At 36.4% G+C, this 137,717-nt stretch overlaps 10 protein-coding genes and 2 long non-coding RNA genes across 17 annotated transcripts; 8 read left to right on the plus strand and 4 right to left on the minus strand.

Moving 5' to 3' along the window:
* Window positions 1-4,755: 4,755 nt before the first annotated feature.
* LOC131931080 (uncharacterized) lies at window positions 4,756-10,814 on the plus strand. Of its 2 annotated transcripts, none has more exons than XM_059287776.1 (5): window positions 4,756-4,931; window positions 7,639-7,856; window positions 8,654-8,858; window positions 9,942-10,031; window positions 10,406-10,814. In XM_059287776.1, the coding sequence occupies exons 1-5, from the start codon at window positions 4,877-4,879 to the stop codon at window positions 10,453-10,455; spliced, it is 618 nt and encodes a 205-aa protein (XP_059143759.1). In that variant the 5' UTR covers window positions 4,756-4,876; the 3' UTR covers window positions 10,456-10,814. The 2 variants fall into 2 exon arrangements, with proteins under 2 accessions (XP_059143759.1, XP_059143760.1); XM_059287777.1 differs by lacking the exon at window positions 4,756-4,931 and adding an exon at window positions 6,586-6,648.
* Window positions 10,815-29,691: 18,877 nt separating this feature from the next.
* On the minus strand, window positions 29,692-30,630 carry LOC131931088 (hepatitis A virus cellular receptor 1-like). The gene has a single exon (XM_059287792.1). The coding sequence runs from the start codon at window positions 30,628-30,630 to the stop codon at window positions 29,692-29,694; it is 939 nt and encodes a 312-aa protein (XP_059143775.1).
* Window positions 30,631-36,375: 5,745 nt separating this feature from the next.
* LOC131931081 (uncharacterized) lies at window positions 36,376-40,751 on the plus strand. Its single transcript, XM_059287778.1, has 5 exons — window positions 36,376-36,535; window positions 37,365-37,582; window positions 39,037-39,241; window positions 39,487-39,576; window positions 39,941-40,751. Exons 1-5 carry the CDS (start codon window positions 36,481-36,483, stop codon window positions 39,988-39,990), a joined length of 618 nt encoding a protein of 205 aa, XP_059143761.1. The 5' UTR covers window positions 36,376-36,480; the 3' UTR covers window positions 39,991-40,751.
* A 1,842-nt stretch (window positions 40,752-42,593) lies between these two features.
* LOC131931075 (uncharacterized) lies at window positions 42,594-52,859 on the plus strand. The gene is made up of 7 exons (XM_059287767.1): window positions 42,594-42,732; window positions 45,591-45,922; window positions 46,233-46,263; window positions 46,527-46,713; window positions 47,019-47,162; window positions 47,392-50,268; window positions 50,665-52,859. The coding sequence occupies exons 2-7, from the start codon at window positions 45,641-45,643 to the stop codon at window positions 51,860-51,862; spliced, it is 4,719 nt and encodes a 1,572-aa protein (XP_059143750.1). The 5' UTR covers window positions 42,594-42,732; window positions 45,591-45,640; the 3' UTR covers window positions 51,863-52,859.
* Window positions 52,860-54,392: 1,533 nt separating this feature from the next.
* On the plus strand, window positions 54,393-70,655 carry LOC131931073 (golgin subfamily A member 3). 2 transcript variants are annotated; one of them, XM_059287765.1, is made up of 25 exons: window positions 54,393-54,487; window positions 55,975-56,193; window positions 56,723-56,943; window positions 57,062-57,293; window positions 57,759-57,895; window positions 58,007-59,047; window positions 59,375-59,620; window positions 59,821-59,893; window positions 60,150-60,328; window positions 60,821-61,039; window positions 61,556-61,783; window positions 62,139-62,306; window positions 62,463-62,552; window positions 63,068-63,220; window positions 63,646-63,711; window positions 64,046-64,321; window positions 64,666-64,770; window positions 65,197-65,428; window positions 65,937-66,151; window positions 66,600-66,878; window positions 67,527-67,643; window positions 68,160-68,285; window positions 68,399-68,547; window positions 69,216-69,329; window positions 69,659-70,655. In XM_059287765.1, exons 2-25 carry the CDS (start codon window positions 56,019-56,021, stop codon window positions 69,795-69,797), a joined length of 4,980 nt encoding a protein of 1,659 aa, XP_059143748.1. In that variant the 5' UTR covers window positions 54,393-54,487; window positions 55,975-56,018; the 3' UTR covers window positions 69,798-70,655. The 2 variants fall into 2 exon arrangements, with proteins under 2 accessions (XP_059143748.1, XP_059143749.1); XM_059287766.1 differs by lacking the exon at window positions 54,393-54,487 and having other exon boundaries at window positions 56,086-56,165; window positions 69,659-70,654.
* Window positions 70,656-73,436: 2,781 nt separating this feature from the next.
* On the minus strand, window positions 73,437-86,876 carry LOC131931076 (uncharacterized). Of its 2 annotated transcripts, none has more exons than XM_059287768.1 (13): window positions 86,792-86,876; window positions 85,972-86,304; window positions 85,643-85,699; window positions 85,195-85,277; window positions 84,209-84,360; window positions 83,188-83,310; window positions 82,912-83,083; window positions 82,170-82,766; window positions 81,873-81,979; window positions 77,129-77,247; window positions 76,737-76,810; window positions 76,361-76,522; window positions 73,437-76,107 (listed from the first exon to the last, which is right to left on the minus strand). In XM_059287768.1, exons 2-13 carry the CDS (start codon window positions 86,236-86,238, stop codon window positions 75,924-75,926), a joined length of 2,097 nt encoding a protein of 698 aa, XP_059143751.1. In that variant the 5' UTR covers window positions 86,239-86,304; window positions 86,792-86,876; the 3' UTR covers window positions 73,437-75,923. The 2 variants fall into 2 exon arrangements, with proteins under 2 accessions (XP_059143751.1, XP_059143752.1); XM_059287769.1 differs by lacking the exon at window positions 86,792-86,876 and adding an exon at window positions 86,688-86,749.
* LOC131931083 (uncharacterized) lies at window positions 77,594-79,312 on the plus strand. Its single transcript, XR_009384229.1, has 3 exons — window positions 77,594-77,839; window positions 78,173-78,308; window positions 79,164-79,312. It is a non-coding gene; the product is annotated as an uncharacterized LOC131931083 (long non-coding RNA).
* Window positions 86,835-97,120, plus strand: LOC131931078 (carbohydrate deacetylase). Of its 3 annotated transcripts, none has more exons than XM_059287774.1 (6): window positions 86,835-86,974; window positions 90,262-90,456; window positions 92,504-92,640; window positions 94,897-94,996; window positions 95,943-96,120; window positions 96,496-97,120. In XM_059287774.1, the coding sequence occupies exons 2-6, from the start codon at window positions 90,285-90,287 to the stop codon at window positions 96,821-96,823; spliced, it is 915 nt and encodes a 304-aa protein (XP_059143757.1). In that variant the 5' UTR covers window positions 86,835-86,974; window positions 90,262-90,284; the 3' UTR covers window positions 96,824-97,120. The 3 variants fall into 3 exon arrangements, with proteins under 3 accessions (XP_059143757.1, XP_059143755.1, XP_059143756.1); XM_059287772.1 differs by lacking the exon at window positions 92,504-92,640 and adding an exon at window positions 94,146-94,282 and having other exon boundaries at window positions 96,496-97,117; XM_059287773.1 differs by lacking the exons at window positions 86,835-86,974; window positions 92,504-92,640 and adding exons at window positions 89,029-89,052; window positions 94,146-94,282 and having other exon boundaries at window positions 96,496-97,117.
* A 90-nt stretch (window positions 97,121-97,210) lies between these two features.
* On the minus strand, window positions 97,211-107,273 carry LOC131931077 (tRNA (uracil-5-)-methyltransferase homolog A). Its single transcript, XM_059287771.1, has 20 exons — window positions 107,254-107,273; window positions 105,824-106,068; window positions 105,547-105,638; window positions 105,236-105,311; window positions 105,082-105,133; window positions 104,754-104,835; window positions 104,599-104,653; window positions 104,396-104,472; window positions 104,115-104,163; window positions 103,925-103,988; window positions 103,671-103,777; window positions 103,017-103,163; window positions 102,714-102,817; window positions 101,980-102,025; window positions 101,738-101,798; window positions 101,098-101,219; window positions 100,767-100,842; window positions 98,607-98,738; window positions 98,061-98,157; window positions 97,211-97,632 (listed from the first exon to the last, which is right to left on the minus strand). The coding sequence occupies exons 2-20, from the start codon at window positions 106,055-106,057 to the stop codon at window positions 97,248-97,250; spliced, it is 2,058 nt and encodes a 685-aa protein (XP_059143754.1). The 5' UTR covers window positions 106,058-106,068; window positions 107,254-107,273; the 3' UTR covers window positions 97,211-97,247.
* A 4,081-nt stretch (window positions 107,274-111,354) lies between these two features.
* LOC131931090 (uncharacterized) lies at window positions 111,355-117,274 on the minus strand. The gene is made up of 5 exons (XM_059287793.1): window positions 117,183-117,274; window positions 115,982-116,078; window positions 114,432-114,594; window positions 112,797-112,946; window positions 111,355-111,914 (listed from the first exon to the last, which is right to left on the minus strand). The coding sequence occupies exons 2-5, from the start codon at window positions 116,045-116,047 to the stop codon at window positions 111,637-111,639; spliced, it is 657 nt and encodes a 218-aa protein (XP_059143776.1). The 5' UTR covers window positions 116,048-116,078; window positions 117,183-117,274; the 3' UTR covers window positions 111,355-111,636.
* Window positions 117,275-123,484: 6,210 nt separating this feature from the next.
* On the plus strand, window positions 123,485-127,132 carry LOC131931072 (sulfotransferase 1A1). The gene is made up of 6 exons (XM_059287764.1): window positions 123,485-123,606; window positions 124,140-124,305; window positions 124,823-125,143; window positions 125,326-125,429; window positions 126,036-126,201; window positions 126,951-127,132. Exons 2-6 carry the CDS (start codon window positions 124,140-124,142, stop codon window positions 127,124-127,126), a joined length of 933 nt encoding a protein of 310 aa, XP_059143747.1. The 5' UTR covers window positions 123,485-123,606; the 3' UTR covers window positions 127,127-127,132.
* Window positions 127,133-135,031: 7,899 nt separating this feature from the next.
* Window positions 135,032-137,426, plus strand: LOC131931089 (uncharacterized). The gene is made up of 2 exons (XR_009384230.1): window positions 135,032-135,244; window positions 136,558-137,426. It is a non-coding gene; the product is annotated as an uncharacterized LOC131931089 (long non-coding RNA).
* Window positions 137,427-137,717: the final 291 nt, after the last annotated feature.

The following is a 137,717-nucleotide window of genomic DNA, read 5'->3' on the forward strand; positions in this document are numbered from 1 at the left end:
TTGGTGGTGGTTGGCAAAATGAGGTTGTTGTTGGTTGGAACGGAGAGTTGGTAGTGGTTAGCAGTGTGAGGCCGCTGGTGGTTGGAAAAGTGAGGTTGGTTGTGGTTGGCTGTGTGAGGTTGCTGGTGGTAGGCAAAGTGAGGTTGGTGATGAATGGCAGGGTGAGGTTGGTTGTGTTTGGTCGGGTGGTTGGTGGTTGGTTGCTGGGTGGGTTTGGTAATTGGCAGGGTGTGGTTGGTGGTGTTTGGCAGGGGGCAATGGTTGGTGGTTTGCAGGTAGCAGTTGGTGGTGGTTGGCAGGGTGAGGTTGGTGGTGGTTGGCAGGGTGAGGTTGGTAGTGGTTTGCAGGGCGTGGATGCTGGTGGTTGACAGGGTGAGGTTGGATGCCGTTAGACGAAAGTAATGTCATTAAGTGCACATAATTATCCAACCAGCTTAATTAGAAAACATTAAGACTAAAAACAAAGAAATAAGACAGGTAAACCCTTTTCAATTGTTAAAGTAAAAAAAAATTTGGCAGAATTACAATCTGGTAACTTTGTCAAATAATTTAATCTAGTTGTAATTTTAATTTCATTCAGAATTATTTTTCTTTCCATAAAATAATATGTAGTAATTACTCAAGTCAAATATTTTTTTTAAATAGCTAGCAGTTCAGATCTGGGTATATTAAAATATAATTATCGTATTTGATGGCTTTACAAATGTTGTTAAAAAACTAAACAATTTAACTTCCCCAAAAAAAATACAACTTTCTCTTTCTAATTTCTAGCGATGTTAGCAAACATTCGGAGCATTTGTTACTCACCAGTTAAGCCTTGTCGCTTGCGTAGGTTTAACTCTCAGGCCGTCACCCACCGCAACAGGTTGTCTGAAAGGCACAGAGTACAGGTGTAGGGGAGATAACTTCTGGCTCCGTCAGTCACGTGATACAGGTGGAGGGGAGTTACCTGAGTCTTCGCTGTCAAGGAGGGGGGGGGAGGGGCGAGACTTGGTTTATAATCCTTTACTCGCCCTTTCCCCGACGAGGTGTCCTTTCCCCTGAAAACAATGAGCTCTCCTGGGTTGGTTAATAAATTGTTGAAACGGAAATCACCTCGTCAAAGGTGTCTGGTGAATCAGCTTTGTTCGCTCGGGCAGGGGTGTGCTCGTGTGACAATTTATACTTAGTTTTATTGCGTGTGGTGTGGAGGGGGTTGAGCGAAATTGCCTTTTATCGAGGTAGCTTAGTGTACCGGAATTGCAAAGAACGCGACACAGGGTGGGTTAGAGCAGTGGGTGGGGGAAAGGGGGGGGAGAATTTCACAGGTCGTGATATACTAGGTCAGCGGTTCCTAAATGTGTCAATGCGTTAGGGAGAGCGATGGGTGGTGGGGTGTTTTACATAGGGTCTGGTAGTTAAAACATGATCGGGACGAGCGGCTCCAAGATGTATCAAGGTGTGGGTGGATCGCTTGTAAGCAAAATGGAGATGGTGTGTGGGAGTAGACGTAAAGTAAAGTTTCCCTTTCAAACCTGACGGTCTATGGGGCAAGTGAAGTAGAGTTCATTTGTTTCTAGACTTGGTTGGGCGTAAAGAAAAATAATACGAAATCACTACAAAAGTGATAAATATTTATGTATGTTGTACTTATTTTATCTTAAGCATTTTACGTGATATAATCAAATACGTATTTAAAATAATATATAATGATACTCGCGTATTTGTATTTTCTTATATAACAGTAAGGCAGTGCAATCGGGCTATAGAAATATAGAAGTTTGTGACAATTCCGCTTGTTGTTTTGAATAGAGCTATAGTAAGAGAATTATATAAAACTATCAAATTCTGAAGGTCTTTAAGAAATAGGAATTAGAGCGTAATACCTCACTATAAAGCACTTACCTTTTGATATATTGGTATTATGCACATACGGATTGTAGAATAATATTGCGTAGAAAAAAGAATAGCGCACCTAAACTATTAAAAAAAATTAACAATACGATGTCTGTTTAAAGTACTAGTGTAAAGTACTACTTCTAGAAATCAAGAAAAATGTAACAGAACCAAGCGATTACGAACTTATAATATATGGTAAATTTAGTCCATTTAACTTATGCGTATTCATTTCATCGGTATTTTAGAACCCATAAACAGAGCAGACTATTTCTTCCAGTGCTTGTAGGTCACTCAGAAATTGAACGTAATCCAAGTATAAGAATCTTATACTTAATATAAAATTCCATCTACCTAACTGAAATAGTACTCAAGTACTCGTGTTCACACAGAAAAAAATAGTACATGAAAGTAGATCTAGTAACAAATATATTAAATTCTTTTTGCTGCTGAATTAATCTTTTTAAAAAAAAAAAATAATAATTCTAACTCAGCGGTCTGATACTAAATTAAAAGTCTGACAGTAAAATAATCCAAGGGAAACAAATGCGAGAGATTCATAATCTGTTTTCTTGAATTGGTTATCTTTCTTTTCATAACAAAAATACTATTTAATATTATCAATCATGTGTATACTCCGTACAAAATAGTATAACTGCAAAATGCGTGAAATTCGCACGAAAGGGCTATCATTGTTTCGGGAGTGTGGAGGGGGTGACACCATTAGTTGCCGAAACGGGTGTAACCCGACCTTGCTACGCCCCTGCTATGAAGCACTAATTTCCCGATCTATTAGTATTATACTATTATACACATACAGATTGTAGAATACTATCGCGTAGAAAGTAGAAAAGCGCACCAAAAGTGACAAAAATTAACAATATTTTTGGCTGTTTGAAGTACAAGAGTAAAGTACTACTCCCAGAAATCACGACAAATGTGACAAAACCAAGAAAAGTAAGATCTTATAAATATGTGGTAAATTTAGTCCACTCAACTTAAGCGGTACTCAATTAAACGGTATTTTAGAACCCAGAAAATGAGTAAAGTATTTCTTCCAACGATTGCAGGTCACTCAGAAATTGAAGGTAATCCAAATATAAGTTCTTATACTTAATATAAAATTTCATCTACCTAACTGAAATAGTACTCAAGTAATCGTGTTCATATGGAAATAAAGTACATAAAAGTATATATAGTAACAAATATATTAAATTATTTTTGCTGCTGAATTATCCTTTTAATCAAAAACAATTCAAACTCGGCGGTAAGAGAAACATTTACAATCTGACAGTAAAATAATTCAAGGGAAACAAATGCGAGTGATTAATAATCTGTAGTCTTGACTTGGTTATCTTTCTTTTCATTACAAAAATACTGTTTAATTTTAATTTTATCAATCCGGAGGATATTGCGTACACAAAGGTTTAATTGCACAATTCGCGTAGTTCGTATTGAAAGGCTTTAATTTTTTTTTCTGCACGTAGATTGTCACAACATCCACTTTAGTCTTACCTGCAAATTTATTTGCAGCTTTTGACGTGCCAATATGAACCAAAGGGCAAAATTCCGAGAAAAAAAAACCAACAAATTCAAATAGGATTAATCAACTTAAGAGCATAAAATGTTATATTTCTTCAATGAGCTTATCTGCTAGACTGTCGTGGTTTAACTGCTACACAGAAGACAGATATAAGATCACAACAAGTTTGAGTCTCCGGGCTGTCGTGGTTACATTGTTACAAAAAGAAACTAATAGTAGGGTCAAATTTAGTTTTTACATATTTAAAAGTTAGAGAATCTAGAGAGAATTTTGCTTTTTACAAGCTTTTATTTAACTTGCTTCCTCTGTCTGTCGACAGTATGTCTAGATCGAAACGCCCGAGCAAAATTTCGGGTTCTTCTAACTAACAGATTAGGTTCAAAGTTGGCACGTGAATCATGACATGAAGACAATGCAATCTGGCATTAAACTTGACATCATTGGATGCCTAATAAATTTTTTTGAATGAATTAAATTTTTGTCCAAATTAGTAGGCTGTCTTATCCAACTATTCCGCACTATTATACGCGCGTCATCATGTTTATTATGTGCGCAAGAGTTTTTAGTCATGCAGCTCCATTGTAAATATAATAAATCGGGAGTGATTTCCCCTAAACTTTCTCGAATATCCTTATATAACACTACAGGAGATGGCAACTCGGGATAAAGACATGATTTGTAATTAATTTTTGATTACTTAAACTTTTTAAATAGAATAGAATCACGTAGAAAAAAAAGAATTGTGCACCAAGTTAATAGCAAGAAATATGTGTATAAAAGTGCGGACTATTATTAGTACTTTTTAAACTCACATGCGTTTTGAAATAGCAAAAATTACTACTTCCAGTTAACGGAAATTACTCAAATTTGAAAGAAGGCTGAGAATTAGATCTTATACTGATATGTGAAATTTCATTTATCTATCTGAAAAATAATCATGTTATAGGCTCTTGGAAAATTGAAAGTAGAATAAGTCCCCCTTCCGGTTATCGGAAATCGCTGAAAAGAAGACAAAGAACTACAAGTATTAAACTTATATATGAAATTTCATCAACCTAGCTGTAACGGTACTCAAGTTATCGTGTTCACAGAAACACATACACACATATACACACACACACACACACACACAGACGGACCAAATTGTAAAACTATGTTTTTTCCGACTAAGGGAGGTGTAAAACGATTTTTTTAGCATGATTAAAATGTTTCCTCCATACTTCGTATACGAGAAAGTAAAAATGCAAATACAATAGTTAACTTAGGAGGTGCGCATTTTAAGTTTTGGTATTTCCGGCCCAATTTAAACATTAACTAAACGTACATTTTGTTGACGATACTTCTTGAAAAAATAAGTTAGACATACACCAATGCTAGGCTATTTCTAGTTTCTATTTGCCTCTGTTTGTAGCCAATGGGTTTTTTTATGTTCCTTTCGGAAATCTAATTAAGGCACAAATGGATAAAGTTCTGGTTCTTTCAACACTTCTCATTTGTATGGTTTACTTACCAGGTAGATCTAGTCAAACGATTCTAAATGTTTTAGTATGTTGATGTAAAACACAAAATCATTTAAGCAAACAGACTTTGTTATAACAAATTTTGCGTATTCAGGTTTTTGTTGCAGGAGAAACAGAAATAGGAAAAGAAGGCAACAACTTTATACACATACAAAATATACACCGATAAATATTCGTGCGTGTCTTACAACTTTAAAAAAATTGTAGTTTCTAGATCTTGATCTAGATCAAAATGTTTGTGCTCCATCTCAACCACTAGCATTATGCTTGTGACATCCTGACTTACTCACCACCTCTATCCCATATCAAATAGCATATAAAGTAAAAATATTTCAGCCATGATATAGACAGGCGGCTTCACTTACTTAACAATTTAGCAAACAAACCGTTTAGTAAAAAACATTAGATAACCAAAGATGAGATACAAACGGCGACAACAAGAGTGACACATGCGACAATCAACTGCTTATTTCAGACGCCGACCACAAGATGGGCGCATCCATTTCAGCTTTATTCTCTTAGTTATTCATCTCTTGATTTTTTTTTCTTGTTTCAATAAATTTCTTTTAAAAATTTCCGAAAAAGGCACCACTATAAAAAAAATGCATACATGGGAGCGGCATTGTTCTCACTACCCTCCCCCAAGTTACGAACTGACTGTACCATACACAAAGCAATATATATGTTACGGCCAAAGACCGAAGTCGGCCAATGCGCGGATTGGCCGGCGAATGCGCACATTGGCCAATATCGCCTCCCATTGACTGGTCAAAGTCCAAAACTTTGCTTGATTTTTGTTTTTGGCCGGCCAATCCGCGGACTGGCCATGGTGGACCGGCCAAAGTCTAAATTAAAAGATCATCTGGCTAGGGACGACCGGCCAAAGTCCGAATTAGAGTATCATGAGCAGATTTTGGTGTGTTTTTTTATACCGTAAGGACCATGTAATTAAGTCTTTATTGATTATTCATCAGAGTAAATGACAGAAACATTCATATATTTTATTGTACTATAGTCTCAATCAATCAATATTATAATTTGCTACAACTAGTTGAACTTTTAAGGCATTTAGAATTACATAGTAGCTTGTTATTTTTACACTTGCAGCGATTTTTGTGCACTTAGTTGTGCAATTGCAGCGAGTGTAGCCTTGGCCGCCAGTCAATGATTGTGAAGATGCGATGGTTCGTAGTAATTTTTCCTCAGTGCCAACTGACGACAATAAGAGCATTTTTTCGTGAAGAATTGAAAACTCACTTCTAGCATACAGTTGTTTTAGAACACCATGTTCCGTTCCTAACTTGTAGAAAGCCCCTCGACGCTCATGACAACTGCAATGACGCTCCGGGGATCACCGTGACCTCTGTCAACATCTGGTATACGGATGCGTACATTGTCATCCACTTCAGCTTCTTTAAATTTTGTATTTGATGTTTTAAGCATCTTAGAACCTTGAGTTTGCAAGCTAGTATGAGCTTCTGACCTGTTGTCCATGATGTCTTGTTTATTGTGACACAATCTGCTGGTAATATTTCATCCGTACCCTTCGTCTGCTTCATTGGGTATTCCGCAAATAGCATGGACATCGTTGTCGCAGGTTCCACAAGAAAGGGCTGCACTACAATGTTTTTCACAAACTATACATAATCTGTTGGCCACATTTTTGCCACGGCAGCAGATGTGTTAGCTGAGGATGTCGTTGCGTTTATGGTAATCTCCATTTCTTGTTCAATGTTCTCAATATCTTCCTCAGTAACTAAATTATCGAGATTCATTTATTTTGGCTTTGGCTATGCCTTGGTTTTCCGTGAAATAGTTTAAGTTCAGGACACATGTTCTTTAGTTCAGAAATAACTAAATTAACAAATTCTCTTACATTATCTGATTAAGCACACTCTGGGCAGCAATAGTCGTGAAGATATCCAGCAGCTGGTAAGCAACTTCTTCTGCTCTTTTGGTTTCCAAAGCTCGCAATAATATGAACTTGGTTAAATGATCCTGGTAACTTTGCATATCAATAAGACGCCGACTGTCTTTGAATTTGTTCTTTGATAATTGTTTCACCTCGTCATCATGGAGGAGGCTGTCACATACAGTTGTAGCCCATATATAGAAACTAGCATGGATTTACCTTTTTTCTTTTGACAGCCATCTGCTAAGCCTGTCTCGTGGTCCATATCGCCTTGTATATATAATGCTATACAAACAAGAGCTAAACAATACGTTACTCATAATGAAACCGCACCCAGAATAATGAAAACGCGATCACAACGTAGTATAGATAGAACATTGACCAGGACATACCGGCCAGTGCGCGCATTGGCCGGCCAATGTACAAAGTACGCTGTCAAGTTTAAGCGCTTCCGACTTTGGCCAGTACGTCCCGGCCAGTGCGCGCATTGGCCGGCCAATGTACAAAGTACACTCTCAGTGCTAAGTTCTTCGGGCCTTGGCCAAGAGAGCCGGCCAAAGTGCGCATTGGCCGGCCAATGCGGGCTTTGACCGTAACATATACATTTTTAACGGAGATGCCAAGAAATGTGATATTTTATAAAGTATCAGTTTTTAAAAAAAAATGCAGATTACGATTTAAAATATCTCAATTTTAAAAGTTTAACTTCCAGCTAATATTAAGAAAACAGATCTAGTTATTTTAATTATTGCTAAGTCATTAATTCATGAAAAATATTTTTTCTACAGATATACTAAACTGCATACCAAGATTTCCTATGGAAATCGAAGGATTTGAGAAAGATTGTGTCAATTATAGTTGCCGCTACACCGGAAGAATTTTAGGGCACGTTGACATCTATCAAGAAAATTTGACTTTCCCCGTGGTGGAATACACATCGACGATAAGTATTTTTTATTGTCTAGGAATGTTCGACTGCTCTGATGGCTCGCGTGATTGGACTCCGGTTAGTTTCTTTAACTTCTTTTTTTATTTTTTTTATTTTAAGCTCGTTACATGGATAAAATGAAATTATAATTTTGGAGAATTTAAAAAAAATTAAAACCAGGGCGTTTCACTCGGATAAAACAGAAAAAAAAACTAATAAAATACGTTAGGCAATGAACCGTTATACAATAAAATAAAGACCGCAAAACTTTAAAACTAAGCGGGAGTGATCTCCACGACACAGAACTACAATGTCTTTCTCTCTCTGTATGTGGTGTGTGTGTGTGTTTTTCAACACATATGAGGCAGATGAAATAGAGTTTATTTCAATGACCTAGGCACTCTGTGGTAGGGGGATAGTGTGTTCAGCACTCAACCGATTCGCCTTTATTTCCCTAACGTCAGAGGTACCCATCAGAGTTGGTTTACTTTTGGACGTCCTTGATACTCCAGCTCGGTATATTACCTCATTGAAGAAAGAAAACATTACAAACCACTCCCACTATCTCTTCGTGTTATATGATATTTGCACAATACATTAGCTTGTTAATCACTGAAGTTTACCCGCAAATCTCTTAATCTAATCCAGGGCTCGAGTGCCTGGGTCGTCCATGAGTCCACTTAGCTTGAATGGTTAGGCCTACCCGGCTCACGTTAAGGAAAGTAAAGGCTGCTGGGCTGAGAACTGACCACACAATTCGTTTTCCGAGATAATAAAAACTCTACTTTACCTACCGTATTGTCCGTCATTATTTCTTTTTAAAAAGTCAGAATGCATTAACTACTAATGACGTTTTAATATCCCTTTTATTACAGATTTGTGATATATTCTGGTTTGTCAACCCACTAAATTGTGTAAACAATGACTACTACCCCTGTTTCTGCTCAGGAACGTTTCCCATGAAATTCAAATTTTACCCAATAATTGGAAATGCTTACTATCGGCTTGGACTGTTTATTGGCAATAAGCGCCCAAAACCAGCTGATTACGGCAAAGTGTTTGATCCAAGAAATATAACAAGTAGCCATACTTTTAACAGTTCTTTTTAAATTTTTGATAGGAATATTACTAGCTGTCGTTAAGTAATTATTTATATTTGCATTCCAAAATGTAATTTGAATTAAAACGAAACAAATAAGAACAGAATTGTAAAATATGAGACCAGTATACTACCTCCATGTCAATAACCCGCCCCCCCCACACACACATAATTTACTTGTCAATTACCACGTCACAATTTGAAACGACGTACTTCCAAATCTGTGAATTTCACTGCAGCTTTTATTAATAGTAGCAGCTTCAATAGCAAGTTGCGAGCGGTCGTTCAGCATATTAAAACTTATTTTGTCGCAATTACGTGCGTCAATGGGTCAAGATCATCGCAGTGACCTTGCTCTTCTTAGCGTTGAAAGAAAAACATTGGAAAAAATATATTTTGATTGCGTAATTGACCAGTTTGCGACTATGAAATCAAGAAAAATAAATCTTTTGTTAACTATGTCAACCAGTATACGACATTGACTGAGTGGGTCATTCACTATAATTTCTATGAATTTGCTTCTTTAAATACAATGTTTTATTAAAATTGTGTTTTCTTATTTAATGTAATAGAAAAATTTGATTACACAGGGAGGGGGCTGGGGCGCCATAGTTCGTCCCTTGGCGCAAAATATCATAGCTACACTTCTGCGTTCCAATTTAGTCGGCGAAAAAGCGCGCTCCCCCACCCCCACCCGCACATCTATGAAAAGCTGGAAAGCGATTTTTCCGGTTACTGTTTCTTAAGAGTATTTGCTTTTTATTTACACCGTTAAGGTAGAAAACAGTTAAACCTGTATGTAAATTATGTTAAATTTCTTGACTGCAACTAAAATGAGCTTTTAATTATTTTTTTCCAACCCATTTCGGTGGGGAAATATGTCCCCCCCCCCCCTTCTCTCTCAGCTTCTAGTTTTAACAATTTATAATAGCACCATAAACTGAAAGTCTGTCTCTGAGGGCGTCTGTCTGTTTGGCAGAGATAAAATGTGAATAGGATACAAATGAATAATTAGCATGGCTTTAGACTTTGGAGCTACATCCTGTTTAAAACCCCGTCCACAGGTGTGTGGGATCCGATTGAAAAGTTCGATGTATATTGGGAGGGTAAAGAATATGAATTTTCAGTCAACGAAGGCCGCCTATTACATTCAGGTACATGCTTTGTGTATTTTATTTTATTTTATTTTTCTAATCTTGTATTTATATGCTCTACAAGGTAATGATTTTAAAAAAAAACTTTTAATTCGAAAAAAAAAATTCATATTAGCATGGCATCTGCAAGATTGCAATTTAATACTACACATTAATTTGACACAACAATACTTAGTTGATAACAGTTATTGAGAAATTATTTTTAGTTTCCCCCTCTCGTCACTTTTTCTAGTAAATTATTTGAATAAAATTTGACCCCTGGAGTGCCACTTACAAAATCAATACTTTAAAACAGTCCAGAGATAATATCTTAAACCACTGATCGGAATATCGCGTTGTCATTTTAAACAACAAATGTTTACGTTCTTCTACAGAGTCTGTTTTCTTGGGAATCGGAGCTCTGTGCGCTTTTCTACTAGCCTAGAAACAGCTTGCTTAGAAACAATGACACCCTAATTAAACGAGAATGGGTGTTCATGTTTTCATCGTCGGATCTCTGATAGGGCAATCGCTAGTATTTTAACTTGTTATCTTCTCTTTTATTATTACATTTAGTAATCATTTAATTGAATCTTTCAACAAAATTTCAATGACTAATCTAAATACTAATTCGATTAAATATTAGATATTATTGCATTGTCTTCGGAGGAGAATGTATCTGTAAGAAATGGCTGCATTAGAAGTTTGTAAAAAGTAAGCTACAGGAAGATTTGCCCAAAAAAAAGCCACAATAAAAAAATATAATTTATAAAAATTGCGCATTTGGGAAACGAGATGTCTGGGTGAGTGGGGGATTAAAATAGGTTAAAAACATGACGTTATAATATGGAACCACATAAGGCTAAATAGCATCAGAGCGTTGAATATGTTTTTCAAAGAATTCCAATAATACTTATACATCTACTTAGACGTAACAATATATGTTTATTTTAAATTAATAATTTTATAAATGTTTGAATTTTTTTTTTTGTTATGTATGAAAATTTCGTATCAAAGAGAAAATACCAAGAGCTTACAAGAAAAGAGTTGCACTAAAAAGAGAAAACTATTACTTACTATAATGTTGCACTAAAAAGAGAAAACTATTACTTACTATAATGTACTGTAAGAACAACCGGCGATATATGGTAGTTGGGGGCTACTAGATCTATGACGTTATGCATCGAGGTCGCTTTATTAAACAAGACAATATAATATTTTCCTTCTTGATTCATCTTTCTCCTGTAACAGCTTCTACCAAAGTACATCTGTTGAGACACTCTGCTTGATTTAGTTTTTGAAAGTTGGATTTCCCCGTTGGTACCTTATCACAAACAAATCGTTTAAATGTAATAAATGTAGGTTTGGGTGACAGTTTTAAAATAACAGTGTTGCATTTTGCTAATAATATTTTATTCAAAATTTCAACTGATAAAATTAGGAATGTTTTTAAACAATTGTGTTTTCTCATTATTTTAATATTTTAATGAATAATTGTAAATGGCGGTTTAAGATGCAGGTTATTGTGCGAAAAATGCATCAAATTTATTTCTAAGGACTGAGTAATGATAACTAACTCACGTAACCGCAAATACAGAGATGAAGTGGGGTGGGGATTTGATTAACAAGAGAAACTTATGATTTAAAATCTTGCAGTTGGTAATCTAATCTAGAATTGTATTTATCTGTTGAACAAAATAAAATGAACAGGATATAAATAAATACTTGTATTTAATCCAACAGATGCGGTGTCTTACAATACATGTAGTTGTTAGTTATTAGCTTATACTTTAAACAAAGAAAATATATAAGTCATGGGGTATATTTATATTTTAAAAAAACAATGAATTAGAAATCATTTAAACATTTATAACATTTTTCAATCAATGTAGGACTACTGGGTTATTAGTAAAACCAGGATATTAATTTAAGTAATAAATAAAATACACTTTGCTAGACACCTTTTCTATTTATTTAAGTTAATGTAGATTAAACTATTAGGCAACGCTCTTAACTTATAAGCTCTTTACAATATATATTTTTAAGTAATACAAATAAACTATGAGAAAAAATCACTTACGTCTTCTGTTTCTTGATGATTGAAAGCTGTTGTGAATAAAAATAACGGGAACATCTTATACAACTTGTTACAAATGTTCAAGTATTTTAAAGTACTAGATAAATTTCAAGGGAAAATAACAGAAACATTTGACATAAGGTAACGGAATCCAGCGCGGTTACTAAAGTGGTATTTAATACACCGCAAACTTTCTTAAACGATGAACGTACACACATAGCAATAGTAAACACCAAGTGCAGCATGCATCCAGTGTTTCTTTCAGGGAGAGGGAGGGAGAGAGTTGATGAACACATTTTTTGCAGGGGGGGGGGCTGGTAAAATTATATTTTATTTTTCTATATAAATTATATTTGTTCGAGTTGCGGGGTGGGACAGACAAGCTTCGGCAACGACGTTATTGTTTAGGAACTTAAAAAACAAATTATAAATGTACATAAAAATGAAAAGTAAAGTAAAAAATCCTCTTTAGACAAAGTGATTTATTTTGCAGATGTATTAGAGTTCTTGACCTCGGTATATGAAGTGAAGGTGTGGTCAGCACTTAAATCAACTTTCCCTAACATGAGTTAGGTACTCTTTAGAGCTGGGTGGACTCAGGTACGCTTTACTGACTTGTACCCGTTTCGGACTAGAGACTTTCGGGTTAGCAGCCTAGCGCTCTACCGCTTATGCCACGCCGTCCCATTATCATATACATACCTATGTTTAAAGTCAGGATGATCACAGTTAAAATTATCAGAGTTAGCCTCCTTAGATTTGGTGACAGGGGCGCCATAATGCCGCTCTGGGTGCGACTCACCACTGTGAGAAGAAAAAGTTTCATTAAACACATTCATCTGTATAATCCCAGATTTCAATAATCACAGTCTAACTTGTATAATCACGGATTTTAATCGTCAAAGCCTAATTTGTATTGTGTTACATATTAGCGGCGGGTCTATATTTACACAATCCAAAAAATAAACTCTTTTACAACCGAATGCTTACTTTTATAGTTGCAGACTAGCTGTGGGCCTATATTCACACAAACCAAAAAATGAACTCTTTTACAACCGAAAATGCTTACTTTTATAGTTACAGACTAGCATATACTCACAAATCAATTGTATAAATATACGAACTATCTGGTATATTTACAAACGAAATTGTATAATAAAAGACTAATTTACAGACAAAACCTAAATTTATCGTCACAGACTAGACCAGGGGTCTCCAAACTTTTCAGCCCGAGGGCCGCATTAACTATCAAATTTCAGTTCGGGGGCCAGTTTCTTCCAGGCATGTCTTTGATTTCTCTGGGCTAAGTTCCTCAGCCATCACCAACAAACGCTTTTTCCGTGGACAAAAAGATCTCCGCGGGCCGGATGAGAGGACCTCGCGGACCGCATTTGGCCCGCGGGCCGTAGTTGGGAGACCCCTGGACTAGACTGTGTCTACAACCACTAACTGAAGTGTAGGGAGAAATGGTGGGCTGAGTTTCGTTTTCTATTTTTAGTGGGGGGGGGGGGGGTTGTAGGAGGGAGAGGTTGGGTGTTGCGTGGGACTGATGGAAGGATTCTTGTTTACTCGTTGATGTCCGTTTAAATTTCTTACTGTGTGCTGATTAAAATGATCAACGACCCCAGATGTGTTTGTAGGCTTGATTCCTGTATTATCTATTGCTAAATGATGCCGTGTTAGAAAATCAGTTGTTGTTTTAAAGACTGATTTTGGCGTTGTCGGAGTGGTAAAGCTTAAGTTAAGTCTGCTACACCGAAAACCCCAGAACAGATGAGGCTCGTTAGCTGGGGGATAGCAACCCATCTAAGTGGAGAACCCAAGAACAGATGAGGCTCGTTAGCTGGGGGACAGCAACCCATCTAAATGGAGAACCCCAGAACAGACGAGGCTCGTTAAAGCAACCCATCTAAGTGGAGAACCCAAGAACAGATGAGGCTCGTTAGCTGGGGGACAGCAACCCATCTAAGTAGAAAACCCTAGAACAGATGAGGCTCGTTAGCTAGGGGACAGCAACTCATCTAAGTAGAAAACCCCAGAACAGATGAGGCTCGTTAGCTAGGGGACAGCAACTCATCTAAGTAGAAAACCCCAGAACAGATGAGGCTCGTTAGCTAGGGGACAGCAACTCATCTAAGTAGAAAACCCCAGAACAGATGAGGCTCGTTAGCTGGAGGATAGCAACCCATCTAATTGGAGAACCCACGAACAGATGAGGCTCGTTAGCTGGAGGATAGCAACCTATCAAAGTGGAGAAACCCAGAACAGATGAGGCTCATTAGCTGGGGGACAGCAACCCATCTAAGTGGAGAACCCAAGAACAGATGAGGCTCGTTAGCTGGGGGACAGCAACCCATCTAATTGGAGAACCCACGAACAGATGAGGCTCGTTAGCTGGGGGACAGCAACCCATCTAATTGGAGAACCCTCGAACAGATGAGGCTCGTTAGCTGGAGGATAGTAACCTATCAAAGTGGAGAAACCCAGAACAGATGAGGCTCATTAGCTGGGGGACAGCAACCCATCTAATTGGAGAACCCTCGAACAGATGAGGCTCGTTAGCTGGAGGATAGCAACCTATCAAAGTGGAGAAACCCAGAACAGATGAGGCTCATTAGCTGGGGGACAGCAACCCATCTAAGTGGAGAACCCAAGAACAGATGAGGCTCGTTAGCTGGGGGACAGCAACCCATCTAATTGGAGAACCCACGAACAGATGAGGCTCGTTAGCTGGGGGACAGCAACCCATCTAAGTGAGAAAATTCCAAAATCAAACTAGCACTTGTTTGTTTCTAGGTAGACAGAGGCTTCGGAAGCAAATCCAGAAAGAAAAGCAGACTGAAGTTAGAATCAACAGGCCTTAGTTACATACCATGTTTGTACGTCATACTTAATTGCAATGGAGGGAATCGCGGTGCAGTTAAGAACGAAGAAGAAATTTTCTTCATTAGGCTTACTGGGATTTTATTTATTAGGCAATCTGGAACATTAGGCCCACTGGGATTTGCTCCAGTCCAACCCTGATTGTAATATTGTCATAAAATATTGTCATGCGAGTAAGTCTACAAAATCTGCATCTAATATTTTATACACTACCAATAGATACTGTTTCGGGTAATCGAGTTACTGAAGAAAAAGGAAAGAAGAAATGAGAAACTGATAAAGAAAACGTGAATAATTATATAACTAATAAAACGGAGAATTTGGAAATAATAGTTACATTTTAAATTAGTAAAGCATGTAATTAATGGGGGGGGGGTCTTTCGTGAGAAGAAAAGAAAATTATTGCCTGAGGAATATTATAAGGAATTACACAGTGAGAGATTAGCGGCAGTTGATAGGTAGCTAGCGAAGTGTAGAGAAGGTGTTAGGTTGTAGAATGGAGCAGACGTAGTTATGTAGAGAACAGTTAGATAGTGTTAGGAGTGGTCATGGGAGTGTGTAGTTAGTAGTATAGTGAACAGTTAGTAGTAGAAGTAAACAGTAGAGAGTATAGAATAGGCTAGTTAGGTAGAAACATGAATATATATCTTTGTTAATAAAGAACATTTCATAATTGAACTTGGACTTGTGTTGTTGGATTCGTTACGCCTCTTAAAAATCCCCACCCTCACAACTGGTGCAACTAGAAGAACCCCGAACAAAGATCCTTTCGTACCCTCACACACAGATTTCATAATCGATGAGAGAGGTATATAAACAGTTTTAAAAAGTGTGTTTTTCAAAAGTGAAAAACATATATTAGAAAGACATGTCTATTCGAAATTCATGCCTGGGGGGTGGGGGGGTTAAAAAGTTGACGAGGTGTTTATGGCTCTTCTGTAACCTTGGCTGTTGTTTATTATTGCTGATCAACAGCCTGACGCCATTGTCCCAAAGGCTCTGTCAGAAACAATGACATCTTTATGTTGAAATCATGGTGACACAGCTCTGTCACTAATGGTGAAACACCATTCTTAGCAAAATAGACCCTTGTGACAGTCCAAGTAATAGGCACACATCTAGCAAATTGTAATGATAGCAATGACTCCAATTAACAGACATACAGCTACCAAACTGTAATGATAGCAATGACTCCAATTAACAGACATACAGCTACCAAATGCTAATGATAGCAATGACTCCAATTAACAGACATACAGCTACCAAATGCTAATGATAGCAATGACTCCAATTAACAGACATACAGCTACAAATTGGCATTACTTCCTGAAGACAAATGACATACTACATTGGAAATCGAGTAGGTGGATAGGGAAAGTTTTCGATGAGGCAAAGAAAATTTAAATTTAAATCTCAAGTTTCGAGCTAGCATATACTTAAGAACAAATCCACCTACCTTTTGGTTTGATACAGACATTGGTTAATTGAGTGTGTGGCTAAAATACTCTGCCATGTATAAATAGGAATACAGACTATATATATATATATATATATATATATATATATATATATATATATATATATATATATATATATATATATATATATATATGTCTACAGGTGCTATGTATAACTAGATCTACAGGTGCTATGTATAAATAGATCCACAAGTGCTATGTATAACTAGATCTACAGGTGCTATGTATAAATAGATCTAGGGTGCTATGTATAACTAGATCTACAGGTCCTATGTATAAATAGATCTAAAGTCTCAAATATAAATAGGCCCAGAGGAACCATACTGCTCTATACAATAATTTGTGTTTTATAATAGCCCTCGCCCAAGTGTGTTTTCGATTAGTCCCATAATGGCAACATCTATCACCAATGCATTTTTATTTGTGTAGATATCTATTTCCAATTGTTGTGTTCGTCAACTCTTCTGCTTTTCACTGACGCATTCCCGGGCAACTTTAAAAAATTGTGACCACGTATTCTAGTTTTATGCAATCTCACATTAAATTGCTTTTGTGTTGTTGTTATTTTTTATGTTTGTTTGTTTTTTTTGGAGACGTCAATCGTCTACTTTTAACATTCAATTTCTAAACCTCTAAGCGCGATGTCACATTCTTCCTTTGTCTTTACCATGACGTCATGCTATTATTTTTTTTTCCTGACGTTAACATAACAATATAAAAAAAAAATTATTCTGGTGTGGTCTTCAAGAGAACCTTAATCGTAAAGGTGAACCAGAGAGGAGTGGCATGCTAAAATTATAGCAGGTTTATAGTTCCATTTTTATCTGTGCTGTCTACAACTATGTGTCAATGCATTTCATTTACCCGGGTCATACTGACCTAAAAGAACACCAAAATGTCTCCTGTGTTACATTAACAGAAAAAAAATGGAGGCAGTTTTTTTTTTAATGCAGACATAAACTTTGAGCTGTTTGGAAAAAGGTAGGTATGGAGGCCTAAAAAGGCACAGACGCTTGAAGAGGAAAATAAAGAGGCTCCTAAATGGAGTCGTGTAAAAAGGGAAAGAAAAGTCTCATTATGGTCAGTAACATGTCTATAACATAAACAGGGGTATGGGGATAAAAGACAAGAAGTCTTTTAACAGATATAGCTGGGGAGGGAAGTGTGAGTAAATAAAATATGGGAGGAGTTAGTGAATGTTGTATGGGAGGAGTTAGTGAATGTTGTATGGGAGGAGCTAGTGAATAGTGTTGTATGGGAGGGGCTAGTGGAGAGAGTTTATTGGAGGAGCTAGTGAATAGTGTGGTATGGGAGGAGCTAGTGAATAGTGTTGTATGGGAGGAGCTAGTGAATAGTGTTGTATGTGTGAGCGGGTGAATGGATTTTTTTGTATTATTTTATTTGTTGCGAATCTGGGAGTGCATGGTGGTCCAATGGGGAACAGCACGGGGTCCCCCTTCCGCTCGAAGCGGTCAGTATAAATTGACCGCTCGGAGTGATTTCTTCCTTTTTTTTTGACCCGCGGCGAGATGTAGGTCGGGTCAGGTTTCTGCGTGGCGCACCTCACGCGTGGAGTGAGGTTGCTTGTGCGACTTGGCTGGGTGTTTTGTTATATATGAATTGTTTTGTTATATATGAATTGTTTTGTTTGGTGTAAAAAGTTTGTTGTGTACGTATTGTTTCTACGTTATGTATTGTACGTAACGTATTGTACGTAGTGGTTTTACGTAGTGTTTAGTTTATGTTTAGTGTAGGAATTGCTTGTTGTTTAAACACCCAGTCAGGTTGGCGGAGAGACGTGCCTCGACGAGCCTTCAGTGTGCGTGGCTGGACAAGGCACGGTGTGTGGCACTGGACCTGGCGTGTGATGAAGATGGCGGCCTCGTGTGGTCTAGACTGGACAACACACACGGGCGTGGCGCGGATCTGGTGTGTACGGCAGACCGGTGAACAACGAGAGGCCTGTGACGTCAATTCCTTGACCCACAAAGAGGGCTACTGGACACCCGCCCCACAGGTGTGTCGAAGCGGAGACACGATCGTTGGGGGCGGGTAACAGTCGGAGAGCCAGTGGGGCAAGGCGGTTGCGTCACCACCTGGCCCAACCAAGCGGACGCTTCCTACCAACGGAAGGCCTATGACGTAAATTCCTTGACCCGCAAAGAGGGCTACTGGACACCCGCCCCACAGGTGTGTCGAAGCGGAGACACGATCGTTGGGGGCGGGTAACAGTCGGAGAGCCAGTGGGGCAAGGCGGTTGCGTCACCACCTGGCCCAACCAAGCGGACGCTTCCTACCAACGGAAGGCCTATGACGTAAATTCCTTGACCCACAAAGAGGGCTACTGGACACCCGCCCCACAGGTGTGTCGAAGCGGAGGCACGATCGTTGGGGGCGGGTAACAGTCGGAGAGCCAGTGGTGAAAGGCGGTTGCGTCATCTCCGGACCAACCAAGCGGACGCTTCCTACCAACGGAAGGCCTATGACGTAAATTCCTTGACCCACAAAGAGGGCTACTGGACACCCGCCCCACAGGTGTGTCGAAGCGGAGACACGATCGTTGGGGGCGGGTAACAGTCGGAGAGCCAGTGGGGCAAGGCGGTTGCGTCACCACCTGGCCCAACCAAGCGGACGCTTCCTACCAACGGAAGGCCTATGACGTAAATTCCTTGACCCACAAAGAGGGCTACTGGACACCCGCCCCACAGGTGTGTCGAAGCGGAGGCACGATCGTTGGGGGCGGGTAACAGTCGGAGAGCCAGTGGTGAAAGGCGGTTGCGTCATCTCCGGACCAACCAAGCGGACGCTCCACCGGTGTGCCTACGGTGACGCAAGACCAGAACACGGTGTGTTGTGTAGTGGACGGGATGGACAGGCAATGTGTGCCATTAGTAGCGGGCGGGTCTAGCCTGACCCTCCCCCCTTGTCCTTCCGGATGAACGACCGACAGGACTATAAAAAAGATAGTAGCGCGGATCAGCCCTCAGTAAAGGGAACACTATCTTGGTGCCTTGAGTTTTTTAGGGAGCACAGGAGCAAGATTAATGTTAATGGAAATTGTATTTTTCTTGCATTCAAGCTTGTAGGCTTGATGTAAGAGAGGTAAACGGAAAAAAAGTCACAGGAAAAAAAAACACAGAAAAAAAGTCACAGTTTTTGCTAGGAAAAAAAGTCACAGAAAAAAAGTCACAGTGGAAAAATTTTATCGGAAAAAAAGTCACAGAAATAAAGTCACAGAAAAAAAGTCACAAAAATCTTTTTAGAAATATTTTTATTAATTTGTTAAGAATTGTAAAATTTTGTATGTTTATTGTTGTGGGTTGTATTTTTTTTATAGCATACATTATTTATAGACGTTAAAAGCATTATGATTTATAACAATTGTAAGTAAAAATACTCTAAGATAATTTACACAACAATCTCAACTTGTTACGTATTTAGTTAAATACGCGGTAGAAAAGTTAATTATAAAAGAAATTTAGGCAAATTTTGCCGTAGGCTATTCTCTGCTCGGCCTCTCCTCAGTAGGCATTGTCCGAACATTTTTGTGTTGTTGACGTTACGCGTCAATGACTGCCTTTGAACCTTGTCGGCTTTCTGTTTTGATCCTAAGTTTTGTTATGTAATGAGCGTGATAAATGTGGGCAGTAAAGGTGGTTGAACTAAACATAACTATTGTTGCCATGAGTTGAGGGCAGCAAGTCAGATGAACTTACCATTTCACGGTAATTTAATATTGGTATTTAAAAAAAAAACACGATGAACACCGTGGACTTTGGAGCATTCTATTAAATACTACTAATCTTAAGTTTAACATAATTACAATCTACATGTAAGCCCTGCTAGGGGGGGGGGGATACCTTAAAATCTACCCTACCCTTCCCTAGGCTTATCTACTACTACTGTCCGGTCAGTGCAAGCCCGGCTAAACCCAGACTGGTTAATAACCTTAACCTTAGTCTAAATAATAAGCTACTAAAATAAAACAAAAACCTTTACAGTTAATAAAATTTATTGCATGGAACCAAAAGTTATAAAAAAGAATAGATAAAACTGACACAAAACAGAACCAAACGAAACAAACTTTTTACATCAAACAAAACATTACGTTTGACCATTTGCTGGTGTTGCGCCGACTTATGATGTCTAGGATGGTCCAGGCCCTGACACACAGAAACCTCCCTTCATCCATTCTCGACATCCAAAAGTCCACACCAAACAAAACACTTCGTAAAACCACTACGTACAATACATTACGTAGAACACAATACGTACACAACAAACTTTTTACACCAAACAAAACAATTCATATATAGCAAAACACCCAGCCAAGTTGCCCAAGCAACCTCACTGGAAGGGGGGGGGGAGAGAAAAAGAAAAGGAAAACATAAGAAAAATGCATGGTAATGGCAGATATATACATAAATATATACACAAGTTCAAAATGCTACCTACTACTACTATCTAGCTAAAGCCTCGAGTAAAACTAATCCTTACTATACAATTCTAAAAGCAATTCTCAAAAACAACTAACCACTGTCTAAAGAAGAACTAGCAACTTAAAAATAACGTGTAAACAAATTCATTGTAGAACCAATCTTTCCTACACAAGGAGCAGCCCGAAGCCATTGGTCTACATAAACAATATCCATATTGATAACATTAAAGTTAACACACTCCGCTAAGGCCCCAATGAAGGCAGACACAAAGCAAGCGATAGTCAACATGACGTTGCACGAAACAGCACACACATTAATTTTAAACAACCTATTAACTCGAGGCAACTAAAATATCCTAATCTCATTACTGTCTAAAACAAATGACTATTGACTAAGCCAATTCTAGTCAATAACAACACATCATAAAACAATCAAGTAAATGCACACACGCATTCACACTAGTTTAGGAAACACTCCTAAACACACTGGCCTAAACCACGTGGTCCGAAACACACGCCACGGGTTTAGAAAACATTAAAAATACATTTTAATTCAAAATAACACACCACGTGCATACCAGACATGCCGATGCTCACTATCTCGTTTTAGACGAAAATGAAAGAAAACGAGAAACATCGACAGTCGCATTCATACAAATCACATAAAGATAAAAGTATAAAAAAACAAATACCTCCACGCGTGCGGTGCGCCACGCAGAAACCTGACCCGACCTACATCTCGCCGCGGGTCAAAAAAAAGGGAGAAAATCACTCCTAGCGGTCAGTTTATACTGACCGCTCGGCCGGAAGGGGACTCCGTGGCCGCTCCCCATTGGACCACCAGGCACTCACAGATTCGCAACAAATAAAATAATACAAAATAATCCATTCACCCGCTCACATTCACCCCTTTTAAAAATCTTACAGTCCCTGTAAGACAAAAAAATGCATAAAACAATCTTAAAATAAAACATGCACCCATCTCATTGAAGGCAAGAAAAAAACAATTTCCATTAACATTAATCTTGCGTCTGTGCTCCCTAAAAAAACTCAAGGCACCAAGATAGTGTTCCCTTCACTGAGGGCTGATTCGCGCTACTAGTCCTGTCGGTCGTTCATCCGGAAGGGCGAGGGGGGAGGGTCAGGCTAGACCCGCCCGCTACTAATGGCACACATTGCCTGTCCATCCCGTCCACCTGGGTCCACTACACAACACACCGTGTTCTGGTTCTGGCCTCAGCGTAAGAACACCGGTAAAACGTCCGCTTGTTTGGTCCAGAGATGATGCAACCGCCTTGACCCACTGGCTCTCCGACTGTTACCCGCCCCCAACGATCGTGCCTCCGCTTCGACACACCTGTGGGGCGGGTGTCCAGTAGCCCTCTTTGTGGGTCAAGGAATTCACGTCATTGGCCTCTCGTTGGTGGCGAGCGTCCGCTTGGTTGGGCCAGGTGGTGACGCAACCGCCTTGCCCCACTGGCTCTCCGACTGTTACCCGCCCCCAATGATCGTGCCTCCGCTTCGACACACCTGTGGGGCGGGTGTCCAGTAGCCCTCTTTGTGGGTCAAGGGATTGACGTCATAGGCCTCTCGTTGTTCACCGGTCTGCCGTACACACCAGATCCGCGCCACGCCCGTGTGTGTTGTCCAGTCTAGACCACACGAGGCCGCCATCTTCATCACACGCCAGGTCCAGTGCCACACACCGTGCCTTGTCCAGCCACGCACACTGAAGGCTCGTCGAGGCACGTCTCTCCGTCAACCTGACTGGGTGTTTAAACAACAAACAATTCCTACACTAAACAAAAACTAAACACATATGGTTCCATAAAGGGCCTATCAAAAACAAAAAAATTTATCTAAGCTACACTAGCCCTAGAAAAACAAAAATTTAACTAGACTAAAGCACTGACCCCACTCGTGCTACCAATTTGTAAGCCCTGCTAGGGGGGGGGGGGATACCTTAAAATCTACCCTACCCTTCCCTAGGCTTATCTACTACTACTGTCCGGTCAGTGCAAGCCCGGCTAAACCCAGACTGGTTAATAACCTTAACCTTAGTCTAAATAATAAGCTACTAAAATAAAACAAAAACCTTTACAGTTAATAAAATTTATTGCATGGAACCAAAAGTTATAAAAAAGAATAGATAAAACTGACACAAAACAGAACCAAACGAAACAAACTTTTTACATCAAACAAAACATTACGTTTGACCATTTGCTGGTGTTGCGCCGACTTATGATGTCTAGGATGGTCCAGGCCCTGACACACAGAAACCTCCCTTCATCCATTCTCGACATCCAAAAGTCCACACCAAACAAAACACTTCGTAAAACCACTACGTACAATACATTACGTAGAACACAATACGTACACAACAAACTTTTTACACCAAACAAAACAATTCATATATAGCAAAACACCCAGCCAAGTTGCCCAAGCAACCTCACTGGAAGGGGGGGGGGGGGGGGGGGAAGAGAAAAAGAAAAGGAAAACATAAGAAAAATGCATGGTAATGGCAGATATATACATAAATATATACACAAGTTCAAAATGCTACCTACTACTACTATCTAGCTAAAGCCTCGAGTAAAACTAATCCTTACTATACAATTCTAAAAGCAATTCTCAAAAACAACTAACCACTGTCTAAAGAAGAACTAGCAACTTAAAAATAACGTGTAAACAAATTCATTGTAGAACCAATCTTTCCTACACAAGGAGCAGCCCGAAGCCATTGGTCTACATAAACAATATCCATATTGATAACATTAAAGTTAACACACTCCGCTAAGGCCCCAATGAAGGCAGACACAAAGCAAGCGATAGTCAACATGACGTTGCACGAAACAGCACACACATTAATTTTAAACAACCTATTAACTCGAGGCAACTAAAATATCCTAATCTCATTACTGTCTAAAACAAATGACTATTGACTAAGCCAATTCTAGTCAATAACAACACATCATAAAACAATCAAGTAAATGCACACACGCATTCACACTAGTTTAGGAAACACTCCTAAACACACTGGCCTAAACCACGTGGTCCGAAACACACGCCACGGGTTTAGAAAACATTAAAAATACATTTTAATTCAAAATAACACACCACGTGCATACCAGACATGCCGATGCTCACTATCTCGTTTTAGACGAAAATGAAAGAAAACGAGAAACATCGACAGTCGCATTCATACAAATCACATAAAGATAAAAGTATAAAAAAACAAATACCTCCACGCGTGCGGTGCGCCACGCAGAAACCTGACCCGACCTACATCTCGCCGCGGGTCAAAAAAAAGGGAGAAAATCACTCCTAGCGGTCAGTTTATACTGACCGCTCGGCCGGAAGGGGACTCCGTGGCCGCTCCCCATTGGACCACCAGGCACTCACAGATTCGCAACAAATAAAATAATACAAAATAATCCATTCACCCGCTCACATTCACCCCTTTTAAAAATCTTACAGTCCCTGTAAGACAAAAAAATGCATAAAACAATCTTAAAATAAAACATGCACCCATCTCATTGAAGGCAAGAAAAAAACAATTTCCATTAACATTAATCTTGCGTCTGTGCTCCCTAAAAAAACTCAAGGCACCAAGATAGTGTTCCCTTCACTGAGGGCTGATTCGCGCTACTAGTCCTGTCGGTCGTTCATCCGGAAGGGCGAGGGGGGAGGGTCAGGCTAGACCCGCCCGCTACTAATGGCACACATTGCCTGTCCATCCCGTCCACCTGGGTCCACTACACAACACACCGTGTTCTGGTTCTGGCCTCAGCGTAAGAACACCGGTAAAACGTCCGCTTGTTTGGTCCAGAGATGATGCAACCGCCTTGACCCACTGGCTCTCCGACTGTTACCCGCCCCCAACGATCGTGCCTCCGCTTCGACACACCTGTGGGGCGGGTGTCCAGTAGCCCTCTTTGTGGGTCAAGGAATTCACGTCATTGGCCTCTCGTTGGTGGCGAGCGTCCGCTTGGTTGGGCCAGGTGGTGACGCAACCGCCTTGCCCCACTGGCTCTCCGACTGTTACCCGCCCCCAATGATCGTGCCTCCGCTTCGACACACCTGTGGGGCGGGTGTCCAGTAGCCCTCTTTGTGGGTCAAGGGATTGACGTCATAGGCCTCTCGTTGTTCACCGGTCTGCCGTACACACCAGATCCGCGCCACGCCCGTGTGTGTTGTCCAGTCTAGACCACACGAGGCCGCCATCTTCATCACACGCCAGGTCCAGTGCCACACACCGTGCCTTGTCCAGCCACGCACACTGAAGGCTCGTCGAGGCACGTCTCTCCGTCAACCTGACTGGGTGTTTAAACAACAAACAATTCCTACACTAAACAAAAACTAAACACATATGGTTCCATAAAGGGCCTATCAAAAACAAAAAAATTTATCTAAGCTACACTAGCCCTAGAAAAACAAAAATTTAACTAGACTAAAGCACTGACCCCACTCGTGCTACCAATTTGTAAGCCCTGCTAGGGGGGGGGGGATACCTTAAAATCTACCCTACCCTTCCCTAGGCTTATCTACTACTACTGTCCGGTCAGTGCAAGCCCGGCTAAACCCAGACTGGTTAATAACCTTAACCTTAGTCTAAATAATAAGCTACTAAAATAAAACAAAAACCTTTACAGTTAATAAAATTTATTGCATGGAACCAAAAGTTATAAAAAAGAATAGATAAAACTGACACAAAACAGAACCAAACGAAACAAACTTTTTACATCAAACAAAACATTACGTTTGACCATTTGCTGGTGTTGCGCCGACTTATGATGTCTAGGATGGTCCAGGCCCTGACACACAGAAACCTCCCTTCATCCATTCTCGACATCCAAAAGTCCACACCAAACAAAACACTTCGTAAAACCACTACGTACAATACATTACGTAGAACACAATACGTACACAACAAACTTTTTACACCAAACAAAACAATTCATATATAGCAAAACACCCAGCCAAGTTGCCCAAGCAACCTCACTGGAAGGGGGGGGGGGGGGAAGAGAAAAAGAAAAGGAAAACATAAGAAAAATGCATGGTAATGGCAGATATATACATAAATATATACACAAGTTCAAAATGCTACCTACTACTACTATCTAGCTAAAGCCTCGAGTAAAACTAATCCTTACTATACAATTCTAAAAGCAATTCTCAAAAACAACTAACCACTGTCTAAAGAAGAACTAGCAACTTAAAAATAACGTGTAAACAAATTCATTGTAGAACCAATCTTTCCTACACAAGGAGCAGCCCGAAGCCATTGGTCTACATAAACAATATCCATATTGATAACATTAAAGTTAACACACTCCGCTAAGGCCCCAATGAAGGCAGACACAAAGCAAGCGATAGTCAACATGACGTTGCACGAAACAGCACACACATTAATTTTAAACAACCTATTAACTCGAGGCAACTAAAATATCCTAATCTCATTACTGTCTAAAACAAATGACTATTGACTAAGCCAATTCTAGTCAATAACAACACATCATAAAACAATCAAGTAAATGCACACACGCATTCACACTAGTTTAGGAAACACTCCTAAACACACTGGCCTAAACCACGTGGTCCGAAACACACGCCACGGGTTTAGAAAACATTAAAAATACATTTTAATTCAAAATAACACACCACGTGCATACCAGACATGCCGATGCTCACTATCTCGTTTTAGACGAAAATGAAAGAAAACGAGAAACATCGACAGTCGCATTCATACAAATCACATAAAGATAAAAGTATAAAAAAAACAAATACCTCCACGCGTGCGGTGCGCCACGCAGAAACCTGACCCGACCTACATCTCGCCGCGGGTCAAAAAAAAGGGAGAAAATCACTCCTAGCGGTCAGTTTATACTGACCGCTCGGCCGGAAGGGGACTCCGTGGCCGCTCCCCATTGGACCACCAGGCACTCACAGATTCGCAACAAATAAAATAATACAAAATAATCCATTCACCCGCTCACATACATACTTCATAATAAATATTTTTAGATGAATTATAAAAATTCCTATGCGTATACAGCCTACACACATTACATTACATTTAATTAATCCTAAGTTAATTTGCACTCTCTAAATATTTAATACATAAAAGTATTAACAAATATCATGCAAATATATATTTGTGACTTTTTTTCCTGTGACTTTTTTTCCTGTGACTTTTTTTCCTGTGACTTTTTTTCTGTGTTTTTTTTTCCTGTGTTTTTTTTTCCTGTGACTTTTTTTCCTACAATCGTAAGAGATGGGTGCATGTTTTATTTTAAGATTGTTTTATGCATTTTTTGTCTTACAGGGACTGTAAGATTTTTAAAAGGGGTGAATGTGAGCGGGTGAATGGATTTTTTTGTATTATTTTATTTGTTGCGAATCTGGGAGTGCATGGTGGTCCAATGGGGAACAGCACGGGGTCCCCCTTCCGCTCGAAGCGGTCAGTATAAATTGACCGCTCGGAGTGATTTCTTCCTTTTTTTTGACCCGCGGCGAGATGTAGGTCGGGTCAGGTTTCTGCGTGGCGCACCTCACGCGTGGAGTGAGGTTGCTTGTGCGACTTGGCTGGGTGTTTTGTTATATATGAATTGTTTTGTTATATATGAATTGTTTTGTTTGGTGTAAAAAGTTTGTTGTGTACGTATTGTTTCTACGTTATGTATTGTACGTAACGTATTGTACGTAGTGGTTTTACGTAGTGTTTTGTTTGGTGTGGACTTTTGGATGTCGAGAATGGATGAAGGGAGGTTTCTGTGTGTCAGGGCCTGGACCATCCTAGACATCATAAGTCGGAGCAACATCAGCAAATGGTCGAACGTAATGATTTGTTATATTTGAATTGTTTTGTTTGGTTTTGTTTTGTCTGTTTTGTGTCAGTAGTTTTTATCTATTCTTTTACATTTTGATTGGTTCCATGAAATAAATTTTATTAAATTGTTAAGTTTTTTTGTTTTAGCCTGACTTGCACTGACCGGACAGTAGTTAGATAAGCCTGGTAGAGTAGATTTTTAGGTATCCACCCCTAGCAGGGCTTACATATGGGAGGGGCTAGTGAATAGTGTTGTATGGGAGGAGCTAGTGAATAGTGTTGTATGGGAGGAGCTAGTGAATAGTGTTGTATGGGAGGGGCTAGTGAATAGTGTTGTATGGGAGGAGCTAGTGAATAGTGTTGTATGGGAGGAGCTAGTGAATAGTGTTGTATGGGAGGGGCTAGTGAATAGTGTTGTATGGGAGGAGCTAGTGAATAGTGTTGTATGGGAGGAGCTAGTGAATAGTGTTGTATGGGAGGAGCTAGTGAATAGTGTGGTATGGGAGGAACTAGTGAATAATGTTGTATGGGAGGAGCTAGTGAATAGTGTGGTATGGGAGGAGCTAGTGAATAGTGTTGTATGGGAGGAGCTAGTGAATAGTGTTGTATGGGAGGAGCTAGTGAATAGTGTTGTATGGGAGGAGCTAGTGAATAGTGTTGTATGGGAGAACCGAATGAAGATTGTAGTTGTATATGAGGACCTATTAAAGAATTGTTACGGGGGAGCTGTTGGGGAGTATCATATTGGAGCTAGTGAAATGTAATCTAAGGGAGGAGCTTGTGAAGAGGATTGTATATTATGTAGAATTTGTGGATTCTGTTGGGAAAACTTAGCGGAGAATATTGTATGGTAGGAGCTAGTGAAATGTAATCTATGGGAGGAGCTTGTGAAGAAGGTTGTATACGTGGACTTCGTGGATTTTGTTGTAAGGGAGGACATAGTGGAGAGTTTTATATAATGGTGAGGAGGAAAGGGTTGTTAGTGGTTGTTGGGAGCAAGTGAATTGTAGTAGTAGTAAAAGTAAAGTTCCTGTGACCTCGGCATATAAAGGGATAGTGTGGTAAGCAATTTGTCCAATCGCCATTATTTTCCCAAACTTGAGTTAAATACCCATCAGAGTTAGTAGATGGACTCATGTCATGGACAATTTGCTGACTTGAACGCGGATTCGAACTAAAGACTTGTGTGTTAAATCTAGCGCTCTACCGCTAGACCTATTGTATTAACATTGTATTGTGATAATTGTTCGTATGATTGGAAGAGTTGTATTGTTATGAGAAGTGGTTGGTGTCCGTCTGGAGGAAATTGTTGGTGTTCATTGAGAGACGGTGGTTGGTGTTTTTATGAGAAAGTGGTTGGTTATTAGTGTTCGTTATGAGAAAGTGGTTGAAACTCGTTGGGAGAAGATGGTTGCTATTGCTTCGACTAAGTAGTTGATGGTCTTCAGTGAGTGGTTGGTGAGTGGTTGGTGATTGACAGGTAATGACAGGTTGTCGTTAAAAGGGAGTGGTCAGTTGTGGTACGCAGTGGTTCTAGAAAAGCTGTTGATGGTGTTATTGATGGAGTTCTTTGTGATGGTTGCGAGGAAGAAGTTGTTTGTGGTTAAGAGAGAGTTGGTGTTGTTTTGAGCGAGTGCTTAGTAGTAACAGGGGAGGGAAGGTTTGGTGGGTTGATGGAAAGTGGGGTTAATAGTAGTTGAGAGACAGATTGTGGGTAGGTGGTGTGTGGGCGGTGTTTGTTGGGAAGGAGGGGATGGTTAGTCGAGGCTGTGAGGGGAAGTTGGTAGTTAGGGTTTTTTTTTTAAGTTTTGGAGTAAGTGATTGGAGGTTGGATTTAAGGGAGTGGTGGTGTTAGAGGGTGTTAGAGGTTGCTGTTTTTGTTTGCAGGGGACAGTTGGTGGTAGTTGGCAGGTTGAGGATGGTGGTGGTTGGCAGTGTGAGGTTGTTGGTGGTAGGCAGGGGGCCGTTGGTGGTGGTTAGCAGGGGGCAGATGGTGGTGGTTGGCAGGGGGGCGAAGGGGGTGGTTGGCAGTGTGAGGTTGGTGGTGGTTGGTAGGGTAAGGTTGGTGGTGGTTGGAAAGGAGAGTTGGTGACAGTTGGCAGTGTGAAGTTGCTTATGGTTGGCAGAGGCAGTTGGTAGTGGTTGGCAGCCACAATTAGCGGTTGTTGGCAGGGTGAGCTTGGTGGTGTTTGGTATGTAGAATTGTTGGTGGTTGGCTGGGTCAGGTTGCTGGTGGTTGTCTGGATGAAGGTGTAATGGTTGGCACGGTGAGGTTGGCGGTGGTTGGCAGAGGCAGCTGAGGTGGTGGTTGGCAGAATGCGGTTGGTTGTGGTTGGAAAGGAGAGTTGGTGATGGTTGGCAGTGTCAGGTTGCTGATCGTTGGAAGAGACAGTTGGTAGTGGCTGGCAGACAAAATTAGCGGTGGTTGAGAGGGTGAGGTTGGTGGTGGTTGGCAGTGTGAGGTTGGTGGTTGGCAGGGTGAGGTTGGTGGCGGTTGGCAGAGTGAGGTTGGTTGTTTTTGGTAGGGTGAGGTTGGTGGTTGGCAGGGTGAGGTTGGTAGTGGTTGGCAGAGTGAGGTTGGTGGTGGTTGGTAGGGTGAGGTTGGTGGTGGTTGGCAGTGTGAGGGTGCTGATGGTTGTCATGGTGTGATTGGTGGTGGTTGGCAGGGTGAGGTTGGTGGTTGTTGGCAGGGTGAGGTTGTGGTAGTTAGCTGGGGGCAGTTGGTGGTGTTTGGCAGTGTGAGCTTGATGGTGGGTGATAAGGAAATGGTGGAGGTTGACAGGGTGATGTTGCTGGCGGTTGGCAATGTGAGGTTGGTGGTGGTTGGCGAGGTAAGGTTGCTTGTGGTTGTCAGGATGAGGGTGTGGTGGTTGGTAGGGTGGTGGTTGGCAAGGATAGGCGGTGATGTGTGACATGTGTGAGGTTGCTGATGGTTGTCAGTATAAGGCTGCTGATGGTTGGCAGAGGCAGCTGTTAGTGGTACAAAGCCACAGTTAGCGTTTGGTGGAGGGTCATCTTTGTGGTGGTTGGCAGGGTGAGGTTGGTGGTGGTTGGCAGGATCAGGGTTTTGTGGTTGGAACGTTGATGGCTCGGTGTTTGTCAGTGTGAGGTTGGTCGTGGTTGGCAGGGTGAGGTGTGTTGATGGTTGTCATGGTGTGGTTGTGGTGGTTGGCAGGGTGAGGTTGGTGGTTTTTGGAATGGTGAGCTTGGCGGTTGGAAGTGTGAGAGTGCTGCTGTTTGTCATGGTGTGGTTGTTGTGGTTGGCATGGTGAAGTTGGCGGTGGTTGGCAAGGAGAGTAAGTGAAGGTTGGCAATGTGAGTTTGCTGATGGTTGGCAGAGGCAAGTTGTAGTGGTTGGCAGGGAGAGGTTGGTGGTGGTTGGCAGGGTGAGGTTGTTAGTGGTTGGCAGTGTGAGGTTGGTGGAAGTTGGCAGGGTGAGGTTGCTGGTTGTTGTCAGGAAGAGGGTGTGGTGGTTGTGGTAGTTAGCAGTGGGCATTTGGTAGTAGTTGGCAGTGTGAGCTTGGTGGTAATGTTGGTGGTGGTTGGCAGGGTGAGGTTGGTGGTGGTTGGCAAGGATAGTCGGTGATGGTTGTCTGTGTGAGGTTGCTGATGGTTGGCATTTGGAGTTTGCTAGGTTGCTAGTGGTTGGCAGCCACAGTTAGCGGTGGTTAGCAGAGTGAAGTTAGTGGTTGGCAGGGTGAGGTTGGTGGCTATTGGCATGTAGAGTTTGCGGTGGTTGGCAGGGTGAGATTGGTGGTGGTTTGAAGGGTGAACTTGGTGGTTGTTGGGAGGGTGAGGTTGGTGGTTGGCAGGGTGAGGTTAGTGGTCGTTATCAGGATGAGGGTGAGGTTGTGGTGGTTGGCAGTGTGATATTGCTGGTGGTTGTCAGGGTGAAGTTGGCGGTGGTTGGCAGCGCTGGGTTAGTGGTGGTTGGTAGGGTGAGGTTGGTGGTGGTTGGCAGGGTGATGTTTGTGGTTATTGGCAGGGTGAGGTTGTGGTGGTTGGTAGGGTGAGATTGGTGGTGGTTGGCAAGGAGAGTTGGTGATGGTTGGCAGGGTAAAGTTGCTTTGGTTTGTTAGGATGATGGTGTGTTAGGTGAGGTTGGCGGTGGTTGTCAGTGTGATGTTGGTGGTGGTAGGCAGTTTTAGCTATGGTGGATGATAGGATAAGGCTTGTTGTGGTTGGCAAAGTGAGGTTGGTTGGTGGTGGTTGGAAGGGGTCAATTGGTTGTGGTTGGCAGGGTGAGCTTAATGAGCTTGGTGGTTGGCAGTATGAGGTTGGTGGAGTTTGGCAGAGTGAGGTTGGTGGTGGTTGTCAGTATAAGGTTGCTGGTGGTTGGCAGGGTGAGTTTGGTAGTGTTTGTCACGATGAGGAAGGTTATGGTTGGTAGGGAGAGTAGTTGGTGGTTGGCAGGGTGAAGTAGGTGGTGGTTGGAAGGTAGAGGTTGGTGGTGGTTGGAAGGATCAGGTTTGGTGGTTGGCACATTGACGGCTCGGTGGTTGTCAGTGTGAGGTTGGTTGTGGTTGGCAGAGAGAGGTTGGTGATTGGCAGTGTGAGGTTTGTGGTGTTTTGTATAGATATTTTATGGTGGGTGTTTGGCAGGTTGAGGTTGGTGATGGTTGGCAACTACATTTGGCGATGGTTGGCAGTGAGAGTTGGTGGTGGCTGGAACGTAGAGTTGGTAGTGGTTGGCAGTGTGAGGTTGCTGGTGGTTGGCAGGGTGAGGTTGGCGATGGTTTGCATGGGTTAGTTTGTTGTGGTAGGCAGGGTAAGGTTGGTTGTGTTTGGCCGGGTGGTTGGTGGTGGGTTGCTGGGTGAGGTTGGTGGTTTGCAGGTAGCAGTTGGAGGTGGTTGGTAGGGTAAGGTTGGTGGTGGTTGGCAGGGCGTGGATGCTGGTGGTTGGCAGGGTGAGGTTGGATGCCGTTAGACGAAAGTAATGTCATTAAGTGCACATAATTATCCAACCAGCCTAATTAGATAACATTACAACTAAAGACGAAGAAATAAGACAGGTAAACCCTTTTAAATTTTTACAGTAAAATAAAATTGGCAGAATAACAATCTGGTAACTTTGTCAAATAATTTAATCTAGTTGTAATTTTAATTTCATTCAGAATTATTTTTCTTTCCATAAAATAAAATTTAGTAGTTACTCTAGTCAAATATTGTTTTTTTTTTAAATAGCAAGCCGTTCAGATCTGGGTATATTAAAATATAATTATCGCATTTGATGGCTTTAAAAAAAAACTAAACAATTTGACTTCCCAAAAAAAAATACAACTTTCTCTTTCTAATTTCTAGCGATGTTAGCAGACATTCGGAGCAATTGTTACTTATGTTACTCACCAGTTAGGCCTTGTCGCTTGCGTAGGTTTAACTCTCAGGCCGTCACCCAACGCAACAGGTTGTCTGAAAGGCACAGAGTACAGGTGTAGGGGAGATAACTTCTGACTCCGTCAGTCACGTGATAAAGGTGGAGGGGAGTTGCCTGAGTCTTCGATGTCCAGGAGGGGGGAGGGAGAGAGACTTGGTTTATAATCCTTTACTCGCGCTTTCCCCGACCTGGTGTCCTTTCCCATGAAAACAATGGGCTCTTCTGGGTTGGTTAATAAATTGTTGAAACGGAAATCACCTCGTCAAAGGTGTCTGGTGAATCAGCTTTGTTCGCTCGGGCAGGGGTGTGCTCGTGTGACAATTTATACTTTGTTTTATTGCGTGTGACGTTGAGGGGGTGGAGCGAAATAGCCTTTTATCGAGGGAGCTTGGTGTAACCGGAATTGCAAAGAACGCGACACAGGGTGGGTTAGAGCAGAGGCATAGCGAGGGGGGGGGGGGGCGGGGGGTGCGGACCGCACCGGATGACACCATTTAGGGGCAAAAAATAGCAAAATATATAGAGAAAAACTTGACGGGGGGGTGCAAATCGAAAGTTTGAAGGGGGGAGTGCAAATCGAAAATTTGAAAGTTTGTCCCCGGGAAGGGTCGCTACGCATCTGGGGGGGGGGGTGACACCATTAAGTGCCGCACCGGGTGACAGCCGACCTCGCTACGCCACTGGGTTAGAGCAGTGGGTGGTGGGAAAAGAGGGGGGGGGATTCACAGGTCGTGATATACTAGGTCAGCGGTTCCTAAATGTGTCAATGCGTTAGGGAGAGCGTTGGGTGTTGGGGTGTTTTACATAGGGTCTGGTAGTTATAACATGATCGGGACGAGCGGCTCCAAGATGTATCAAGGTGTGGGTGGATCGCTTGTAAGTAAAATGGAGATGGTGTGTGGGAGTAGACGTAAAGTAAAGTTTCCCTTTCAAACCTGACGGTCTATGGGGCAAGTGAAGTAGAGTTCATTTGTTTCTAGACTTGGTTGGGCGTAAAGAAAAATAATACGAAATCACTGCAAAAGTGATAAATATTTATGTATGTTGTACTTATTTTATCTTAAGCATTTTACGTGATATAATCAAATACGTATTTAAAATAATATATAATGATACTCGCGTATTTGTATTTTCTTATATAACAGTAAGGCAGTGCAATCGGGCTATAGAAATATAGAAGTTTGTGACAATTCCGCTTGTTGTTTTGAAAAGAGCTATAGTAAGAGAATTATATAAAACTATCAAATTCTGAAGGTCTTTAAGAAATCGGAATTAGAGCGTAATACCTCACTATAAAGCACTAACCTTTCGATATATTGGTATTATGCACATACGGATTGTAGAATAATATTGCGTAGAAAAAAGAATAGCGCACCTAAGCTATTAAAAAAATTAACAATACGATGTCTGTTTAAAGTACTAGTGTAAAGTACTACTTCCAGAAATCAAGAAAAATGTAACAGAACCAAGCGATTACGAACTTATAATATGTGGTAAATTTAGTCCATTTAACTTATGCGTATTCATTTCATCGGTATTTTAGAACCCATAAACAGAGCAGACTATTTCTTCCAGTTATTGCAGGTCACTCAGAAATTGAACATCATCCAAGTATAAGTTCTTATACTTAATATAAAATTCCATCTACCTAACTGAAATAGTACTCAAGTAATCGTGTTCAAACGGAAATAAAGTACATTAAAGTATATCTAGTAACAAATATATTAAATTATTTTGCTGCTGAATTAACCTTTTAATCAAAAACAATTCAAACTCGGCGGTCTGACAAAAATTTACAATCTGACAGTAAAATAATTCAAGGGAAACATATGCGAGTTATTCATAATCTGGAGTCTTGACTTGGTTTTCTTTCTTTTCATTACAAAAAAAATTGTTTAATTTTAATTTTTTTCAACCCTTGGGATATTGCGTACAAAAAGGTTTAATTGCACAATTCGCGTAGTTCGTATTGAAAGGCTTTAATTTTTTTTTCTGCACGTAGATTGTCACATCCACTTTAAAATGTTATAGTCCTTTAATGAGCTTATCTGCTAGACGGTCGTGGTTTAACTGCTACACAGAAGACAGATATAAGACCACAACAAGTTTGAGTCTCCAGGCTGTCGTGGTTACATTGTTACAAAAATAGACTAATAGTAGGGTCAAATTTTGTTTTTACATATTTAAAAGTTAGTGAATCTAGAGAGAATCTAGAGAGAATTTTGCTTTTACAAGCTTTTATTTAACTTGCTTCCTCTGTCTGTCGACAGTCTGTCTAGATCGAAACGCCCGAGCGAAATTTCGGGTTCTTCTAACTAACAGATTAGGTTCAAAGTTGGCCCGTGAAGACAATGCAATCTGGCATTAAACTTGACATCATTGGATGCCTAATTAATTTTTTGAACGAATTAAAATTTTGTCCAAATTAGTAGGCTGTCTTATCCAACTATTCCGCACTATTATACGCGCGTCATCATGGTTATTATGTGCGCAAGTTTTTTTTACTCATGCAGCTCCATTGTAAATATAATAAATCGGGAGTGATTTCCCCTAAACTTTCTCGAATATGCTTATATAACACTACAGGAGATAAAGACATGATTTGTAATTAATTTTTAATTACTTAAACTTTTTAAAATAGAATAGAATCACGTAGAAAAAAAGAATTGCGCACCAAGTTAATAGCAAGAAATATGTGTATAAAAGTGCGGACTATTATTAGTACTTTATAAACTCACATGCGTTTTGAAATAGCAAAATTTACTACTTTTAGTTAACGGATATTACTCAAATTTGAAAGAAGGCTGAGAATTAGATCTTTTACTGCTATGTGAAATTTCATGTATCTATCTGAAACAGTACTCAAGTTATAGGCTTTTGGAAAATTGAAAGTAGAATAAGTCCCATTTTCCGTTTATCGGAAATCGCTGAAAAGATGACAAAGAACTACAAGTTTGAAATAATACTTATATATGAAATTTCATCAACCTAGCTGTAACGGTACCCAAGTTATCGTGTTCACAGAAACACATACACATATATACACACATACACATACACACACAGACGGACCAAATTGTAAAACTATGTTTTTTCCGACTAAGGGAGGTGTAAAACGATTTTTTTAGCATGATTAAACATTTTCCTCTATACTTCGTATACGAGAAAGTAAAAATGCAAACACAATAGTTAACTTAGGAGGTGCGCATTTTAAGTTTTGGTATTTCCGGCCCAATTTAAACATTAACTAAACGTACATTTTGTTGACGATACTTCTTGAAAAAATTAGTTAGACATACACAAATGTTGGTCTATTTCTAGTTTCTATTTGCCTCTGTTTGTAGTCAATGGATTGTTTAATGTTCCTTTCGGAAATCTAATTAAGGCACAAATGGATAAAGTTCTGGTTCTTTCAACACTTCTCATTTGTATGGTTTACTTACCAGGTAGTCAAACGGTTCTAAATGTTTTAGTATGTTGATGTAAAACACAGATAATTTTAACAAACCGATTAATTGTTATAACAAATTTAGTAGGACAATACTTCATACACATACACATACATATATACACTCATAAATGTGTGTTTGATAGAAATATAATGCTATTCTTACAATTTTAAAAAGAATTTGTAGTTTCGATATCAAAATGGTTGTGCTCTATCTCAAATACTAACACTAAGCTAGTGACATCCTGGTATACTCATCACCTCTATCCCACATCAAATAGCATATACAGTAAAATGTGTTAGCCATGATATAGACTGGCGGCTTTACTTACTTAACAATTTAGTAATCCAACCGTTTAGTAAAAACCACAAAGATAACCGAAGATGAGATACAAACGGCGACAACAAGAGTAAAACATGCGATAATCAACAGCTTTTTTCATACGCCGACCACAAGATGGGCGCATCCATTTCAGCTTTATTCTCCTAGTTATTCATCTCTTGATATTCTTTCTTGTTTCAATTAATTTCTTTTAAAAATTTCCGAAAAAGGCATCACTGTAAAAAATGCTTACATGGGAGTGGCATTGTTCTCACTACCCTCCCCCAAGCTACGAACTGTTGTACCATACACAAAGAAATATATACATTTTTAACGGAAAAGCCAAGATATGTGATATTTTAAAAGTATCAGTTTTTTTTAAATGCAGATTACGTCTTAAAATATCAAAATTTTAAAAGTTTAACTTACAGCTAATATAAAGAAAACAGATCTAGTTATTTTAATTATTGCTAAGTCATAATCATGAAAAATATTTGTTCTACAGATACACTAAACTGCATACCAAGATTTCCTATGGAAATCGAAGGGTTTGAGAAAGATTGTGTCAATTATAGTTGCCGCTACACCGGGAGAATTTTAGGGCACGTTGACATCTATAGAGAGAATTTAACTTATGCCGTGGTGGAATACGCATCGACGTTAAGTCTTTTTTATTGTCAAGGAATGAAGGGCTGCTCTGATGACACGTATAATTGGGTACCGGTTAGTTTCGTTAAAATATTTTTACATTTTTAAAAGCTCATTACGTGAATAAAATGATATTATAATTTTGGAACTGTATTTCGGATCATTACTTTGTTAACTTCAATAGGTAGGGTTTAAAGAGCTATTCTGGCGATATATTTCAATCACCAGAAAATATTCACCTGATACTGAAATGACTAGATGAAAATCATATAAAATTATAAAACCAAGGCGTTTCACTCAGACAAAACAGGATAAAACTAACAAAAGACGTTAGGCAATGAACCGATACACAATAAATAAGCCGGGAGTGATTTCCCCTAAACTTTCTCGAATATTCTTATATAACACTACAGGCGATGGCAACTCGGCAACAATATTTTTAATCCATTTTTTACTTTCTCGTATATAAGAAGTATAGAGAAAGTCTTGTAATCGTTCATTAAAAAAAACGAGATTTTTGCAAATCTCGACGTTTTAGTGCTCCCTGAGTCGGAAAAACATAGTTTTGCAATCTTGTCCGTATGTCTCTTTGTGTAAGTGTGTCTGTGTGTGTGTCTGTTAACAAGATAACTTGAGTACCGTTACAGCTAGGTTGATGAAATGTCATGTATAAGTATTATATCAAAATCGTAGATCTCTTTCAACTTTTGAGCGATTTCCGATAACCGGAAGTGGAACTTTTTCTACTTTGAATTTTTCAAAAGCCTATAACTTGAGTACTTTTTCAGATAGATAAATGAAATTTCACATGTAATTAAAAAAATATAATTCTCTGCCTTATATTAAATTATGAGTAATTTCCGTCGACCGGAAGTAGTGAATTACGCTATTTCCTATTTCTCAAAAATACGCATGTGATTTTATTAAATACTAATAATATTCCGCACTATAGTGCACATTTTATTTGGCGTTCACTTAGTGTGCATTTCTTTTTTCTACAACTTTTTAAAATATAATAGAATCTCGTAGACTAAATTACTACTTCTGGTCAACGGAAGTTATTCAAAATTAGACAGAAGGCATAGAATTAGATGTTTTACTTATATGTGAAATTTCCCGATCGTCTCCAACACACATGAGGCAGAAGAAATAGAGTTTCTTTCAATTACCTTAGCACACGGTATACTACCTCATTGAAGAAAAAATTAAAAACCACGCCCACTATCTCTTCGTGTTATATGATATTTGCACAATACATCAGCTTGTTCATCACTGAAGTTTACCCGCAAATCTCGTAATCTGATCCAGAGCTCGAGTGCCTGGGTCGTCCATGAGTCCACTCAGCTTGAATTGTTAGGCCTACCCCGCTCACGTTAAGGAAAGTAAAGGCTGCTAGGCTTAGAACTGACTATACCATTCATATGCCGAGATCACGAAAACTCTACCTACCGTATTGTCCGTCATTATTTCTTTTTAAAAGTCAGAATGCATTAACTACTACTGACGTTTTAATATACCTTTAATTACAGCTTTGTGATATATTCTGGTTTGACGACCCACTAGATTGTGTAAACTATGACTACTACCCCTGCTTCTGCTCAGGAACGTTTCCCATGAAATTTAAATTTTACCCAATAATTGGAAATGCTTACTACCGGACTGGAAATCTTATCGGCAACCACTACCCAAATCCAGATGATTTCGGCAAAGTATTTGATCCAAGAAATATAACAAGTAGCTATACTTTTAACAGATTTTTTAAAAATATTTTTATATGTAATTTAAATTAAATCGAAACCAATTTGAACTTAATTGTATAATTTGAGACCAGTATACCTCCCTGTCGATTCCCCCTCCCCCACTCCCACGTCTGTCTGTCTCTGCGTGTGTCTGTTTGGCAGAGATAAAATGTGAATAGGATACAAATGAATAATTAGCATGGCTTTGGAGCTACATCATGTTTAAAACCCCGTCTACAGGTGTATGGGATCCGATTGAAAAGTTCCAGGTATTTTTTAAAGGTAAACAATGGGAATTTTCAGTCAACGAAGGCCGCCTATTACATTCAGGTACATGCTTTGTGTATTTTATTTTATTTTATTTTTCTAATCTTTTATTTATATGCTCTACAAGGTAATGATTAAAAAAAAAAAACTTTTAATTCGAAAAAAAAAATCATATTAGCATGGCATCTGCAAGATTGCAATTTAACACTACACATTCATTTGGCACTACCATACTTAGTTAATAACAGTTATTGAGAAATTATTTTTAGTTTCCCCGTCCCCGTCACTTTTTCTAGTAAAAAATTTGACCCCTGGAGTGTCACTTACAAAATCAATTCTTTAAAACAGTTCAGAGATAATATCTTAAACCAATGATCGGAATATCGCGTTGTCAGTTAAAACAACAAATGTTTACGTTCTTCTACAGAGTCTGTTTTCTTGGGAATCGGAGCTCTGTGCACTTTTCTACTAGCCTAGAAACAGCTTGCTTAGAAACAATGACACCCTAATTAAAGGAGGTTGGGTGGTCGTGTTTTCATCGTCGGATCTTTGGTGAAGAAATCGCTAGTATTTAAACTTGCTATCTTCTCTTTTATTGTTGCATTTAGTAATCATTTAATTGAATCTTTTAATAAAATTTTATAAATTAATATATTGTCTAACTCGATTAAATATTAGATATTAGCGCATTGTCATAGGAGGAGAATGTATCTATAAGAAATGGCTGCATTAGAAGTTTGTAAAAAGTAAGCTACAAGAAAGTTTGCCAAAAGTCACAACAAAAATTGTTTTAAACATTTTATAAACATTTCGCTTTGGGGAAATGATTAGAGTTGTATGATATTGTAATGGTGGGTGGGGGAGGGTTAAAATGGGTTAAAAATATGAAGTTATATCATAGTACCACAAAAGACAAAAGAGTATAGAACGTTAAATATATAATTCAAAGAATTCTAATAATACTTATACATCTACTTAGATAGATCTGATAGTATGATAACTAGCCTATCTTTAAACAAAGAAAATATTTCAGTCATGGCGTATATTTATATTTTTTTTTCAAAACAATGAATTTTTAAACATTTATAACATTTTTCAGCCAATCCACTGGGTTAGTAGTAAAACTGGGATATTCATTTAAGTAATAAATAAAATTCATTGTACTGGACACCTTTTTTATCTAATTTCAGTTAATGTAGATGAAACTTTTAGACCATGCTCTTAACTTATAAGGCGTATAATAAATGTTTTTGAACTAATATAAATAAATTATAAGATTTTTTAAAAATAACCTCCGTGTTCTTTTTCTTGATGATGTGAAACTATTGTGCCTAAAAATAAGGGGAACATCTTACACAACCTGTTTCAAATGTTAAAATATGTAAAGGTCTAAAGCTTTCTACTATCCTACAGTACTAGATACAAGAAAGGTGACTGAAACATTTGACTTAAGATATTGGAATCCGGCGCGGTTTCTAAAAAGTGGTATTTAAAAAGCCGTTAACTTTCTTTATCGATAAACGTACACACATAGCAATAGTAAAAACCATGTGCAGCACGCATTTTTCTCCGGATACTTTTGAAAATTGGGGGCAGAGTTTCTTCCAGACATCTCTTCGGGGGGGGGGGGGGGGGGGGGGCAAAGCCCCCCCCGAAAAAATTTTACCGCCCCCCCCCCCCCCCGAACGAAATGAAATTTATATAATTTATATAGAAAATAAATACTTTTAACAGTGTCCGCCCCCCCGAAGAAAGTTTACCGCCCCCCCCCCCCCCCCCCGAAGATTTCAAGTGCCCCCCCGGAGTAAAAAGTCTGGAAGAAACACTGATTGGGGGGGGGGGGGGTAGACTAGCTTTGGCATTGACGTTTCAGTAGTCTATACTCTTGGTAATCGGAAGTTTAAAAAAAAAACATAAAATGTACATAAAAAGTAAAGTAAAGAATCCTCTTTAGACCTAGCCACCCATTAATGTTAGACTAGATAGCTTCATTTTTTGTTTAAGGGCTAGCACAATATAAATGATATAGAAGAAGAAATTCACCGTCCTATAATATGGGAATCTAGCTGTCCGCCATTGGTGATGGGTGTACTGGCGTAACTAGTTGGGGGTGGCATCTGATTCACACACATATAGCCTACAAAGTGACGATGCTACACAACATCATAACCGTCTGTTACTCTATAAAATATCAAACAAATTTGCTTAGGGAGCTAAAATCTACTTGTTATCCAATAAGAAGCAACAACAAAAATTTAAAACCTACAAAGAAAATGGCTAATCTCATCGTTTTTCTTCTCGATTTCAACGTGTTTTTAAGGTAACAAACAAAAATCTTATTTAACGTTTGACCAAGTCTGTCCGTAGCTAGATTTAGGGTGTAAAGGGGAACAACCAAAGAAATACTGAACATCACACGCCAAAAAAAGAGTGACGGGGAAAAGGAAAACAAGTGATTTTTCATAGTTAAACAATTATTTAAGTTTTTTAGAAGAGTTACAGGATGAAAGGAAGCATAACACAATTTTACATCTTTAAGGATTATTGTGGTGTTGTTTTTTTTTCGTGGGTTTCTTCTCTTTTTAGGGGAGGATGGGGGGGGGGGGGGGGGGGAGACACACTTGTTTGACAGGCTTTGCGGTCGTAGCATTATAATGTTCACCTGTTGTGCCACTTGTAAAAATGTCACATCTAACCAGACAATGTTCAAATTAATGTAGGCCTGCTTGCTCCATGCAAAATGAACACGTAAGCAACAGTTTAACGATGGGCAAGTGGTTAAATTTTAGAGCAGACTGTGCGGACAGGCCGTTTTCGCAGCATAAAATCGCAAATCCGGAGGCACCAATACTAGATTACATTTAGACTGTCTGTCGTTTTTTTTTTTTTTTTTTTTTTATTTTATTTACATGTTATAAAAAAGGGAAAGCCTAAATAAATAAGTTCGACGTAATATGCTTCTTCGCGACATACACAATCGTTGGAGCCTAGGTATTTTAACTTTTGATACTGATAGGGCCTAACCAGTTTTAAAAAAGGGAAGCCACTGTGACAACTTTATTGACAATAGCAGACTTCCGTGGGCCTGGCCGTTTTTAAGTTGATTGACTTTTAGATTGCTGACTACTGAGACTGGGGAAGACGCTCTAGATCTAGCTAGATCTAGATCTAGATACTACTCCTAGAATCTAGACTTTGCGTAATGGCAAGGGGGCATAGGTATTTCCACAATCAATATCCTTGCTTAACCAAAAAATTTAACTAACCATAGTATTACGGTAATGGACACGAGCGAGAAAACTCTCAAAGGTATTTGAGAGGTGTATAAATAAATTCATTTAAAAATCATGCACAGCGTAGTTACAATTAATATGGTTATAAAATCCTGTCTATCTGGTTTTTTTCGGACTTTACTAAAGATTGGATGTATTTGATGTTTATAATATTTTCGGTAACTAAATAAAAATTTAAAAAAAAGCAAAAACAATTTGGTTTTCACGTGTAATGGCGACATAAACAATGGCATCCTGCTATTGGATAGGCCGCCATTGATTTTATTGTACACATTGTAAGCTAAAAATAGAAAACTAGGTCATGGGGTTTTAAATTTGCATTATTATTTAAAAACTTGATCTGCAAAGTTTTGTAAACAAATAGTTATCGATCACTAAGTTACTGTACAGCCAATCAATATTTGTCTTACGAAAGTGAAACATCCGGTTATAACTTAGGCTTGATGAAAATAAATAGAAATGTAGCCTTAAACTCAACAAATTATTTTCAAGTTCCCTGGATTTGCAACTTTTATAGCATTTATTCTAAAAATATAAAATTTCTAAATTAATTTTAGGCTTAAGTTTTTATTTTTTATTTTTTTTTACGGTCTAAATCTAAAAAGCACGTTTTTATTCCATGTCAACAACATTGGGGACGGAATCTCGTCAACTCGCTCGCCTCCATTTACCGAGCCGATTACCCCCGCTTCTCAGAAGTAAAATATCCCAAATTTTATTTAAAATTTGTTAGCCTAAGGCCTAAGGCAGGGCCTAAGTCTTAAAGTCAAGTCAATCCTGATTCTTGATTAAAAAAAATTCTTGAATATTCTTAATCTGATAACTAGAAATCTAGATCTAGAGGTCTAACTTGAGTCTAGATTACTAGAGTAGATAACTAGATAGTAACTAGATTCTAGTTAGTTAAGTAGGCCTATAGTAATTAATTAGTAGGCCTATATAATAGTATATATCATTATATCTTCTAGATCAGGGGTTCCCAACCTTTTTTTACTCTAGAGCACATTCTAAAATATCTGTAGGGTGGCGGGCACCACCTATTTTAAATCGACAAACTCCTTCCATAACTTGTCATTTTCCCATAATTTATTTTCTTATAGGCCTAGTCATAATGTATTAATAAATAGTAAACAAAACACATAGGCCTAAATAGTAAATACAAAGAAAACATTTAATTAAAAAAATATAATAAAGTCAATGTGATCTTTGGCATTGCATTTCATTGGCCAGAGCTTCATAGTTAGGAGCGTATGACGATAATCCTGTTAGCAGACAATCATAAAGATGCTCATCGGTGAGTCAAGATCTATATCTTGATTTTTATTAAGTTTAGGTTTGAAAACAATGATTCGCACAAATATGTCGAACCAAAAAATGATTCAAATGGCTCTAGCCGTTCCAGGCTATTGTAAATAGTGCAGTCTGGCAGTTAATAAACCTAGGCAGTCAAAAAAAAAAAATTAAACAGTAACAAATGAATAAAAATAAATCATATTTTAAAATAATGTTTATGAAAAAATTCTGTCTCTATCGAAGTGAGAGGCGGGCACATACGAATCGTTCAGTGGCGGCGGGCACAGGGTTGGGAACCCCTGTTCTAGATCTATCTAGAATCTCGTCTAGTATGTTGCCAATCAAGTCTGGGTGAAAAGTGAAACTGAAAGAGAGTAGAATCTAGAATAATCTAGATCTAGGCCTAATCATCTAGATCTAGTTGCTGGCAAATGTAATACTAATTAGTAATAGTAATGGATTTTTAATATTTTTATTGGTGCTGACATAGCATAGATAGTTTAGAATAGTTTAGATTTATCATCTAGTCTACACCCATTCACATAGGTCTATATAAAATATTTCATCATACATAGCTAAGCTAAATTCTAGATCTATACAGTGGTGACACCTTACTATGCACACTCTTGCAGCCTTACATTTCTAAAATTAGAGCTAGATTCTTTATTAAAAGGGTCAATATGGCCTATTAAAATTTTAGTTTAAATATAAATCACGCTCCCCCATGAAAGCAGCAGTCCATGATAACAGTTTCCAGACGACACTGAAAAGATCAAACAGAACTTGTTACCTCCCCTTAGTTTCAAATTGTTTAAAAACTAAATTAGCTGCCCCAAATAGCCGTCACTAATTCGACCCGGGTCTACTATTGTAAACATTCAGCATGAACCACATTTAATTGTATCATGTTCTTTAATTGAATGTAGATGTCATATCAACATGATTAGTTAAGGCTTGTTTGTTTAAATTTAAATTATAACAAGAAAAAAACAACTTTTCCCCCAAATATTGCTTAGTTGCTTAAAACATTAAGATCCAGAAATACAAGTCATGGAATGTTTACAAAAGTTAAAAAAAACATAATTATGTATTTACGATCACTTAAAATATATTGCCCCTTCATTTGTCGAGCTGTTTGTCATATCTTATCTGCCACTTAGTTACACTTTTCTTATGCTAAGTGCTTTGTTAATTTAAGTCTTTTTAATGGTAGCCAGCCTTTATATTGGTGTCTATTTTCTAATTATAATTTTGTAAAAAAAACTATTAATTACCGTAAAAGATTAATGACTAGATCTACATCCTAAGGAAATCCGTGCAAGAATAGTTATGTTTACAAATATATTGTTTCAAAAGCTGTCAAATAAATACTAATTCTAATATTTTTTTGCTTTTTAAAAAAGTCAAACTATAGTATTCCAATGGCAAACACTACATATTATATTAATTAGCTCACACTTTTTCAAATTTTTTTCCCCAATCTATTTCCAGCAATGGTGCTATACAGAACAATAACTGACTGAATTTTTAAATAAAATAAAATGAGTTCAACACTCACAGTAGGTTTTGAAAATGAAGTCCATAATGTGATGAAGCAGTTGAAGAGCGGTCATGGCTCCAGTCTGTATGGGGCACTTATTATGCTGCGCACTACTCTTATCAAGTCGAGAGCTGCACTGGATAAGCTATTGGAGCTAGGTTTGATAAGGTTGTTAATCAGACTTTTGGAAGATGAAGGAAGGAAACTGAGCCATAATAAGACAATTGACATAGTTATGAGCATCTTAGCCAATCTGTGCATGGAGGAAGACGTCAGAGAAAAGGCATGTATCTTATGTTTAAAAAATGTCACATTTTCCTTTATTTGACTGATTTATTGAAAGACATAGATTAGTTATTTTATTACCTGGTTTGATTCATCTTCATAAGATGGGGAAAGGCGGAGAAGAATAGAATACACTTTTTCTTGGCAATGATATCATTAATTAAAAAACGTATTCAATCCAGTGTTATTGTAAATTTATCACTGGTATCCCAACAATGGTTGACATTTGCTAGGAAACCAGTTTAGAGAAGTCAATGCTGTCTTTATAAATGATCTATGATAAATGTATAATTTTTTTTCCATTTTAGGTCGTAAGTTGTGATGGAATAGGAGTGGTTGGTAAGCATTTTTCAAAGGCTTCTTAAAAAGATTATTTATCAAAATAGCCATCAATTTTACATAGATCATTCAAAACTCAGAAAGATATCCAAAGTAGGTGTCTTTTACACCTAATTCGTTCCCCTCTATATACATTTAGACTACTTAGAAATATTAGTATGTAAGTGTGTTACATCAGCTTTCAGGCTGTTTTTTTTATTCATCTAAAAGATATTATTACATAAAAAGCCAAGTAAACCATGTCTAATGTTTTCAACTTCCAGCCCGTGTGACCCTGGCTTGTGAACAAGAAAGTATTCAAAACAGAGGAGTGAGAGCACTAGCTAATCTGGCCCATGATGGGAAGAACACTGATAGAATTGTTGCTCTGGATGTTCCTATTTTTGTTGCCAAACGCTTGTTGGAGACTGACGATGAGGAGTGTCGTGTTACATTTTGCAGGGCTCTTCGGTTCGTTAATTGTGTTTAACACTTGGTTAAGATTTATCTTTTAATCTTATTGTAGTAGAGTTTGGCAGGATACAACCTCAATATTCCTAGTAATATTTATGCGTCTCATGAGTATGTTTAATAGTAATGCGCTATCTTTGCACAAAGTAAGGTTAAAGAAAAATATTTATCAAATTTTAATGATAGAAATAGTAAAAAGTATTAAGTTAAGTGTCAAAATAGCCTGTAAATGCTATATAAAGCAAATATCTCTACATTCAATATATGAGCTAACATTTATTTAACTTTTAAGTATCTATTTTCAGACAATTTGGACAGACACAAAAGGGACTTGACAAATTAATAGAAGACACCCAAGCTGTTCAGGCATTGGCTGCTTTATTGAAGCTTGACAGCAGGAAGCTGGCAGTTAAGAGTTTACGCATCCTTACAGAATTCTGTGCAAAAAGGTACGTTTTAAAATATGAATTAGTTTTTTATAAACCTAAATTGAATTCAACTTAAATACTGTTAACTACATCTCTAGGAATAATTGTTTTTTTTTCATAATGATCATTTTGAATTAATAAAGTAACAAACAACTATATAATTCTGTTATATAGTTTTTTCACTTATTTTATATCAATGAAATATTTTTTTCAAAGTGATAATGTAATTTAATTTGTCAATTTATTTCAGATGTTGTCCAAATTTTAGCGGGCAGATTCTTGCTGCAAATGTGCTACCAGAACTGGTCCAGTTTGCTGAGGATGAAGACAGTGACATTGCCCACTTCTCATTCTCTCTTGTGTTACAACTGTGTGAGCAGGAACTCATGAGGCCGCCCCTGGGATCAGCTGGAGTCATCCCTCTCCTGGTCAAACACATGGCCAGTGAGAGACATTTTATCAACAAGGTTTCCACATTAAACGCCCTGTGTTTGTGCACCAAGGAGGCAGTCAACAGACACAAAATCTGTGATGCAGGTGGATTGAGCTTGTTTATAACTGCTTTAAGAGGGGATAATGGACAGTTGACGAATGGCAGATTTTCAGTGCTTTACGATAGAATCATAAGCTCTTTAGTGAATTTTGTGTATAATGAAGACTGTTTTGGAAAGTTACTGGAGTGTGGTTTGGTCAGTGTGTTGGTAGAGCACCTTAAGAGATGCTGTAGTCTGGACACAACCCAGACCCATTTAAGGGCTGAGATTGGACAACTTGCTCTTGTCAATGATGGGCAGAAACATCAAGACAGTATTGTGAAGAGTGGGAGAAGTGATCGAGGTGTCAGTGGTTCTAGTACCCTGTGCCTATCACCTGACCTTTGTGATAACGAACAAAAACATTCCAAAGAAGAAATTTTAAGTGCTATTGATGAAGGGAATGAACAATCTGGTATTGAAAATGAAGACCCACTTATTATTGACAGCAGCAAGGCCACAGACAGACAGGGTATGGTAGTTGAAGACAGCACTGACCTGCCTGAACTCCCTGCAGTAGCAGCTTCAGCTTCCAGACACACTTTCAGCATCAACAGCCCAACATACCAGGCAGAGACCTCTTGGAAGCTGGAGGACTACACATCTGGGGTGACATGCAAGGATTTCACAGCAGACCAGGAAACAGCAAGGATGTCCCCATGCAGTTCAGTCCAGTCACCTTACAGCCCTTTGAGCGCTTCTTCTTATTACTCCCCATCCCAGACTTCTCCAGGCCATAGCCTCTCACCCTCTCCTTCCTCACCTTCTTCAAGGTCAGTACACAGCCAGGGCAGCCCGGCTTGGTCGTCGCCCAGCTCTGAAAGACATAGCAACAACTCCAGCTTCAGTCCAGTTCATCACCCATCAGCTTACTGCATGTCCCCTGTCTCACAGTTCAGTCCACTCAGTAACCATAACCCCAGCTCACCTCAGCAGTTTGACGATGAGGCTCCGAGTCCATTGTTTAACTCCCAGATGTCCGTGCTTAGTCAAGCAGTCAGCCAGGAACTCTCCGGCATTGCTTCTAGTGTAGAGGGTGCTGATGGCTCGTCTAAGAATGACAAGCAGACACCAGAAAGCCTGGTGTATTCAGCCTCAGAAGATGATGATGATGACAATAGTGAGGATGAACACATCACAGATTCCTCTGAATTAAGTAAGGCTAAAAGTCATCCAGGTCCATCAAAAACAGTCCTAACTGATCTTTCTGAAACTTCTGGTTTGCCAAATGCTAGAATAGAGGGAAACAGCTCAGAGACATTAGACTTAATCCAAAGCTTTAGTGCTGAACATTCAGAGATGTATTCTCATTCCAAACCAAGTTACAAAAAGCGCAGAAAATTAAACTCTGGAGAGTTTGTTAGCGATGAGGTTAATGTGATGAAACAAGGTGTTGAGATAAGTAAATTGGAGCAGCTGGACAATCCTAATTGTACGCAAGTATCTGCTAGTTGTTTATCCACTGGGGTTGATAAATCTGAAAGTGGTTTGCGAGATTCCGGCCTAACAGGTTGTGAAAAAATTGAATCTAAAATGGACTTGAAATCTGACGCCCATTTTCACACAGATGCGTTTATGTGTGAAGGGAAAGGGAAATCTCCTATGAAAAGACCTAAATCTCAAATACATCTTTCATTTACATCTTCTAGACCTTCAGAGGAAAGCTGTAGAAATTTTACTCCTGAAGGGTGTAAAGAGAGTCCTGTTTCACCACGCAGGTCACCATATCCTGACAAGGGCCCAAAGAATAACGAGACATCAAAAAATGAAAAAGAAAACTCTTTAAAATTAGGAGAACTAAAGTTAAAATCTTCGTCATTAACAACACAGAAACCATCTTCAAAAAATGTGATGACAGCATCTACAGTAAGAAGGCTGCCCAATGAGGAAAACTCTGACTCAAGAATTAAAAAAATTCTTCGAACGAGTGAGTCCAATATTCTAATCCTCCTTTCACGGATATCATTGAAGTCCAACCCAACTAGTTTATTGGCTGATGCCAGTGTCATTGGCTGCCTCCTGAGCTATTTGTCTCAAGCTTCCAATCCTTTCCTACGTTGCTGGAGAGTCCTTGATCGTCTGTGCAGCAATCCACTGAGCTTTGACAAGCTTATTCTTATCCAAGTTCCAGCTTTGATTGTCAGAACTCTGGTGCTAGAACAGGATGGTACCTTCCCTGTCTGTGTGTTTTCTGGTGAATGTAAGAACCAGCCAGGATCAAGTAACAAGATGAACCTCCACAGTTTGCTGCCAATGTCACAGGACTCTGAGAGTTCCCAGACATCAGAGCTGGGCAGGCTGATGGAGCTGGAGTTTGGTGCTGATGCTTACAGCCTCATGTCTTCCAAACACGCTAATTTTAGACAGCATTCTTGTGCGTCTTCAGACAGCCAGACTACTGGTGAGCTAGCGTATGAACCCGGTTGTTCTCGCACAGTGCCAAGGGTGGCATTAGGTCTGAGACTGCTGCGCACCTTGGGGTCTGTGGCCATGTCAAGTTATGGAAATGGTGAAATAAGTCTTGTGCTAAACCGAGGATCCACACAGGACCAGCTGGCTTGTCTAGTGAGTCTACTATACTTGCCTGTTGGCTGGTAAGTTCTTTAGCATTAACTACTTTTTAAAAAATCCCATTTATAAAGTTTTTTCTTTCAAATCTGAAGTAGAGTTCTCTTGTTTTTGTGATCTCAGCATATGAAGGGATAGTGTGGTCAGCGCTATACCTAGTTGCCTTTACTCTCCCTAGTGACTTAGGTACCCATCAGAGCTGGGTGGACTCAGGGACGTTCTACTGACTTGAACCCTGATTTGACCTATAGACTTTTCGGTTAGCAGTGTAACACTTAACCTCTAAGCCACACTTACATACTTTACTAAAATTTATATCAAAATAATTTCACTAGAAGTAGAACAAATTATGTTATCTACGAAATTATTATTTATTATGCCATTTTACATACTTTTTATTTTGAATTATTTCTTAATTTCAGTGGGCATCGACATACTCGCCATCAGTTCATCAGAAAATTTAAACTGTGGGGGAAAATTGTGCCATACTTGTTTGTTCCTGATGCACCAGAAGCAAGGCAGGCCATCGTTACAGCCATCAGTTTGAATCTCCTTTTAGAGAATCCACAAAAAGAAACCAAAAAAATCTATCAACTTCCTGTCTGTCCAGATGCACCCATTGACCCACAGCTAGCAACATTGTCAGTGCATGGGAATACAGTGGAGAATGTAAAAAACTATGAAAAAAATGGACTTCTGAGTAGTTGTGCTTGCTGTTATGGGAATTTCGTAGACAATTATAATGTTTATTTTCTAGTTCATGAAGACAAAATTGTACACAGGCTTGGTGTCAACAGAGATATTATTATGAGAAAATCCAATGTGTTTGCTGCCATGATGGGAGGGTCATATTTAGAGTCTAGTAAAACAGACATTGAGATATTTGATGTCCATTTCAGTGGGTTTGAGTTTGTGGTTCACTATTTACATGGGTGTAGCTCAGGCTGTTCTGTCATAGACTCCATGTCATATGTGAAATTGGCTGAGGCTCAATCTAGAGTTCTGAGTAATGCTGAGATTTCTTCTGGTAAAGATTGTGTTGATAGCAACAGTTGTAAAACTATGCTGAAAGAAAACAAAATTCAAACAAGTACAGAAGGAACATCTATATGCCATGATGAACAGTTTTCTGAAGATTATTCTGAAATGGAAACAGATCAAAATCCAGTGAAATCTGAACATGTTGGGATAAATGACCTTATTCAGTCTCAGGATTCTCTGGACAGTTTAACAATCGAGGACAACCTTGACCATCCCGCTGTTAGCTCCCCTGGGGTAGCTGATGGTGATGAGAAAATGAACATTGTACTTGAGCTGATAGACAAGTGTGCTGAGGTACTCAATGTTGCAGACAGATTCCTATTGACTGAGCTAATCACTTACACCAGTTCCATTCTGTCCCATTCTTGTTTACATCATTATACTTGTGATGTCATTTTTCCCTTGGCCTGTTTTTATAAGCTTGATTCCTTAGCCATTGACTGCCTACGAGAAACATTGATGTCTAATATAACTAGTCAAGAAACATTGTCTATTTATAACAATCTGTGTATAAATGGGTATAAAGAGCAAGCCACTAGAGCTCTTTCCAATCTCTTGACAAATGCTACCAAAGATTAAATTGTTACTGCTATCAACTGCTATGTAGTTTTTTAGTGATTTTTAAAAACTTCACTTCCTAAATCCTGGTCAATATATTCACTTCCTTTATAAATGGGACATGATCATGATGTATTCACTTTTACCACTTGGAGTAATGGTAATCCTTATTTTAATTTCTGCACATACTGGGAGAAAGTGGTGTGCTTCCAAGTGTAAGAACAGCCTTGACCTGTCAGATTCCACATGACCTTCTTCCTGTATATTAGAATGTTTGTTATTACCCCTGCACATACTCAACTAATTTAAGTGATTATCCACTGCTTGCATTTTTTAAACTATAAAATGTGCCCTTATTCCATTTGAATACATTAATAGAGGTTATATAGTACACTATTTATTATTAGTATTGATACATCTACTTCACTATTTTATTGAATGTCAGTCTGCTTAGTCATATATTTTAATTCTGCTGATACTGATTAAAACTGGTCTATTGCTGATAGTAGGCCCTACTGTTTTTCCTGATAAAAGATTGAGAGATGCATTGCTTATGCCTTGAATAAAGTGCTTGACATTCATTTTTACTAGGCCTATAGAATTTTAATAAATAACTCAACTATGTGAAATGTGATTACAGTAGCCCAATAGTTTAAAAAAAAGTAATAACTTGCTTGTATTATGAAATCTGAAAAAGAGAACATTTATTTCAAACGGGTTTTGTCTTTACCTTTATGTCAGCCATGTGTAAGTCTGATGATATACAAGAAATAAAAATATATACAAGTTGTATCAAAATGAGCTTGTGTGTTTACTACATTACAACTGTAAAACAGAAAATAACATAGCTGTGGTCACTATTACTGAAATATCCAGATAAAATTCATGTCTGTCTCTCATTGTTAATTCATATTGATAGGCTTCTGTTCATTTTAATTTTTTTCCATTCATTTTAGGACATTGTAAGGTTGTTTTAGTATGTGGGCCCTACACATATTTTTGTTTTTCCAAGATATATTTTAAAATTGTTTAATTGTACCAGTTAATGTGATCTTGTTTTATCAGTACAGACAAGATTTATTTGTATCATCAGGTTAGCCACTGATGATATGTCTTTATTGTCACAGGATTAACAGACAGACATAAGTTAGATAATAAAAGAAAAGAAAAACCTCATTATAAGTTTTTAAATGCACTAAAATTTAAAAAATTAATAAAACTTGCTTTTTCTATTAAAAGCATTAGTTGTCTAAAAATGTATAGGAGATTTCACTAGGGACCCATAGTTTTAAAAGAGAAAGCAAGTTTTATTTATGATTTTATTGTAAGTGCATTTTGAAAGCTTATTTAATTATTATAAAACTTTTTGTATTAATTTATTTTCTCCTTCTTAGTAATTCATTCTTGAATGAGCACATTAAACAACAAAACATATTTGCTTTAAATAAAACTCAATCAATAGCTTGTGAGTCCTAAAAGACAGTAATCTGCCTCTTTTCAAAGCAAGTGGAAATCAGTCATCCATGACAACACAGTTCACTGGTGTAAATAAGTAGCTTGAGATTTTTATCTCCTATGGTATAACTAAATGTTATATCAAATTTTTATGAATAATTGTTTATCTAATTAACCATCCTTGAATTATCATTGAAGGACGTATCTGGAAAGTTCAAACAAAATCAATGCATTTGAAGCGGATTAAAATTGGGTACAAATCTTTGCCACACCCCATAAACAAAGAAAAGAGATATTGTGAACTAAATAAAGATTATAAACATACTGTTCAATATAAAGAAATTAGTTGAACATTGACAGTTAATAACTTGACAATTTGAGGGATATTTTAAGTGTAGGGTATACACCTATCTTAAAGTATTCTGCTTGTTCCTTTTTATTGTCTCTTTAATTGGTTATCTCCCATGGTCTCTTCTTTTGTTTGAAACAAGTTTGTTCATTACTTATTACTAATTTTAAATCCTGCTTTAATCAAAATACAATTTTAAACTAATGTTTCAGCTTTGCTGACTTGTTTAGGGGTCGTCTATAAATGAGGTCACGCTCGTATGGGGGGAGGGGGGGTCCGTAATTTTGTGATGGTGTGTGGTGGAGGGGGGGGGGGGTCAGATGGTATGACGTCACACTTTTGCATTATAAAAAAGCAATGTTAGAAAACGAATTTTAGACGTTATTTCGCGTTTTAGAAAGTTGTTTTAATAAATTGTAATAGGAATTGATTAAAATACTCTACTTTGACAGAGTTCAGACAAGATTTTGGAAAAATAACGATGTTTTAAAAAAAAATCAGCTTCAATTTTGAACGGGGGGGGGGTCTGGCTTTTTGTGATGAAGGGGAGGTAAAAATCGTCCAAAAAGCGTGACGTCATTTATGGATGAACCCTTTACCAAAGTAAATGCAAAATATGGCCTAAGTTTTACTAATTGGACTATAAAAGTCATGGCATCTTTATTCAAAAACCAAGCGCACCATTTACTCAAAGGTACGTCACTCTGGTTAATGCCACGTTCCTTCTCGCGAGACGTTACTATCTATCCATTGTCAACAATAGTAATGGTTGACGCCTTTCCGTAAAATTGCTTTTACCATTACCAATCTTTGATTTAGGATAAAGTTTAACACCCCCTAAGGTGATTCAACACTGCAAATTAAACAGAACTTAGTTCAATTTGCTTGAAGAAAATTTAAAATAAAACTACTGTTCAGCATAGTTTAGACTTCAGACGTTCAATTTGTCGCCTTGTTTCTTTTTTTTTTTTAATTTTAATCTGACCGGCAATAAATCACTGCTCAACTACTGCCAAAATTTTGATGTATTAATTTCATTAAACATTTATCGTGTCGTCCTCCATCCTACCCTCACAGCTGGGACCTTTATTTAACTAGACTAGTTGCTGAGGCCCATTATTTTAAATGATTTTTTTTTTTTGGTTAGGCCTAGTCATAAGTCATAAAGTGAAAGTCATTCATAAAGATCTAGCTCTAGAATTGAATTAGATCTAGATCTAGGCTTCTACTACTTCTAGGCTACTACTACTTGAACTACTTGAAATCTGTTACTGAATTGACTTGTTGGCAAACCATTGTCACATGAATTTATTTATTTATCATTTAATTAGGCCAAAGGTGCTTGCATTAAAATGCACCATTTTAAAAAATTCATTATTTGCTAGATCTACCAGCTGCATTGATATTACTCATATTTAATGATTAGACTATTAGATTTTCTCACTAAATCTAAAATTTACGCAATTTTAATTTTCAATTTAAACATGACCACTGAATAATAGACATCCATATTTAATCCACTAGGCACTAATTTTGAAGTTTTTAGTTAATTTTTTAACTAGATTAGGGCCTACTTAATTTAATATTTATTGTCACTCACTGCCATGACACGACACACCTCTCCATAACAACACAACTTATGCCATGGCAAACCACAAATCTGTTTAGTCTTTTTAATTGGCAAAGTAGATAACTCCCAACACAAATGCAAATAAATGTGTTGGCCTAAGTTAAAATTATTAACAATTAATAAGTTTCCCAGGTTACATGTTGAAATCCTCTTCATTAAATTCTTGACAGCTCACTCTTAACCCCACTAGGGAAGACTAAGTCCAAGTATTTAATCTGCTGAGTAATGGAAACTTCCAACCTGATTAATTGTAGATAAAAAATTAAATGAACAAGAGAAGAATCAAGAACATTATAAAATTTAATATCACATCTAATTGTAACAAGTGATAGGATAACAGTAACATCATTTTTACTGACATGATTAAAACTCTTCTGTGGTTATTAGGTGTGTTACCCCTATTTTTAATCATAGTTGGTTTTAATTACAAGTATTAAGGACAATAAATACAGCACAACACTTTTATTTAGATTTAGAGTAGATTATGGATGTGCTTACTTGTAACAGGTGTAAGCAAAAAAATAAATAGCCTATTACTGGTTCTTTTCACTAGAAATAAGTCCACTCATACACCAACAAAAGCATGTATGCTAGTTATAGAAAAATCTTGAAAGTATTTCGAGTCTTGAGCTTAAAGGTTATTCTATTCAATTTTTAGAAACAACTTTCATAAATTTTTGTACATTTCAAACTTGACAGATATGCGGCTGAGCATAATAAGAATGTGAGGTGAGGCACATCATATGGAGCCGTTTGATCTGACATTTCATCAGGTGACCTCAGATGAAAGTCTCAGTGATTCATCCAGTTTTGACTCCTTCAGCAATGTGGTCAACTATGAGACAAGTTTTGATCACTCTGCACAATCCCTGCCTCTAAACAACTACAACGTAAATACTGTTCAGTACACTTGGAAAGGTTTGCTTTTATTTACTCCAACTTCACTGTGCTTTTAAAAAATTTATTTTCCGTAATAAATTCATTTCACTTTTAAAATAAAGGAAATATAATTATTTTTAACAAACAAAAAATTTCTTTTCTTTTTTTCATACCTTACAGCCAAATTAATTTAACCACAATGAGGTTAAGATGTATCATTAGTTAGTAATTGCCAGAACATTTATAATTTTATAACAATTTAATTCCATATTTGGATTATTTAGTATTATTTACAGTTATAGTTCCTTTTTTTTCATCCTCTCCACACCTCTTGTCTTGGTATTTTTTCCACCCTCTCCACACTTCTTGACTTGGTATTTTTATTCAGGATTTTTTTAATTTGGTGATTTTTCAGTTAACATCATATTACTGTCTTAATTTGCTATTTATCAGTTGCTCTTTTTAAAAAAAATTCCAATTGAACATATTTTAAAGTTAAAGTTTGTGTCTTTAAACCTCATTGCAAGTCTTTTTCAATAAATGAACATTAAATCACTTTTATTTCCAGATTACACCTCTCCAACAACTAGCAGCATCCAGACAACAAACTGTGGGGTTCCAACTGGACGGAACAGTGTCCAGCATCAGCCAGTCTGGTGCAGCAGTCTAGAAGGTAGCCCACCCCACCGCTCCTACCTTGTCCACCCTGACCACTCCCTGGGGGAAACAAAAAACCTTCACACCGACTCTCCATCAGTGACTAGACAACAGCTGAAAGTTCTAGCTCAGGTTCCTTTTTTTTTTAAAATATAATTTCCTCAATGTATTCACAATTAATTATCATGATCAATTATGTATTTCCTAACAAGTTTCTTTTTTAAAATTTCATGTTATGCAACTGTTCCAGATTTCTCATAACACTACCGCCATCACCAGGGAAGGGAAGCGCGCATCACGTTTTATAGCTCGTACTGTTACATCTCCATCGACACCTATTCCCCCACCAAGTAAAATGTCTCAGGAATCTGACAGTCCACCCCTGTATGTCCATCCTGAAGAACAGTCAGAGGGAGAGGAGGCAGAAGACAATAGCTTTGAAACAGTTGCTGAAGCTCTTAGGCTTCAGTGGTCTGTCATAGGTGTGTGCTATCTTTGTTAATTTTACCTGTTTTGTGTTAAATTCATCATCTTTTCCTGTTGGTGCCCAATACACATGGGGCAGATGACGTAGTTCATCTGTTTTCGTGTTATGTATTTTGTGTTAAATTCAGCATCTTTTCCTGTTGGTGCCCAATATACATGGTGCAGATGACGTAGTTCATCTGTTTCCATTACCTCAGTACACAAGGGGATAGTGTGGTCAGTCCTATGCCCAGCCGCCTTCGTTTCCTTAACGTGAGTCATGTAGGCACCAGAGCTCAAGGATGTCCTACAGGCTCAATCCTGGGATCCAACCTTGAGAGTTTTGAGTTAGCAGTCTACTCAGCCCCTTTATGTTTATTTAATTAGTATTAAATGTATTTCATACATTTTTCATTATTAATAATGAATACTTTTTTTTTAACCTCTATAAGGTTAATTAAAATATGTTTTTCATCATCTAGGAAACAAATCGCTTACTCCGGTGTCACCTGATGTTGTTGCACAGATCGTGGCTCAAGCGGAGAGGAAGATGAAGGCTGGAGATTCAAGCCCTCTCCACACACCAATGTTTTCAACAAGTACACCTGTTCAATCAAGGGTATATACAATAATTTTTTAAATTTTCATTTTAAGAGTTTTTCTATTTGTTAGGAAATTGTGTTGGCCTACATATTTTTAAAAAAATTGTCTATTTGTTTTTTAAAACTAGGATGAAAGTACTAGCACCGGCCCAGTTAAACCAGAACCTCCCCATATTGCCAACATGCTGCAAGAGGTTCACATAGGAGATTGTCCACGGGAACTCAAGCGCATCATTCCAACTCAGATCACTACAGAGAAGACCCAGAGCGGGCCTTGGTTTTCTGCAGGTGCAAAAAGCCCTGAGCCGATCCCTCATGAAACAAGTGGACAAGCTGCGTACAGAGATGGTAAAATGCCTACTGCGCAGCATGTGGCCAAACATAGCAACAGTAACGGTGCTTATTTTAAAAATTCTGAACTATCAAATGCTATGGGTTTCACCACCAATCATGTGTCTAGGAATAACTCAACAAACGGCAAAGCATTTCAAACACAGGAGTCCGCCACAAGTTCCAGAATTGATTCCTCTGACACTGTCAGTGAAGCGAGCTACTCCAGTGAACTGGAGATGGAGAAATATTTACAAACACCCCTCATAGCTGCTGGGATATCCACCAACTACCAACTGGAATCCGAAGAATTCCTTCGCTCGCTGCCCCCAATTAAACCCATTAATTTAGATGCCTACGCCACACTGCCACTTTTACCGCAAAGATCAACTCAACAGAAACAAGAATCTCGCACTGTGTCTGATGTAAATAAAAAGACAAAACTGAAAGAGAGAAAAACTGAATCAAAAAACAAAGAAAGCTTCCAGGGCAACCTAGGGGAGCTGACTCCTATACGATCCCCAGATTCAGCTTCCTCGTCCTCAACATTTGTTGTTTCCCCTCTCTCATCTTATGACAGTTCTTCTGGCAGCAGCTTCTCTTTCTTCTCCACGCCCGACCCCAAGGTCGGGTCTCAGCAGACATCGTCACCTGTCCAGAACACGACCCTGGTCATGTCAGACCAGAACTCTTCAGTCTACCATTCAGCCCTCTCGTCCGGGGACTCCCTACTGGCCAATTCTTTAAGCAAAAAACAGTTTGATGATGTCTTAAAAGAGAAGGCCAAGCTTCAGGGTCAGTTGGAAATACTAGCAGAGGAGTCTCAGTCCATGTTAAAGGTAAACTGGCATTTTCAGTTATTGGTTTGAGAAGTAAGCAAACAAGATTATTTTTTTAATCTGGTGTTTATTAAGATTGAATTTTTGCTTAGTCACAATAGTCACATTAACAATTTCAAACATTTAAATGACTTAATTTTATTTAACTCTAGTCACATTAACAATTTCAAACATTTAAATGACTTAATTTTATTTAACTCAAACAGAATTTTTTTTTTTTTAAAGTTGTTTAAAAATGAAGTAGAATGTTAATGCTAGCTCTCACACAAGTTTGGTATCTGGAAGCTTCTCTAGCTTTAATAAGATATGTGCTGCTGCGTTCATCAGGAAAGAGCAGAGCTCCAGGCTGAAATGGCCAGATTGAAGGCCAAGCTGGACAAGCTGCAGGCATCTGGGGTGACCACTGGTCAAGACGCGGCTCTAAAGAAGGAGGTTGGGAACCTGAGAGAATCGAGAAAGCTCTTGGAGCAGACGATCTTGGATGCGAACAGAATGCTTTCAGAGAAAGCTGAAGAAGTTAGGGCTCTTCAGGATGAGCTGCATGTGGCTCATGATACTGCCACTAAATTACAGGTTAGTCTTGTGTCTTAGGATGAATTCTGGGTGAATGGTGAGGTTTGCAAATATAAGAGGAAGAGTTGCGCAACTAGAATATTGAAGTATTTGTTATGCTGAGATGTGTATATACTTGAGTAGTGAAAAATTGTGTAATTAATGCCTCATGGTTTATCCTCATATTTAAAAATAATCATTTTAATGTTTGTTGCTTGTAGGTCAGATCTCAAGAAATGAGAGATGATATCAGGGCCAAAGACATGAATGTACAAGCATTGAAAAACAAAATTGGTAACAAATATTTTTTATGTTTAAATTACTTTATAGCTAAGTAAACACTTAATTTGAAAAGAAAATAGAATTCACAAAAAAAAAAATTATGGTTTAGTTTATTTTTAACTTAAAAAAAACAAAACTTTTCCATAATGTGGTAAAAATTCATCACCTAGATATTCTGCTTCTAATGAAAGTATTTTATAACTAATACTGATTACAGTAACAACTTACTCTTCCTGATATTTGATACTGCTTCTGTCTTTATTTTTAGCTGAGTTGTACGTGGAGGTACAAACCAGCATCCAGGCCAAAATGGAAGCTGACAGCGAGGCACGTACATGTAAGAATGATCTGATGTCGCTGGTCAAAGCTAAGGAGTGGTACCAGGAGCAGCTGCAGGTTGCTCACGATGTTCGTTCTAAGCTACAAAGGGAGCTAACCATCCTTCAGGTGCTTTTTTTTTCCTCATATATAAACTGTACTAATCCCTGTTGTCTCATTTAATGGATTAAAATAAAAAAAGCTTCCCTTTTGAACCTAGTAATACACAGGGCAGATAAACTAGTGTTTACCTTTTTCTCTGACCCCGGCATATGAAGGGATATAGCACTATGCCCAGGTGCTTTTATTTTCTTTAATGTGAGCTACTCAGCCATGTACCCATCAGAGAAGGGCAGACATAGTGATGTTCTATGAACTCATGTCTGAAATCCAAACCTAAGACTTGTAGGTTAGCTGTCATGCACTCTGCCATCCACCATGCCACCCCCTGTCTAATGGATTAAAAAGGTGTCAAGCGTTCTGTTTATTCAGAATGAAATTCCAGATATTTTTTTTTTAATTACAATACACTTTATTTATATTTCTTTGATATATTTATTTTATCTCTCCTAGAAGTGACCACGTTTATAAAAAAGTTTTTGTTTTAAAATATTTCTTCAGGGTCAAGCAGTTTCCCACGGTACAATAGTGGAAAGATTAAAAACAGAATCGGCTCGTCTGAGGCAGCAGTTAGTGGAGACACAACAGAGGGCGCTCAAGGATAAGGCACTGCTGGCCAGACATCTGGAGGGCATCCAGTCTGACATGATGGAGAGGGAGGCAGCCTTTCTGGAGATACAACGCGAGCGCAAACTTTATGAGGACACGTTTAATTACCAGGTAGTTTTGATTAACTTGTCCAATTGCTTGTTTCTTTGTTGTTGGGGATCGTGTGATTTAGCAGTAAAATGTGCTCAACAACCCGAAAGTCTTGAGTTCAGAACCTGGTACCTTGACTGAACTGCACCCCCTCCCCCACACCCACCTCTCCTCCCATGTCCAAACTAAAGTGGTGTGATGTACTGGGTAAGGAAGCCAAAGCCTGGCTGGTAACATGGGTGAGAGAAATGCTTGATTCTTCATCTAGTTATGGTCTGCCTACTTAAGCATATCTTGAGCATATGAGAGATTCCTATAAAGTTTGATTAAGTCAAGTTTGATTTTGTAGCCAGATCACCTTCCCAAACTTAATATATAATTATCAGAGCTAGGTGGACACATAAACATCTGCAAACAAAACTCAAGACGGTTGTTAGCAATCATGTGTTCTACCACTCAACCATCTCATTCCATTTTACTGCTGTACTCTATTCCTTATTCTATTACCTGTTAATAACCTGTTGACTGTAATTCAAGGTAACAACAGCAGAGGAAGAGAAGTCTCGACTAGCCATGCTGCAACAAGCCACCCATGAACTAGAGGCACAACTGGACAGAGCCCACTCAGAGGCTAAAAAACGTCATGACGAGCTACTGACCATGGAAACTGGACACATGGATGTCATGAAGCGGCTAGCCTTCTCTGAGAAGATTTTAGGAGAAAAGGAAGCAACAATGGAGGAGATGGAAGAGAAGTTGATACAGGCAGGTTTTATGTTATTCTTGCCAAAAGTTGTTCATATACCACATAATCTTCTTGGCATGTGTTAACAAAACTGAGATTAAAATATTCACTAAAATTCATGGCCTTCTAACTGCAGTTTGTTGATAGTCATTATGTATTTAACATGTTATTCAGTATTTTTTACATAATTTTTACATAATTTGTTGTATTATTCATTATATTTCTATATTATTTACTGTATATTATTTATTTAACTGTGTCTTAAATTATGTTTCTATAATTAAGTGTATTTAGTTTCTGTATTTAAGTTTATTTATTAATTTTCTGTAATTAAGTATATTATTGATTAAGTTTTGTCATAACCTTAATCTCCAGATGGAATCGCAGCTTCAGGCTGTCATGTCGGACCTGATCAGGAAAGACAATGAAATTTTGGGCTTGAAAGAAGAAAAAGCATCCACAGAAATAGCACTCAGGTCAGCCCTTCAAGAGAAATCTTCTGTAGACAAAGCCCTTGAGATCCTCAAAGCTGACATGGGAAAGGTAAGATTTTTCTTTATTTTTTTTTCTTTTTATTTTTTTGTAAAAAAAATTGTTAGTGTGTTAATTATGGTTAAATGTAAAAAGAAATTTTTGATGGTAAAGTGTCATTTGGATAGGTTTTGTAAAAACTATTCTAAAAGCTTGTTCACTGTTTAGGTGGAACACAGCTTTAAACAGATGAAACAAGAGTTGAATTTTAGACTGTCAGAGCTGCAACAGCTGAAGACTGAAAAGGAAAAACTCCAGGTATTCAAATATTTTTTGGGGAGTTAAATAGGGAGAAGATATTGTACATTATTTTTTAAAAAGTTCTGTTTTTGTAACAAGTAAATAATGATAAACTAGTAGTTTGAAGGTAATTTTGACAGTTTTATTACTACGAGTAAGTAAATTAGTGAATTAGAGTTCAACTGTTTCTGAGATCTTGGATAGTGTGGTCAGCACCATGCCCAGCTGCCTTTACTTTTCCTAACGTGTTAAGTACCCATTAGAGCTGAGTGGACTCAGGGACATTCTGCTAACTTGAACCTGAATTCAAACTCGAAGACTTTGGGGTTAGTAGTCTAGCACTCAACCATTAGGCCCAGCTATCCCTAGTTTTATAACTACAACATCTAAAAAGATGATACAATTTTTGCCTTACATTATTGTCATAATCTTTAATTTCAAGCACCAGTGTAATGATTTTTATGTTAAGAATCTTCAGTTCAATAGTTTTTCTAGAGCGGAAACAACTGGGTGATCCTTACATTATTTTCCAGGAAGAGCTTGATCGCTCTCAGCATGAACTTGAGATCAAGTCCTTAAGTGTTGATGCCATGACACGCAACTTTGATGGCCAGTCTGCTACCCAACAAAACTTAGAGGCCGTCAAGTCCAGTTTAGAAGAGAAAGTCAATGAGCTGAGATTAAAGGTAACTCACTAAGCCACCTTGATTGTAATATACCAGGTTTTTAACTGGCCTTCTAACAATACATTTTTTGTGAACTTGTAGAATATTTAAGATATTTGTTGGAGCTAAATGAGTCATCAGTCATGAATAAGTATTGAGCTTGAATATTTTTTCATGGTTCAAAATTTTTTTTTTCCTAATTCAATTAATTTGGCATTATTTAGGTGAATCAATTTATTCATATCCTGTAAATCATGTAATCCTGATAATAATTCTAGTTTTTTTTAGCTTCGACACTGATAAAGTACTTAATTTGCTTGAAAAAAAAGCATTACTGTACTGTGCAATTTTCTATTAACCACAAAATAATACCGCTATGAAAAGTTTTTTTTTTTAAACTATAAAATTTCTTGTGAAAAATAGTTCAATTTGTAAATTCATTCTAGGTGCAGTCATTGGAATATGAGCTTGGACAAAAAGAAAATGTCATAACAGAGCAAGTGGAGAGAATTGTGAGTTGTTTGATATAATAAATGCTAACATTGGGGTCATACATCACTTTAATTATATTTGATATAATACATGCTTAGATACAAGTCATACATAACATAATTATATTTGATAAAATAAATGTGTACATTAATCATACATCACAAATTATATTTGATATAGTTCATGTGTTACATTGGAGTCATACATCACATAAATTATATTTTATATAAAGCGTGTACATAGGAGTCATCCATCACATAAATTATATTTGATATAATACATTAGTCATGCATCATGTTAATTATATATATTGGTTAGGAGCATGAGATACAAATAATTGATGTCAATTTTCAGAACCAGCTGACTGCTGTCATCAGTGACTTAGAGCTGAAGCTAGAGGTGGCTAAAGACAGTGTTCCCCTAGATAAGGTTAAAATCTATGAAAATGAGATGGAAGTTTTGAGGGTGCGCATTCAGGCACTTGAGGACACGGAGGTGGAAGAGGCTAATGAAGTGGAGAAAGAGAGAGAGAAATTCAATGCTGAAATAGCCAGACTGAAGAAAGAACTTGTGGACAGGCAGAAAACGTACAATGAAAATTTGGATATTTTGGATTCTAAACTAAAAGAGGTTGGCTTTTTTCTTGTTTTCACCAATAAAGTACATCGCTGGTCGTAAGTATCTTCATCATCCTGTTTTCTTTGGGTTCCTTTTCAGAATATAGGACCTTTATAAACATCTTTGGTTGTGTTTACAATAAACTATTAATTTTAAAATGTTCATAACCATAGAGCTAATAAATTTATTTAGAAAAAATAATTTAATTTCCGGGTTAAAATTTTTTTTACCTTTAATTTCTATCAAATTCGAAATTTTTAAAAGGCAAAATAGCATTAGATTTGCTGTTCTATATATGATTAGATAAGTTTTGACTGTGTGCATCAGCTGTTTAAAGATTTGCTCAACCTCTACAGCTAACAGCAGACAAACAACAGCTGGAGACAGAGCTAGGTATTGCTCGCAGGTCTGAGGAACTAACGCAGCTGGAGGAGAGGGACAGCTTTACTGAGGAAATTCAGGTTAGTTGGGCTACTAATCATGGTGGTCACTATGGTTACCACCAAACACTGGTCACTCATGTTTGTATGTTTACCACAATTTTGCAACTAGGGGCAGTGGAATAACTCTCTTTACTTCCAAACTCCATTTCTTTTTCTTTATTTCTTTATTTCACAAAGCAGAGCTTACTTTTCCTGTGCACACATACTAGTTTCAGGCCTTTTCATTTTGCTACCTGTATGTTTTTATTTGCTGTAAAAAAAAAAAAATCTCCTTTAAGTTTTTTTTCTTTCTGTTTTTTTTTTTTTAATTCTCCTGTGAACGCCATTATCGTGCTTTTCTACTAGTTATGGTTCTCTCTAATCTGTGTCTTATTTACCAGCATTTGTATTCTTTAAAATATCCCTACATTTGCAGATCATTAATTACCAACCTGTAAATTTCAGAGCCTCTCTAATGAGCTCAAGGCTGAAAGAAGAGACAAGTTGGACTTGGAGCAGAAGCTTGTCTTGCTCCAGTCTAGTAAAGCTGAGGAAATTGAGGCTCTACAATTCAAACTCAAGTTTCAAACTGAGGCTCTTGAAGCTCTTCAGTCTAGACAGGCATCTTTTGAAGAGCTGGAGTCACTGAAACAGGCTTTAGAACTTGAGTTGGAGAAGGAGAGGGGCAGGGTCATGGGTAAGTTTGGTTTGTACATTTTGAACAAGGTCTAGATTACTATTTTTGTTATCTCCCTTGCATATTATGTCCCATGTTATTCTATATAATATTTTCCATTTACAGCACTTACAAATTATTCTCCATCTTGTTTGTAAAATGTTGTGTTGATATTTTTATATTGACTTACATGTTTTAATTAAATAAAATTAGATACATCTCTTTAAATAACAAAAACCCTATTCATATAGGTCTTGGGATGGGAAGGTGTGGTCAAATGGTAGAATGTTTTAATGCTAGCCTGAATGTCTCAAATTTGGATCTCGGGTTGGGCTTATGATTGTAGGATGTCCCTGAGTCCACCCAATTCAGAAGGGTACCTGACTCTTGTTAGGAAAAGTAAAGGCAGCTGGGCATAGTGATGACCACAGCATCCCTTCATATGCTTAGATCAGGAAACTTTACTTCATGTGCACTATGGATTATTAGATCTGAAAAGGGAATCTTACTTTTTTACCTGACTTTCTAGGCCTGAGCCAAAAAAATGTGGAGCTTAAAGAACACAGTCATCAGCTGGAGGCTGCTCTAGCACGCAGGGAGTCAGCTCTAGAAGAGCTCAAGAGATCTGTTGAGGAATCATCTCTGGAGTTACAAAATAGGGACCAGAAGTTTTTGGACAGAATCTCTGGACTGGAGGTGGCTTTGGACAAAGAGGTTGAAGTTCAAAGAGACCTGAGAAAACAGGTGGGTGTAAATATTCAAATTTTATTGGAGACATTTATTTATTTAATAAGTTGTTGTTATTTTTAGATTACCTAGGGTGACTATGTCATTAGATAGAAAGTAAATTTGTAAATTCCAAAAAAATGTTTGAAATTTTCTGAATTATGAAAAATCTTTTCACATTGCATAAACTGTGTCAATAGATAGAAACTAAATTCGTGATCTAGTGGTAGGATGTTGGACTGCTAGCCTGAAGATGTGGAGTTCGGATCTCTATCAGTATCTGGAGTTGGGATGCAGGACATCCTTGAGTCCACTCAACTTTTATGGGTACCTGACTCACATTGTGGCTGGTCAATTAAAACCGGTGAACTCTGCTTCACCTGCTATTATGTTTGAAAGAGTACTTTACTTATTTATGTTTTGCTACAAGTAAAATTATTTGACATTGCATACACTGTGTCTTCAGATGGGAACCAAAATCATGGAGAACAAGCGCCTGAAGAAACACAACGACAGCGTTAAGCTGGAACTGGAACAGCTGCGCCAGGATCTGGCCGCTAGCCAACAGTCGGCCTTACAAGCTGTGGCTGATCTAGAAGCGGCCAACCAGCAGGCCCAGGGCCATCTGTCTGAGGCCAGGGATCACTCGGCCCAGGTCAAAGTTCTGGAAGCCGAACTGGAGCGAGTCAAGCGTGACCTGAATGACAACCTGGCGAGACAACCACTTCTGGTGGAGCAGATACAGGTCAGTTGGGGTTAGCTTTTTGTGTACCCAGGTCAGTTGGGGTTAGCTTTATGTGTACCCAGGTAAGTTGGGGTTAGCTTTTTGTGTACCCAGGTCAGTTGGGGTTAGCTTTTTGTGTACACAGGTCAGTTGGGGTTAGCTTTATGTGTACCCAGGTCAGTTGGGGTTAGCTTTTTGTGTACCCAGGTCAGTTGGGGTTAGCTTTTTGTGTACACAGGTCAGTTGGGGTTAGCTTTTTGATTTCTGTTTTAAATGTTGAAACCTATGTTTACCTAGGTCAGTTTATTTAGCTTTTTGAATTATGTTTTGACTAGCAGAAAAAAGTTCTGAATATTTTTAACCATGCTAGATGTATGTGAACAGTTCCATGATGATTTAGACAGATACGTAGACTGGATTCTCCAAGCCATTCAGCAATTTTAAAGTTATCCTGTTAGCAGTAGCTTTTGTTTTATTTAGTCTTGTGTTTTGTAGCCTATTTGTGGTTTTATCTTTTATGTTATGTGACACACTGGATTGCCCGTTAATGCATGTTAGTGTGTTCATAACACTTACCCTTTAAGCATTTAAAAGTTTTTGTCACACAACAGCAGTTGTTTATCTAAATTAGATTTATACAAGGCCTGAGTTAGATATGTTTTCCTGCAGAGTTTGGAGTGGCAGTGTGCACAGAAAACCAGAGAGGTAGAGGCAGCACAAGAACAAATCAAAATGGCCGATGAGAGAGCGCAAGGTGAAATTGAAGCCATGAAGCAATCATTACAGGTGGGCCTCAGTTGATAATTTTTATTGACTCCAACTTTTGATATATTATTAGAATTATAGGTGGGTGTTAGACTTGGGCATAGAATCTGTTGTCTCTGTTCTGTTAATTCTATTCTCATTCTTTTTTATCTAATGTTAAAGTAGTGAACAATCCACAAATGTTATCTTTCTTCTTCACTCTTAATTGTAATGTTGGAAGGGATTTCCTCCAACACAATTATTACATTTCAATCTGTTATGCACCATGTAGGCTGTTGAATCAAATTTCAGACTGCTTGTTTGAATTTACCTCCATAGCCTTTGTCCATCCAAAAACAAACTACGAAGCAGTAGTTGTTTAATTTTGGAGTAATTTCTCCTAAATGGGTTGCTGTCCCCAGCTATCAAGCCTCATCTGCTCGGGGGTTTGAACTCTGGACTTTTCCATTAGCAATCATAAGCTTTAAAGGCCCGACCATGCTGACTCACCACAAATGTCATGTTTGTCCTAACTTTGACAATGATTTTCTCACTCAGGCTAAACAGTTGGAGATTGAGGACCTGCAAGCTGAACTCACCCTGCTGAGACAGGATAAAACACACCAGAGGTCGCAGGTCAACGAACTCCGGGGTGCCCTCAAAGCCTCTGTCCAGCATCACAAGGTAACTCATGTTTTTCTGACCTGTACCTGGTGTTATACTTTACTTAGTATTGAAACATAAGTCGCCACCATTTAGGGTATGCCTAAACTAACTGCCGCTCACATTTTTTTCAGCTGACCAAGAGACTGAATGAGCTAGACACAAACGACATTGGTGTCCAAGCTAATCTGGAGAAAAGAATTGTCATTCCCCCATTGCCCTTTGACCTTGCCAGCATAGAACAGCTGATCCAGGACACAAAGGTCACACCTTTGGACAGCAAGTAAGTCATTCTGACCAACACACACACACACACAAAGGTCACAACTTTGGACAGCAAGTAAGTCATTCTGACCAACACATACACATACACAAAGGTTACAACTTTGGACAGCAAGTAAGTCATTCTGACCAACACATACACAAAGGTTACAACTTTGGACAGCAAGTAAGTCATTCTGACCAACACACAAAATATACAACTTTGGACAGCAAGTAAGTCATTCTGACCAACACACACACACACAATATACAACTTTGGACAGCAAGTAAGTCATTCTGACCAACACACACACACACAATATAACATTGGACAGCAAGTAAGACATTCTGACCAACACACAAAATATACAACTTTGGACAGCAAGTAAGTCATTCTGACCAACACACACACACAATATAACATTGGACAGCAAGTAAGACATTCTGACCAACACACACACACAATATAACATTGGACAGCAAGTAAGACATTCTGACCAACACACACACACACAATATAACATTGGACAGCAATTAAGACATTCTGACCAACACACACAAAGGACACCTTTGGACTAGCAAGCATGCCATTCTGACCATTATACTCAAAGGGAAGGCAACCACTCACAACCTCTAAATGTTTTTTGGCAGTTAATGAATGCCCTAACCCTCTCAATCCCTCCACCTCAGACCACTGGACCAGCTGTCATCATGTTTGTCATCACTCCGAGCTGAGATCACCGGTCTACAGAAACAGATGGACAGGCACACAGCTGCTGTACACAACTCCAGCCAGTCTTGGAGGTAACATCATTAGTTTCAGCCATAGGGTTGATTGAGTCATGGAGGTAACATCATTGGGTTCATTCATAGGGTTGATTGAGTCACATGATTGGGTTAAGTCAGATAGGGTTGATTGACTAACATGTTTGGGTTCAGCCAGATAGGGTTGCTCTTGGTATTGTGTCATGATGCCAACACAACAGGGTCTTTTTGACATCAGTGAAAGTTGTCAATGTGACGCCGGTGAAACTTGATAACATTTTAGAATTCCACCATGACTGTACTGTCTAGTTCATGTTAGTGCGTTCCATATCTTCTGTAATTTCTGACTCAAATTTTGTTTTATACAGGAGTGTCCAGAGTGAGGTGAATGAGCTGAATGAAGTGATGAGGACAATAGCCAACACTGTCATTGCTGCCAACAGCACGCACACCATCAAAATGACAACAGCATCAGACCTGGAACAGGCTGACATTATGCATGTATAAGACGTCTGCCATCATCAACCCTTCTGTCTGTGATATTCAACATTTTTTTATTATCCTTTATTTTGTGTGCTTGGTTTTGAACTCAAGTCCTTCACAGATGGTCAACAACAACAAGTGCCTTGTATAGAACTCCCAGCTGCCATTGTTGCATTTAACAACTACAAGACTTTGCTGATTAATTTGATTCATTTCCGATTAAGGACTGTTCTACTGTAATCAATATAGAATGTTTAAACATTAAATCCTAGCAAAAATACCAGCTACATTTTTTAAATGTATTTACTGGAATATGTGGCTTGTGAATTTTAATGATTGTTTTTAGTTTTTTAACATTTATCATTAAGAGCCGGGTTTTGTTTTTCTGTTAAAGTGTTCTATTTTCAGCTCACTTTATTGAGCCGTACCAGTCCACCCCACATCCTGTTCATGGAGTCAACTATTTTGTTACCTAATGCAATTTTTATCTATCAGGAACAATGTTGACTGGTTATTTAATATTTGACCTGTTTCATTAATAGTTTGATTATATTTTTTAATGTATCCCTGAACTTGTTGGTATTTTCCTTTTAATCAACCACACCTGGCATCATTTCAAACTGAACAAAGCCAGTCTAGTTTTATCTGAAATAAGAATATATCAGTTATAATTTTCTCTGTATTTAAATGGCCAACAATGTACAGATTTTGTGTTTGACTATCACATTGATAAATGCTTGTCCACTATATATTGGTACATGCTATTAATAGTTTTCACCATTATATTTAATTATTTCAAGATATTTATACACTGCAACTTTTTTTAAGTAACTTTGACTGATGTATATTTTTTTTGCCAACTAAATTAATTTTATAATTTGTTTAAATATAAATAGAACTTAGAAAAAAAAATAGCATTGGTTTAACACTAAATGTTTCAATGTTTAAATTAAAGCTCATTACATCTATAAAAAAAAACACTTAATAAGGTAAAATTTTTCTTATAAACATTATATTTAAATATTACTATATAGAACATTATGTAAATTTCCCCTTTCAGATGCAACAATCCACACTTAAATTAAAGCTCATTACATCTATAAAAAAAAAACACTTAATAAGGTAAAATTTTTCTTATAAACATTATATTTAAATATTACTATATAGAACATTATGTAAATTTCCCCTTTCAGATGCAACAATCCACAGGGCAGATGAAGTTGATTTCATCTGTTGCTTGACATCTGTATATGAAGTAATGGTGTGGTCGGTACCTGTACTTTCCCTAATGTGTGACAGGTACCCATCAGAACTGGGTGGACTCAGGGACATCCTGTAGATGTCATATGCTGACCACATTATCCCTTCCTATTCCGATGTCACACAAACAGGTGAACTCTACTTCATTTGCCACACAAGCGTTTCTTTACTGTTTACTTTATATATAATTAAAGCAATTAAATGAATTTTTTAGAAAAAATGAGTTGCAATGCAGACATTCTGCAATAGAAGCAAATTAGCCCTAATGAAGTAATCAAATTTTAAACCTAAAATCATTTGATAAGACTGGAAGATTTGAAACTTGTAAACTCCTCTATAGGACTTGTGTAGTGAGTGAGGAAGTCTGAGATTGTTTACTGGAATAGGCCTATACCTTTCTTGCTTTTAAAGTTTATGCCTGTAGTCATTGATAGAAAATTTGTTATGCTACAGAAAATACAGTTTTTACATTTTGACAAGATTTAAATGGTTTGTGATTATTTTATGTTATGATTTTTGTTGAAAAATTTTACAACTTCAAGCATTTTAATGAAACAAATTTTTTGTTATACCGCGTTTACACTTGCGACATGTATACTATACATGTCTAGAAAAAAAAAACTTTGCTATAGGGCCTAAGATAATAGGGGAGCCTACTCACTTGTTGCGAAGTTTTTTTTCTAGAAGTGTATAGTATACATGTCGCAAGTGTAAATGCGGTATTAAAAACAATAATGTTGTGATCTCTAAGTTCTGCTATCTTGTCATATCATTAGTATTGTTGCAATATTTTCAGATCAAACTATTTCATTCGGTTCGAATCACACGTACTATGGTCTCTATTTGACTTGACTTGTATGACAATAGTTGTGTATATTTTAATTTAATTATGTTCAAATGAAAATTGAAGTAAATATTTAAAAGAGTGTATAGCTTTCGGATAGTGCCAACATATATATATATATATATATATATATATATATATATATATATATATATATATATATATATATATATATATATATATATATATATATATATATATATATATTCCTTCAATAGGAACATCTGAATATTTTTTTTTTACATGCAGTTAATATTAATTAAATCAAAAACATTTTAAACACATTTAATTCTTTTTGTTGTATATCATCACATATAAAAACTGCCAAAATGTAAGGGGACAGTAGCTATTGCTATAAACCATCAGAATATAGTCTAAGTAATTTGAAGTATAATACAATCTTCAGAAACATTAAAATTTCAATCATGTCTGTCAAAATTAGTAATAATTGTAATTTACAGCAATTATGTGAGACATTAATTATTCTAGTAGTCTTCTTTTTTGTATTTGTTTCTTTGTATTTTTTACTTTAAATTTACACTTAGGTGCATTTAAGAATTAAAAGTTGACTTTTTTAGCTGTAAGCTTATTCTTTTAACCAGTTGTTTAAATTAATTTAAATGTTATCTCCCTTTAAAATCCTTTGTAAACAAATATTTTTAAAATCGAAGTGCTGTTTTATTTACACAACATCCATATCATTAAAAAGTTACATGCAGACATTTTTGTAATGTTGAATTATTCAAATTTTTAATTTATATGAACAAATGGCATAATTTGTAAATGGTATTATGTCTAAGTTATCTGAAAATTAAAAAAGACAAACTTTAAAAAGAGTATTAAATTAGTCCCAAATTAACCAAAGTTTACAGTACAATTAGTTTGTCAGCTCTTCTTGTACTTGATTTTGTTTTAAAAATTTGTCTCAGGGCTTTTGATCAATTACAATTGGATTGTGTAGATCACTTTGTGGTTGTTTTATTTTTATGATTAATTTTCAAACTTCACAAGCCATTTCTTTCTTCTTTTTTTCTTCTTATATAGACATACATTTAATTAATGGCAGCCTTCAGAAGTATGGTTAAAAACAAATTTAGGGAAACTAAATTGAGTTTTTAAATAAATTAAAATAACTTTTGTAATTATTTTTTACAGTTCAATGTTTCAGATGGTATGTTATTTTCAATTGTCATGACATAATTGTTAACTATTACAGCTAAGTAGACCTTTTTTTTTTAAAACGCAGAACTGTACATTTTGTCCTATGCGCACACTCACCCATTATGCAGTTAGAATTCTTCTTCTGACATATTTGTTATGTGTCATAAGCCAATTTTTTTTTTTACAACAGCACAGTTTGCAGATAATGTATTAGTGGTTTAAATATTTTTTGCTCTTTGTTGTTGCATATGGGAGTATTATAATGTTGGGCAATAAAATTTTAATACAAGTTTAGTTGCTTGTTTTTTTTCCATTTGTCCCATATAACACAGAAACTGAAACAAAGACTTTTGAGAAACATGTGTGTTAAAAAACATAAGAGACTCATTTTATGCTTTTCAAAATATATTTTGTGCAGCTGGGCTGGATTGAAAGTTTAATGATACTTTACACAACAATAAATACTATAATGCTAATGGAGTCAATACCTTACTTTATCTAAAATAAATTTCAAATAGTGGCCCAAGTCTACATTATTCTAACGTTATATATTTTTCTCATTTCTATTTTAATTTTTTAAACTGATCATTCAAAAAGTCTGAAGTAAAAATTTAAAAAAAAACAAAAAAGAAATCTGCCCACTTTGCAATAGTAACATGAGATCAGGAAGTTGCCAGATAAAATTACCTGAGAAATCAATGTGATGTAGCAGAATATAAATTTTGATTGAATGAGGATAAGTAGCATACAGGTCAACATTTTTTTGGCATGGATGTGCCAGAACCCACAATTTTGTCTAATTTAACAAACATGGTTGTTATGATAAGCAACAGTCTGTCCTTATGGATAACCAACGGTAATCACGGTGACACAACTGTCAGTTGTCATGACTACAGAACTTTGACATATTTTTTTTTAAAGATGGTACTGAGCTTTTATTTTGTTTTGAAAAGTGTATATGAAAACTTAATTACTTATAAATGCACTAAAAAAACTATAAATTGTATCAAAAAAGGACCATAACAATATTTGCATCTATAATACATAGGCTTCAGAAGTGCATTTTAACTTTGTATCTTGGGATTTTCAACTTCATATAAATTAAGTAAAAAACATTCGAATAACTACCAGTGGGGACAAATCTAATAGTTGACTGTTGCACAGATGAAAGGTTTGGTATCAACTGTTTCAGTAGAACAATATGTGAAAAGTTTTTTTAAAGGAGACCTCACACTCTATCACAGTCCACAAAAATATACAAGAAGACTTATATGAATAATAAAAATTGGACTACGTTTAACTTTTATATAGTTAATATGTTAAATGAAAGGAACAAAATTATAATACTATTACATTTTTAAAAAATCAGAAGATGACAAAAATACAAAATACACAATTGTAAATATAATATATGAAGTATAATTAATGAACAAATATATAATAAAAGTGGTTGACTGGAATAAGTGTTTTTATCTATGTACAATTACAAAAGAGTTCCACTAAATGTGTGTAAGACATATATAAAATTATTATGAAGTTTTTAAAAAAATTGCTGATCACATTCAAAATGATTTTCCAACAATCAAACAATTATCTACACGTCCTCCATCATGACAGTTAATGCCAGATAACAAAAATAAATTAAACAGATAAACTCAATTTTAAACAGCTTTCTATTTCATACTGAGGAATTCTGGTTACTTTTTAGACACCTTATTTTTGGTAAAAACATATATCTATTGTGGCTTGTTAAAAAAGAACAGAACAGCATATTTTAAAAATGTTTAAGTACAAATGCTTAAGTATATTTTGTGGTATTTATATTATTGTTTTAAATTTTGACATAAAGGGTGAAAATTTTTAATTTATTTAATGCCTTCTCTATGATAAAATATGAAATGCCTTTCTAAAGAAAGCAATAAAAAAAATCATTCACAGATCAAATAATTTTTAAAAAATCAAAATGAATTAAGTAACGCTTATAAACAAAATAACTTTTTAAAAGGCTTATAATGCAAAATTACTGAATAGCATTATTTTTAAAAACTTGTGATTGGTTTGAATAAATTTTTATCACATTATACAATTCTATGTCCAAAAAATAATAACAAAACAGTGAATGTAAATTGACAACATTTTGGAGACAGTAACTAAACGAACACTAAACAGTGAACACAAATCTTGAACAAGCTGTGAACATCTTTTTAAACTGACATTTATGTAAAAATAAAATACTGATAAAAATTATTTTTTTTTAATTTCAAAAACTTGTAAATCACTTATGTGGTATAAACTTCAATATAATATTCAGTCTGATAACTTACACAAGGTGAAAAGACCTTTATTACTCATTTATTCTTGTATAAGGCATTGTATATAATATTGTATAAAGTCTAATGTCAAAGTAAAAAATTTTAAAACTGAAAATTAATAAATGCACAGCGTGCACATTCTATGAATATGTGATATCAATGTGATTTAAGTAGGCACAGTATATTTTTTTTAATTACAATTTCCTCAGCTTTTCTAATTTGCTTGAGTTCTAACATTTTCACTAACAATAAAAGAAGGTGTATCTGTTGCGGAAAAAAAGAATTTCCATATCAACTCATCTGTCCGATGATTGAAAAAAAAAACACCCACCAAAAATAACCAAGGGCAAAAAAAAACATTGACAGCATCGTAACAAAAATATTCCACCATAGACTGTGTATTTTTTACCTCTGCTGTTTGTGACATGGAATACATATGTCATTTTACTAACATAGTAAAAAAGTGACTTTCACAGTCGTTTACAAAAATAATTGACATAATGCCATAGTGTTTATATTTGTCACATTACTCATAAGAATTACTCTTCTTACACATCATACAATCTATTTTTCTCAGGTGTTCCGTTTTTTCTGTTGATCTAGCTTGGGGTTGAGATACAGGCATTCAAATACAGTGACAAAAAATAGAAGGCCAATAACAAAGAATGGGAAACTTGTGTCAAAAGGGGCGCCAATTTCCAAACCGTAAGTCACAGACCAGGAAAAGATGCTCCCCGCAACAATAGGAGCAAATGTTCTAGTTATATAAAAAAATGTTTGTCAATAACAAGTTCAAATCAACATAAGATAAATTAAATAGAATTTTTATATTATTCTTTTAACCTACTAATTTAAAAAAGTAATAACAAAAAACAATTTCAACTACAAGATGTTTTTTATATATTTATTTGACAAAACTTTGACAGAATTTTTTTTTTTAAATATAAATTTTTACAACCCCTAAAAGAAAGAGTTATAGAGACGAATCTGGTGGTAAGAAACATGCTTACCTCCCCATGGCTGTAGTCATCATGGCCAGTCCGTTCACCTGCCCAGCCAAGTCCTGGGTGACGGAGTTGTTGATGAGGAGGGATGAGCCAGCAAAACAACAATTGGTTGCTATCTTAAATGGTATCTGAAAGCCTATCAGACATATCCACAACCACACTTTGCTGTTGGGAGAGAAAGATTCAAAACAACTATAGAGTTTAAAGAAAAATCTTACACTTTATTACAATTTAACGGAGTTTTTAGCTCTTTAGGAGATGTAAAAAAAATGTTTTTAAATTAAAGAAAAATAAAGTATATGAAAAAAAAATAACACCTCCAACATAAAATTATAAAGCAAATTTCATGGTAAAAATTTTAATCGAGGAATAAACTTACTGATTGTGCAGCAGTCTGACAGTTGGAAGAATTTGACAAGTAATTAAGGACACCATGGCGGAAAACAGAAACACCTGTAGAATTCGACAAGTTATTGAAACACACTAGCATAAAACAAGACAACAACTTATGGTTTTATTTTTCTTAAAAAGTCTGCCAAATTAAGAGAATTAGAAATTTTATAGAGAATAAAGATATATAAACAGACACATTTCCATCAAACACATATTTAATTAAAACTTATCAGGAGAGAAGTTTACCAGAAAACAAACACTAATAAATGTACGACAAACAAACTAATCCATACAAAATACACCATAAAACAAGATCTATACAACAGAACCGGACAGTTTTATATTTAAAAAATACTTATGGTACATCCTAACACTAACCTTGCGTATTCCCATCTTTGAAACCAGCCAGGGATACAACTTGATCTGTAGGACTAGAAGAGGGAGAACCATGGCACCTATGGCCAATCCAATCTCATCTGTGTTAAAGCCTAGGCCCCCTGTGTGAGAGAGAAAAGGGAAGCCACTGTAGTCCTAAGGACAATAGCAACAGCTGAGAGAGTAGCTGGTCACACTTGCATTGTAAGCTTATAGGTCTGACAACTTCTTTGTTGTGTTATTAAATTAATAAATAGAGAACCTGTAAACTCTTAGCAACCTTAAGTTAACTTGAGTAAAAAATATTTAGATTGATTTGTTACAGTTTCTCTTGAGTTCCTAACCTTAGATCATAATGCAAAACTTAGGTTTAATTTCTTAAAAAAAATAAAAACAAAAAAAAAAAACAAGGGAAACTACTCCAAATTAAGGATAATCAGCTGAGTTAACCTGTAACTAGGTTGTTGCGCGGCTTGCCTAACAACCGCCATTGCTAGGGAATTCATGGCGACCACGTCGGAGCGATTTGGCTGACTTCCGGTTGAACTCATTGTCCGTGTAAGCTATTAAATGCAGGTCAACATGGAAGCAGCTGGCCACTTTTACACGGTGTGTACTTTTGAAAAGGCATCGAGACATGTAGACTGGCCGCCCGTAGAATTTCTTTGTGTTTGATTTTATTTTCTTACTCAAGGAACTCAGCGTCATTACAAGGTAATAATTATTAATTAATTAAATTTTAAATTATCACCTGTTTTTATAATTTAACCTCTTGTTTAATTACTTTAATGTTAACTCTGTCTATTCCATAATTAAAATGTCATCTTGACCTTAAGTATAAGGGAGAACACATCGTGTCAGCAAAGATCGATTTTTCGCGCCATTTTGTAGTGACTTCTTTATAATGTAATAATTATTAAATATTCGCACAGTATGTTATAAAAACTTAAGTCGTAAATATCTTTGTAAGTTTTAGAGTGTTAAAATAGGGTGTAGGCCCTACATAAAATAATTAATTCAGTTGTGCTTTTTTTTGCGTGTTTTCAGTGTGTTGCCACAGTTTGCGAGTCTGAAAAAACTCTAGATCTAGAGTCTAGATCTAACTACTAGAAAATCTTGATTCTACTTAGATCTAGATCTAGATCTACTACGTTTTGAAATTCAAGACAATCATTTCAATCAAGTATCAGTATCAGTTTTATTTATAGATCTATAGATCTAGATCTATATAATATATTATTGGACACTAGGCCTATTTACTATTTATATTTTAGATCTAGATCTAGATAGATATTAGGGGCCTATTAGATAAACAAAAATTAAACATAATCTCGCTTTAGGCCTAGATCTAGATCTAGTTTAATTCTAGATCTAGATTCTAGATCTAATTTAATCTAATAGCCAATAGGGCCTATACTAATCTAGTTCTAGATATCTAGATTCTCCTATAGAATCTAGATTTAGTTAATTATATATTAATAATTATAAGTGTTCATCTAATTCTGCAAAGTATTAAGTATGCCTAGGCCTAATAATTAGCCTATTTATTTTAATTCAGTACATTTAGTTAAACACAATCATTTAATCTTTGTGTTTAATGTTTGATTAGGTCTAGACGCTACATTAATTAATTTTTTAGTTATATTTTTACACATTTTCAGTTACAGTAATGTTTTTATTATTTATTATTTTTGCCGAAACTATTCTATTTCATACCTAGTTCCTAGCTAGATCTAGATCTTGTAAAAATAGTGAGACATTGTTAAGTGGTTAAGAATAGATTTAGACTAGTTCATGTATAATTCTTCATCAAGTAGGCCTATATGTTTAAATTAATATAGGCCTGTGTGTATACATCTATAACTAGGCCTATGTAATAATATAATTTTATAAAGCCCTATGCCCTTAGACCTCTTTATTAAGGACAATTTTAGTACTTGATAATTGTATTATTAATGTTAATATTAATTTAATTCTAGACTTGTGTGCCTACAACTTGGGTTAATTTGTTTTCTTTGTACATCTTATTTGCTTATAGGCAGGACCAACAAGGTGTAAAGAGGATTGCTAATGAAATCAGAAACTTGATGGCTGACATAAAGCAGCTGAGGAGAACAGAGGCTTGTGAGTGGAATAGGTTGGTGGAACTTGTGTACATCCCTTTCTATGTTCAATGTCTCAGGTGGAAGTACATTCTGTAAGTATGAAGACTGAATTTATTTCTAATTTCTATAATTATTTTATGTACTTCGCAATATGTTGTGCTAGATATATATTTTGTGAAATGGTCTGCTAAATTCTAATTCCATTTGCCCTTCTCTTTTCAGGTAGCTTTCATGGAGATCCAGCTTTATTCAAGGCTCATCTTAAAGAGAATGATGTGGCTGCTGGGACATAACAAAAATCTACATTCAACTGCTTGCAGATCTCAAGAAGCCTCGGGTTCTCATGCAGCGCTGCAAGCACTCAGGCTGATTGGGAAATTAATTTCTGGTCCTTTGATAAAGTTGATTTACAAGAACGCAATGTGGCGATCAAATGTACTCTGTTTCTTAAAGTCATGGAAGCGTTGTTGACTTCTACTGAGCCTTTCTTGGTGCGACAGCTGGAGAGGTGTCTGATGGGAAATCTGATTGGTGTCTAGCTGACTCATAAGTGGGAGCAAGGTGATCAGGGTGTATCACAATACACTGGAAGGACTATTAAAAGGGTGCCAGCAACAAAACAAAAGCCAGCTCTTTACACCATACGCTACTGGACAGAGGGTGAGGATAATGCTGAGGATTTCAGTCATCTGACAGAATCACTGGTTGTTGACTTTGTAGGAATCTTGTTTTTCTTTCTGATTAATAGCTAATCAGCATTTCAGAGTACTTCTTTCATTTTTAGTATACAAATGAACTTTATTTTTTAAACATTAGTGTTTTTGTAAATTGTTACTGAAAAAATGATTGCTGTGAATTGTAAACTTATTTTGAAAACTAATACTAACAATATTTATAATTAAGTTGAGTGTTCGTAGTGTAAAAAAAAAATTACATTTTAATTAATTACTTAACTTATTTTTCAGGGTAATTGAAATCAGCTAGATAATCCTAGAATCAGTAGTTAATATGCTTCATAAATGTTGGTCCAACTGATTTATCACACGAGTACTAACGCTTTTTAAATTGTATTTCTTTTCCTTAGATGTGCTAATTGTATCTGAAAATGTATTATAATTAGAAAATTGTTTTAAGACTAAAGTGGTCCAAGTAATTTTTCGTCACCTATTTTTTTCCAGCATACATTCAATGAATGGGTTAGATTTACTAGTAATTATACTTTAAATCAATATTTTAATGTTTATTCCTTGATATTTAATACTACTTTTCTTCTTAAGAGGGATCGTAATGAGACGAGGTTGATTTCTTGTACTGTAGATTTGTTTCTTCACACTAATTATGATTATGTAACTGTTTTACAGTACTGTGATGGTCGTAGATTATACAAGGGCTAAATTTAGGTTGTCACTATGTAGTTTATTTCTTTGCTCTGATAAACATATTTTTAAATTATTGCAAAAAATCTTTTTTTTTCTTTGCCATTCTCCTAAATGTTTCTATTTTATTAGACAAAATTAAAATTCATGTGGTAATCTGATTACTGTATTTTAATAATTTATATTTCTTTTAGCAAACATTGAAATGTCAGTTAGTTGTGTTAATCACATTCTAACAATTTACATTGCATTTAGTAGTAATAAACACTGGTACACACTTTGACAGCTGTTTTCTTTTTATTTTGTTCTATAATTTTATTATGGCCTACTGATATAGACACTGAATATCCAGTACGTGGGGGGGGGGGGGGGGGATGGGGGAGGCTGAGAAGGTAACGTAAAGGCAACCAGTTGCTACTTCCATCTATCATGTCGTGTATGTGTAGGTGTACTCTACTTCATCTACCCAAGTAAAATAGTTCATTACTATTAGATTAAATAACTTGTGCAGTAATATGGGTGTGCATTTCTATTAAATAATAATAGCAGTAACAGTATTAAATATTAATAAATCGATTTACAATAACTAGTTCTAGTTTATTTTAAACCTACATTAATTTTTTTTACACGGAGTAATAAGTCAATAATAGTATATGAATGGCATTAAATTACTCAGTCAATCACATCCAGTCCAGTATAACTTAGGCTTTAAGCTTGATTATAATTTTTTAGTTTAAAAAAAAAATGCGAATCCCGGATAATGCAATAAAATTATAATTTTTAATTTTTCGAAAAATGCGAATCCGTGATGATGCAATGAAAAAACCATCGGTGCCAACTTTTTTGCTTATGTAACATTGACGTGAATGACGAAGGTCTAAGCTGTTTTAGCCACGCCCACAAATTTTTAAAAGGCCATATCTTAGCTCCTAATTAAGCTAGAGACACAATATTGGTATCAATGTGTAGGGAAAAAAATCCTGTTTTTTGTGGTATAATTTTATTTGAAATTAGTGGAGTTTAAAAATTACGAGCAACAACCTACTGTAACTGGCCAACTTTAAACAAAGAACTAACAAAGTAGTATGACAGGGAGGGAGTGGAGAAAAATATATTTCAGCTTTATAATATGTATCTTGGTTTATTTTTATGTCAGTTGTCTGCCAGACTTTGCTACAGGTAAATAAAGAATGGTTTAAAAAACTTAATCCATTTTTTATCAAGGAACAAAAACAACAAAATAAATAAATAAAAACCAGAACCAACCATACTCATGTGTTGTGGAAGCAAAAACTGGAAAGATATCTTCTACAGCAATGGTGGTGAATGAAAACACAGAGTAAAGCATGATTGTAGTCCACACGTCTGTCAGCCTGAAGAATTCATGAAAAAAGAATAACCCCTTAAAACGGCATATATTTGATATACAAATATTAAACAATTGACTCCGTTTTTTTTATTAATATGGTTTAAAAAACAAAAGGAACTACATTATAAAACAACGGATGCCATCTATACTTTAGACTAAAACATAAGGAAACTATCTAGTAGTTGACAAATTACCTAAGTAGCCTGTGTATACTTGACCCACGACATGGCTTACAGCAGGCCAGCTGGCAAGCTAACTCCACACAATTGCAGACACTATCATCATCACCTCCTTCACTGACAGTCACCTGGCCATTGCGGCCATCTTTGTTCTCAAGTAACAGATTGTCTACCTCAGTGCCTGGAATTTCTTCCATGTTACTTTTATTTTGGGATGAATCTAAAAATTCTTTATTTTCATCTCGTTTTTTCAGCTGTATCGAGCTCTCATCATACTTAAAATCAGATTTTTCTTTAAACTCGTCCTTTACTGCTATAATAGGTAGTTGAAATAATGACTTGGTTGCTTTCAAGTTTCCAGGATGATTGTATCTGACATCAGGTACTGAGCGTGATTTGACAGTGGATACAAGTTCTGGCACCTTGGTGTACTCTAGAGCCTGGAATGCTGAGGACTCTGCGTCTAGATGAAAAGACTGCATGGACTGGCCAAGCCGTGTCATCAAATTCAAATCATGAGATGATGTGTTTAAATAGGGGAGGTCACTCTCCTTTTTAGTTGTACTATTATTCTCATCTTTAATTTCATCTACAATAATTTCTTGACAATCTCTGTAATGATTTAAATATTAAATAATTTTAAAATTATTGCATTGTTAAAATCTTAGATAAATTAAACATTCATTAAAAAAAAAAAAAAAAATTTTTAAGTACAAATATGAAAAGAAAATAATATAAAAATGTAAAAATACTTTACCTTTTTTTTGACTTGATAACAAAAGTTTCATCAAATTTAAACAGGATAATTATAAAGACTAGAACACAGGTAACAAAAGGAAAAAGGGAGGCTAGGAGGTAGGGAAATCTTCCAAAAAGTCCCTGCTCATCAAAAGCATCAGGCCATTTCTTAGCAGGTGAGGCCAGCAAACCTGCAGTTTAAAAAATTAATATAACCAGTAGTACACAGCAGTTTAAAAACAGTCCTAAGTGGTACAACAACAAAAGTGCAAGTGTAAATGAATGCAGGACTAACCTCCAAGTGTGGGGCCAATGATTAGGCCCATCCCCCAGGATATGGACAACATGGACATGCTGAGAGCTTGGTTTGTGTTGTCTGAGATGTCATACAGGATTGTCTTGGCTGTTCCCACGGTACCTGTGTGGGGGTCACAACAATTGAGTCAACTACAGACAAAATGGTCTGTCATACAGATCATACATCATACAGATGTCATACAGGATTGTCTTGGCTGTTCCCACTGTACCTGTGTAGGGTTCACAACAATTAAGTCCCCTACAGACAAAATGGTCAGCTGAGGCTGGTAAAATTAAGTCAAGTTCCCTTTTCAAACCTGACGGTCCATGGGGTTAATGAAGTACAGTGCACCTGTTTCTGTGAACTTAGCATGTGAAGGGATAAGATAGTGTAGTCAGCCCTATGCCCAGCCACCTTTACTTTCCTTAATGTGAGTTAGGTACAAATTAGAGCTTGGTGGACTCAGGGACATTCTACTGACTTGAACCCAAATTCGAATTTGAGACTTTCAGGTTAGCAGTCTAGTGCTCTACCGCTAGGCCACGCCATTCCCCAACATATGCAAATATAACATGATTGTAAGTTGCTTATAGACAGAGTCGAGAGAATCAACTAGTCAAACTACTCCTACGATTTTAGACAAATTGGAACAATCACACAGGAAGCCAAACTTACCATTAACAGCACCACATAGAGAATCACAGAGAAAACCAGACCTTACTACTGACAGCACCACAGAGGAAGCCAAACTTACCATTAACAGCACCACAGAGGAAGCCAGACTTACCATTAACAGCACCACAGAGGAAGCCAAACTTACCATTAACAGCACCACAGAGGAAGCCAAACTTACCATTAACAGCACCACAGAGGAAGCCAGACTTACCATTAACAGCACCACAGAGGAAGCCAAACTTACCATTAACAGCACCACAGAGGAAGCCAGACTTACCATTAACAGCACCACAGAGGAAGCCAAACTTACCATTAACAGCACCACAGAGGAAGCCAAACTTACCATTAACAGCACCACAGAGGAAGCGAAAAATGACAGCAACCACAATATTGTCAGCAAAACCAAATAGACCAGCAAATAAACCATTGAAGCTTATGGTAATCAGCAAGACAATTTTCCGCCCATAACGATCAGCCAGCCACCCCCAGAAAACACTGCAAGAAATAAATATAGCATACATCAGTATTAATTACATAATGAAAGTTACTTTTTAATACATCAGCAGTATTTGCTCCAGGCCTTATATTCATAAGTATCATTACCCTAACTCTAATATTGATCTAAATCCTACTAATAACCCAATCCCTAACCTAAAAATGACTAGCAGCCTCATCAGCAGTGAATATTGTATTATCCTGTCTGAGTTTGAACAAGAGCCTAATGATACAGTATTTTAATAACCGCCACAATATTCACCCACTAGTTCATCTTCCTAAATTATTACTATTCAGAATCTGATTAAACAAATCAAGTTTAGACTGCTTCCCCAAATTTCAATTACTTTTGTTTCAAATAAAAATGGTGGAGTTTGAGGTCTAAGGATTTAATTTACTAGATAACCTCCCTTGCATGCACATTATTTCTGTTGCTTTCAGCCCTGATAATGATGTTTCCTATATTCTGCACATAATTATTCGCCCATTATTTTATTTTATGTGAGGTATTAAAATAACTTTCATTAGCTCAAACTTTGTTTAAAACTATTTTTTTTCTGCAACTACTTTAAATACCACTGACCATTAAGAAAGCATTACACAAAATGATGTAACATAAATGTGCAATTCCTTAAATTTTATTATTATCTGCCTTGCTTATAAGAATGGCTTAAACTGGTTAGGACCATATTAGTAACAGAGTTAAATCAGCTTCTTCATTTTTTTTTTACTTTTTACAAAAGCATAACAGAATTTATTTTATTAAAGTAAGCCTAAAATAATTTTAAAACTTAAAAAAAAAAGAATTTAATATAACCTAAATTGTAAATTTACCTTCCAATAACGCGCCCAGCAAAGACTGCAGACGCAATAATACCAGCATAAGTTCCTTTCTCAGTTTCACTGTAACCAAAAGTCTAGAGAAAATTGGTTTTGAAAGTAATGGGTTAACAATAATGATATCTTAACAATGAGATCTTAAATGCACACATACCCCTTTCCGACGCGACAAATAGTGCAAATCAATATTAAAATGTATGTATTTACTCAGCAAAATAGGTGGTCAAATGTATTGTGTACAAATTTGACCACCGTGTCAGAAGGGGATTTATACATATCTGAATATTAAAAGTATCATTTAATATTTATCATTCACTGGGTATTTGATGGGGTAATTTAGTGGTTATTTTTGCCTGTTTAATTGTTTGTTTCGTTAATTTGACCAATAAATTGTATAAACAACTAACAAGAATAAGCATATAAGTATATTTTTTAAACATACCAAAACCATCTCAGGTAAAAAGGGAAACAAAAACGTCAAGGTACTTGCACTAGAAAACTGTGATTGGATAAAAACAAAAAAGACCAAATAAAACAGTGACAGCATTTCCAAATTTCTAAAACAAACTCATACAAACTTTAACTTTGTTATCAAACTTAGTTTAATGACACAATTTTGCATTATGATTAACAAATGTTTACTAAGTAAACCAAATTAGGATAATAAATATTATCTATATAAACAAACCTAGAGTCAGCTTGACTTTTTTTGTAATGAAAACAGGATTAAGGTCTAGTCCTAAATAAAAACAAAGAACTGAGCACACTTACTAAAGCTACGAAAACTAATCCAATATATTTCCAATTCGGAGGTGTGGCCCCATCTTCAACCAGTTTCAGTTTAAATGTCAGCCACTCCAGGCAGGAAAGTTTTTTCTTAAACTCCTTGGCGTCATCTTCACTAGGGTTCTCACATTTTTCCTGCACTTTATTTTGTGTATCAGAGTACATGACATCAGCCTCATCAGCTTGAGGATCCCATCCTACTGAGGGGTCTATACTTTTAGGTGACACATCCTTTTCTATGGCCATCGTCATAAGATGTCTAGTATTAAGTTCTTATTGTATCAGAGGATGATAAATGGTGACCTTTAAAACTAGCATCTGAAAAAATAAAACAGATGATTTGAACATTGATATAATTTTCCCCCATCATAATATGCAGTGTTCAGACTTGTGAGTGAAGGACGTCCCTGAGTCCACCCAGCTCTAATGGGTACCTGACTTACGTTAGGGAAAATAAAGGTGGCTGGAAATTTTGCTGACCACAATATCCCTTGAAATGCCAAGGTCAAGAAACAGATGAACTCAGCTTTGTATGCCCTGTGGATCTCTAGGGCTAAAGAGAAATCATTACTTTTCACTTTTATACTAACCAGTGCTTTGAACAGAAACAACATATAAATTGAACATGTTGAGAAATCTCTATCCAGCTGAAAGAGATTAAAAAAACTGTGAAATCAAATTTATAACACCACAGAACAAACCTAATTAGGATGTAGTTTTAACTTTAGACTCCATGAAATAAATGATGCAACTCATTTCAACAGAGATAAAAATGTTAAATCATTATTCAAGAAACAAAACTTACTTTTCAAGCTGCATCACAGAGATTTGACCTCTATTATTATCTTATCAGACCTCTAATGAACACAGCTTTTTTTTTTAGTATCACTTGACAAAGACAAATAAATAGATTATTTCAGGATGTTAAGATTAGTCAACTAATTAGAGACAATTTTATACAATCCTAAACTTGCTTGCTCAGTTTAATGTAAGTAATTTACATTTACAGTGTTTCTGTATAACATATAGGCCTATAAAATGTAATTTCAAACAGAACTTTTGTTCACACATTAGAGTCTGTATACAAACAAAACACAAATATAGGACATTTTTTCCCTTTCCCCTACACATAATAATAACTCACAAGCCTTGAGATCAGTTCCCTTAGAGTTGGCAGCTCTAATGGGTACTTGTCTCAAGTTACAGAAGGTGGTAAAAGCAGATGGAAAGTGATTAGATCACATTTGCCCTACTTTATATGCTGAGGTCAAAGAAACATAAGGACCATCAGGACCAAAAGAGTAACTTTATTACTTTTCCTGTAATAATGTTGGATAACATTGCAGTAGACTGCCACTTACATTTATACATATTTGGCAACCCAACATTCCTTCTTGAACCTGATGGTCCAGAGGGCAGATTAAGTAGAGTTCATCTGTTTCAGTGACCTTGACATAGGAAGGGATAGTGTGGACAGCACTTTGTCCAGCTACCTTTACTTTTCCTAGCATGAGTTAGGTACCCATCAGAGCTGGGTGGTCTAGTATTTATAATAGTGAAGAACTAAATACCTACTAAATATTAAATACTAAACTATACCTACTATAAACAAGTATATGATATTAGTATTAGGCTGATATACCTAAACTAATAGTAGCTTATATTTAGTAGTATTGGATAACAGTCATAATCAAATCATTTTAGGCCTAAAATTTAGATTTAATATAATGCTAGTAATAGTTATGTGTACATCATGTAATGTATTATGTAATAATTAATATAGTAAATATAGACTTATATCAGACTATGATATATCTATTAAAATTTAGGATAATAGTCTATAATAATAGTTTTGCTGATTGTGACTCTGTTGGGAATGCTTTAACTATACAGAAAACACAAGCAAAGTTTAAACATTCACAGTAATACGGAAAACGAAACATGACGTCACATGGAACATATAGTAGGGAATAGTCTAAATCCGGGAAAGTAAACACAATAATATGACGCCATTGATTCTTGAGTAAACAAGGAAAATAAAAAGCCAATTTTGTCTAATTTTAAAGGTTGTTTGCATGCAGAGTTACTTTCATGCATCTCTTCAAGTAGGGGGCAAAGCCCCCCCCCCCCCCCAACCCAAATGTGCCCCCTCCCCCTGAGAAAAAAGTCTGAAAGAAACACTATCTTCATGATTGAGGTTTAGCGGGGAAAAGTAGGGAACGGGTCTATATTATAGAAGTAGGCTCTACTTTTTAGCCTTTAGTCTGTATGATCTACAAATGCGACCATACACTAGGTTTTACGTTAAAGTTAAACTTAGATCTTGATCTAGAATCTAGATCTCTAGATCTAAAGTCTAAAACTAAAATATATTTAATTAGGCCTAATTAATAATTATATTACTATGGTATTAGTATTAGTATTAGTATTAGCCTAGTATTAGGTATTAGGCCTAGTATTTAAAAGTCATCTAGAAATCTACATTTATTCAACTTGTTTAGAATAAAGACACACACATCTATTATATTTATGATACTGATAGATCTAGCCTAGGATATATAATTCTAGGTGTAGTTAGATCTAGATCTAAACTTACTTTTATTGACACCCATCTAGATCTAGATCTAGATTCTAGATCTAGATCTAAATTCTAAAAAATCTAGATTCTAGCCTCTAGCATTATTTATTTAGGCTTGGCTTATTTAAAAATACTGGTCACATTGAAATGTCTCTATAATATTTTAATAACTACTACTAGACTACTACTATAGTATAGAACTACGGCGGGGAATCTCGATTTATATCTCTAGGTCTAGAATTAAAAGTCCTATGCTACAAAGCCTAAAGTCGACTTAAACGTCATAGATCGAGATAAAAAAAATCAAGGCCATACCATGGCATAGCTTATTACCGACCTTTACTACACTGTTGCTTCATCTCGTGAGTTCAACAAAACATTGAAACTCGTTTGCCAGGAAGTGTGAGAAAATTATTGTATGCCTGGTGACGAGTTAGATCTAGATCTAGATCTAGTAGTTGATCTAGACTAGAGTAGATCAAGAATAGGTAGATCTAGATGTACTATTATACTATTATACTATAATAGTATTACTATTTTTTTAGAAAATCAAAACCAACAAATGATGTCTCCCTTAAGAAAGCATTATTTACTAGTTTTATATATATATATATATATATATATATATATATATATATATATATATATATATATATATATATATATATATATATATATATATATATATATATATAGCCTATATATATATATATATATATATATATATATATATATATATATATATATATATATATATATATATAGTAGTGTCACATGGGGGGGGGGGGTGTTAGAGAGTACGCACTCCATTTGATTGACTCCATCAAAGTCCAAGAGGGTGACATCAAAATAGAAATGGAAAGTAGCAAATTTTAATGAGAAAGTCTGCTTTTTCCACTTAGTTTAAGTTTGATAATTTGCTAAAGTTATAAGGCGCACATGTTATAAGGAGACGGTGTGGTCGTGTCGGTAAAGCTCTTGGTTGCTAAACCGAAAAGTCTCGAGTTCGAACCCTCAGGCAGATGAGGCTCGTTAGCTGGGGACAGCCACTCTTCTAGGAGAGACAACTCCAAAAATCAAACAGCTGCTGCTTTGTAGTTTGTTCTTGGTTGGACAAAGGCTATGGAAGCAAAATCCAAAAAGAAAAGCAGGCTGAAATCGGAGTCAATGGCCTCAATGGCGCATAACCAGTTGACACGTATCCTTAATTGTGATGGCGGCGTGGTCGAGTCGGCAAAAGTTCATGGTTGATACATTTGAAAAAGTCTCAAGTTTAAACCCTCTGGCAGATAAGTCTCTATCCCTTCCAACACTAAAAATTAAGAAAGAAGAAGAATAAGCCACATATCAATAGGCTCAGAGCAACACAATCTAACTTTAATAACAGTCTATTTATATGCCTAATTAATATTAATACATATAAACATATGTATATTTATATAGCCTATATATATATATATATATATATATAGGGCCTATATATATATATATATATATATATATATATATATATATATATATATATATATATATATATATATATATATATATATATATATATATATATATATATATATATATATATATATATTTATATATATATAGAGAGAGAGAGATTTCTAATAAGAGAAACTTATTATGTCAAAGTCATTTAAATTTTAATTAAAACAGTAATTTTATTTTAACTATTTTGCCAGCTTGAAGGACTCCTTTAGCAACCATGAAGCGCTACCTAATCATCACAGCTGATGACTTTGGCTTCAGCAAAGAGAGGAATGCAGGTGTAGTGCAAGCTTTTAACCATGGCGCTGTGAAAAGTGCTTCTCTTCTACTCAACTGTACTGGGACTGAAGAAGGAGCTAAAATATTTCAATCCAGTTCAATCTGTCATGGTCAGTCATTTGTAAAACAATTATTCTCCTCAATTTTTTTGTATTATTAGTCACTTTTACATTGCATTTTATTTATACTGTGAAACCAACTGACAGAGACTTTGCAGACGACCTGGCTGTCCTCTTCTACAGCCATCAACATATACATGTGACAACAAACATGATGGCAGGTACATACTGCAGAGCTCAGCATCAACGATGTGAAGACTAAAATATTTGAAAATTAACTGTACTAGTTTGGAAACGGTAACTTTAAAAGAAACTCCTCCAGAGGAAATACTGGCCTTTGCATACCTGTGTAGTGTCATTAGCCAGCAGGTAGGAATAAATGTTGATGTCAAGACAACATCTGCTTTCATACAACTCAAATTACATATGGGCAACCAGAGAGCTGGCATTGACTACATAAATCTGAATCTGTATTTCCTATGTATAGTCAGTCATAACGTGTGAAGCCAAGATGACCCTATAAACTACTCAGAAAATCTTGATATTTATAGACAGCTTTCTGAGAAGAATCCTTCATGTTCATTGGCCAGATACCATCAGTAAAAACCAACCTCTGACAAACAACCTAAATTCCTGGATTAAGAAGAAATCAGGATGGGATTAAGTGGAATTAGATACATCAATACATGCTGTATTAAATTCATTAATCCCCTACCAGCCTCACCAGACAGGCACCAAAATGGAGTCAACCACAGAAAAGAGGCTGTCACAAAAACACCTCTTTACAAAAGGTAGATGCTTTCAACATGGGTCGCTTATAATACCAGCTGGAGAGAATGGTCCAGGATAGAGAACCTTGCAGTGATGTAGTTGGTGGCTCACACTCAGGCAGAAGTAAAGGGAGAAAATGCTTTATTTGTATGGGGATGGTGTGGTTGAATTGTAGAGCATTCTTCTGCTAACCTGAAAGTCTTGAGTGGGGAACCCTGGATAGTCGTAGCACATCCACCCAACTTTGATGGGTATCCGACTCATGGGAAAGTTAAGGCAGCTGGGCATAGTGATGATCACACTATCACTCGATATGCCTAGGTCACAGAAACAGATGGACTCTACTTCATTTGCCCTAATGGCCCGCCAGTCCCGAAAGGGAACTTGAGTTACTTAGCTTTATTTGTATGAGCATTGTTGTAGTAGATAGGTGCTGGGAATATAAAGAAACACAGGTAATAAAGTTCCAACTTGAGGCATGTTTTTTAAGTAATGATAAGTAGGGCCTCTAGCATAATTATGTCATGTTGTCTGTTTGGTGAGGTAATGATAAGTAAAGCCTCTAGCATAATTATGTGATGTTGTCTGTTTGGTGAGGTAATGATAAGTAGGGCCTCTAGCATAATTATGTGATGTTGTCTGTTTGGTGAGGTAATGATAAGTAGGGCCTCTAGCATAATTATGTGATGTTGTCTGTTTGGTGAGGTAATGATAAGTAGGGCCTCTAGCATAATTATGTTATGTTGTCTGTTTGGTGAGGTAATGATAAGTAGGGCCTCTAGCATAATTATGTGATGTTGTCTGTTTGGTGAGGTAATGATAAGTAGGGCCTCTAGCATAATTATGTTATGTTGTCTGTTTGGTGAGGTAATGCTTTGATGTTGAGTTCATGTTTTAACACAGCCAAAAAAGTTTGCCAAGGCCTTGATTATTTTACAGGTTTATTGAGGCATGATTTATTCTGTTTATTATAAAAGCAGGTTTTAAATGCTCATACACTTAAGGATGTAGTTTAATATTTTTTAACTTAAAAGAAATATTTTGCTTCTATTCTATTCCATAGACAGTGTCTACTCTTTGTGAATGAGACCTGAGTTTTGTTATTTTGAGATCTTGGTTGAATTTTGAATCTATCGAAGCAAATTTATCACATTGTTATCTTAATGTTAATCTCATATTCCAGCTATTATTCTATTTATAGTTATACAGTTTCTCAACACCACTTTAGGCATAAACTCCTTTAAATGTTAAACAGCTGACTAACTTCTCTTAATACAAGTAAAATATTCATCAAATACATGAGTTTGTTATTGTATGTTTGAAATAGGTCTACACTTAAACCTCACAGAGGGGTCACCAGTGGGGGTCGGGAAATATGAAACATTGATTACATCAACTGGGTGTTTTAAGGGCAAATTTGAGCTGAGAAAACAACTTGAGTCTGACCAGATAAACCTTTCTGAGGTACATCCCACTGTGCATGGCTTGTCATCATGTATGCTTTAACTAACACTACTAATGTTTCTTAGGATTAGATAGATGGTGTTGGGTAGAGTGTAAAGTTTTGTGCCAGATAAATATTTCTGAAGTACATTTCATTGTGCATGGCTTGTCATCATGTATGCTTTAACTAATACTTCTAATGTTTCTTAGATAAATACAAATGGTAGCTGCAGTGAGGTTATTGCAATTATTAATAAAGCAGATAGTGTTAGTCACCTCACAGGTTAAAGACAGTCACAGGTACCTATAAGCATTTTGATCCAAGGTCCATAGTTTAATCCATAGTAACTGTAACTATCTTAGACTTGTGAGGTAACACTATCTGTTTTATTACTGATGTTTCTTAGGATAAGATAGTTATTGATGGTGTTGGGTATGTGAAAAGTTTTGTGCCAGATAAATCTTTCTGAGGTACATTTCATTGTGCATGGCTTGCCATCATTTATCTTTTAACTAATACTACTAATATTTCTTAGGATTAGAGATGGTGAGGGTGGTGCGTACAGCAGTGTAAAGTTTTGTCTCCCTTTTGTTTGTTATTACTGAATACACCACAGCTGTAAAAAAAAAAAAGCTTTTATTTTTAAATATAATTTTTTTTTTATTCAAGCTTTTTGTTGTCACAATATTCGTGATTTAAATTAAGTAATTAAACTGAAACATAATTTTCTATAGCTTTAATTGTAAAAAAATGAGACATGGTAGTAGAGAGTATGATTTGTAGTCTCACTTCAGTTCTTAGATGAGTACCTAGCTCAAGTTAGCTGGCTGGACAAAGAACTGACCACACTATCCCTTTATATGCCAAGGCCACAGAAACAGGTGAAAGTATCGCTAGGTCAAGGAGTCTTTTAAATTTATTTTAGTGATCAACATTTTTACTATTTATGGCTAAAGACAATTGTGTTTATTTTCTTAATATTAACAATTCAAAAGCTTGCATTAAAAAAAGGTTTTTATTCAAAGTTTTTTTTTTTTTTTGCTTGAATTTTTGTAAATGATTTATATTTACTGTTGTATTGTGATAGTAAAGTTTTGTTTCTTAAATACATTAAGTTACATACCTGAAATAATTTAAACAGTGTAGTCACAGCTCTCTTTGAAAATGTTGGAAGAAAGTAAATTAAGTGGAATGAATAAGACAATGTGCACCAGTTATCAGATAGAATATTTTTACTCATTTAAATTCACCCTAACTTTAACCATAATGTGATATGGTAAGCTAAATCAAATAGAAGATTAACCAAATGTTTGAATACTGATATAAAAGATATCAATACCTGTATCAACAGAATTAGTGATTGTATTTCATAACTATAAACCAGTTATTACTAAAGATTATTTATACAAGATATTTTAAACTTTAAAAAAGATGAAGTCTAAAAAGTTATTTTTATTCAAACCACTTAATTAACTAGTTGGATAGTGGTAGATGCTAAACCTTTTGCATCAACTTTTTGTTTTAGGACTTCACCTGAATTTAACAGAAGGTCTCCCAATATCAAGTGAAAATTTTAAAACTTTGACAGATTCTACTGGAATCTTTCATGGTATGATAAACACACCTAAACTTCTAGATGAAGGATACATTGATAAAGAAGAGGTACACAAATCCAGCTTTTTGTTAATTTTTTAAGTAACTAGAAATGTGTTACTTACAGTGATTTTTGATAGTTTAAGAGTTGCTGTAGGCCTACTTATTACTGAAATATTATACAAGAGGCGAAATCTACCACTATCTGGCTCAGACCCCAAATAAAAAATTATTTGTTTTAATTACTACTTAATTGGCTTCTTCTAAATGAAGTTTCAGTTGCAGGCATATTTTTTTTAAAATTCTGATTATTATAGAATGAAACAAAAGTAAAATTAATATTAACAAACTTTAATTTTTTATGTATTTTACCAATACTTTGTTAATGTATTTTTTTTAAATTTTAACTACCTGAAATCCTTTATTGAAAATCACAATTTAAAATAAAAAATTTACTATATTTATTTTTAAATGACTAAATTGAAGCTTATAAACTTGATTATAAATCAATTGTTTTTATTTTTTTAAAGTTATTCTTTTAGTTGCATGTTGTTTGAATTTGTTTTTCTGAAAAAAATATTTGAACACCATAGATAAATTATTTGTAATTGATATTCAAACAATTCTAATCAAGGGAGGTAAGCAAAACATTTAACATCTGTTACCAACTTTTTCTCGTGCAGATTAGACAAGAGATTGACAGCCAAATTGACAGATACATAGAACTAGTGGGCTCAGCTCCAGTGTATGTAGATGGACATCAACACATCCACCTTCATCCAAGTAATATTTTATTTGTACATTGTGTGTGCATGTGTGTTAGTCATAAAAAAGCTACTAAGTAGCTTGGCAGGTTAATCCTAGTTTACATGAATTTTTAATGTGAATGAGGAAACAATATAGTTATATGGTAATTGTGGACTCTTATTTCGTATTATATACTATATATAATTGATTTCAAGTAAAACAAAAGAAAGGGTTGTGGTAGGGAAGGTGTGGTCAGGTGGAAGAGCAGATGGCACTCCTTAGCATGGGACAGCAATCCATCTAGAAGTGAATTAAAAAATCAATGAACTGCTGCTTTGTAGTTAGTTATTGAATGGCCCAAGTCTTTTGGATGCAAATCCAGCTAGAACAGCAAGGTGGAACTTGAAGTCAACAGGTCATATGGCACATAACATGTTGACACTTAATACCTTCTATTATATAGTTGAGAACAAAGAAGAATAAAAAAAAAATTGGTCCATTTTATTTTTAGGTTGACCAGAAAGATCTTCAGTTTTTATTTAGGATGGGCAATCAAGGTTTACTTGCAAAAAAAGTTACTTGAATATATTGGAGGAACTTAAATTGTCTATTAAGTGGTGACTATAAACAATCATGACTGATGGTTCAAACCATTGTAAACAACCACTGTTGAAGAGTTTGGTTTTAATAAATTGTAAAAAAAAAAAATCAATTTTATATTTTGTTAAAGGGAACTTAAATTGTCTATTAAGTGGTGACTATAAATAATCATGATTCAAACCATTGCAACAACCACCGTTGAAGAGTTTAGTTTTAATAAATTGTAAAAAAAAAAAAATTTTATATTTTGTAAAAGGGGATTCAATTTACATTAGTCTCTGATTTCTTACATTCTTTGGTTAGTACTTTAATTTACACAAGTTTTGCAACTATGATATTATCATATAATTCAGTGATATAAAAAACTTTCTTTAATACACAGAGGTTGTGGATATATTTTGTGATGCTTTGAAACGGCACAACATTCAAGTGACAAGATTTCCGAATGAGGTCAACATGGAATCTAAGAGTTGGGTGAACCCTGAATATATGCCATTTTTTAGTGTGTTGATTGAGCAGATTACAAATGTTAGAGTTGTTTTAGACAATTATGGAATCAGGTATGGCCTTTTAAAATTTTTGTTCTATTGTTTCAGCATTTCCTTCGTTATTATTAAATAAATGTGTTTTGTACAGAAAAATCAATAAGGACTGTATTAGCCATTACTTTTGAATTGAAAGTACATAACCAAAATTTAATATTATGTGATTATTTTACCACTTAACAAAATGGTGTACACTGAAATAATTTTACATTTTTAAAATTTCGTTTATGTTGGGAAAAAATTCAAAGCATATCTGTTGCTTATTATCTATTTTATAAATAAGAAATTTGGTGGGTATGGTTACTTTAAATTTTGAGCACTTATTTTAAACAGTATCTCATAATCTGAACTTTTTACTTAGTATTTATCTCCCCTTCATATTCTATGCAGAACAACAGACTGTTTTGCTGGCTTATCAACCATGGGCAAGGACATGACAGTGGAAAGATTGCAAAAAGTTATATTAGAAGCCTTTCAGGAAGCTGAAAAAAGAACTTTGTTGTCTCCACAAGATAAAGAGTTCACATCCTGTGAGCTGATGACTCACCCTGGGCATCCAACAGACCCAAATTTTGGTGGTTTCTCATGGGGATCTGATGAATTTGGTTTGTCTAGTGACCGAGTTTATGAAATCAAAATTCTGAGTAGTCCAGAAATGAAGGAATTCTACAAGGCTAATAACATTGAATTAGTGTCGCACAATGTTTTGTGTAGCTAATTTTTTTTAGTGTGCCAGTGCAGTAATTAACACTGCAGATGTTTTTATCACAGCACTTTACTTCTGTTGTTTTATATACAAATGTTTATGTGTTCATATTTTATGTAAAAACATACAATTGTTACTGATGAAATTTTCAGAAAAGACTAACTTGTAAAAAGGTCATTTAACAAATTATTGAGCAAATAAAACCCCTATTGGATTAAAAATTTAAATGTTATATTTGTTTGTACTATCTATCATGACTAATGAATTATCATAGCTTACTTCAATCATATATTTATTTCTTTTACAATGCACTTTGAAAGACAAATCAATATTGTAGCAGTATATAATATGTGTAAAAACAATTCTTGCATAGAGATAAAAAAAAAAATCCTGATATCATGACAGATAACTTTTATTGAAATATTGCAATTTTGTTTTAGTCTGGATGATCATCAGTTTTATCAGGCGCACTTGTTAGAGGTAATTCATTATGTTCTTCTACACACTCATCAACTTTAACATCGCTGTTGCAGTTTTTATCAGAAATCTCTTCTGTGGTGGATTCCACTGGTTCAGATGGTGGCAGAGATTCCACTTGTTTAGATGGTGGAAGAGATTCAGTTTGTACACACAATGATGAGGCTGTTTGTTGCTCACAACCTTCTGTTGATGCCATATTTTGACTGGAACTCTCCTCTGTGTGGTGGGTGAACAGTATAATCAGCTCACAATGGTTGGTGCCAGGAAACAGGTCAACTGGGACAGCTTTGACCATTGTATACGGCAGCCCTTTGTGCCTGCCTGTTTCAGGGCGAATCAGACTGCAAAACAAAAAATATGGTTGTTTACAGACTCATTTTCTGTGACAAGAACAGACACAAGAAGAAAACAAATTAACAAGTAAACATTTGTCATTATATTTTAGAAGAAATTAAGTGAGTGAATTTGAACCTTTCCCTCCTGCTGAATGAGCCTATATAGTTTCATGATAAGAAACTAATCTCTCACATTTTATGTTAAAATAAAAACTTAATAAAATTATATTAAGTGTTAACTTGCTCAATAAAATAATAAGCTTCAAAACATACTCAATACATTATCGAAAGCCATCTTACACAATACTATTATCTGAAAACTTAATAAAATTATCTAAAGCTTTAAAACTTACTCAATAAAATTATCTAACGCATTAAAACTTAATAAAATTATCTAAGCCTTAAAACTTCTTCAATAAAGCTTTAAAACTTACTCAATAAAATTATCTAAAGCACTTTCAGGGTTACAGGACACATACACCAATCGCTGAATTTCTTTACATTTTCTCAAACTTTTAATGACATCCTTATCTGTAAGAAGAGAAATGTCATTTCAATTTATTATTTTTAAAGTGTTATAAAAAATGACAGATATTGCTAAAATCAGTTTGGAATATATATTTTTGTTGTTTAAAATTAAAAAATAAAGCACTTTTTGCTCACATGTAACTACTGCTTTGCTCTCTGCATTAGAAACAGTTACCCAAACCAAAATGCTTTAGTCGTTAAAAATTCCATATTTTACATTCCCAGTATATTAGGAGATGATAATGGGTAAAAAGTTTAATTATTTCTTACTTAACTGTTGAACTGGAGTTGCTTTTAAAAAGTCTTTTTTATAAACACAACATAAAAAATTAAGATTGACTGATTTAGTGCTTGTCTAAATACTCCATGTTGTAAAGGGAGGAAATAAAACAAATGTTTTTGGTCAGGAAGATCAAGTTGGATGACTGTTCTTTGAAACTAAATCAACTCACGTAATCCTGCCCTTGGGGGATCAACTACAGCAACAATATCCTCTACTGTTTCAGTTGATGAGAGTAATGATGAAATTATCTTACTGATCACATCTTCCACTTTTGAACAGTGAAATGTTGCATTTGTTATTCCTGAGGACAAAATAAAAATGTGTTTGAATTTCATACAAAGAACATGAAAAAGGTGCCACACAAGGGACAAAACAATGACAAGGTCTTCATCAACACATATTTTCATGCTAAGGCCTTAAGCAAGTCCAAAGTTTGTCACTGATATGCTAATGTTTAACCCTATCCCTACAAGGCGGGTCAAATTGACCCGACAATGCTACATTTTAGTTAATTACTGGTCAACCACTGGACCAATTGTTTTGAGCTTCTAGATATGCTACCTACACATACAATGCTTGATTTCAGCATAAAAATGAATGTTTAATTTTGCACGTGTGCATGAGGGTGAGCAGGTTTAGGTTCACTATTCCTCTCCCTACTAACATGGGTCAAATTGACCCGTATACCTTTATATAGAGAAAAACTCTACTAGTGCAGGGGAAAGTGGTATAAATCTATAGAAGTTTCAAACAACTTCCCTTGGAGCTAGACCTTTTGGGCTCATAAGTTTGTATCCCTTCCTGCCTTACTGAAGACAGCAATTAGAAACATTTTTTTCAGCGCCGAAGCACAACAATCCTTTGTTCAACATTGTTGATAGCATGTTTTTTAGACTCAACCTTCTTGTTACAAATGAAACTGTAGTGGATTGCTAGGTTTGGGCCTACACATTGAGAAGTTGTAAGGAGATACAAAGACGTACTAACTGATGACTGCATGGGTTCATTGGCTACTGTACCAATTCGAAAGCGATGAATCAGACCTGAACTTATTTTTGCTGCTGAATTTGGAAATTAGGGCCATACTGTCAATAAAGTATTTATGATATAATCAAGATACAGCAGGAAGCCAATATTGATTTGCATCTATGCAGTCTTTTGTAGAAAAAAGCCATCTGATGAGGTCAGTTTTATGGTCCATAGATGTTAGACCATGTCACCTCAGACAGTCCAACCATACTTGGGTAAAATAGGACCAACTCCTTGACCAGCTTTCAAGTACATGGAACCATATTTTGATAAATCAATGGATATTGATATAGAGATAACTTATGTATCAATCTCTGATAACTTTGTACTTTACATTGAACTAAGTTTTTGGCTACTAATCTGTGTCAAGCATGCATATTGATGCAAAAATGATGACATCAAAATGGAAAGACTGCATAAAATCATCCATGTATGGCTCTAGCAACATGCCCCAATGGGTAAACTAAGTGGTAGCTAATGACCATATTTTTCAATTTCCAACTAATGTCCCCAATAAGTTGAAATACAAAGTGACAGCTATTACAAATAGACAGCAGCAGATTTACAAAATTTGTATATTGTCAAAAAAGTTGGTTCTGCCCCAAGTTGAGCATTGAGCACAGAGAACTGTCCAAGCTACTGCAATTCACATTAGATCAAATAGTAGACAAAAAGAAGCCTTCTGAAACCACCCACTGAGTGTTGGGCCCAATAGCGTCATCCAAACAAAAGTTATTATGTGAGATACGATAACATGTTAGATGGGAAAATATCAACTATTTGTCAAATATATAGATTCTATCTCTAGTCTATATAGATTTACTGTGCAAACTGATAATAATTGTGATTAAGTTTTCTTGCATATGAAAAATAAATTGATAGTAAAGGTATAAGATTTTATATTTAGTAACGTCTAGTTTTATTTATGCCTAAAAAGTATAATAATAAATTACCTAAAACTAAAATTTAGTGTAGAAATGTATACACTATAATTTTAGTGTCCATCTATCATTGAAATAATAGTTATGCTATAAAAAATATACATATGCAATAATAGATTCTTATATAAAAAGTATATGGGTCAAAATGACCCGCCTTGTAGCCGAATACAGTGAAATAGGGTTGTAGGGATAGGGTTAACCTCATTATGGTCTGCTAATGAAGACCACGAGTTAAAGCAGCCTTTCTAATTGTTCTTGAAATAAGTGGGGTTTTTTTTAATTGCTATCAAAGTACAGGATGCAATTATTACATATTGTAAACATTACAAACAGAAGAGCTAAATTTGAGGAAGTCTCACCATTAATTGTGGCATTAGCTTGAGCATCTTCTACTGCTTGTTCACACATCTCCACACCAATCACTGACTTCACTCTCTACCATATAACAAGCACAGAGATAAGACAATATATGACAACTGATTAGAAATGCTTGTGGTATATTTTAGAATTCAAACAAAAGTAAAAGAACAATTTATTCAGTATAACACATTAAAATAATTTTTTTAAATCATCCAGTTAATAAAATGAAATCTAAATTGATTAATTGAAAAGTGTTATTCAAAAAGTTAAAAGAAATTGTTAAAATCCTTAGTTAGCTTATTGTAAGGAAATAAGAAAACAAGTCCAAACCTTTGCCATGGAGAGACCAATGGTCCCTGTCCCACAACAGATGTCTAGTACTGTAGTTTTCAAAGATACACAACTCCACTCTGCTATCAACTCATACAGTTTTTCTGTTGCTAGTGTGTTTACTGTATTTCAATTCCAGAAAATAAGAAAAAAAAGTATTTTAATAATTATGATTTTTAAAATTGTTAAAATCCTATAGAAAGATGCAAAGGTTCAAAAATGTGAAATTCATTATTGTTAACCTAAAAGTCTTGTTAAACTAGTGCTAACTAAGGGAGACAAAATGATAGAATGTTAGACTGCTATGCTAACCCAACAGTCTCGAGTTGGGATTCAGGCCCGTTAGACATAAATGTGGCTGGGCATGTGCTGACCACACTATACCTTCATATGCTGAAGATGATGAAACAGGCAAACTCTGCTTTCCTCACCTGTAGGTTCGAAATGGTACTTTGCCTCTTTTTTTTCACAGACTATGCCTAACATCCTCTCTCTATTAACACATTTTTGTATCACAATCAGCATGTTAAGCTGCTTTTGACTCAATGCTAATCTCTCTAATTGTTTTTTAAGCCAGGACATGGCACTGAACAGGAGATATGCCACACATAAGGTACTGACAAAATGTTCAAAGACTAACCTTGAAAAAATGCCTCTGGTGAAATGCGAAACTTCATATCTAGTAGAGTTTCATAAACGTGCTAGAAAAAAAAAAGAATTATACACTAGCATTAGTGGCTGAACAGTTCTAAAATAAACATTTAACTTGAAACTGGTATAGTTGAGTTGATACAGCTTACCCCAGATCAATATGTAACATTATGCAACTGTGGTACAAATATTAGCTTGAATGCAACACTTATTTTTAACAGAAAAACTTACTGGTTCTCCCCGTAAAAGTTCCAAGCCATCTTTAACTTTTTGGCCCCTGTAAATGTAAAAATGAGAAATTTACTTAGTTTTGTAAACAAGTTAATTAAAAAGTCTAGTGACAATTTTAGCGCAATTTCCTTATGTTATCTAAAAATAGCTCTGACGTATAATGCTGGGGTGCGTTCAAGCTAGGAGAACGATCGGTTTGTAGGTGTTTATGTAATTTTAAAATTTGTGACCGAACGAAAGGATATTTTTGAAAACTTTCTTCGGCAATATTGTTCTAAATTATGGCAGGAATCGATTGGTAAATGTTTCAAGTCGCTAAGTGGTCTGGTTGCCGAGATATGGGCAAAAAACTGCATTTTTTTCAAGGTTTTTTGGCTTTTCCGTGAAATCCAGGAAGGAATTCGGGAATTTTCTTGGCCCACTATCATCCTCGGAACTTGCTTAACAAATTTGCTTTTGGAACTAGTCTTCGATATTGCTTCGTTGAGGAGGAGATACGACTTAAAGCTGCAAACACACATTCCCAGAAAAGACGAGTTAATAAACGCAATTCTCCAGAATGGAATTTGAGCTAAAAAAAAAACAAAAAAGAACCAGGTTTTTAAAAAAAGAAGTTCACATTTTAAATTTTTTATCTCTACCCTTATTGAGTAGATATCTACAGTACAGCACTATACAAAAATGTTTAAAAATCAGAAAACAAACTTTTTTTTAATAAATGTAATCCAACTTACTTGTTGCCAGCAACCCTGAAGTAAAGAGACTTGAAGTTCGTGTTTTTACCAGGTCCTGTGGTAAAGAAATCTTTAACTGATTCTTTTGCTTTAGCTATTTCAGACTGAGGACAAGTACATTAGTAATTTCAAAAATTCTTTTGTAATGTTTAATTTTGAGATATCACTTACTTTTTAGAAATTAATATTTTACAATTAGATATATTTTTTACATAAGTTAAAAGCAGGTAGCAGCTGCAGAATAAAACTTAAAAGTCTAAATCTCTAAATGGGTCATTAACTGTAACAATTCACGCAGCAGACCTGATCCAGCTTCCTAGGAAAGAAATCAATCATGGCCATGACATCTCCAGTCCTTAAAGTTCTAACAGTCAGTGTCTGCCAGTTCCCAGTACCTGACTGCTGGTGGAATGGCAGATAGGCTGACTGTGACACAAACTCTGTAAAACTCTGAAAACACAAATATGGATCATAAGTTCTCAAACTAAACAACAGTCATTGAAGCTGAAACCACAAATACTGATCTTAGTTCCCAAACTAAACAAGAGCTATTAAAATTGAATTATTAAAGCTGAAACCACAAATACTGATCATAAGTTTTCAAACTAAACAACAATCATTGAAATTAAAGAAAAGCAGCTAGGAGCTTTTAACAAAGCAATAACTTTTATAATTAGAATGTAAATAGGAGTGACTTACTATTGACAGTAAAAAGTACCCCTAAAGACCATAGAACAGACAAACTTTTTTTTTTCTCGGCTTATGAAGGTATAGCATGGTCGGCTCTATGCTTAAATTAAATGGCTTAACTTTACCCCACTCATGTCAAGTACTCATTAGAGCTGTCTAGACTGAGAGTTGACCTATAATGGACTCGAGCCTATGAGTCTAACTTGAGACTTTTTTTTTTGTTAATAATCCTGCAGTGATGACCCATACAGCAGTAAAAGAAAGTACCTTAATGACAGGTATGGCAGCAGGCATGACTATCCCCAGATTAGTGCAGTCTCCCACTGATGTTGTTCCATCTTTGTACATGCCATATCTGAACCCTACCATCCTAGCTGAAGCACAGAAAATTTTATAAGATAATCTACACCAATTTTTTTTTACATGTTCATGACTATTACTTTTTCTTGCCTAAAGCAGCTTGAAACATACTTTTGAAAAGAATGTCTTTAAGTGTTTTATTAGCGAAATACTGTCCTTACTTTTAGCATCTGAACCATATCCAATAGTGAATTCATTTTTGTTTCTGTATTCTGTGATAATGGGCTGTAAAAGTTTAAACAAGTTGTAGATGTCTTGGAAGAAATATTATACTTAGTATATTTAAAAAAAAAAAAAAAAAACTTTAAACAAATTATTTTTCAACATGGTAGTTAAGAAAAGTTTACTCACAGATGGGACAATTTGTAACAACTCACACGCCATTCCACCATTTTTCCACCTACGGAAAAAAGTATGTTATAAATGGTTTGTTTATTTTCCTAAGACAAGATGTCATATTCTCTTTATAATAAATAAATTCTTTATAAAATACACACACACACATACATATATATATATATAAAGAGAAATATATTGTCATAAATATAGATATAAAACAAAACCATCATATGTTAAAAATATTATGTTGTTAAAGATTAAATAACACAAGTAAAAACAATAAAAAAAAGTACCTGTCTTTGAACATATGTTTTACAAAACTGTTCTTAGGCACTCGACTCAACACATTCTTTATTTTATCAGTTTTCATCTAAGCAACAAAAATTTGCAATGGGTTAGGCAGTTAAGGAACTTGCAAATTACACTATAATTACAATATACAAATTGATCAACACCGGTTGTTTTTTTTTATGCTTAGACTTAGAAAGTTTTTCACCTGCAACTGTTGTGGGTAATCAACGTTCCACAGTGGAATAACATTGGCCCGGAGTCTGAAAAAAAAAACAAAAAACATTAGATTTCTGGTGTGCACACTGAAAAAGTAGTTTCAATTTTAGAAAATAAAGTCATAATCTATTTAGAATTAAGTACCTTTTTTCTGCCTCTTCTGCTGACAGTGGTAGATTCTCTTCAATTATGTTGGAAGCATTATTGTTCTTGGAAGCGCCATTACCTTTTTGTCAAACATAATGGAAATTATTTTACAAATATTTTAATTTATCCGTTTATTTTTCTTCTTTACTTTTTTGCCTTTAATTAGTTAAATACATTCCACAAATTTTATAACCTCAAAAAAGTAATAAGACATGAGGTATATCAAAGTATATAGGCCTATATATATATACAAATGAGTATAAAGTAATCCAAGTACAACAGTAACTACAGGTAAGCTCAAACAAATGACAAATGGATAAAATACCTTTTTCCTGTAAACGCTTCTGTAAATAAGGATCTGCAACAGGGGCAGCAATCTAAAACAATTTTTTTATAATAATGTACTGATAACTGATCATAACCAGTTTTGGAAATGAAATATTAAACTAAATTCTAAGGAAAAAATATTCAAATTTTACCTTGGCTTCTAAAGTTTTCCCTTTCCAAACATGCCCATTGATTTTCTTTAATGCTTCATCTCTATCTGATGCATTCCTGTAATGAAAGTGGCTTTTTATCAAAATACATTTGTTTCTTGTTAATTACCAAAGTCCTAAGACTGTATTATGTAATAGCTTTGTTTTAATCATTTTTAAGTATTCCATCAAGTCAACACTGTTGTAAAAGCTGTTCTGACAGACTAACCTGTACAGTGTACCCACGAATCAGATTTTAACCAATTTTAATAACTCATACATGATTCTATTTAATTGAGGTGAAAACAACTCACTTAAAACAAACATAGGTCACAAGTGTCTTGTCAATGTGTTTAATTTTATGTGGATTCAAGTGAAGTGATGATTTCAGCCTTTTTTTCAAGTCCTAAAACGATAATTATTAATTCATTAAAACACTATAGGAAAAACATAACTACATGTAGTCTATGTTATAATATTTAATTTTTTTACTAACATTAGCTTAATGATAATGACTTTTTATGTTTACAACATAAAAGCTGCATTATAATAAAGAATGATACAGTTGTTTTTAAATGCAACATCACTTACACTAAATCCAAACTTGGGAAGATTATATATCTGGATTTTAAAAATCTCTGAAGTGAACTCTTCAGCCCGAGTGTAGTTTAGAGGATCAAGTGCTTCAACTTTTGCCTCATCCAGGGATGAATCAGGTTGAATAATGTCTTCACTCAGTTTACTTTTTTTCATGTTGTCATCCGTATCTCCATTATCTGGTTCTAATTTGTGTTTTGTTAGTTTATTTGTTTCCTGTAGCTCCATAATTGCTTGGACTGTGTGCAATAAGATTTAGAAGATTGAAGACATAGGTTTTAAATCCTGTAAATGTGATTTTTAATAAAATACTTAGAAATATAATTTTATATACATTATATAGGCCTAAATCAAACTCTAAAAAAAAATTATTGTTTGTTAAAAATAAAACAAAACATTCTAAGCAATGAATTCATATCATCATTATCATGGCCTTATTGATTGAGCCTTATTATTAATATTATTCTTATTTCTTATCTATAACCATATTGATAAATCAGGATTAAGAATAGGACAACTGCAAGAAGTTAGGCCTACTAATACTAACTAACTAGTATTTACTATTAAGTAGGCCTATTTAATGTATGGCAATCTATCAATTTAGGACCATGGCGTAAAGAATTGGCTGAAGCTAATATTAAGTTACTACTAAGTAATAAAGTATAGGCCCTATTTATGATTTATAGGCCTATCATATTTAGGCCTATTATTTAATTAATTTTTTAATAAAACTGTTTTGGCGCTAGGCCTATTACTATTACTATACTATAGTCTTTTTAGTTTTTAGATGCACGCTAATACACTGACAATTCCCGGTCAAGAAAGATAGTCAAATAAAAGATTTGCAGAAGACGACTTATTCTTCATCATTTTTGATCGTCTGAGAGAGAACGAGAAACAGAAGAAAAACGTTACATTTAGTGGCCATAGTGCCGTAGTGTCTGAAAAAATATTACATTTAAAAAACTAACCAAATAATTTTACTAGCCTAAATAAATACTAAATATTAAAATTTAAATAGGGCCTAAACTAATTTATTAATAAAACTAAAAAAATACTAGGCCTAGGCCCTAATTATTAACTAATTATTATTAGGCCCTATAGGCCTAATTAATAATAATTATTTATTTTATAGATAGACTAAACTAATAGCCGAATAGCCTAGTGACTAATGAATTAGTAATTAAATTACCACAACGGGGGGGGGGGGGGGGCGATAGCTTCAGCCGATTATATTTTAAAACGGGGTCCCAAAACGATTATGATAAATAGTTATTTTAAATTTAAGAGTTTAAAAGAGTAATTTCACTAATTCAATCACTTTGGAGTTTAGAATAATAACAACAATAACGTGGATGACACGCAATGGATTTACAACAGCATTAAAAATGCGATCAATTCGATTCATGCACAAAAGGTCTTACCATTTGTCGAAATATAGGAAAAATATTTTTGTCATAAAATTAAAATTTTTTGCTTTTACGCTGTTTGTAATACGAACATTATCTTTATTTAGGAGTATGAATTTTTAACATTTATTTTGGACTTAAAAAAACCCTATAGAATCTATAATTTATAATCTAACCAAGTAAGATTACTCAGAAAAGTCCCAAAAATGGAGATCGGTTATTTTTAAAATAGTGTGCAGTGTTTTTACGCATTTTCTACAGATTTTAGAATTATTTTGTTTTTAAAATGTTTTGAAACTAAACAAAAATTGAAAAAGTCAGTATAATTTATATTTTTCTCGATCCCCCCCCCCCCCTTTAAAAAAATGTAAAATGTACACATACATTGTGTATGCCAAATAATATGTAATGTAACAATGAATATTTCCGATTCTCAATCCCCTCCCAAAGTCACATATCATATCAAAAGTCAACCCTCCCTCCCTCCACCACCCCTACCCCACACACAGCACCACCACTACTGGCCGACTACCCACTTAATATAAAAAGTTCATTATATAAGGGTATATAACCAAACTAGGATTATTTCGCCAAAATATTACTTGAGTAGTTTCCCTTATTAAGAACACCGTTACCTAATCACTATTTTGTTCAGACAATTTTAACGTTCGAATCTGTATTACATGTGTAGATTGTAGATTCGCTGATCAAATCAAAACATTTGTTTTTAAGTAGTAAAATCATACTGCAAAATCAGAATTCTGCTAATATAAAAATATTTTTTTGTAAATCAGAAGTATGATGACACACTTTCTTATCCCAACTCCAACCTTCGGTTTACATTTACACCCCATTTTCCTAGTACTGTGACGTCGTTTATGGATGCCTCCCATCCCCAACCTTTAAATTAAAATTAACCGAACCATTAGTGTCAAAATTTGTAATGCCTGATCTGAACTAAAGTGGTTTGTGGCAGGAACAAACCAGTTTGGTCCAGTTTTTAATGTTGTATCTTTAATTAAACAATTCGAATTTAGAAGCAGTGGCGTCGCGAGGTCAGGTGTCACTAGTTGTGTCGTAAATGAGGGTCTCATCCCACCCTACCCCCGTCCAACAATTTTGCATATTCTGTTTGATGTCATTTTTTTTTACAAGCTTTTATTTAACTCACTTCCTCTGTCTGTCGCCAGTCGTCAGTCGCCAGTCGTAAGTCGTCAGTCTAGATAGAAACGCTGGACTGAAAATTCGGACAGTTCTACTTGACCGATACGATTCACATTTGACACGTGGGTCAAGACATGAAGACAATGCAATCTGAAACTAAATTTGACTTAATTGGATGCCTAATTAATTTTTTATGAATTAATAAAAATTTGGACCGAATTAGTAGGCATGTCTAGCCAACCACACCACACGCGTCATCACCTTCAATAGCTGCGCCATCACGTAATGGCTGCGTTCAAAAACCATTGCGCGCCTATTGAACATCACGTTCAGTAGGCGCGCAATGGTTTTTAGTCATGTAACTCTATTGTGTGTAAATAAAACATGTAAAGTACTGAAAAAAAAATTCATAAAAAACGTTTTAATAACAAGCTTTTATGTAATGATGCACTAAAAAGTAGAAAATAAATTATAGACTACTATTTAAATAACTATAAAGAAAAGCGTGGGTGTCTTCCTTAACATTAGTAAAGGTATCCAATAGATACTAAAGTGACACACGCTTTTCTTTATAGTTATTTAAATAGTAGTCTATAATTTATTTCTACTTTTTAGTGCATCATTACATAAAAGCTTGTTATTAATACGTTTTTTATGAATTTTTTTCCTTATATTTTACAATAATATTTGGATAAAACATAATTTTTAACGTCCGATTGTTTAATAAATGTTTTCGATGTTGTGTCACGCCCCCTAATTAGTATTGTATAGGCTACAACTCATATAAATAAGTTCGAAATTTATTACAAACATATTTTTTTAATTTAAAAAAATCTTTATTTTATTGATAATACACAGAGGCCAGTAAAGAAGAAGATGGTAATGTGCTAAAGCATTGTGTTTAAAAGCTTATGAAACCCAGGTAGCAACATGTTTATACCCTCGTCAGTTTTTCTCCATATAGGGGTCATCCATAAATGACGTCACCCTTTTTTTGACGATTTTTACCTCCCCCCTCCCCTCCGTCACACGTCCTCACAAAAAGCCAGACACCCCCACTAAAGTGACGTCACACCTCAACCTACAACCCCCCCCCCCCTCAAAATTGCAGTTGAATTTTTTTAAACATCGATATTTTTCCAAAATCTTGTCTAAACTATTACAATTTATTAAAACAGTTGTTATCTAAAACGCGAAATAACGTCTAAAATTCGTTTTCTAACATTGCTTTTTTATAATGCAAAAATGTGACGTCGCAACATCTGAACCTCCCCCCTCCCTCTCATTACACATCGTCACCAGACCCCCCCCCACACACACACACACACTCTCCCCTACGAGTGTGACGTCATTTATGGATGACCCCATAGATTATAGATCTATAACTAACGAATGGGGCGGTAGGCCTATATGTCTTGGAGAGTATTATCAAATGGGGTTTGTGTCGTATTGTTTTATTACTAGTGGATTGATACATACGATATTTTTGGTCGAAATACAACTCAGTATGTGTTCTTTTACAGTAGGAAATTTATAAAACTGGGATACAAGACCACGTATTGAGATATGCATGGTGTATTATGTTCTGGATTGTGATGGTTTAGGTTATAAAAATTGTAGACTATTCCTGCCTGATTATCGTTTTTTATCTGTCTTTCTCTTTGGTCTTTTAACACAACTAGTGCTAATGTGTACCCAGCATGATTTGGGGATATAAAAAAAAGATAAGAGTATCTACAATACCCTCGTAACCACTTGTTTGCAACCGGAGTTTCTTTGAAGCATCTTTTCGGAGGGGACACCCCACCCACCCCCCCCCCATACCCCCAAGAAAGTCCATCGACCCCCCCCCCCCCACCCCACCATCTTCAAAAAAAGAAAGTCAAAATTTCTTTAGGGGGACGGCTTGGTGAACTCTACTTCATTTGCCACATGGACCGTCAGGTTGGAAATGGGAACTTCACTTACAGTGTTTCTTCACGACTTTTTTTCCGAGGGGGGGGGGGGGCGGACAGACTTTCTTCGGGGAACTGAGCCCCCCCCCCTCCGAAGAAATGCCTGGAAGAAACTCTGCTTACTTACATCTGCATCAATATTTTAAACTGGTAGCACTAAAAGAAAAGGCGACTGTGTACACTATTCATTTATTTAAACCAAAAGCTGAGTCACTTGGTTAAACAGAAGCATTTTTATTTTAGTCATTGCTTTCATTAAATAATTGTTGTATTACAGGGATAAACAATATTCTCGTCGAATGAGCTTTTTAAATCATTTTCAAAACATTATTATGAACAGCCTTCAGTGAACTGACTCCATACCTTAGTAATGAACACCCCATAGACGCACAATCTATGGTGTTTTTTTTTTTCTAACTTGTATTTAAAGTTTTATTTACAAGTGCTCTCATACTTTCGTATTTACATACACTTGGTCTATTCATCAATGTGGCTCAGTTGTTCTTATCTTATCTTTCGGTGTTTAGCATTTTTTTTTTCATCACTAGCTGGGTTTTGGTCCTGCAGGCGGTGCTATAAATAGATCACAATCATCATCGACGGTGTAGTTGATCACGTGGTTGATAAAGTGAAACTAGAAGTCAGTGACGTCAGCTTTGGTGAGGACACCACGACCGGGGCAAGTAAAGGCAGCTGGACATCGCATTTATCACTCAATCCCTGCACATGCCGAAAGAAACAGATAAACTCTACTTCATTTTGGCCATTTGACATTAAGGGTTGAGCGGTTTGGCTTGAACTGTTTATGTGGAGTGGGACGACGTGGTAGGGTGGTAGTGCGCTTGACTTCTAACCCGTTACTCTCGAGTTTGTATCTTGGTCCGGGTTTGAGTATACAGGGCCTCCCTGAGTCCACCCAGCTCTTATGTGTACCTGACTCACGTTAGGGAAAGTAAAGGCGGCTGGGCATAGTGTTGACCACACTATCCCCTAAAAAAATATGTGAACTCGACTTCACTTGCCCCATGGACCGTCATGTTAGAAAGGGTAACTTTACTTACTTATGCCGCAACTCATGATACATATTAATTATTATAGAATACATCTTTTTTTTAAACAGTATTTATTATGTTTTATAATTAATTTACAAAAATTGTACTACAGAGTTTACACTTATAGAAGAAAACGCATTTTAAATAAAGAATAATTGAATAGTATTATAAAATCACAGCAAAAGAAATAAATATTCACAATTGGGGTTCAGATTGGGGGGCTTTTGTTAGCGGTAAAATCCATGGGCGAAAATAGGATTTCTGCTGCCAGAAGTCTGCTCTTCCTGTTGCTGTTGTTCTTCATTCCCGCCTTTGTCGCCGGAAGGTTTTATCTGTTGTTTGCCGATGCTGGCGATAACTGCACAAACCCCGGCAGCGAGGCAGAGAACGGCGACAGCTATTGCCAGGTAAAAGCCGGACATCAAAATCTCTCTGTCATAACCAGCGTCGTATGTGGTGTCAAACTTGACGCCAAAGATAATGATTGCCACCACATAGAACACGGCTGCAAAAAGAAAATTCCGACAAAAAAATTAAGTTATTAATAAGAAACTATTAGGCTTACACAACTAAAAGGGTCACCAATAAACGTCAAACGACGTCACACTTTTTTAACGACTTTTATCTCCCTCCATCCACCGAACAGAAAGTCACCCCCCCCCCCCCCCACTAAAATGATGTAAAATCTCAGCAAACTAACCCCCCCCCCCCCTCCACACACACACACCTAAAAATTACAATTTAAAAAAAAAACATCGATTACTACTTACTAAAATATTAACTCTGTTCAACATTGAGAATATTTATATTAATTTTTATTGCAATTTACGGAAAAGAGGGGGGGGGAGTCTTTTTGCTAAAATTCAATTTTTAACATTAACTTTTTAATTGCAAAATGGTGTCATTGCACTTTCTGTAAATAACCCCTAACCACCCACCCCCCTTGTATTCGAAAATATTTTGGACACGCTCTAACCAACCCACCCAACCTCTCCATGCTATACTTTCTTACTACAAACCGATGTTTCCTTCAGACTTTTTATCTTTTTCTCCTCGGGCGGGGAAGGGGGGGGGGGAACGGGATAGGGGCTAGGAATTTTCGGGGGGGGGGGGGGGCGGATTTAATTTTCCGGGGTAGAAGAAGACACAGTTAAAAGTATATTTTTTATTTATACATTCTATTTCGTCCAGAGGAGGGGGGGGGGGCATTCTTCGAAGAGATGCCTAAAAGAAATTCCTCTTCAAACCTGTTGTCTCAACGTTAAAATATTGTGATTTTTTTTCATCAGCATGTCCGTCAATTATTCATGTAACTAAGAATAAAGATATCAGTTTAAAAATTATCCTGACACTGGCTGTTATGAAAACGAATTTGAATCGAACTTACTGGCAACAAAACACGAGATGGCGCTGATCCTCTCAATCTCCTGTCGCCCCACACAGGAGGAGACGAACATGAAGAGGACGATGAAGAAGAAGGCGACGTTGACAGCCAAGAAGGCGATGATGGCAAACCCTTGAAACGTGCCGTACCAAGCTGTGTGTGGGGAAATAGTTCTTCCAAAAATGATTTTTTTTTTAAACTTTTAACAAACCTCACATTTTAACTGCTTATGATGTTTTAAGCATTAAAAACATTTTTTTAATTAACTTTTTTGTGTGTTAAAAGTGATCTTTCACATAATGGTAAGGATGTGTTGTTTGTTTGTATGATGGTTTATATACGACTCAGTCTTACTGCTGAGGGGTGATGTTAACATTAACGATAAATATCTATAACTTACTAAGGCTCCACCCGTCCTTTACAAAACCAAAAAAAATCAGCCTCCACTAAGCCTCGACCCACCCCTTACAAAAACAAAACACTTACGAAGCCTCCACTCACCCCTTACTTCAGTTACTTGCTAAACCACACACACCTTACAAAAACCAGTAACTTACTAAGCCCCCACCCGCCCCTTACAAAAACGAAAAACTTACTAAGCCCCCACCCCCACCCATTAGACCCTTACAAAAACACTTACTAAGCCCTAGTGGCATAGCGAGGTCGGGTGTCACCCGCTGCGGTACTTAATGGTGTCACCCCCCAGAGGCGCAGCGACACTTCCAGGTGATAAACTTTCAAATTTTCGATTTGCATCCCCCCCCCCCTCGAACTTTCGATTTGCACCCCCTCATGTTTTTCTCTATATATTTTGCTATTTTTTGCCTTGGTGTCACCCCCCTAAATGGTATCACTCGGTGCGGTCCGCACCCCCCGCCCCCCCCCCCTCGCTACGCCTCTGCTAAGCCCCCACCAGCCTCTTACAAAAACACCTACTAATCCCCCCCACCCCTTACATAAACACCTACTAAGCCCCCACCAGCCCTTTACAAAAACACCTACTAATCCCCCCCACCCCTTACATAAACACCTACTAAGCCCCCACCAGTCCCTTACAAAAACACCTACTAATCCCCCCCACCCCTTACATAAACACCTACTAAGCCCCCACCAGCCCCTTATAAAACACCTACTAAGCCCCCACCAGCCCCTTATAAAACACCTACTAAGCCCCCACCAGCCCCTTATAAAACACCTACTAAGCCCCCACCAGCCCCTTACAAAAACACCTACTAAGCCCCCACCAGCCCCTTACAAAAACACCTACTAAGCCCCCACCAGCCCCTTATAAAACACCTACTAAGCCCCCACCAATCCCTTACAAAAACACTTACTAAGCCCCCAACAGCCCCTTATAAAACACCTACTAAGCCCCCACCAGCCCCTTATAAAACACCTACTAAGCCCCCACCAGCCCCTTATAAAACACTTACTAAGCCCCCCCACCCCTTACATAAACACTTACTAAGCCCCCCCCCCCCACCCCTTACAAAATCACTTACTAAGCCCCCACCAATCCCTTACAAAATCACTTACTAAGCCCCTACCAGTCCCTTACAAAAACACCTACTAAGCCTCCACCAGTCCCTTACAAAAACACTTACTAAGCCCCCACCAGCTCCTTACAAAAACACCTACTAAGCCTCCAGCCATCGAGGTCCATACAATTAGGATCCGGTTCCTGATTGCCGCACCTCTTCCAGACTCCGTACCCCAGCTTGTTCTTATCATTAGCAGCGCTGTCGTCATAGAGGGCCCAGTCGTTCATACACATACTCAGCCAATTAAAGATCTCAGCCACCTGTTAACAGACGTAATTAACATTAAAGATCTCAGCTACCTGTTTAATTAACAGACGTCACCATCATTAAACATCCCAACCATCTGTTTAATTAACTGACGTCATTAACATTAAAGATCTCAGCCACCTGTTTAATTAACAGACGTCATTAAAGATCTCAGCCACCTGTTTAATTAACAGACGTCATTAAAGATCTCAGCCACCTGTTTAATTAACAGACGTCATCAACATTAGAGATCTCAGCCACCTGTTTAATTAACAGACGTCATTAACATTAAAGATCTCAGCCACCTGTTTAATTAACAGACGTCATTAACATTAAAGATCTCAGCCACCTGTTTAATTAACAGACTTCATTAAAGATCTCAGCCAACTGTTTAATTAACAGACTTCATTAAAGATCTCAGCCACCTGTTTAATTAACAGACGTCATCAACATTAGAGATCTCAGCCACCTGTTTAATTAACAGACGTCATTAAAGATCTCAGCCACCTGTTTAATTAACAGACGTCATCAACATTAAAGATCTCAGCCACCTGTTTAATTAACAGACTTCATTAAAGATCTCAGCCAACTGTTTAATTAACAGACTTCATTAAAGATCTCAGCCAACTGTTTAATTAACAGACTTCATTAAAGATCTCAGCCAACTGTTTAATTAACAGACGTCATTAACACCTTGTCGACAACTTCTTTTAAAAAGTTTAAGTCGTTCATGCACATACTCAACCAATTACAAATCTTAGCCACCTGTTAAATTAACAAATGTCATCAACACCTTGTCAACCAATCTTTCTTTTTAAAGTTTCAGGTTTTTAAAAACAATTATCAAATTCTGAATTTTTAACTTAAATAATCTTATATAGATCTAGTCCCTTATCGTTCGAGGCTAAAGTGTTAATTAGCACAGGTGAAGAATTTTTAAAAACTTAGTTAAATTAAAAATAAAAACAGAATGTGTATAATTGTGTACAGTCCGTGTCTTGCATTAATTGAAAGACAGTAAACAGTCTTATATTCATTATACAGTCGATACTATTTTAACTTCTTTTATATGTAGTTAAGTTTAAAATGGAGATGTCAATAAACACAATCAGATGAGATAAGTAAAGATTCCTCTTTAGACCTAACGATCCATTGGGCAGATGAAGTGGAGTTCATATGATTCCTTAACTTCGGCATATGAAGAGATAGTGTGGTCAGCACTATTCCCAGCCGCCTTTACTCTCCCTAACGTGAGTTAGGTACCCATCAGAGTTGGGTGGACTCAGGGAGGTTCTACTGACTTGAACCCGGATTCGAACTCGAGAATAGCAGTCTAGCGCTCCACTCCGTCCCATAATTAGATGCGATAAATCAATAGTAAAAATTTTAAAATGCACTTACCAGCAAGAGGATTAACGTGGCTTTAGTAAGGGGATTAACCGCCAGAAATCTTTTGATTAGGCCCATCTCATCGGATCATGCTATGTGTCCTGGCAGTCTGCAATATGGCTGGATTATTGTTGATTTCTAATTAATTTATTTAACAACTTTTTGAAAAACATTCACTTTTATTGCGTCCTTGGTTCAAAGTAAATTATAATACAACTCAAAGGCCAATCATTTTAGTATTATTGTAAATTTTAATATCACACAAAGATCAGTTATTTTAGTGAGTGTTGTTGTGATGAAGTTATTTTTAGCTTAAATATATTCACATTCTGGTATTTGATCTAGCAAGAACAGATTAATCGCAGGCGGGGCCCCTGGTTGCCAAAATATGCCCCCCCCCGTGTCTATTAAATCATAGGGCCCCCTTTATATATAGTTACAGCATGAGACAACTTTTTGGGGCACCTGGTTGTAACAAATATGGGCCCCTTAGTAGTCAACTCCCCATTCAGCTCTAATGGGTACCTGGCATGTGCTGGTATCTCTAAAAGTAGTGTAGTAAAAAAATATTACCTGATCACAGAAACGTGATTTTGGATTCAGAGAATACTACTTTGTGACGATAACTTATGTCATCATTGTCACAATGTTAAACGGCAACAACGTCCGAAAATGAACCTCAACAACGTGACTAGTCAACATTGTGACAAGTTAACATTGTGACAGGTTAACATTGTGACAAGTCAAAATTGTGACAAGTTAACATTGTGACAAGTCAACATTGTGACAGGTTAACATTGTAACAAGTCAACATTGTGACAAGTCAACATTGTGACATGTTAACATTGTGACAATCATAAAATTCAATATGGTGACAAGAATAATCGTCACAAATGTAACAATAATGAACGCAACAAGTGTGAAAATAAGCACTGTGAAAAATAAGAGTAACAAATAAATGAAGGCAGTTTTGGACATATTTTTTTAAAGGGCCAAAACTATAGTACAAGACATTAGTCTTCTCTGGTAATTACAGATTTGGGTAAATGACCTAAACTATAACAGATTTACAAGACATTCGTCTAAACTTCTCTAGTATTTAAAGATCTGTGTAAATGAGCTAAACTACAATACAAGTCATTAATCTAAAACTTCTCTAGTAATTGCGCAAAGTTCAAATAACAAGTAAATATTTTAAAACACGAAAACTCACATTTAAATACACACTTTGACACCATAAAACTAGCGTTTGTTTATTTCAATGTTCGATACACATCTGTATCGATCGACACACCTCAATGAACAAAACCCCATTGGTAGGTGCAGTCACGCTTGACCACTTTCACTTTTAACACTTGTGTATTAGATACGCTCTTTAGTCGCTAGGACCATTCAACTCGTCTTTGATACCAGTACGGGCTTTAAGTGATACAAGTATGGTCTGTAAGTATCGCTACCTACACACACGGGAAAAAACCTGGCATACACACGCTGGAAAATACCTGGCATACTTGTGTGAACCAAGTGTAGACAAAACTGCTTAAAGTTAAAGCATTACTGTATTTTCTAAATTATTATTGTTATTATTATTATTATTATTATTACTATTATTATTATTGTTATTGTTGTTATTATTGTTATTATTTTTATTATTGTTATTATTGTTATTATTATTATTATTATTATTATCATTATTATTATTTTATTATTATTTAAATATAAGAGCTTGCACTTATTGTAAATACTATAACCGTTGTTGCAAGGATGGGAGGTATTTTTTTTTCGTTTAATATATTATATATCTACCAAAAACTATCTTGAATTTTTTTAAACTTTTTAACTTTTTTTTTATCTGGCCAAATCTGGGGTTTGTGCCAGAACGGGTTGGTGATACCATCTACGAAGTCAACATTGAGTTTATTAACAAATTTTTGTTACAATTAACAAAAACAATCTTTTAAAAACGCGAAATTACTGCTAAAATACACTATCCAACATTATTTTGTTTTCAAATGTAAAATGTGTCGTCGTACTTTCTTACCCCCCCCCCCCCCCCAAAGTCTCCAATAATTTCGAATACCCCTCCCCCTCCATAGATATATGACGTGCTAATTGACGGCCCGTATCATTATTTGGTTGTGTCAAGTACTAGAATAGCCAACGTTAGTTTGTGGCAAAAAAAAATGGGGGAAACAACCTGAATTTAGAGATATATTGGTGGGTTTTGTTTTTTTGTTGTTATTTTGTTTGTATTGTTTATTATAGGGTTGTCTATAAATATTTAATATCCTCCCTCTTAATGGTACAAAAGCTACACAGCGATAAAACGGACGTCTTACATGTACCACCACCACAAAGTTCTAGGTAGAAGGGGACGCAACTATGCATCTGCAGCAGTTTTAAATACATCTGGATGATAAAATACAGAGTTATCGTTCTTGAATAGTGCTCTCTCCGCTTACGTTTTCCGCTTGACGTGGTGCATGTTTTTAATCTTCTACATTAATCTACATGTTAATTTAGTATTGAAATTATTTTCAGCCTGTAAAAGTAAGATTCTGATAAATAAATGTATGAAAGAAACACTGCTGATGTAGCAATGCACCAATTAAACCAGACTTTTGTTTTAGTTATTTAAATAGATTTTTAAAAATATGTCTTATCGCGACAATTTAAACAATTTACTTATACCGAAATTTGGAAAAAAAAAACTTATCCAAAATCGAGTGTTGAAGAATATTTAAAGAACTTTGGTATGTCTAGGCAAATATTTTGGCAATGCTGTCTTCTGATTGGCTGTTTGTTCCACCAATCAAATGTCGGTGAGTTGACCCTGAAATGAACCAAGTTGGTCTGGCCCCTAGGCGTGATTTTCAACAGATGGATTAATTAAAAATTGTAATTAAAAAAAAATGTTCACGATGTAGTCCCATGATGGACAAGATTTCGTCACAATGTAATAAGTGGTGGCAGTGGTCCTCAAGTTTTAGTAGTGGTGGGCTGTGGTTATCAAGTTTAACTGGAGGACAGTGGTCCTCAAGTTTAAGTGGTGGCAGTGGTCCTCAAATTTAACTGGTGGAGGGCAGTGGTCCCCAAGTTTAATTAGTGGAGGACAGTGGTCCTCAAGTTTAAGTGGTGGCAGTGGTCCTCAAATTTAACTGGTGGAGGGCAGTGGTCCCCAAGTTTAATTAGTGGAGGACAGTGGTCCTCAAGTTTAAGTGGTGGCAGTGGTCCTCAAATTTAACTGGTGGAGGGCAGTGGTCCCCAAGTTTAATTAGTGGAGGACAGTGGTCCTCAAGTTTAAGTGGTGGCAGTGGTCCTCAAATTTAACTGGTGGAGGGCAGTGGTCCCCAAGTTTAATTAGTGGAGGACAGTGGTCCTCAAGTTTAAGTGGTGGCAGTGGTCCTCAAATTTAACTGGTGGAGGGCAGTGGTCCCCAAGTTTAATTAGTGGAGGACAGTGGTCCTCAAGTTTAAGTGGTGGCAGTGGTCCTCAAATTTAACTGGTGGAGGGCAGTGGTCCCCAAGTTTAATTAGTGGAGGACAGTGGTCCTCAAGTTTAAGTGGTGGCAGTGGTCCTCAAATTTAACTGGTGGAGGGCAGTGGTCCCCAAGTTTAATTAGTGGAGGACAGTGGTCCTCAAGTTTAAGTGGTGGCAGTGGTCCTCAAATTTAACTGGTGGAGGGCAGTGGTCCCCAAGTTTAATTAGTGGAGGACAGTGGTCCTCAAGTTTAAGTGGTGGCAGTGGTCCTCAAATTTAACTGGTGGAGGGCAGTGGTCCCCAAGTTTAATTAGTGGAGGACAGTGGTCCTCAAGTTTAAGTGGTGGCAGTGGTCCTCAAATTTAACTGGTGGAGGGCAGTGGTCCCCAAGTTTAATTAGTGGAGGACAGTGGTCCTCAAGTTTAAGTGGTGGCAGTGGTCCTCAAATTTAACTGGTGGAGGGCAGTGGTCCCCAAGTTTAATTAGTGGAGGACAGTGGTCCTCAAGTTTAAGTGGTGGCAGTGGTCCTCAAATTTAACTGGTGGAGGGCAGTGGTCCCCAAGTTTAATTAGTGGAGGACAGTGGTCCTCAAGTTTAAGTGGTGGCAGTGATCCTCAAATTTAACTGGTGGACGGCAGTGGTCCCCAAGTTTAAGTAGTGGAGGACAGTGGTCCTCAAGTTTAAGTAGTGGAGGACAGTGGTCCTCAGGTTTAACTGGTGGAAGGCAGTGGTCCTTAAGTTTAACTGACAGTGGTCCTCAAGTTTAACTGACAGTGGTCCTCAAGTTTAACTGGTGGAGGACAGTGGTCCTCAAGTTTAAGTGGTGGAGGACAGTGGTCCTCAAGTTTAAGTGGTGGAGGACAGTGGTCCTCAAGTTTAAGTAGTGGTCCATTGACTGCTGGACAGTTCCTTCGTCAATCAACCGGACCACGTTTTGTAAAATACCAATGTTGAGAACTAGTTGACAACAGTCATGATCCCTAAGTATAACAAATACATTATTAAATTATTTCATTTCTTTCATTGACAAACAGCAGTACTTTTTAATTAAATTTAACACCGTATTTTTTTTTTATTTTTTTATTTTTAGCGATGAACGACTTTTCATCAATTAAAATAATTTGCACCAATTAAAACAATCAGCTTGCACCTATTGGTCTAATTCAATTAGTCTGCACCAATTAAAACAATCAGCTTGCACCAATTAGTTCAATTAAATTAGTTTGCACCAATTAAAAACGGCCTGTGCTAAAAGTACTGAACGAATTAATAATATTTATTTTTACTCATTAAAAACTAGACTAAGTTCGTCATGAATTCTAGTTTACATTTTTTTCCCCATAAATGTGGGCCTAGTTTATCGTGATTTGATTAGCCTTGGCAGCAAGGTGTGGGACCGAGGGAATGGTCAGCTGCTTATCTGGACACGACTGGCCCATTGAACTGCTGAACACCTCCTTCGGTGAAACCAGAGTTTCTTCCAGGCATCTCTTCGGAGGGGGGTGGGAGGGAGGGGGCAAAGCGTTCCCCGAAGGAAGTCTAGTCTACCCCCTCCCTTCCCCCCCCCCCCCCCCCAGAAATGAATTTAGGAAATATATTCTTTTATCAGTGTCCGCCCCCCTCACTAAGAGAGAAAAAAGTCTGAAAGAAACACTGCGTGAAACTAACCAGGGCCTTGTTGTAAATACCACTGTTGGGTACTAGAGTATCAGAAGGTCTGCTATTGTCCCGGGTTTAAATCTTGGTTTGGTTAATCTATTTATACAAAGAGGGGAAGGGTTATACGATCGAAAGTGGAAAGGGTGGAAAGTGTGAGGCGAGCTTAACTTTCATTGCTCCGGATGTGTATTTTTTTTACGAATGGACTTAGACATAACTCACTTTAAACTTTCAATTCATATTTTCAAATGCACTGTTAACTACGTCGCTTTACAAGAAACGTCCTGTTTTCAGCCAGAATTGTCCTCCATCCAAAAATGTCCTTTTCACCAGAAAAGTCCTGCCAGAATTGTCCTCTATCCAGAAAAGTCCAACAGCCGCAATAGATGTCCAGAAGATGGTGTCCGAGTACGCAGTAGTGCACAATGTAGGACGATGTCCTTGAACCCCGCCCGGCTGTGTCAGAACTGAGTGGGCGTGAGAATCAGCCATCTTGGCATCGCTGAACCAATTTTAGCACTTCTTTCTTTCCTCTAAACTCGAAGAGTTACAGTTCACAAGATAATTTCTCTACACCACGTGTTTGAGTCGTTCCTTTGCCCTTCATTTTCTCGAAATTTTAATTTTTAATTTACTGGTCTGCTTATCTTAATAATATAGATCTAGATCGGATGTAGTAAATACTAGAACAGAGGGCTGTTAACTTAACTGTACTCAAATTCGCGCCAAAAAAACAGACGGAATTGAGACATGTGATCTTCATCTTCGGACTGAAAGTTCTACTTCCAGAAGACTAGAGAACGGATAGTAGTACTGTAACGAAAGGAGGGAGGTTTATAATTGTACGATAAGAAAAGGAGGGAGTGTTATAGTCAGTGTTTCTTCCAAACTTTTTTCTCGGGGGGGGGGGGGGGGGCACTTGAAATTTTCGGGGGGGGGGGGGGGGGTTGGCTAAAATCTCCGGGGGGCGGACACTGTTAAAAGTATATATTTTCCAAATAAATTCCATTTTGTTCGGCGGGGTGGTAGACTTGAAGCGATGCCTGGAAGAAACTCTGGTTATAGTTTTACGGTAAGAAACGGAGGTAATGTTATAGTTTTACGGTAAGAAAAAGAGGGATTGTAATAGTTTTACGGTACAAAGAAAGTGAGAGTGTTATAATTTTACGGTAGCAAAGGAAGTGAGGATGTTATAGTTTTATGTTAAGAAAAAGAGGGAGTGATATGGTTGTATGGTAAAGGAATGGGGAGTGTTATAGTTTTACTGTAACAAAAGAAGCGAGTGTTATAATTTTGCGGTAACAAGGGAATTGAGGATGTTATAGTTTTACGGTGAAAAAGAAAGTGAATTATAGTTGTACGGTAAGACAAAGAGAGAGAGAGTGTTATAGTTTTAAGGTAACACAAGAAGGTAGAGTGTTATAGTTTTAAGGTAACACAAGAAGGTAGAGTGTTATAGTTTAAAGGTAACACAAGAAGGTAGAGTGTTATAGTTTTAAGGTAACACAAGAAGGTAGAGTGTTATAGTTTGTGAGGAGCTAGTAAAAGCATGGAACAAGCGGTCAAACCAAAAATGTATCCACTCAGAAAAAAATAGAAACCTATTTCTTTTTTGTTTAGCGCCTAGGTTAACGTGAATTCAAGACGACTAAATCTCAAACTGACAAAAAACAAAACAGGTCATTGACCGAAATATATAGTTTATGGGAGATGGACCTACCGTCCCGGTCAATAACCTCTCATACCTCCCCTCTTCCACACACACACACACACACACACACACACACACACACACACACACACACCGCCTAGATATTAATCTCATTGTCATTACAAGAAGAATTACTTCTCCCTTTTCAATGACACCCCCCACCCCTATATATGATATGTACAACTGTAGATGGGTTTTGCACGAGCTCATACACACACGAACCCACACAAACACACACACACACACACACACACACACACACATATATATATATATATATATATATATATATATATATATATATATATATATATATATATATATATATATATATATATATATATATATATATATATATATATATATATATATATATATACTTCAATACTTCCTGAATGACGAACGGCTGTTTGGCTCACACGAATCATTAAAATATTTCATTGAACTTTCCGATCTCCCCACTTAAAGTAGGTGGCGTGGGGCAGTTCCAACCGGTTTGATCTGACCTTGATTGATTTCATAATGAAGTGGGACACATGCAGATTCGGCCTTGGAACTAGCCTTTCATTTATTTGAAACTCCAAGAACGGGCCAATAAAAAAAAACGTTACAGTACATTGCCTAAGATGAGTATAAAAGCTGCCGGTTTGCCATTGTTTACTGAATTTTGGCCGCAGAGGCAACTGGGTGTCAGAACTTGCCAGATCGCTGAGGGAAAGAAAGCCAAATTTTTAAAACATTAAATTCCAAAACTTTATTTTTAAGGTCGACAACTCAACTACGAAAGGTATGTGAAAAATTTAACTATAATTTAAAGTTTGAAAACAACTAATCATAAACTTAAGACACTAAATTATGATATCACACTTAATTAGCAAAGTATCGTAATAATGACTTTTTATTTAGCTGCCTGACCATGAATTTAAAATGTTGTCTGAATTTGATTTCACTACCCAGTTTACATAAAATAGTTCACTCAATGTTAATGCTCGTTTGATCTCACTGCCCATCTCACATAAAATAGCTAAATGTTGAGGTTCCTTTGATCTTGCAACCCAACTTATATAAAATAGTTAACTCAATGTTGATGCTCGTTTTATCTCACTACCCATCTTACATAAAATAGTTTACTCAATGTTGAGGTTCCTTTGATCTTGCAACCCAACTTATATAAAATAGTTATTTCAATGTTGATGCTCGTTTAATCTCCCTACCGATCTCACAAAAAAATTTTGATCAATGTTGACTCTCATTTGATCTCACTATCCAGCTTATAAATATTTAGCACAATGTTGACGCTCTTTTGATCTCACCACCCAGATGCCAGTAGAAGTTGTATCAGACGACAGCGGGGACACCATGACCCTCATCAGATACAACGACAACAGATTCGTCGCCTCGGACTTCGTGGAGGAGACCATACTCAACATGAGAAACGTCGAACTACGTCACGATGACGTCATGCTCTGTTCCTACTCCAAATCAGGTAAATAATTAATCAATTGGTTACCCCACCCCCCTCCCTTCATTAATTATGATAGGCATGACCAAAAACGCTGATTGGCCACGAAAAAACGAAAAAAGATTGGTATTTTTAAAAACTTACCAGACCGTATCGAGTCAACCTTCTTGTTAATATCTTTACCTTAACATTGGTTTGAATCCTAGACTAACCCTCCATCTATACAACCCTATCCCTAGCTTTGACACTAATCATAATCTTAACACTATCTTAAATAGAAATACCGGTAAAAAAAAGTATCGATTATATTTTTATATACCGGCTATAATAAGCTCAATACGTGTTCTTAATTTATTTATTTTTTCGCCCTTTTCAACTAATAATTAATTAAGCAAGGGCCATTTAAAACATCCATCCATGCTTTCTGTCGTTGGTAAATTTGAATCTTTAAAAAAAAGAGTGTTCAATGTTCCTATAAGATAGTGATTAAAATAAATTCGCAAATCTGAACTCTTATTAAATTATGTTTTCGTTTACAAAGGTTGTCATTGGGTGTGGGAGATTCTGCGCATGCTCCGACACGGCTCCACGAACCTGGAAGTCGTCGACAAGGAACACTACATGATCGAATACAACACACTAGACCAGCTGTCGGCTCTTCCGTCTCCCAGAATCCTCAACAATCACATGTTCTGGGACTCTCAACCACGTGACCTAGTGGAGAAGAAGATCAAAACGGTTTTCTTCTACAGAAACCCCAAAGACGTCGCCGTGTCCTTTTTCAACCATCACAGGAAGTTCAAGGACTATGACTACAACGGAAAATTTTCAAACTACCTCAAGAGGCTCGTGCAAGGAAAAGGTAACTCTTAGGGTTTTTTTTAAAGGGCGGTCATCACATCAAGTTGTTAATTTAATTTTTAAAATTTAAAAAAAAAAATTTAAAAAATAAAATATTTTAAAATACTGGTCTCTTTAAAAAAAAGTCTAAAAATTATTCGATTTATGCTACATAAAGTTAATGTTTGTTTTTAAATATTTCAGTGGATAATTGCAGTCCCTTCCAGTATTTGAAAAGCTGGGAAGAAGCGATCGCCTCCCACCCAGAACAGCCGATCTTTGTTGGAAATTATGAGGACATGAAAGAGGTAAGGTGGTGTAGGAGCTGCACGTGACATCAATGAATTAATTAGGGCAACCAATATGAGTTTATAAAACAATTTTTTTTAACGCGGTATCTGTTAGATTAAACTAAGTGCTAAAGTACTTAGTTCATACTATGGCCAGGTATTTAGTCAGGAATAGGGCCAGAGTTTCTTCCAAGCATCCGCCCCCTCTCCCCCCCCCCCCCCAACGAAATGGAATTTATTTAGAAAATATATACTTTTACCAGTGTCCGCCCCCCCCCCCCTTCCCGTCCGCCCCCGCCCCTCAAAAATATTCTGTGCCCCCCACCCTGTAGAAAAAAAGTCTGAAAGAAACGCTGACTATGGTCAGGTATTTAGTCAGAACTAGGGCCAGTTATTTAGTCAGGGCCAAAGTTAGGGATTTAGTCAAAGCTTGGTTGAAGGTAGTGGCACCTTCAAAAATAAAAAGCCTGAAATACATCAGTACTGTTAACGTTTAACTAAGTAGCGTAAGTTATTGTCCATTTCTTCTTTGACACAGTCACAATAAATAACCATAATGTGTCTATTAATCAATGAATCACTAAACGACCAAAATTTCTAAATGTGAAAACGCTTCCCCCACAGAACCCATTAGCCGAACTGCGCAGGCTATCCACCTTCCTAGGGCACGATCACAGCGACAACTTCCTACAGCAGGTGGCGGAAATGACGTCATTTGACAGCATGAAAAAACGGAAATTCCCAGTCGCGGTTCTCGACGATGAAGGTCAGCCCATCATGTATCGCAAAGGTAAGCAACAGACATGAGATTAACAATAGTTATTTATTTTTGTTGATTTTAAATTAGATTTAAAAAATTAGAGTTATTCTTTTGAATCAGGCGGGTTATGTTTCTATGACCGCCATTCACAAGAGATAGTATAGTTTATACTATATACTATACCCAGCCGCGTTTACTTTCCCGACCGTGAACCAGGTACCCATAAGAGCTGGGTGGACTCAGGGGCGCCCTACAGACTCGAGTCCGGGATCCGAACTCCAGTTTTTCGGGTTAGCAGTCGTATGCTCTAGCACCCGATCAGGCCGTCCCACGATTTTAGCGACTAGGCCAAAAATAAAGTTCCCAAACCTGACGATCCATGGGACAAGTGAAGTAGAGTTCACCTGTTTCTGTGACCTCGGCATATGAAGGGATAGTGTGGTCAGCATTATGCCCAGCCGCCTTTACTTTGCCTAACGTGAGTTAGGTACCCGTCAGAGCTGCCTGGACGGTCTACTGACTTGAACACGGATTCAAACTCGAGACTTACGGGTTAGCAGTCCAGCTCTCTGCCGCTAGGCCACTCCGTACTAGGCAAATGCAAGAGTCATTTCTCCTGATAAGATTAAACACAACAAACAACGTTTCGGTGTTAGGCCTTCGTCAGAACATAATCAATTGTAGCGAGAGAAAAAATTTCCACCCAGCTTTGACTAAAATCTAAACCCACGTAATTTATAATTTCACCTAAATGTAATTAATGTTTCTTCTCTGTCCAGGTGAGGTGGGGGACTGGAGGAACTACTTCACACCTGAGCAGAGCGCCTGGTTTGATCAAATCATCCGTGACCAGATGGCCGGCTCCAGGTTCCGGTTCCGGTACCAGCTGGACAGTCAGAATACGATGACGTCATTGAGGAAGAACTCACCTGCTATTCTTAGACAGGGTGGTTAATTGGAGAAAGAGGGGTGGGGGAGGGGGGTGTCAGATACATTTGATATTAATTGTTTTGTTGTTAATCATGTGATTACTGTAAAATACTATGATACAAAACATTTATTAGTTTTGTGAAAAATCTCTAGTTTAAGCTCCAAGTTTTATTGTTTATTCTTTACTGTAAAACTTGCTTTAAAAACAAAACTAAACAGAAACGTAACATTATAAACAACGCTCTATAGTTTCTCTCAGTAATAGCTAGAGTATGAAAAGTTACTTGTCAATACAAGCAATACTGTAATATGTATGTTTTTACATAAGCATGTGTAGTTTTAAAATATCGGTATATATCATGGTAAAATATGTTTATGTTAAGCCTCATTGTAAAAAACACAAGTTATTGTAAAATAATCATATGTCATTACAATTGAATTATATGCATGTGCTATTGTAAGATAAGTGTATGTTCTATTATGGAGAGTAGTATATGATGCTATGGGGTAAAAATTCTGACTAGGATGGGTGAACGAAAGAATGAGGGACACATCAAAATTTGTGCTTGGATACTTACATATGTGTTTTGTGCTGTGTGTGAGGGGGGGCAGGGTGGGGGGGGGAGTCATTTGTGTCCCACTTCCCTTGGGACAGGCCTATATGTGTGACTGTCAAAAATTACATATGTACTTACATCTACTTGTGAGAACTTGCATCTGTATGTATGAGTAAATGATACTAGTCATATGTATGAATGTCCATTTTTGTTTATATAAACACAACACTATCTCATCTTCCGTTCATGTATATAAATGACATATGTTATAATTTATTTGTTCATGAATGTTTATGCCTAAGCAACAATAAAACATATTTTTATACATATAATAATGTTGGAAATTCTTATTTAAAACTTTTTAAACTTTCCCCTTCATATTTAACTTCCTACAAAGCTGCGACATAAGTCTAAACAGGCAAAAATAAAAAAACTTGAACCGTTCCTTTTCCTCAAACTTTTTCCACATTACAACATCGCAGATATAGATTAAAAACTTGAACCTTTCCTTTTCCTCAAACTTTTCCCTTTTACAACATCGTAGATGTAAATTAAAAACTTGAACCATTCATTTTTCTTCAAACTTATTCCAAATTACAACGTTGTATATGTAAATTTAAAAAAAAAACTTGAACCTTTCCTTCTTCTAAAACTTTTTCCACATTACAACATCGTAGATGTAGATTAAAAACTTGAACCTTTCCTTTTCCTCAAACTTTTCCCCCTTACAACATTGTTATTAGATCTACAATTTAAAACTAATGTGTTTAAAACCAACAGGCGACATGTTGACGGTGAAAATACACCACCTGACATCTGTCATCTGTCATTGTTTTAACGTCCAAAGTTACATCCGGCTGTACAGGTTAAACTGTTGCCGGTTTGGTTTTTTACGTTTTAATTAGTTTGGCTCAAAAAGTGAATACTGCTCAAGAATAGTGGACGTAAAATTTTTTTGATTCGAGTGATCTTTGAATAGGTTTTGCTAATGGACAAATATATTCTGGATTATGTATCAAACTTACATTGCAAGATTACAGATGGACGTAAGGGCACGTTAATGTGAGTATTTATTGTAAGTGTAATGGCTATATTTAGAATTGAAATGTGTACGATGTTATTATTACAGTGTTGTGCTAATCAATCGGTTACCATGACAACTCAATACCAACCAATCGGTGGTCTCACATTCAAAGACGACAGCCATCTTGAAGATGTTAATCGGTAGCTTAAGTAGCTAATTGGTTAAAAGGTTTGAAACAGCCAGAAATAAAAAATAATGTAAGATTAACAATGTACACATAGTAAACTGTACATTACAAATAACTATACTTGTAAAAATCATAAAATGATTCTAAATCATAACCTATAAATAATCATTCATTTAGTAAAATCATCAAGGGTTTTTTTTTACTGTAATCTGCCAATAATCTTACATTTAGTAAAATTATCAATGGATTATAGACAATCGTCAATACCCTTCTAATAATCTTACATTTAGTGATACATCAAAGGATTATAGACAATACTCTTCCAATAATCTTACATTTAATGAATTTATCAAAGGATTCTTGACAATAACCATCCAATAATCTTACATTTAGTAAAATCATCAAAGGATTTTTGACGATAACCTTCCAATAACCTTACATTTGGTGAAGTTATAAATCATAAAATGATTCTAAATCATAACCTATAAATAATCATTCATTTAGTAAAATCATCAAGGTTTTTTTTTACTGTAATCTGCCAATAATCTTACATTTAGTGAAATCATCAATGGATTATAGACAATACCCCTTCTAATAATCTTACATTTAGTGATACATCAAAGGATTATAGACAATACTCTTCCAATAATCTTACATTTAATGAAGTTATCATAGGATTCTTGACAATAACCTTCCAATAATCTTACATTTAGTAAAATCATTAAAGGATTTTTGACGATAACCTTCCAATAACCTTACATTTGGTGAAGTTATAAATCATAAAATGATTCTAAATCATAACCTATAAATAAATCATTCATTTAGTAAAATCATCAAGGGTTTTTTTACTGTAATCTGCCAATAATCTTACATTTAGTGAAATCATCAAAGGATTATAGACAATTCCCTTCTAATAATCTTACATTTAGTGAAATCATCAATTGATTATAGACAATACCCATCTAATAATCTTACATTTAGTGATACATCAAAGGATTATAGACAATACTCTTCCAATAATCTTACATTTAATGAACTAATCAAAGGATTCTTGACAATAACCTTCCAATAATCTTACATTTAGTAAAATCATTAAAGGATTTTTGACGATAACCTTCCAATAACCTTACATTTGGTGAAGTTATCAAAGGCTTCTAGAATATACCCTTCCAATATTCTTACATTTAGTGAAGTCTTCAAAGGATTCTAGAATATAACCTTCCAATATTCTTACATTTAGTGAAGTCTTCAAAGGATTCTAGAATATAACCTTCCAATATTCTTACATTTATAATCTTAAATTTTGTAAAGTCATCAAAGGTTTCTAGACTAAACCTTCCAATAATCTTACATTTAGTGCAGTCATCAATGGGACTGTATCCTAAGAGTCTTGCTACTCAGTGACTGTGCTATGACGACTAGCAACTATAAATAAAGATGTGATTTCGATAGTCTGGAATCAAAAGCTCATACCATAACCATAAACATACGCATGCCCGACCCCCCTCCCCCACCCCACCCACCCCCACAGTTAAATTGATTTGACGCTCATTTTGGTGGTTAATATATTGATCTACAAAGCACATCGGTATCTTTACTTAAAGTGTAAAGCATTTTTTAAAAAGAAAGTTGCCAGGATCATTTTCTGAGTAACAACCCTTCTAAAAAAAGGCGTCACTAGATCGGGTATTACCTGGTGCTGTTTCTATACGTGTCATCCCCCCCCCCCCCCCGCCAACAAATTTGCTTTTTCGTTAAGGTGTCACCTGTCTCACTTCTTTTTTTTTTGTTGTTATCTTCACTAGATTAAAAAATAGTTTTGGTAGTAACTTCTACGATTTTTTGTCGTGGTGTCACAAAATACTGTCACCCGGGGCGGACCGAACCCCACCACCCACCCCTCGCCTTGTGTCGCTACTGCTAATAAATATCATCTGTTTGCTTTTTACTGAAGATAACAACACACTTAATGAAGGAATTCTATGTTTTAATGCGGCGATTTCTTGTACAGTGTGATTGGTAAAATAACTCTGTTCGCGAAACATATTTTATTTTTCAAGGCATGTTTGTCAAATCAACTCTTCCTAAAACTGAACGTTGAAAATCATTCCTTGAAAAAAAAAATATATATATATTTATATCTTGAAATATATATATATATATATATATATATATATATATATATATATATATATATATATATATATATATATATATATATATATATATATATATATATATATATATATATATATATATAATTATATATATATATATATATATATATATATATATATATATATATATTCACTTTTACATCTACATCTACATCTGAATCTTTTTTGACGGGGGGGGGAGGGGCTTAGCCTCCATTGGATTGACGAGCGGTTTAACATGTGTATGTATGCATACATCTGTAGGATGATTCGGATATTTATGCACACAAAAAACGTACATTTCGACACAAAAAAGCGAATAATTAATTACATGATGAAATGGATTGGATGAATGAATTTACACCGGTCTGCATCTACATCTAAATCTATATGCATATCTATAACCAGATGAAGCTGTATAGGCCTATATGTACGTATGTGGATATGTATATGTATACGGCACCCGGGCATACGAATAAATACTGTCGTATCGTTAAACAAATGAACTAAAATCTATAATATAAGCGGGCTGAGCGTGTGTCAGTCTGTCATAGCTATAGATTTTGAAACCATAAAAGTAAACATCGCACCATGCTGTGCTTTTCAGTGCACCGCAGTGTCTTACTAGAAGTAATAGAGTAGGGTTTGTTTATATAACGGCATAGAGCTATTTTATAATTTCCACTGTTTGTACAATTTTGCATAACGTAAAGAGAATATTAAATACACGCACATTGCTAAAACATATTAAAAGGATCAATGTCAAATATCGTTTTCGTTAATATTCCCAGAAAAAGTGGATACATATCAATAACATAATAACAGTACGGTAGAAAAATCTAATTAAACTGCTTAGTAATTTTGCCAATGGAGGTAATTCAAAGATAAATTGAACTCACGCTAAAAATGTGAATGCAAAATCTGCAAGACGGAATAATTGTTGGAATAATATAATTAGCAAAATGTGAATGCAAATTATGCAGACGTGTAAGAGTACATTATTGTTGGAATATTATTATTAGCATTGATTTTATAACAGAGGCGTAGCAAGAGGGGGGGGAGGGTGGAAATCGAAAGTTTGAGGGAGGTGGGAGGGTGTAAATCTAAATTTTCCGCCGGCGCTCGGAAAGGGTGCGATTTGGCGCTACGGGATAGACTGTGAGCAATATGCCTTTATGATTACATTTAAATTGAGTTTATGTTGAGTGTTGTGTTTGTTTTTTTTTTTTTTTTTTTTTTTTTTTCGTTTGTGTTGTATTTAGTTTTGTTCTGTTCCCAACTTGGTACATTTAAAAAAGATTTACCGTGTGTTGTGGTTGTGTTGTGGTTGTTTTGTGGTTGTGTTGTGATTGTGTTGTGGTTGTAATGTGGTTGTGTTGTGGTTGTGTTTTGTTTGTGTTGTGTTTTTGTTTGTTTTGTTCTGTTCTGTTCCAAAGTTGGTATATTTTAAAAAGATTTACCGTGGCGGAGCACGGGATGCAGCTAGTCACATATAGATCTATAGGCACTCTTTAAAGTAAACTGTGTTTACAATCATTCAGTAACTTCGTCTTTTGTTAAACCACACTAATCCATAATATAGCCTAACGTCACCCAACACAAAACAGTATTCCCCCTTGTATTGTTGTAAAGTGGGTTTCTCCTGTGTGACACATAGTCCAAAGTTGCACGGATGTACAAGAAGACCACGCTTTTTTCAGTGTTAGCATTTGCACATTCAATGGGCTATTTATAGATGCGTTCTTGTTGAAAACAAGTTGATCTCTAGACTGTATTAGTACGTTCACTGAATCATCTGTCTAGTCGTGATTTATAAGTTTAGAGATATATAACCTATTTTGACTAGAAGATAACTTAGACGTAAACATAACTTTAACAGCCGAGAAGATAACTCTTACTGACAGAAAAATAACTGACGAAAAAATAAGTTTAACTGACAAAAAAAATTGACAAAAAAATAAATTTAGCTGATCGAAATTTCAACTTGACAAAATGTGTCGTCTGCGTGTCTTGTGAGGAAACAAAATGGCCGCGACGAATACAATTTTTGACGTGACCGGCTCGGTATCGCGCGCGGTCCGGTTTTCGAAGCCGGACAATTTTACCGAGGTGTTCGTGCCGGTGGAACACAGCTGCTGTTTCTGTGGGAAAACGTCCTTCAACCTCAGGTCTTGCACCAGGTGCTGGTGGGCCAAGTACTGCAACAGTCGGTGCCAGAGGGGACACTGGCCGCGGCATAAGGCGGAGTGTAGGCAGGACCCGGCCCAGAGGCTTTTCTTTAAAGGTGAGTTACGTGCAAGTAGGTGATTCTTAGTAGTTGTTTTATTAGTTAGTGATTCTTTAGTAGCTCTTTATATAGTTGGTGATTCTTTAGTAGTAGTTTTATTACTTAGTGATTCGTTATTAGCTGTTTAAATAGTGATTCTCTAGATCTAGATCTAGGTGCAGTTTTAATAGTTAGTGATTCTTTACTAGCTGTTTTATTACTTAGTGAGTCATTAGTAGCTGTTTATATAGTTAGTCGTTCTTTACTAGTTGTTTTATTACGTAGTGATTCGTTAGTAGCTGTTTTATTACTTAGTTATTTATTACTAGTTGTTTTATTACTTAGTGGTTAGTTAGTAGCTGTTTATATAGTTAGTGATTCTTAACTAGTTGTATTACTTAGTGATTCATTAGCAGTGTTTCTTCCAGACTTTTTTTCTCCGGGGAGGGGGAGGGCACTTGAAATTTTCGGGGTGGGGGGGGCGGTAGACTTTCTTCGGGGGGGGGGGGGGGGGGCGGACACTGTTAAAAGTATATATTTTCTATATAAATTATATAAATTTCATTTCGTTTCGGGGGAGGGGGGGGGCGGTAAAAAAATTTCTGGGGGGAGGCCCCCCTAAGAGATGCCTGGAAGAAACTCTGTTCATTAGTAACTGTTTATATAGTTAATGATTCTTTAGTAGAAGTTTTATTAGACATAATTACCTGTTTAAATAGTGATTCTTTAGCTGCAGTTTTATAGTTAGTGATTCTTTAGTAGCGGTTTTGTACCTTATTGATGCTTTAAAAGCATTTAAATAGTTATTCTTTAGTAGCAGTTTTATTAGTTGGTGAATTTTTAGTAGCTGTTTTACGTGTTATTGATTCTTTAGTAGTAGTTTTGCCTCTTAGTGATTAATTAGAGGCAGTTTAATAGTTGAGGGACGGCGTGGTTGAATGGTAGAGCTTAAGACTGCAAACACAAAGTCTCAAGTTTATATCCCGGGCTCGAGTCTATTGAACGTCACTGAGTCCACCCAACTCTGATAGGTACCTAGCTCACATTAGGGAAAGTAAAGCCAGCTGGGCACAGTGCTGACCACACTATCCGCTTGTATGTCGAGGTAATTGAAACAGATGAACTCTACTTCATCTGCCCCGTGTGTCTCGGGTACGAACGGGGAAAAAAATGAATTTTAATCGTTTGTTATTCTTTAATAGCACTAACTTTTATCTGTTAGTAATTCTTTAGTGGCTGTTTTATTAATTAGTGATTATTAAGTAGCAATTTTACATTTTAGTGATTATTTAGTAGCAGTTTTAATAGTGTGACTCTTTAATTGGCATTTTATATAGCAAGTGTTTCTTAAGTAGTAGTTTTACTACTAAGTGATTCATTACAGATTTACTATTTAATGATTATTTTGTACCCTTTGTACTTGTTAGTCATTCTTAAGCAGAGTTTCTTCCAGGCATCCCCCCCCCCCGAACGAAATGGAATTTATATAGAAAATATATACTTTTAAGAGTAACCGCCCCCCCCCCCCCGGAAATTTTAGTCCGCCACCCCCCCCCCCCCCAAATATTTCAAGTGCCCCCCCCCCCCCCCGGAGAAAAAAGTTTGGAAGAAACACTGTTCATAAGAAACAAATGTATTAGCTAGTAATTGATTAGAAATTTTTAAATTTGTATGGTCAATAATTCGTGGTTGATTTAAAAATTGTGTCACAATTTTTTTTATTTTCTAACAGGGGGCCGGGCTGTGGAAGTCGACGCCATCCCATCATCAGAGAGCCCTGAGGCCGCCATTGGCAGGTCCACTCTCTTCCTCAGCCTCAACTCTTGTCCGAAGAACGGACACAACGACCACGCGGACTTTACCGGCGTTCGTGAGCTGGGACTGGAACATTTGCCGGAGAAGATCCGTGTGCCGGCCGTGGTGGATTATCTCAAGGCCGAGTCCAACATGACGGTTAGTTGGTGCTGCTTGTTTGTTTGTTTGTTTGTTTTTACTTCGATCTTAGTTGTGATTGTGTTATGTTAGCCTGTCGTCCTCCGCTGACAAGAGCTTTCCAGGCGTGTCTGTCCTGGGCTAGTCTCTCCAACTGTCCCCAGTTGTATGCTATCTTCTTGGTGTCTTCTTCCAGGTCACGTCTCCAGGTCTTTTTTCCTTTTATCCTGTGGATTTCAGGCAGTGGCGTAGCGAGGTCGGGTATCACCCGGTGCGGCACTTAATGGTGTCATCCCCACCCTAGAGGCGTAGTGACCCTTCCCGGGGACAAACTTTCAAACTTTCGATTTGCACCCCCCCCCTCAAACTTTCGATTTGCACCCCCCCCCCTCAGACTTTCCATTTGCACCCCCTCTCAAGTTTTTTCTCCATATATTTTGCTATTTTTTGCCTTGGTGTCACCCCCCCCCCTAAATGGTGTCACCCGGTGCGGTCCGCACCCCCGCCCCCCCCCCCTCGCTAAGCCTATGATTCCAGGGGATTTCACTTAACACAATTACGTATTACGTGTCAACCACAAAGTCGATGTCTCCTATTTCAGCCTGCTATTATTTCTTCGATCATCCAAGAGCAATCTACAAGGCAGCAGTTTTAGAGTTTTCTCTACTAGATGGGCTGCTGTCCCCAGCTATCGAGCATCATCTGCCCGTGAGGTAGGGGGGTTGGGGGTGGGGGCAGATGAGCTTTGCGCATGACCTTTACCGACCTGGCCATGCCGACCACCTTTTGCTTTCTAATTAGTGGCTCATTATCTCAGGATAATCGCTGTGATGACGTGGTGTTAAAAAAAATTCATGGGGGCTAGCTGGAGAGAATGGCTCAGGTCGCTGAACTATGGAGTTTCATTCAGACATTTTTCTCCGGGGGAGGGCAATCATACCTTATAACTTGAAACCTAAGTGGGCGGACACTAAGTTTTTATTATCAATGATATATTTTTTCTATATCGTCCAGGAAAGAGGGGGGGGGTGGACCCACTCCGGAGGGCATTGCCTAACTGGCGCTAAACCCTAAACATAGTTAATATATATATATATATATATATATATATATATATATATATATATATATATATATATATATATATATATATATATATATATATATATATATATATATATATATATGTGTGTGTGTGTGTGTGTGTATATATATATATATATATATATATATATATATATATATATATATATATATATATATATATATATATATATATATATATATATATATATATATATATATATATATATATATATGACATCTTTCTACAGGTCAGAGTTTTGGTAAAATGGACAAGCAAGAACCGCCCAAACGAGGATTCCTGTGCCAAATTCAGGGGAACTAACATGACACGAACAGCGTCAGGGACATGTATCCTAGACAACAAACACGACTTCGTGTTGACGCCTTGCAAAGTTCCCAACTGTCCCAGGGCAGAGGACCTCGGGCGCAACCATTTCTACTACGAGGGCGATCTAAAAATATTCACCAATCGTCACGTGTTGTTCGATGACGACGAACTGAACAACACGGTGGTTGATTTTTTTTACGACAGTGACGACAGAGACGGTGTCGTCAGAGAATCGGCGACCAGGTTATTTTATTCCAAGCGCCCGACGGACCGGACTTTTTTTAAGGTGTCCATCCACGATAAGGACCTGTTGCTGAGGTTGGGCCAACTTGAAATCAACAGGACCATCGCGTTTCAAAAAATTCCCACGTTTGTTTTAAGGAGAATGTCTGCGTTTGCGATCGTCATATCCCATCCTCATGGTATGCCGAAAAAAATCAGTATCGGTCACGTGATCCGGGTGACAGAAGAAAACATTACACCGGAAACGATGTCGAACGCTAAAATAGTAGGGAGGCTGGAGAGAGCGTGGTTTGCTTCTCGGAGTCAGGCGGACTATAGAGAGTATATGAAGGCTCTGGGCACGCTGGATATGCCGATGTATAAAGTCTGGTACAACACCCCCACCTGTCAGGGGAGTTCAGGGGCGCCGGTCTTGTTCGGCGCCCGACAATGCAGCGGGACGTGGGGTCCCTACATGGCCTTCCACACGGCCTATGAGTTCGATTTTAATTTAAATTTCTTTAAAGTTGCCAGATTTATGAATTAAAAACTATTTTATGTACAGAACATGTTATTTGAGTTCAACCAATTCTTAAATAATAGTATGACAAAATGTTTAATTTAGTGACTAATTGTTAGGGGTCGGCGTGGTCGAGTCGGTAAAGCTCATGGTTTCTAAATCGAAAAGTCTCGAGTTGGACAGCCACTCTTTTAGGAGAGACAACTCCAAAATCAAACAACTGCTGCCTTGTAGTTTGTTCTTGGTTGGACAAAGGCTATGGAAGCAAATCCAAAAAGAAAAGCAGGCTGAAATTGGAGTCAATTGCCTCAATTGCGCATAACCAGTTGACACGAAAC

This window comes from Physella acuta, unplaced genomic scaffold (assembly GCF_028476545.2).
Source record: "Physella acuta isolate Inbredline_101_S28 unplaced genomic scaffold, ASM2847654v3 ptg001889l, whole genome shotgun sequence".
Taxonomy (NCBI): domain Eukaryota; kingdom Metazoa; phylum Mollusca; class Gastropoda; family Physidae; genus Physella; species Physella acuta.

Coding starts and splice junctions, on each gene's coding strand:
- LOC131931078 (XM_059287774.1), top strand. CDS start 90,285: ATGAAGCGCTACCTAATCATCACAGCTGATGACTTTGGCTTCAGCAAA. Junction 94,997..95,942: donor ACACATCCACCTTCATCCAA/GTAATATTTTAT, acceptor TTTAATACACAG/AGGTTGTGGATATATTTTGT. Junction 96,121..96,495: donor TTAGACAATTATGGAATCAG/GTATGGCCTTTT, acceptor TATTCTATGCAG/AACAACAGACTGTTTTGCTG.
- LOC131931073 (XM_059287765.1), top strand. CDS start 56,019: ATGGAGCCGTTTGATCTGACATTTCATCAGGTGACCTCAGATGAAAGT. Junction 62,553..63,067: donor CTGAAAAGGAAAAACTCCAG/GTATTCAAATAT, acceptor ATTATTTTCCAG/GAAGAGCTTGATCGCTCTCA. Junction 65,429..65,936: donor GGAGAGGGGCAGGGTCATGG/GTAAGTTTGGTT, acceptor CTGACTTTCTAG/GCCTGAGCCAAAAAAATGTG.
- LOC131931076 (XM_059287768.1), bottom strand. CDS start 86,238: ATGACGATGGCCATAGAAAAGGATGTGTCACCTAAAAGTATAGACCCC. Junction 83,084..83,187: donor CATTGGCCCCACACTTGGAG/GTTAGTCCTGCA, acceptor TTTAAACTGCAG/GTTTGCTGGCCTCACCTGCT. Junction 76,523..76,736: donor GTCAGACTGCTGCACAATCA/GTAAGTTTATTC, acceptor CTCTCCCAACAG/CAAAGTGTGGTTGTGGATAT.
- LOC131931077 (XM_059287771.1), bottom strand. CDS start 106,057: ATGGAGCTACAGGAAACAAATAAACTAACAAAACACAAATTAGAACCA. Junction 104,836..105,081: donor GAAGCGTTTACAGGAAAAAG/GTATTTTATCCA, acceptor TTTGACAAAAAG/GTAATGGCGCTTCCAAGAAC. Junction 98,158..98,606: donor TCCCCCAAGGGCAGGATTAC/GTGAGTTGATTT, acceptor CTCTTCTTACAG/ATAAGGATGTCATTAAAAGT.
- LOC131931072 (XM_059287764.1), top strand. CDS start 124,140: ATGCCAGTAGAAGTTGTATCAGACGACAGCGGGGACACCATGACCCTC. Junction 124,306..124,822: donor CTGTTCCTACTCCAAATCAG/GTAAATAATTAA, acceptor TCGTTTACAAAG/GTTGTCATTGGGTGTGGGAG. Junction 125,144..125,325: donor GAGGCTCGTGCAAGGAAAAG/GTAACTCTTAGG, acceptor TAAATATTTCAG/TGGATAATTGCAGTCCCTTC.
- LOC131931081 (XM_059287778.1), top strand. CDS start 36,481: ATGGATAAAGTTCTGGTTCTTTCAACACTTCTCATTTGTATGGTTTAC. Junction 37,583..39,036: donor ACACGTATAATTGGGTACCG/GTTAGTTTCGTT, acceptor CTTTAATTACAG/CTTTGTGATATATTCTGGTT. Junction 39,577..39,940: donor AGGCCGCCTATTACATTCAG/GTACATGCTTTG, acceptor GTTCTTCTACAG/AGTCTGTTTTCTTGGGAATC.
- LOC131931075 (XM_059287767.1), top strand. CDS start 45,641: ATGAGTTCAACACTCACAGTAGGTTTTGAAAATGAAGTCCATAATGTG. Junction 46,714..47,018: donor ACATTTTGCAGGGCTCTTCG/GTTCGTTAATTG, acceptor ATCTATTTTCAG/ACAATTTGGACAGACACAAA. Junction 50,269..50,664: donor CTATACTTGCCTGTTGGCTG/GTAAGTTCTTTA, acceptor TCTTAATTTCAG/TGGGCATCGACATACTCGCC.
- LOC131931088 (XM_059287792.1), bottom strand. CDS start 30,630: ATGTCACACATCACCGCCTATCCTTGCCAACCACCACCCTACCAACCA.
- LOC131931090 (XM_059287793.1), bottom strand. CDS start 116,047: ATGGGCCTAATCAAAAGATTTCTGGCGGTTAATCCCCTTACTAAAGCC. Junction 112,947..114,431: donor CCTCGATGGCTGGAGGCTTA/GTAGGTGTTTTT, acceptor CCCCACACACAG/CTTGGTACGGCACGTTTCAA. Junction 111,915..112,796: donor CATCTCGTGTTTTGTTGCCA/GTAAGTTCGATT, acceptor TTCTTTTTGCAG/CCGTGTTCTATGTGGTGGCA.
- LOC131931080 (XM_059287776.1), top strand. CDS start 4,877: ATGGATAAAGTTCTGGTTCTTTCAACACTTCTCATTTGTATGGTTTAC. Junction 7,857..8,653: donor GCTCGCGTGATTGGACTCCG/GTTAGTTTCTTT, acceptor CTTTTATTACAG/ATTTGTGATATATTCTGGTT. Junction 10,032..10,405: donor AGGCCGCCTATTACATTCAG/GTACATGCTTTG, acceptor GTTCTTCTACAG/AGTCTGTTTTCTTGGGAATC.